Source organism: Equus asinus, chromosome 3, assembly GCF_041296235.1.
Source record: "Equus asinus isolate D_3611 breed Donkey chromosome 3, EquAss-T2T_v2, whole genome shotgun sequence".
Lineage (NCBI taxonomy): Eukaryota > Metazoa > Chordata > Mammalia > Perissodactyla > Equidae > Equus > Equus asinus.
The window spans coordinates 118420155-118559510 of record NC_091792.1 but is presented as its reverse complement, the minus strand read 5'-3'; the positions used below and the strand labels follow the sequence as shown (position 1 = coordinate 118559510).

Below are 139356 nucleotides of genomic sequence, written 5' to 3'. Positions count from 1 at the left end.
GATTTCCTTCATTTTTAAAGGCTGCATAGTATTCCCTTGTATGTATATACTACATTTTCTTTATCCATCCATCTGTTGATGGATGTTTAGCTTGTTTCCACATCTTAGCTATATGACACCAAAAGCACAGGCAACAAAACCAAAAATAAACAAGTGGGACTGCATGAAACTGAAAAGCTTCTGTACAGCAAAGGAAACCATCAGCAGAGTGAAAAGGCAACCTATAGAATGGGAGAGAGTACTTGCAAATCATATATATGATAAGGGGTTAATCTTCAAAAATAAAAGGAACTCATAATTCCATAGTGAAAAAACTAGTCTACACAGGTTTGGTACACATGGAGTGGCTCTTGCAGGATAGTCTGCAAAGCTGACTTGAGGAATATCATAGGCATCTAGGGCTTGGGTGGCCAGGATTCTGCAGCATCTGCATTCACCTAAAAGAGTGTAAGAAGTTGGCTGAAAAATGGCTGTTTCAAAGCCTCGCCCTGGGCCTTCCTTCAGCAGTGAGGTTGTAAGTCCTGCATGGGAAATGGTGGAACACAGACACAGCTTTGCCTATAATCTATGCAAAGTGACTTCTCAAGGAAAAGAAAGTCGTAGCCCAAGAATCAGACTGATTCTTGCCCTGCCAGGATGAAACCTCTTTAAAGTAGTTGCTGTCATCCAGCTCCTTGGAAGTTTTCATGCTGAAAAAAACAAAACTCTCAGATGTTTACTAGACTTGTTGTGGTGATCATTTCACAACATGTGCAAATGTTGAATCATTATGTTGTACACTTGAAACTAGTATAATGTTGTATGTCAATTATACCTCAATTAAAAAACAAGCTTACATTCCAAGTGTTTTTAAGATACATGAAATTCAGGGGACAGGCTAAGGGCTGCATTCAGATGTGGAGATGCATTGTAAGCAAATTTGATTTTTGTGAATTTAAAGTGTGAGAGAGGAAAAACTTTTCCTCTATCCTGTTAAGTTTAGTGTCTGGGGCCTGTGAATTAAATTGACAAAAGACAGATTAGCAGGAGAAACAGGTTTATTCCCGTGTGTACAGAAGCCAACAAAAGAAGTAGCTGGCTCTTTAAATGCTTAAAATTTGAGGTTTACCAGACCTAACTTAGGAGGGACAAGGGAGAGAGGGGAGAGGCTCTACAGGAAGAACAAGTGGGTTTCTTTAAGAAAGACAAATGCATTTTTAGGAGAACAAATGAGAGAGAAGAAAGTTTGTGGTGTTTGTTTATGCAGGTGCGGTGGTCTTTCTGTCTTCCTCGAAGCCATGAAACTCCCCCAGACAAGGGATTTATGGTAGCTCAGTTCTCAGAAGTTGCCGCGTTTAGTCAGATAAGTGGAGAAGGCTTCTTTCTGCATCTGTTGAATCTCAAATGTTTTCACCTTAAAAAAATCTTCATGTCAGCTCTGGTTCCCACAATAGTAGGATGATAGAGAATTATTGTCTGACTGTGAAGGCGGTGACTTGTAACCTGTTCTCTGTTGCTGTCTGGCCCCTGGCTGAGGCCCTTTAGCTGGCAAACTGTAATTCCCTTCATTCCCCATGTCAGGAGAACTATGATTATTTGAAGACACCTGCAATTTTATGAGTGATTTTAACGTTTATTACATTGTTATTCTAACATTTACTATTTTTATAATTTAAAGGGTTTTATAAATCCTATAAAAATATTATTCAAAGAATGATATTGCCAAAAGTGGGCTTGAAAAATGCAACCATAAATCAAAAAGTTAAGAATAAAAGTTAGATATGATAAAATTGTGTGAATAAGGCCAATCAACCAAATTTGTACTCTGCTATCAATTTAAGAGACAGCCCCATGGGAAAAATTTTAAACAGTGTTTAAAAATTAAAAGCAGCATTAAAATAAAAATGTATGTCAACAGTTATAAATTTTTGTATGCCAGGAATGCATCCCTCATACTTTTTATTTATTCCTATGGGAAAATGAGTCTTGATTTATGAGACATCTCTAAAAACTTCTTCCTTGAGTAAAGTATGACCCGCTGTGTAAGATGGTGGACAAAAGCTAGACATCATTTAGTTCACAAGTAAAGAATCAAATTGCAATTCAATGGCCGTTGTGTCTGTAGACGAGCTAGACTTGAACAAACATCTCAAAACTGTAGGGCAACTCATCCTGCAAAATCATGGCAACTATAAGGTAATTCATCCTTAAAAAGTATGGCAAGATTAGAGATGATAGGGGCCGGCCCCGTGGCCGAGTGGTTAAGTTCTCGAGCTCTGCTGCGGCGGTCCAGGGTTTCACCAGTTTGGATCCTGGGCGTGGACATGGCACTGCTCATCAGGCCACGCTGAGGCGGCGTCCCACATGCCACAATCAGAAGGACTTACAATTAGAATATACAACTATGTACCGGGGAGCTTTGGGGAGAAGAAGGAGGAGGAGGAAGGGGAGGGGGAGGAGGAGGAGAAGAAGAAGAAAGAAGAAGAAAAGAAGATTGGCAACAGATGTTAGCTCAGGTGCCAATCTTTAAAGGAAAAAAGATTAGCGATGATAAGTATGTGGACTCTGCTTGTTCGTGGAAGTAGATCTATGAAATAATGTTGATTGAAAACAGTTAGAATTCACAATAGTGCAGCTATTACAGCTATGGGAAAAAAAATAAGCTCGTCTACTGATAAAGATGAGGACTTAATTTAAATATATGTAAATCGTGCTTATATTCATTGGCTTCTCATTTTCTCCAGAATTGTCTGTGTGAATAATAAAAGCAAATAGGAGTGGTTGCCAGGTTTGGGAGGCATGAATTGGTGGAGCACAGGGGATTTTTAGGGCAGTGAAGCTATTCTGCATGATATTGTAATGGTGGATATGTGTCATTATATGTTTGTCAAAGCCTAGAGACTGTACAACACAAAGAGTGGACCCTAATGTAAACTATGGACTTTAGTTAATACCAATGTATCAATATTGGCTCATCAGTTGTAACAACTGTATCACACTAGTGCAAGATATTAGTAATAGGGGGAATTGGGCAGGGGGTGGGGGTGAGGAGATACATGGGAACTCTCTGTACTTTCCACTCAATTTTTCTGAAAACCTAAAACTACTCAAAAAAAAAAAAAAGAATAAAGTCTATTAATTTAAAAAAAAGGTAAATTAGTAGAAGAGAAGATTGCTGCATGATACATTCTTAGGGAAATCTTGAATCCTCTAACACAAATCAGGTTAAAACATGCTTTCGGTTCTTTGTTTATTTTGTATTAAGGTGCATTGTTTATTTTGCAAGAGCGTAAGGATTAAGAAGAAAACAATAAAACGCCTGACACCCATTGCCAAAATAAACTTTCTCATTTGGTTGATTATCATGAACATTACATCAACCAACTCAGAGGAATAAATTTCACGCTTCATAGGAAAAGTTCCAAATCCCTTTCAGTTTATTAATACGTAAACACTGTATCTTAGCAATTCTCACTACAGCATTCACCACATCAACAAACATGTATGAAGGCGTTTAACGAAGTGCTTTATCGTTAGTATCTTGTTGATCAGCAATCACACATTTAACTTTGTTGGAACACACAGATTTTGCTCTGTGAGAACCAGGTCTTGAACTCCCTCTCTGTGTGGAAGTTTGGTAATCCAGGAGAAGTCAGACTCGCTCTCCACAGTCAGACCCAGCCTCCTCCAGCCCTGGGGCCACTACATCCTTCTCCCTCATGCCACTCACCACCTTCTCTGCCTTGAATCATGGGCATAAACTCAGGTCTATGAAAAACACACCTTTATTCTCTATAACTCAGCTTGCTTTCTGGCCTTGAGCCTTACTCCACTCGTCTGGTGGAAAAACAGCCTCACGTGTTTCTGGGTTCCAGGAGCCTCCTGAGATGTTGAGTGGTGGGGCTTGGGGGTGGGGTGAGGAAGCTCCTCTGGGCCTCGGTCCAGACAGGTTACTGCTAAGGCACGTTACCCCTCTCTGTGTGTTCCCTGCAGGTCCCCCAGCTTTCTGCTGCTTTTCTGCGGAGACTGGTACGTGGGAGTCTTCCGCAGGGCTGCCTTTGTTCATATCTGCCTAGATACAGCCATTTTCTCTCTAGGTTTTTTTTTTCCTTATCAGTGACTGTGTTGCAAAGCCAGGCACAGAACTTTTCTGCTCCTGGAATCCAGGACCTCTCATTTTTTCCTCTTTACTCCCATCTATAAAAAAACTCTTTCTGGTCTGGGGATGACACAGATTCTCTTTCTTTAATCTCCACCACATTGCCCCACCCCTTGGGTTCCCTAAGGGCTTAAGTTTTTGGAACAAGGGACAAAAATACTTTTAATCTATATTTGTTTTCTCTCTTAATACATCCCTCCCTCAAGGCAATGAGGCCAGAGCCTGCTGGAATAGAAGGAAGAGAAAGGAGCCCTGTGGAGAGAAAAAGGAAGAAATCCATATTTCAAAATATTATGTGGCCATGTATTTTATTTGTATGTAGGTCTTATCTCCCTAGTATATTTTAAGCTGCCTGATAGCATGAGTTGTTTTCTCATGCCTTCACAGTACCTGTGGAGTGAGGAGGCATGTCCCCTGACCGTCACTGGTTGGTCTCCCTTAAGCCTTGGCCAGCTTTGAGGAAAGCTCTGGAGCCTGTGGGATCATGAGGGTCACATCCCTGCTACTAAATCATAAGACTTCCCTTCCCAGTCATTGCCAACTATTACATTTTTGGTCACCTTTGGAGACATTGGTCCTCTGAACAGTTCACCAGAATGGATGGAATTTTGAAACTGTTTTTCACCCAACGGAAAGATTTTGGTCCAAATCATTAAAGGTGGTGAATATAATAACCAGAAGGGAAGGGGGTAGAAATCTTAATGGCACGAGTCTCCTACCCGCAAATGCCACATTGCTTATCCAGAATTCTCACACCTGATACTCGCTTAAGCTGAGGCACTGAAGGCCTATCTTAAAATGAAGCCCTATCTTAAAAAGTGCTATTTGCTGATGCTCTTAGGTTACCTTGGTAATTACTCAGCAGAGCATAAACTCTGATGGAATTGAAGCTGGGTACCTGAGGGTTACTGTAAATATTCAATAAGAACATGGTTAGTCTTGACCTCTTCCCAACACAGACGCAGATGAAAAGAAGTTAATCTTGTTGATTGTTTAACCTGACAGGTGATTCAAGGGTCACAAGGATTTATAAACTTGTTTTGCAGAAGATATAGAATGCCTTTAAGGAAGTTACAACCACCAGATAACCAGCCCCCAGCTACCGCTGAGGCCCAGATGTCTGGTCGCCCAAGGCTTATCTGGAGCAAAAGGAACAGGACTTCACCTTTGTTTCTCCAAACTCCACCTTCCAAGCCCCTTAGCTCTATAAAAAACCCTTGCTTTCTTCTTTTGTTAAGGCAGATGTGGGGAGAACCTCCCATCTTCTCATTCTGGCCAATTCTAATAAAACTTTCTCCATCTCCAAGCATTAGTGTCTCAGTGATTGGCTTACTGTGCATCAGGCACAGGAATTTGAGATTAAGAGGTTCGATATCAGAATGAGACACAGGACAGGTAAGCTTTGATGGAAGAAGGTGAGGATGGGAAAAGGAAAAGGCCATATTCTCCCATGGAGGCTGGGATGAGAAATGGAATATGAAAGTGTCTCAGAAACCGGTCTAACAGTTTATAATTTTGTCCAGAAAAGGTTGGCTCTGCATTGTGGAAAGGGGAGTGTGTGAGCCTATCAGCTTTCTTTTTTCTGAGTTGTCTGATGACAGCCTTATTCATTCTCCACTCAACTCCATAGGGAGCCTGTAGCTGCGGTATTTAGCTTCCCAGGGTTTTCACTGTGTGGGCTGGAGTCCCAGGGCCCCGGGTCAGTGGCTCCTACTGGGAGGCAACATGCTGATGGAGAAGGGAGAATAAGCTCTGTTTTGCTCCAACCACCTCTCTTTTCCTGCTTCAGCTGCCCAGGGCTGAAGGTGCTCTCCATGCCCGACTCTGCCCTCACAGCCCTAAACCTTGTAAAGGCCATTAACTCAATTTTTTTTAGATGTATCAAATAAAAAGGTTTTTTATTGAGATATAATTGACATATGATATTATATTAATTTCAGATGTATGACATAATGATTTGATATTTGTATATATTGCAAAATAATCACCAGAAGTCTAGTTAGCATCCATCGCTGCACATAATTGAAATTTTTTTTCTTGTGATGAGAACTTTTAAGATCTACTCTTTTAGTAACTTTCAAATATATAATACATTAGTACTAACCATAGTCACCATGCTGTATGTTACGTCCCCAGGACTTATGTATTCTATAACTAAAAGTTTGTACATTTTGACCCCCTTCACCCATTTTTCCCACCCTCTACCCTCTGCCTCTGGCAACCACTAATCTGTTATCTTTATCTGTGAGTTTGGGGGTTTTTTGGATTCCACATATGAGTGAGATCATCCAGTATTTGTCTTTCTCTGTTTGACGTATTTCACTTAGCATAATGCCCTCGATATCTATCTATGTTGTTGTAAATGGCAAGAGTTCCTTCTTTTTTATGGCTGAATAATATTCCATTGTTTATATATAGCACATTTTATTTATCCATTTCTTTGTCTATCGATGGACTCTTAGTTTGCTTCCATGTCTTGGCTATTGTAAATAATGCTGCAGTAAACATGGAGGTGCATATATCTTTTTGAGTTAGTGTTTTCATCTCCTTCTGATACAAACCCAGAAGTGAAATTACTGGATCATATGATAGTTCTATTTTTAATGTTTGAAGATCCTCCATACTGTTTTCCATAGTGGCTGCACTAACTTACATTCTCACCAACAGTGCTCAGGGTTCCCCTTTTCTCCACATCCTCACCAGCACTTATTTCTTGTCTTTTTGATAATAGCCATTCTAACAGGTGTGAGGAGACATCTCATTGTAGTTTTGATTTGCACTTCCCTGATGATCAATGATGTTGAGCACCTTTTCAATACCCATTGGCCATCTGTATGTCTTCTTTTATTCTAAACCTTTCTATTCCTCTAGCATTTCCTGTCTAAAGAGAGGTCCGTGCTCAGTTCAACCTCACAGCTGGGCAAGACAAGCTATTTTGGTGCCCAGCCTTCTGTCGGCTGCTGGGAATGGAGAACTGGGTAGTTGGAGCCATCACCTTCCCCTCTCCAATTCCCATTTAAGTGGCTCTGGGATGTGCCCTGCTCTCAAAATGCGAAAAACAGCTGATGACGTCCCGCTGGGATATTTCACAATGGGGTGAGCTTATATACTTCTGGCTTTGCAGCTTTTAGCAAGGGAAGCAAAGACCTTAGTCAAACCCCATCTGAGCCTCTGCTTGATCCTTAACCTGAATTCAATTCTGAAGGTGCACACATACCTGGGGGCAATTGTTCTGTATAAGGAGGGATTACGTGGCTCTTGAGAGCTCAGCTGAAACGCTGAGGCTGGATGCTGAGCAACCTGTATGGTGAGAGCAGCCCAGGCCTCTTCCTCTCTGCAGCCCAGTGCCCAGCCCTGTGTCTGCTGCCTCAGAGCCACCCCCTCAATGTTTACAGTACTGAAATGAAACTGTATTTAGTCCACATTTATGGCATTTGGGTCTACCTTACCAAGCTTTTAAATATTCCCAAATAAGTCTCAGGCTCTAAAAAAGATAATGTTATTAATTGACTCAGAATATTCTAATTCTTTGTCACTGCTTTCCTTTATTGCTCACCATGTCCCCCAAGCATTAAGGAGTGCATGATGCAAAGGAGTAGAAAGTGAAGGGAAAGGCCCCTTCTTATTGTCAGGCGCTCATGTGCTTTTATAGAATAAGTATTTTGTACCAGGACTGGACAGCATAGCGGATTCCTTATGAGAGAAGATGAAAGGAATGACAGCGTTGGCCAGGGCAGGCATACCAAAGCCTCTCTCTTCCCTCCAGCCAGCTGCTCAGCAGCTCAGAGCAAAACAACTCTTCTGTCAGGGATTTGTGTTGGACCTGACCCTGCTGTGGCTTTTTCCTCAGACAATGTAAGGCAAGTTCCCTGATTATTATCCTTGGTTAGACTCAGCTAAATGCATACACAGGACCTCTTAGGTTGCTGCTATTGTTCTAGAAGTTTCTGGGCTTTGGCGATGGTCTATGACTGACTTATTAATTACAAAATCTCAAATTCTTGGGAAGGTTTTCACTCATTAACCTCACAGCTCCCAGTTGTTGGTGTCAATGGAATAGCTTAGCTGAAATGGAATTGAGTTATCTAAACCTGCAAAAGATTCCAAATGGTTAGCATTTGACCTTGTGGTATATAGGTGGCAACCCTGTTTTCTGATCCCCAAACAGGACACATCTGGACCACGAGAAAGAAGATTTGAAATCAAGACTGCCCTGGGAGTGGGTTATCTGATCACTCTATGTATATTGTATATTATTTGGATAGCTAAGTTATTTTCCTAACCTTGTTTTTCTTGGACAGATATTATAATTATTTGTGGTCTGTAACCTCACAGCAGCTTGAAGGTAGTGAAAACAGTTGTGGGTAAAGAGAGGAAAGGAAGAGAGAAGCTGCCTCAGATGATCTGAGTGAGTGTTTTGGAGCTGCAGGTGCTACTGACCTAGAATTAGTTATAGAGAGTTTATCGTATTATTTATATTATATATAATATATAAATATTTTTATTATATTAAATTTAGTATATTATGTTAAATGCATTAATTAATATATAAATATACTTATTTATATATTATATTTAATATGTTAAATATACAATATATGTTATATTAAATATATGTTACATATATTTGATTTTGGAAATCCCTCTGGTAAATAAAACAATTAGTGCTGTGATGGCTCAGTGAATACTATTTGGTGAACCAGCTGAATTCCAGTTGTCTTACCTTTAGAGGCAAGAGTGCTTTGCTGCCTGGACTTTAGTTTAACTTATTATTTTCCCTCATTTTGCCTTGCAAAAAGTCATTATATGAGTTACCTATTGCTGTGTAACAAATTACCCTAAAACTCAGTGACTTAAAGTAATAACTGTTTATGATCTCATTTCTGTGGGTCTGGAATCTGGGTGCATCTTCGGTGGGTGTTCTAGCTCCTTGTTGGCTGTTGACTGGAAACGTCCCTTAGTTCTTGGCATGTAGACTTCTCCACAGGGCAGCTTGCAACTTGGCAGCAGGCTCCCTCAGAGTGAGTGAGAGAGTAAGAAGAGAGAGCAAGACAGAAGTCATAGTCTAATCTAATCTTGGAAGTGACATCTCACTTCCTCAAGCCCAATCGAGGGGAGGGGACTCCACAAGAGCATGAATGTCAGGTGTTAGGGATCATTGGAGCCATCTTCGATGCTGCCTCCCACAGCTAAAGAGAGAAAAGTGACCATTTTATGTGGTATCAAAATTAGTATGACCTAGATACGACACCAAATACACAAGCAATTAAATAAAAAATAAATTGGACTTCATCAAAATGAAAGATTTTTAAGCATCAAAGGACACTATCAAGAAAGTGAAAAGACAATCCACAGAATGGGAGAAAATATTTGCAAACCGTATATGTGATAAGGATCGAGTATCCAAAATACATAGAAAACTCTTACAACTCAACAATAAAACGACAACCCAATTTAAAAATAGGCAAAGGATTTAAATAGACATTTCTCTAAAGAAGGTATACAAATGATCAGTAAGTGCATGAAAAGATGCTCAACATCATTAGTCATTAGGAAAACAAATCAAAATCACAATGAGTACCACTTCATAGCGTATTTTTTAAAAAATGGAAAATAGCAAGTGTTAACAAGCACATGGAAAAATTGGAATCCTCATATACTACTGGTGTAAAATGGTACAGCCACTGTGGAAACAGTTTGGCAGTTCCTCCAAAAGTTAATATAGAATTACCACAGCAATGCCACTCCTAGGTGTGTACCCAAGAGAAGTAAAATTGTACACTACAAAAAACCTGTACACAAATGTTCATAGTAGCATTATTCATAATACCAAAAAGTGGAAATAATGCAAATGTCCACCAAGTGATGAATGGAAAAAAATGTGGTCTATCCATGGAATATTATTCAGCCATAAAGAGAAATGAAGCACTGCTCCATGCTACAACATGGATGAACCTTGAAAACATTATGCTAAGTGAAAAAGCCTGTCTCAAAACGCCACATGTTGTATGATGCCATTTGTGTGAAATGTCCGAATAGGTAAATCCACACAGACAGAAAATAGATTAATGGTTGCCAGAAGCTTGGAGGAAGGGAGAATAGGGACTGACTGCTTGTAGGTACAGAGTCTCTTTTCAAGGTGATGGAAATGTTCTGAAATTATATATGGGGCTGGTCGCACAACTCTGTGAATATACTAAAAACCACTGAGTTGTACACTTTGAAGTGGTGAATTTTATGTTGTATGAATTATATCTCAATAAAAATCTTTTGTTAGATTAATATGACCAACACCAACAATATTTATTGTTTGGTAGCGTGCAAAGAACCCTGCTGGGTTAGGTTCTAGAACCTAGATCAGTGGTTTTCAGCCTCTGCTGCACGTTAAAATCATGTGGGAGCTTTAAAAAATCCTGATGCCCAGGCTATACCCCAGACCAATTAAATCAGAATCTCTGGGGTGGGATCCAGGCCTCAGTGGTTTTCAGAGAACCTTGTGTAATTCCAGTGTGCAGCCAACTTTGAGAACCAGCACCTAGAGCAGAGTGACTCTTCAGCAAGTTGAGTTCACTCAAGAAGTGGTGAGTCTCATGCCGTGTCTAGTATTTTCTTTCCATTAACAGTAGTCAGCAAAGAAAGCTGCGTGCCCTCAAGGACAGACTCCTCTTCCAAGTCAAGACGGCTTCTCAATTTCTCCTAGTTCACTGCTCTTTTCCTTTCTCTGGGTGACTCAGAATGTTCAGTAGTTTAAAGAGGGCGTATTTTATGCCTTATAGTTCTTTTCTCGTTTTGGATTAGGTTGCTGTGATTCAACTGTGGGCAGAGAATCATTTGCTCCGCTTTGGAACAAAAGTTGGCTTCTGTCCAAATGAGTTGGCACTTTTGTCCTGAAAAGGCTGGATTTTAGAGTTGTGAAGTTCTGAGCAAAAATTAAGATACAAGGAGCTAGGAATGTGAGGATGTTTACATTGGGCCCACGCTCTCTCTTTCGTATTTATCATCCATCTGTAATCCTCTAGTTTATTTAACTGTCTTTGATCTTGGCCTCCCGAGTCTTCGCCTTTGGTGCTCTGAGTCCTCCACGGCCAGCAGCTTGCCAGGTTGCTTTGGCATCACATTCGCCCTGTTTGGCAAACCCATCTGGGCTTGTGTCCCAAACCACTGTAGCCCTGATTAAATCCACCAACCAAAGTATTAACTTTTTTCCATTCATCCCCAGAAGCTGGAGGCAATTTGTGGAAAAGATAGAAATGGGTGAAGAAACAGAAGTTAGAAGATTTAAAAGAACCACAAAGAAAGGATCAGCAACAGCTACTGTAGGCTACGTAAGGACCAAGCCTGTGCGGTTCTAGTTAGTGACCCATCCTGGGGTTAGGCAAGGGGAGTAGATACACAGGATCTGCTCTGGTGCCATTCACCAATCATAATAAGAGAAATAACAACGAGAGAAAACTCTAGAAGGGAGACTGAGCGGAGACTGGCAACTGCAGGAAACTTCTGGTAAGAAGACAAGAAGTTGCAGAGTCTGTAGAGCCGAGGAAGCCCAGACAAGACAGGGTAGCGAAGTAACAATCAGAGGCATGTGGATCTGCCCCTGAGAAGAGTGGAAATCAGACATCTTGCTAGAATTAAATGAAGTAGAATGCACAAGTTTTAGGTATATAGATCAATGAATTTTTACGTATAAAAACCTGTGAACCACTGGCCAAATCAATAGTTAGAACATTTCCATCTTTCCGGAAAATTTTCTCATGTCCCTTCCAGGTTAACAGCCCCCTCCCCTAACGCCGAAGTAGCCCTGTGCTTATTTATATGACTGTAAATTAGTTTTTCCTGTTCTTAAACTTCATATGAATGGAATCATACAGCATATGTTCATTTGTATATGGTTTCTTTTGCATGGCGCATGTTTTTGAGGTCTATCCATATTGTTATGTGTATCAATAGTTTCTTCTTCTAGTCTCGCTGTGTAGTATTTCATAATATAAATATGCCGTAATTCTTATCCATTCTCCTGTTAATGGACATTTGGGTTGTTTCAAGTTTGGGGTATTAGGAATCAGGCTGCTATGGACATTGGTGTACATGCCTTTTTGTGGACATACACATCCATTTTTCTTGGGGATATATCTAGGAATGGAATTGCTGGCTCATAGGGTAGGTATATGTTTAACTTTAGTAGATACTGCCAGACAGTTCTTCCAAAGTGGTTGTATCATTTTACACTTTCACTAACAGTGAGAATTCCAGTGGTCATTTTTGAGATAAAAAGGAAGTCAGCAAATACCTTAACCTGGGTCAAGCTCCTGGCAGCATGAAATTCGCAAGGACCTGTGACATATGGAACCAGCAATGCTTTGCAGCTGAGTGATGAAAGAAAAACAATAAAAGCAGAGGCCAGAGAGGACGCCCATAACTGTCCCACCCCAACCAGTGCCCGCAGGAAGGAAACCCTGCAGCTATTTTTGGGTAGTTTGCTGGCATAGGACATTAGCTAGTTAAAAGGGAAAGGGGTTTGATGGAATGGAAAATCCTAAAGTTGTTTCCAATTAGCCTACTGAAAAACAATAATCAAAAAAAATAAGCAGGATAGGTAGCAATGTTTGCCATACTTTACTGAACAGGACAGCTGGTTAAAAACACAGAATTTGCATTTTTACAGAGATACCCTAGGTAAAATCATGGGTGTTTCAAAAATCACTAAGAAATGCTGTTTAGAGGTTCAGCAATGCTTGCACAGGGTGTGTGATGGGGACAAGAGCAGGAATATTCCCATCTCACTTGACTTTACAGCATAGCACTTTGTTGACGCTGTCCTTTTTGACCTTTAAACGTTTTGTTGAGTATCCTTTTAAACATGTAAAAATTGAGGGGAACCTTCCACCATTCACTTTGTCCCCTGGGGTTCTTCTTCCCAGTGTGCAGGTTCAAAAGTGAGGGGCAGCTTTGTCCCTCCCTTTCTTGTTGCCAAGGAGGATAATCACCAGAAGGAACCCAACCCCCTTTTAAAGGCATTTGTGGTTAGTTTCAATTTTGAGTGACGAGAAGACATCAAAAATTACTGATACAACATTACAGAGTTAAAGCTGTTTGGCACATAGTAGGCACTTGACACATGTTGAGAAAATTACATTTATTTCAGGAAAAAATGTATTAAGCGCCCTTTATGTGACAGGCACTATGATAGGGCAAGGAATACCACGGTGGAAAAGATAGAGGAGGTTTCTATTTTCAAAATCCATTTTCAAGAGGTTTTCATTTTAATGGGGAACTGGATTAGGCAGGTGTGATAACTGTTCTAACAAAAATATATGAACACCTAGTTCTCAGTGGTTTAGTGCAATAAAAAATGTTCATATCACGCATTTCATCTCAGTCCAGTTGGGGTTGGTAAGAGACAGATGTCCTGCTCCAGGCAGTCATGTGGGGTCTCAGGCTCCTTCCACATTGTTTTATGTCCACGGAGCCCTCTCCACTCAGCCAGTAGATTGGAAAGAGAGAGTTAGGAGACTGCCTGAGTAGTTTTCATGGCAAAGCCAAACCTGGAAGTGGCATACATCACTTTACCCACATTGCATTGACCAGACTCAGTCATATAGTCACACCTAACTGCAAAGGAGGCTGGGAAATGTCGCTGGGTACAGAGAAGAAAAAGGAAACAGTTTAGTGAAGCCATAGCAGCCTCTACTGCAGGGGGGAAGGGTAACCAGGGAAGTGAGATCTGGTGTGGAAAGCACTGTATGAGGGGGAGGTCAAGAGTGCTGGATAATATACAGGAAAGACACCTAACCCAGACCGGGCTGGGGCAGAGAGAACATCCTGAAGGAACTGATGCCCAAGCTGAGGCAGAAAAAAAAGTTCATTTCTCTCCAAGATATGGTAACTTGTCCATTAATGAGATACCCCTTTCATGAACAATTTGTTTAAATCCAAAAACATTCTTTTCTTCAAAGTAACCATTAGAAAGTAATAAGCCCTTTCCCGGTTACTCTCGGTCTCTGCTTTAAGGAGAAATGGCGTGATGTGGCATACTATTGGCTGACTGCCCCAAAGCCATTCCTTCCTTCTTCCTTGATAAGAAAATGCCAATTTTCTTCAGCCTTCAAGCAACAGTGTGTTCAAGGAAAATGGACTCTAGGAACTGGACTGTAATTATTCTAAGGCGACCATGGTAATCCAATTTACCTTTCATTCATCTGATGAATATTTAATGAGCTCCTGCTATGTGCCAGTCTGTTCTAAGTGCTGACTATCTTCGCCAGTTACAGGTCTGGAGTGGGGCATCAAGTCTGGGGCTCCAGATGATGAAGGGGAAGGGGAAGACTCTTGGGGGGCTTCTGAGAAAGCCTTCTTTTCCTCCCTGATAAAATAAAATGAGAGTTGCCTGGAAAGAAAGCCAGGGCTCTTCGTTCCTGCTTTTGGGCAGTGTCATGTGGTGTGATGCTTGGAACTGCAGCAGTCATCTTGCGATCATGAGGAGAAAGAGAGGAGAATCTCAGAGAGAATGACCCAGAGCTCTGGCCTAGTCAGGCTATTGAATTAGCCAAACGTGGAATCACCTACCTTTGTTATATGAGAAAAGAGAAAGCCTGATAAGCCACTTTTAGTTGGATATTCAGTCACTTGTAGCCAAAAGCATCCTAATAAATATGCATGATTTTGTTGGCATTATTTGTTTTGGATTAGAATGGGTGAATATTTTAATAAATGGATGAAGAATTTGACATTTTTCATTTTCTTCTCAGCTGTGTTGTTTGATCATAGAGGAATTTCTATCCCAGACATTTTTATGGATAGAAATCATCTTCTGTGATCTTATTGGCTCCTCTTTTGGCCACTGCAGATACCCCATTGGAAGCTGACATGTTTAGAAGCAAAGCCATATTCTCTTCTAGGTCCCTAGCCGTGTGCCCCTCCGGGAGCACTCCCAAGTGAGGGTTTTTTGGGTTTTGTTTTTTAATGTAGAAGAGGCAGCTTCTTATCTGAAGAATCATCTTTCTTTCTATGAACTTGATAGACAGGTTCATTCCTTCCTCCCTGCCTCCCTCCCTTCCTCCCTTCCCTCCTTCCTTTCTTCCTCTCTCTTTCTTTCTTCCTTCTTTCACCATGGAATGAGTTGGGCTGTGAGCTGTACTCTTTGTGGTCTGTGAGATTTTTGGAGGCTCCGTGAATCTTGTTCAAACAGAAACCTGGCAAACTTGATGTTCTAATTCAGAGCTTCCTGGCTGAACTCAGTGGAACTCCAGCTGAGGAATTAAGTTGGTAAGCCAGTGATATTTGAAATGAGTAATGGAGATATTTGAGGATCAGCTTTAGTTTTGGAATAAGTATGTCAAACAGCTTTTGCTAGAATGATTTGGCATAAATTCACAAATATTTAAGATGCCACTTGGCCTCTCACCATCTTGATGATGCCAGTAGAAAGGATATCTTTCCATGAAGTGTGAAATTTGGATGCTAATGCCTGTTTTCTCTGATTATTACATTGTTGATCTAAAATCATCATCACCCTTTTGGGACTTTCATGTCTGCCGTTTCTTATGTTGGTTTTGGTTGTTTTGACTAACAGCTGTAATTTGAGGGAGAAGTACTGTGCTGATCAGAGTACTGACAGGAAATAGATGGCAGAGGTAATTGAAGACAATTTAATGAGAGGGCTCTACAAAGATGGGGAATATTAAGGGAAACCAACAAGGGATAGGGAAACAGTGGGGCTAATAACAGTTACTACTTCTAGGCTTAGAATGAGCCAAAGAGAGGGAGAGGTTACTGGAAGCTGGAGAGACCTATAGGTGTGGAGATGGCCTCCCGATAGAATCTATGGCCTTAGCTAGGAGGACATAGTTACTGTCAAACTGTGACTCTGGATGAACATAGACAGGGAAAAAATACCCTCACCTTACTCTACTCTTATCCTCTGACCTCCTGCTAGTGACTGTCACTGGCTAAACCCAACCAGAAGTCAGAGAGCAAGGGAGTCAATCTGTAAAAGTCACCTTCCTTGGCCACAGAATAAGGTAGAAAAGGATGGAGAGTGGATAAGGAAGGGCAAATGTGCTATCCATTTGCGCACCTTCATTTTCATTGTCAATAACTTTAGAACTAGTTAATAAGTAGGCAGGTCCTAGATCCATGCTTTAATCCATATGCCTTTATTGCCAGGATACAGGCTAGGCTGTATCCCCAAACACTGTAACTTAGCCAAGATAGAAGCTGATTTCTCTATCAGGTATCTTCCCAGAGACAAGTCCAGGGCTGGTGTGATGACTTGACGGTATTCAGTGCTTTGGTAGATGTTAGTTCTGTTGAAAAACGTATTTCTAGTCTCCTTCCTCAGGAAATAAGGAGGATTGTATTTCACTGCCGCCTCGGGGTTAGGTATGATCATGCAGCTTGCTTTGGCCAGTGAGATGTGAGTAAGTGTGAGGTGTATCACAGAAGCATTTCGTTGCCAGTGCAAGGATCTCTTGCTCTTGTTTTCTCTTTCATTGAAATTTGTGGAAGCACTATTGATATGAAGGACAGCCATCCTAAAAAATTTTTCAGAGCTGCAGCAGATTTGTGGGAGTCAAAAATAAAGCATTGCTTGTAAGCTGCTGAGACTGGTGGTTGGTTGTTAGTGCAGCTAAACCTGGTATTTCCTGACTAACACAGAGACCCAGGCTCTTTCTGTTTTATTGCCCTCCAAACTCTAGGATGTTAGTGTCTTCCACATGCTCTAAGACAAGTTCATCACCATAGTCACCTTCTAGTTCATGAAAAGTAAGAGGGAGAAACAAGAGAGCTCACTTACTCTTTTTAGGAGCATGACCCGGAAGTAGCACATGTCACTTCATTTGGCCACACCTACTGCTTTAGTGATCTCTTGCATAACAAATTATCCCAAAGCTTAAAACAACAAACATTTATCAAATCATTTCAAGAGCAGCTTAGCTGGGTGGTTGTGGCTCGGGGGCTGCAGTTCCCTGAAGGCTAGATAGGGGCTGGAGGATGCACTTCCAAGCTCACTCACACAGTTGTTGGCAGACCTCCGTCCTCACTGGCTGTTGTTGGGAGGCCTCAGTTCCTTGCCACGTGGGCCTCTCCACAGGGCTGCTCCACGTGGTAGTTGGCTTCCCCCAAAACAAGTCCCAGAGACAGACACAGAGAGACAGAGAGAGAGAGAGAGAGAGAGAGAAAGACAGAGAGAAACTGCAGTGTCTTTTAGAACCAAGACACCATCATTTCTGCTCTTTCTACTGGTCGCACAGATCAGCCTTGGTACCACGTGGGAAGGGACTGTGCAAAGGTGTGACTGCCGGGAGGCAGAGCTCACTGGAGGCTGGCTAAAAACCTAAATATATTAGAGGTGAGAAAATACAGTCTTTAGCTGGGCAGCCATATCCTCTGATGAAACTACAGGAAGAAGGAGAGAAGGGCTAAGAGGACAATAAGAATTCCCAGCCTCAGCTCTCCCCTCTGGCCATGTAAACACACTCGTGCACTCTCCGTCTCCTACACGGATACACATTCTGTATCCTGGAAAGAGTCTATGCTTCTGGATTATGGTTCCTGTGCCCCTAGGGATTCTTAGCCTTAGGGTCACTATCCCCAGAAACTTGCCTTCTTCACCCCTAGACAATGCCGAATCCCCAAATAAAAAGCTTTTTAAAAAAGGAGTGGGGAGAGGGAGCTTCCATCTGGAAGAAAGAGAAAGAAAATCCTTCTGCATTGCTAATCTGGAACTCTAAGGATGAGTCATATGAATTATGAGTCAGTTTGTCGTTGTGTTTAAGTAGTTGGATGAGTTATGTAAATTGAGATTCAAATCCAGTGTTTCTTATGTTTTCCTAAGTTTAGGTGGTAAACTCTCATAAGAAGCCACATTGAAATTTATGTTTAAGGGAGTGCATCCCCAGTGCAGCAGCACGCAAATATTTATAAGAGTACAACCAAGGGTGAAGGGAGAAGGTCTTCAGAAATTTTGCTCTTCATGCCGATCATTGTTTATATAGACAACAGCATCATAGTACTAGGCTTCATGAAAACCAAAAAATCTTATTCTCCTGCCTTGCCAACAGAAGCAATGGCTGATGTCCCAGATCCTTGCCTGACTTATGTCCACTTCACTGCATTTTAGTGCTTCCACCATGGGAAAAGAATGTGAAATTTTAAATTATTTTTGTTCTTATCATTATTATTGTGAGTTACTTTGGCATTGAATTTGGGAAGGGATACATTTGAAACAGTTGGTATGAGGTTTTTAAATGAGCTTTTAGTGGGCAATGGAATATGTGAAACAAGACTTCTACATGAAGATAGCAAGGGTTGAGAGAGAGTAGCATGATTTTTGTCACAAGAAGGTGACAAAATCACGTCTACCATACATTTGCCCTTAATTCAAAAAGGTATGTACTTGATGTCCATATATTATCTACTTGTCAATGGTCATCTTTTCCTTTAATGTGCAAAAATAATCTTTTTCTCAAATCCCCATGGTCTGAGAAAACACTGATACTTTGCCCAATTATTTTCAAGGTTTGTTGGCCTATGTATTCCTGGCTATCTTTTACTCAGAATTCTTGCTTCTCTTGGATTCTTAGTTACCTTCATGGCCAATATTCCTCCTTCCATGCACTCCTCTCTCCCTTTCTTCACTCAGCTATTAGTCAGGACTCTTTTTGCCATAAATGACACATATACACCAAGAAGGGAATTCACTAGTTCACAGAGCTGGGGGGGTTGGGGTAGCCCAAGGGAAGAGTGAGAACCAGAGCCTCAGGACCTGGCCTCTCTCTCTCTCTCTTACTCCCATCTCTGCCTGGCTTCATTCTCTCCCATTACAGTGGCCTTCTTATGTGGCTGGGTAGATGGCTGCCTGCAACCCCAGGCCTCCATCCCCACAACTCTCCATGCATGAGGATAATAGAGAGCTACCCCTCCAGTTGCAACTGGGAAAACTCTGATGAAGGACTTTGGGCCGCTGAGGTCAAGAGCCCAGTGTGTAAAGGGATACGGCACAGTGATTGGCCAGCCTGGGTCATGTACCTAACTGAGTAGGGTGGGGAATCTGAGGCACTGTGATTAACCCCTCTACCATGACCACATGAAGTGGAAGGAGTTCCCGAGCGGAGAGAGGTGCTGTTACCGCTTTACAAGAAGCAGAGAGCTGACAGAAACAATCACTTCCGCAGTCCACGGCATGCCACAAACATGACTCAAGCTGCTCCTTCCCCATCCCTCAAAGCATCACTAGTGCCGGGCCATTTTGTGTAATAGAGCTTTCCTGAAGGTGGAGAACAACAGATCAATGTTGGCCTGTCAACAGTCGGTCCAGCTCTGCACAGATGTTAATTTAAAGTAGAACATTTGACATTTTAAAGTCCCTAAGCCAACTCGGCCAGCCTTCTGGGTCAGTGACATGTTGCTGGAACCTGCTTTCTCCTACCAGATCATTCTCCTCCATCTCTCCTCTCAGCGCCCAAGGATCCCAAATATCCTCTGACCTGACTTTCACGGAATGCAGTCGTAAATTCCCTCTACCTGTTGTGCACGGCCACTGAGTTCTTTATTTTTTTTCTCCTTATAGACCTATGTTTCACCACCAAAAAAACTCATCAAGGTGTTTTCATAATCAAAAGAGCAAATTTTCGCCTTAGGAGGAGTCCTTCCATTCTGTGATATTGTGATTTATAATAAGAAATATATATTTGGTCTTTGTCCTGCTCCTGACAGGCAGCTCCTAAAACCTTTGTCATTTCCCAAGTGACAGGAGCAGTGGGAGCATCTTTTGTTATAATATCTGGTCTTTTGTCCTCCAAGAGCTCCAGTTCCTGAAATAGCTCCAGAATGATGGAGGTGAAGGGAGCGTCCAGTTATTTATAACAAGTCCTTTTCAACCGCACCTGAGTTTGGGTTAATGCGGTGATTTTTGGAAAGTCCCTAGATAACCACGGGATAGGGGCTGGTTGCCAAGGGAACCAACCTTGGGATTCGAGGGTTGGAACTCTCAGGCATCCTTCCCCCGCCTCCCAAGGAGGGGAGAGGGGCTGGACATTGAGTTTAATGGTGAGTGGCCATTGATTTAATCAATTGTGCCTACATAACGAAGTCTCTGTAACAAACCCTAAGTGCAGGGCTCAGAGAGCTTCTGGGTTGGTGAACACACTGAGGTGCTGGGAGGGTGGCATGCCCAGAGAGGGCATGGAAGCTCCACACTCCTTCCCCCATATCTTACCCTGTGCATCTCTTCCACCTGTCTATTCCTGAATTATAGCCTTTATAATAAACTGGTAGTCTAGTAAGTAAACTGTTTTCCTGAGTTCTGTGAGCTATTCTAGCAAATCAGTCGAAACAGAGGAGGGGGTCATGGGAACCTCTGATTCCCAGCTGGTGGGTCACAAGCACAGGTAACAAGCTGGACTCACAATTGGCATCTGAAAGTGGGGGACAATCGTGTGCAACTGAGCTCTTAACCTGTGGGATCCGATGCTGACTCCAGGTAGATAGTGTCAGAACTGAATTGAATTGTGGGACACTCAGCTGATGTCACAGAGTGGCTTGGTGTGGGAACCCCCCCCCACCACCACCACATATCTGGTGTCAGAAGTGAAATATTTTGTGAGTAGAGTGTTTTAGTAGAGTAGAGAAAAACAAAGAAGACTTTTCCTTTACCCACCCTTTCAGAGCAATGATTCAAACTGCAGCTACCTTCTAAAGTGGATTCTTCTCCCTGCCCCATGTGTGTTTATGCATCAAAAACATGCCTCCCCTCAATACGGTATGCCATCGTGTCACAGTTAACATTAAGGTTCCCTCTGGGTGCTGAGATTATGGTTAATTTTTATAGGTTTTCTTGGTTTTATAGTATGTTTCACTTTTTTGCTTATCTCTATTTCTACAATTAACAAATGAAACTGGTACAAAGCAAGATAAAAGGACAGGGCCTTTGCTGCCACTGTACCTGTCAGCAAAAAACACATAACTCTTCCCAAAAGTCCCCTCCACCCAGTCCTCAACCTAAGCCTCATTGGCCAGACTGTGTCACATGACCAACACAGCTCCAAGGGAGGATGGAAAAGGGAGTATTTCAGTTTTCCAGCCTCTAAGGCTTTGGTAGAGAAGGTGGCAACAGAGAAGGGGGTTGGAATAATTGTCAGTCTAAGTGACCAACAGTGTCTGCGACAGCAAAACTAGGACACAAGGCGAAAAAAGAGGGGATGGTGCAGTTGTGCTCAGTCTGGGGTGGGTATTATCACTTTGGTGTATGACCCTGGGCATCCCGAAGATTCTCCTGATAATAAAACTTAGAGCTCTGCGTTCTCATTAAGATTTGCCTCAGGCATCAAAATGAACCTCGCCCTGTCCTCAGTAGTACTTTGTAGCAATAGTAATTATGATTACTTTTGACAAAGTGCTTTTTTCTTTTTGAGTAGAGTATTGCTATCCTTGTATTACGGTTGAAAAGTAAACTCAAGAAGGTTATTGGAAACAATTTCACATTTAAAGGGGCACCACCTTCTTGCCTGCCGCTGCTGGGCCCTGCAGAGGCAGAGGCTGCACCTGGACCCTGCTGCCAGGGCCGAGGAAGGCACCGCAGGGGGAGATGCTACGGTCGTTAGAACTGCCTCACGAGAGATGCTGAGGACCGGCCTCACACATGATGGCCTAGCACCTGGAATTCTCGAAGCAGCTGACGCCTGAGACAGGCGCCAATGCCATCGTGTGGGCTTGCATATGACTGTGATGAACATAGCTATATATGTCAAGTTGGTGGACGCCCTTTGTGCTCACACCAAATCAACCTAATCAAGGTGATGACAACAAGAAACCAGGGGGACGGGTAGGCCTCTGCACTGACAGAGAGGGAAAACTCCCGAAAGTGGATGGTTGCAGTTATGTGGTAGTTAAGGACTATAGCAAAGACTCTCAGACCAAGGATGTCGTGAAGGGGGTACATCAAATGCAAGAAACGAACAAATAAAAAACTTAGCTCTTGTAAAAAAGAACAGTGAATAAATAAATAAAAGGACAAGAATCCTCGTTCCCTCCCAGCACCTGCCATTCAAACAGGACTCTTGACTCAGGCCTGATAAGCACAGGAAGTGATCCTTCTGCCATACACTGTGCTTCTCTTCCTCCAGCTAAAGGCACACTCTCTGCCCAGCTGGTTAACTCTTCTTGGCCTGGATGGATTAATCTTGAATCATGTCTCTGGTGTGCTGGAAAGACTTCTGACCTGGGGCTTAGACCTGGGTTAGCACCTCTCTCATTGCCTGACAAGGACAAATCACCGTGCTCTGTGTCTGCTGTGTCCACAGCCACGTTAGCAGCACTTTTTTCCCTCCCTATCTGTTAGCCAGTGTCTACGACAGTGCTTTGAAAGATCAAGAATCCTCTCTCTATGCAGGTATTTATTATTCGCACACATTCCTCCTCATCCCCACCTTCTTCTTTCCAGAAAGTGATGTCAGCATCCAGCTCTGGGTGCTGACTGATGCTCGGACCCACTAATTAGGCTGCTGGAGAGCACGCCAGATGAGGCTGTTCTGTTCAGGACTCTGGTTCACTGTGTACTGTTTACAGAAAAAAGTTTTAAGGTAGAGGAAGAGGAAGTTTGCCAAGGATGTTTAACGGGATCTTGTAAACATTTGTATTCTGAGTAACTGTTAGTGTTTCTTATTCTGGGCTCTTTATTTTAAAGAACTGAAAAGACTGTGCCTGCATTTTTGGTAAGATTTCAGAAGTGTACACCAGCATCATTTCAGGCTGGGTTGGCAGATGCTGCTAGTGGCCTTTCCAACATTCATCCTCCCCTTTCTTTCTTACCAACAGAACCCTAATTTTGCTCAAGGCAGCAATATGCCCAATTTAAGATGCTCACCTTCCCAGACTCCCTTGCAGTTAGGAGTGACCATGTGGCTCAATTCTGGCCAATGAGATGTGGGTTGAAGTTGTTGTGAGGGGTGGGGGTGGGGAGCTCCCAGGAAATCTGTTTTAAAAGGGAGAGTCTTAGCCAGCATTTGCCTTTTTCTTTTCTTTTTCTTTTTTTGCTTGAAATGCAGACTCATTGCCCAAGCATCCACCTTGTATCCATGAACACAAGAGCCACATGCTAAAGATAGCAAAGTAGGAAGACAGAATGACCGCAGGTCCTTGACAACATTAAGGAGCCACCTACCTATTGATGCCTTATGTAAAAACAATTAATCAATTAAGCAAACCAAAAGCCTATTTGGTTAATCCATTGTAATCAAGTTACTGTTCCAAGCAATCAGACACAATCTTGATTGATAGACTATTAAGACATTTAATGTGCCATGATAGAAAATGGATGCAATTTGACTATAGAGTCCTTTAGAACAATGCTGCTCAAACTTTCATGCGCACATGTACCCCTTGGGGACCTTATTAAAAATGCAGATTCTGATTTAGTAGGTCTGGGTTGGAGTCTGAGATTCTGCATTTCTCACAAGCTTGCAGCTAAAGCTGATGATGCCCCGTCCTGGACAGCCTTTGAGCAGCCAGGATGTGGAAAATGACAGCTCTTTTGTCCACTCCTATGTTGAAGCTGCTCTGTTTTTCTTTGATATGCTTATTATTTAGTTAAAAATCTGCAGAGGACTCAGTGCATTTTCAACAAAAAGTTAAGGTTTTATTTAGAACATCATTTTAGAGACAAAAAAGCAGTTCATTTTGTTTAGCAAAATAAATTTAACAAATGCATTTAAATGAGGTAAATTCAAGACTTTTGTGGATTTCTTTCTTAGTCAGTTGCTTTTCTGCCAGTTGGAGTTTCTGTCTTCCAGCCTAACTGGGTTCTTTCCAAGTCAATGCAGCTTTAACCCAAGGAACTGCTTTCTGAAATCTGAATGACTCCAATATCCCTCTGTATTCTCACTGAGCCTCAGTGTATTAAATGAAACATAAGGAAAACGGCTTAAGAGAGTAGATTCAGAAGGAAATGTTTTCCCTCTTGGTCATGTTATCTTTTCAACAGCGGCCTTGCCTGCTCTGAAATGGAGGGTGAAGGCCAATGGTTACTGTGAGTTGTTGGTCAAAAGCAAACTTCGATGGTTTTCACACCAACTGTCATCATGACCCAAAGGGAAATGCAAGCCACACCACTTTCCTAGCCAAGCCACGGCTTTACACAGAAGCTTTACACATCTTCCTTTTGTTATTTTCTTTTCTAGTTATGTACATTAAAAAAAATACAACATTGTGTTAAATAGCAAGACAGCTAACAGTGGCACATACAACACTACACTGAAAAACCAAAACAGCTTGGCCAAGCTGAGGAGAGAAACAGCAGATGGTCTTCATGAAGGGAAGCTGCCAACGCCCACCGTCTCCTTAGTCTGTAACGGATCTGCATTCTGAGGGCAGGCCTTCCGACCGCCGCCACTGGGCCAGGCGCTGCTTGAACCATTTCTGGAGGAGGGAAATGTGCAAAATTACCTGTCACATACTGAAATAACGAAACCATTATTTTCATAAAAGGAAAGGAAGTTCATTCCCTTCTGTGGCCCAAATGGAAAGGAGGAGAGCAAAGAATGTGTCCATGGGAATGGTTCTTCGCACTGTGACACTTACCTTTCCTGCCTCAGGACTTTTGCACATGCTGTTTCCTATGTTTAGAATGTTCTGTCTTCATTCTTTAGCTGATGATCTCCTTCTCATCCTCCGGTCTCAGCTTAAATAGGACCCTCTCAATGAAGCCTTCCCTGACCACTTTATCTAAACTAGCTTCTCCACCCATTTCAGTACTTTATCACCCTCACAGAAATTTTTAATATCTGTAATTATTTATTTGTGTATTCAGTTTTTAAGCTGTATTTCCTTCTAGAATATAAGATCCATGAAAGCAGAGACTGTATTCATCTTATCCTCATTGCGTCCTTAGCCCCTAGCACAAGGGCTTAACAGAGATTAATCAATATTTGTCGAATGAATAAAAGACATTGAAGCACCTCCTTCAACTGCCCCACATAGATCTCTATGGCTGCTACATCTCATCAATGTGTGCCGATCTCACCAAGGGCCTTGCTTATCGGTAGCACTTAGTAGGTGTTTGTTGAATAAAATGAATGGAAAACTAAGCACTGGACAAGCTCAGAGAACTCCTTCTTGGGGATCTGTGGAGTAGGCTAGCTCAGTCTCTCGAGCTCCAGGGCTGCCAAGCAGTGAGAGAAGATAAAGGGACCTACTACAGTTTACTCAGAGTCTTGTAGCTCTTCAGGACCCAGATATGCACACCTCATGAGAGTGACCATGGATTTAGGGAAGGCCCCAGATGCATGTGGTACCATGTGAAGGCTACAACATTTTCATATGTTGTAAGGCAGTGGCTGCCCATTATGCTACCGAGGGGTGGGGGACTCTGCAAAGAGGAGGTAAGGAGACCCACGCTGGGGGAAAGGCTAGTGTATGGACGACATTGGCCAGGAGGAAACTGGGATTTTTAAAAAACAACTTTGAGGGGCCGGCCCAGTGGCGTAGTGGTTGAGTTCAGCGCACTCTGCTTCTGTGGCTTAGGTTCATGGGTTTGGATCCCGGGTGTGGACCTACACACTACTCATCAAGCCATGCTGTGGAGGCGCTCCACATACGAAACAGAGGAGGGTGGGCACAGTTGTTAGCTCAGGTCCACTCTTCCTCAAGCAAAAAGAGGAAGATTGGCAACAGGTGTTAGCTCAGGGTCAATCTTCCTCACCAAAACAAAACAAAACAAAACAAAAACCCAAAAAACTTTGAAGAGGATCTAGTGAGGAAAGAGAAGCAGCAAGCATTGACCCACATGGGAGAATGCGAGTCAGAGAGCTCTATGGGAAGCTGGGAGCCCCACACTCTATTCTCCTGTGCTTCCCCACCTTTCACGCACCATGGCAAACACTGAGAATGAGGAGATGTTCATGTCATGCTGATGTAAACAGGCAAGCTGCTTGGGTAGCTGACCACAGGGGGCTCTGCAGTCCTGGGCCTGCCAATAGGAAGGTCCTCTGTAACCAATTGGCTATGAGACCTTGAAGGAGTCCCTAAAAATAGAGCCAGTCAGCTCACCTGGAAATGAAGAGGTGAGCTTAGGGGCTCTCTTTTGTCCCTCCTGGGGTTTCTAAAATTCACCTGTTCTAGGGGTAGGAAGATGAGAGGATAGAAACGAAGCAGAAAGAGCACAGCTGTGGGATGCCAGACCTGGGATGTGCTGATGGAGAAGGTGTGGTGAGAAACACCTAGAGGACTCCTGACTTGGCATGAGTCGGTCGACACCTGCCCAGATGCAGATTTAACCTCAGAACAAACAGGTGGGCTCTAGGGCCATCCTTGGGATGATCTCATCTCTGCAGAGATCTGGGGAGCTGAAGGGTAGTTCGGCATAAGCCCAACACCAGAAGAAAGTGAGAACCACAGGGAAGGAGTGCTTCAAAGGATCAAGGATCAAGAGCTTGAAAGGAGGGAGGCCACACGACCATTTAGGGCTAAGCTGGCTGCACAGCATACGACCACACCAACAACTCATGCTAACTGTACAAGAGAGCTCACACACTGAAATGCCTTACACAGCTGGCAAGATCAGCTGTCTTGTACACCTTTGTAATATGGGGCGGCAGCAGGGAAAAGTCATCTAAAGCCAGAGGCAGCAGGCTACCCTTAGCGAAGTCTTCTCTTTGGGGGTTGCTCTCCAGGTGCCACATTTCACTCCTAGGGATCACTAACCTTAAGGAGAAGAGAGCTCTCATAACTTCGGTGGCTTTAACCAAAGTTCTGCTGCTAAAGGTGGGCACATTTTCTTCTATCATCTGTGTGTGTGTGTTGTCAACTCTGGAATCTGGTGTGAGAGCAGTGTGGATCCAGTCTCATTAATGAGGCAGTTCCTGGTGGGGGGTGGGTTTCAAGCCTACTGGGTCTGATTCAATAGGATTTCCACTTACTAGAGCCGAATAAATAGCCGAGATTTAAAGACTGACTAATTAAAACTTGGAGGAGGAGAGTCTCATTTTCTACCAGGATTCATTTAAGACAAAATGATTCAGCTGGCCTCATTCCGAAGCGCCACCCACAACCTGACGCCAGTAATGAAGCAGAATATTCATGTACGGTTACCGAAAATAACTTCAGCAAGGACCACGTTTGTGAACTGGTGAGCTGGCATCCAAATGCTTAACAAATTGAGCCCCAGCATTGGGGGATGGGATGAGGTTTACGGAAAGCTCAACTGTTTTCTGAAGATATATATTTTAAATCAAGTATGTATATAAAAATTTAGCAAACTAGTTGCTGTCCAACAAAAACCATTAAACACCTTGCTTGCTTTTTCTCCCTAACCTTATCACATCTCACGCATATCAATGCTAATTTTCCACCTGGCTTTATCCTCCTCTTCTTTGTTTCAGTCATCCCCTGGGAAAGACATTCATCCCTTGCTTGCTTATAAATGAAAGTCCTCATTACGCTCACCCATTGAAGGAGATTTATTTACTCCAGTGAACAGATGATAATTAGACACTGAGATGGGGAGGGCTTGAGGCAAAATAACATTGTTCTGTCCTTTTCTCTAGTAACTAACATTTCATTCTTTTCAGGGGGAGACATTTAGAGGCTTTTATTCCACTGATAAAACATCTAACAACTAAACCCACTGAGTTCTGGGAATAGTCCCAGGACATCCAGAGCAAATAAAAATACTGGAAGCCTCTCTAAGAACCAACGCCAGCTACACTGGGCTTGACTTAGTGATAACAGAAAACGCCAGATCATCCCAACCTCCCAAGGGGCTGATGAAAGAGTTTCCCCAGCTCCTTCTAACAGTGACTTCAAGTAAATAAAAGACACAGGGGTTGGGACTCTGCAAGGTTTGTCTAATTTAAAGGTAGGAGATATCTAATTACTGTCATGAGAAAAACTCATTCTAAGATCCCAGCAAATGCAACCCATAAAGATATTTCCATCAGAGCCCCCTTCACCCCACTCTGGGTTCCTATAGGTGTCCCCCACCCCATAGCAGAGAATGTTGTCCTACAGTGGAACAGTTTACAGAAGACATCAAAGCCCCCAGTCAGATAACGTCTCAACCTTTAGCTCCTGTTGCCTTTGCCAGGGCATCAGCAGTGGTGGATCAGCTCTAGTTAACTATCTCATGGGCACATCTCATGCTTATCTTTCTTCTACTAAACTATTACTTGTTCTAGGAAAATGAAGAGTCTGATTCTGATTCTGGAGGAGGGTGGTGTTAGGGAGGAGGGATAAGGCATATGGAATAATATTATTTTGGCTCTGGTGACCTTTCCAATTGGGCAACAAAATGAAGAATAGAAACAGGGAAAGTGCTGATACCAGAAGCTGCTTACAGGTAGGCCCTGCAAACCTTGGCTTTCAGGGTGTTATATAGAGGGCCCCTACAAGGATGCCACAAATAAAAATAATTGTATTAATCCCTGAAAGTTCATCATTGGGCATTATATCTCCAGAAGACACTGTTTTTTTAGAAGACACTTTAAGAAATGTAAATGCTGCTTGAGAAGATTATAGAAGAAATCATTCTCACCCACCAGTCACAGGATGGGGAGGGTTGGGAAGGGGTGGGGGCTTAAAGGATGGAAAGTTGGAAGATGAGACCCAATCCAGTAAGGGTGACAGAGGGCAGGCACCCTCGGGTACCCAGGAAGCCTCTTTCCCTGAACTTGCTAAATTTTGCCTCTCTCTGAGCCCTGGGGTCTCAGATGCTTCTCTGCAGGTCTAGGCAGGAAGACAGAGGGGCAAGCCAAGCTGTGGCAGCCTCAGGGAGGAAGAAGGTGTTGCCCCATGGCAGGAAAAGGAAGCCAGAGGCCCTGCTATGAGGCTGACTCACCCCTACACCCACTCATTTCAGGGTTGGGTCTACCATTTGAGGATGAGAGCAGAGGGGAAATTGGAGAAGGGCTGCCCAAGATGGGCAGATGAACCTGCTGTGCAGAGGTCTGAATTGGCTGACCTCAATCACAGAAAGAAGCAGGTGCCTTTCTTTCTTCCTGCCCCTCACCTGATTTTGTTTCAGTTCTCTTACAGAAGGTGAATCTTGAAGAAAGATTGAATATAGCCTGGAATGACTTGCATTTAATGCATGGATTTTTTTTTTCAAGAAGAAAAATAACATAAATAGAACTTTCGGTCCTTCCCTCCCACCCCACCCAGTTGTTTCCATTCTTCTCCTGTAGAGGCAACAAGGCATGTTGGTTAGGGGCCTGGATCATGACCCAGATGGCCAGGATTCAAATCCTAGCTCTGTTAGTTCCGGTTGTGGTCTTGGTCAAGCTTTTCAACCTTTCTGTGCCTCAGTTCCCTCATCTGTACAATGGGGATAATAGTACCTCCCTCACAGCATTATTGTGACAAACAAGTGATTTAATACTTGGAGGGTACCTGGAACAATATGTGGCAAGTATCAGCCATTATAAAGGGCAACAATTATTCTGCTTTACAGGTAAGGAAATGATGGTAACTGGCCATGGGAGAATTCAGAGGCTGAGAAGAGGTTAGACCCCTAGTTGGCGCTGTGCCCACAATAAATCCACAGCCTTCTGTTTAAAAGATGAGTTATCGTTGTCTCTGTGATTACTCCTCTTTCTAAATATAGCGTAGGATTTTAAATGATAAAACTTCAGCAGGCTGCCTCCTCGGGGGCTTCCAGGAAACACGAGCAGTTAGACTTGGGTTACAGTAAATCACTCTCCATTAAGTTCTGGTTCTGGTGAGCCAGACAGCTGTTGCCTTTGCTAAAAACAGATCTGCTTGACTTTCTATTTGCCCTATGAATGACAGGGGTTTTTTTATGGGCAGGTTCTCCAACGCGCATCTGGCTTAATTAGTAAAAATCATTTTGGATGTGGGGTCTTGGTTCTAGGATCCACTGGAGCACCCATTACAAGCTTTTAAGCCTCCACTGAGTATGGTTCACGGTGAGGAGAGGACAGAGAGTCTGCTGCTCTGGTCTGTAAAATGGGAGGAATAAGGATGTCTCTGCTTCAGAGCTGAGACTAGAGGGGTGAAGCGCTCTGGGCTCCCCTGGAGAGATACTAGAGCAGTTCCAAGCAGTATCATCATGCATCACTAATTGTCTTTCCATGACCAAAGGGAAAACAGAAGCCAGAGTTTAGACAGGGTTAAACAAACAAACAAAAAGTCAGTTAAAGGAGCCAACTCTGCACCTGGAGGTTAGCAATCGTGGCCAGGGTTGCATTCTCTACCCTAAAGGATTTTCCGGATAATATAGGAGCCTTAAGAAACAGATAAATAAATGAATGCACTGCAGGGGACATCTGCTTCCACTCCCGCCAGCTGTAATGGCAAATGTCTACCTTCTCGGAAAAATCCAGAAAAAGACTAAACCTTAGAGCTGGAGAATTTTTTAAACTCTGAACCCCATCTCCCTGGCTCCCTGCAGCGTCAGCTCTGTGGCTAAGGAAAAGCTGCTGCCCGATGTAGTGGAAAGAGCATGGCTAAGGACCCGCGCCATCCTGGCAACTCCCTCCCTCTGGGCCTCAGTTTCCTCCTTCACCAACCCTGAGGACTGAATTTATAGCTCATCGCTAAGGTGCCTTCCAGCTCTGACGTTCCCGCCGAGAACAGACAGGAGGGCGCTGGGCGCGGAAAGCGCACACGGCACCTCTCCAGAAGCTTTCGTTCACAGCCCAGAGAAGAAACCGCCCGAGAAAGCGAGACAAGAGTGGGCCAGGGACGCTGCTCCCAGCCCGGAGGGAGGAGAGCGCGTTTATCCCGGGCTGTAGGGGAGAGCGGAAAAGCAAGGAGAAGGAAGGGTGGACGCGAGGTTTTCTAAGCAGCTCCTGGGGGAGCCAGCGCGGGCTGGGGGTGGAAGGACAGACGGGGCGACCATGGAGCCAGGAAGCTGGGATGCGGCGGTGGGAGCGATGCAGAGTCTGAGCTCCTAGGATGGGGCTCCTGGGGTGCGGGCAGAAGCGATGAAAGATCAGGGGAGGGGGGAGGCGACGGCGACCCCCACTTTCGCGAGACGGCCCAGGCGAGGGTGGGCGCGGCGGCCCGGGCGGGCAGGGGTCGGAGTGCGGGGCGCGCGCCGGGGCTCACCTGGGTCTCCTCCTCGGAAAGGCCCGCCTCGGCCGCGATGAGGCACAGCGTGGTGGGGTCCGGGTGCTTGTTGACCTTGTTGAAATTGTACTCCAGGATCTCCACCTGATCCTCAGTGGGGCCGCTCGCGGTCTCCGCCGACATGGTCCCGGCGCGGCTGCAGGGGAGGGAGAGGCGGTGGCGGTGAGCGCGGCGCGAGCGGGCGGGCGGGACGTAGGGAGGGCCGGAGATCCGGGGCGCGGCCCGCACCCTCAGCCCGCGGGGCTGTCCCCTCCCGCCGTCGCACGGCCGCGCGAGCCCCGGCGGCTGCAGGCTGCAGCGGGAGCCTTCCCGGGGCGCGCCTTAGTGGTCCCCATCGGAGCTGCGCGTCCTCGGCCTCCGGGCTTGCCTGGGAATTTCTACAGCACCTTTCCCCGGGGGTCCTGGTCTGGGCTGGTGGGAGGAAGATGACGCCGCACCCTCTCGGCCCCAAGGCTCTAAGGACAGAGGGATGCGCGGGGTGATTTCGAAAAACCACCTTCAAAGCTTCCCTCCCGCGAGCCGGCGCTGCCCTGGGCACAGGCTCGACGGACCGCGTGCGGGGTACACCGAGTCCACGGCGGGGACGCCTCACCCGGACGCGTCGTTCTACCGCTAAAGTGGTTTAGCGCTTTGGGGCCCTCGCCAGGGACGGCCAAACCCCCTTCGCCCCCCTTTCAAACAAATGACCCACAGTACAGAAGTTACTTCTCAAAGTTGGGGAAATGAGGGCGGGGCTTTAATCTCTCGCTTTTGCAGAGGTGGAGATAGGTCCACAGACATATGATCTACTCCTGGAGTTCCTAAGGCCGGGAACTGAGCATCGGGAGAAATTTCCACCTGAGGGCTTGTGTGAGTCACTCGGCAATCTGCAACCTCCTCATGCACGCCCCCCCCCCCACCCTCCGCCCCCCGCCCCTCGCCCCTGCTTTTTCTAAGTAAAGCCAAGAGTCCAAGGCCTCCAGCCAACCCCACTGTTCACTGCCCAGCATAGCCTGGCCTTTGTTCCACAGAGTACGGTAGAGAGCCCACTTCATGTGCTCCCCTCGGTCAGGACTTCCAAGACCCTATTGAGAAGGGTCTACCGCAACTCTTTTAAAATCTCAGAATTTCCCCGTGATTATATTAAAATTTATTGCAAAGTCAAGAAAAAATGGGCCCCTTACCAGCTTCAAGGTCTCTTGTATTTCCTTCTTTTAGAACCAACATTGCTCTAGCAGATTTGGGGCAACATGACTTCCTGCTGCGTCCTCGCTATTCCTGAGTAGGCTCAATTGGCGGAGGTGCACCCTCCTCTCCCTCCCCCCAATTTAAGATATATTGAGGTATAAGAAGTTAGAGTCTTCAGGATTGTGGCTGTGGATTTGGTACAGACGGGCCAGGAGTTGCTGACAGTAAAAGACCAGCACAAATGTGGGAATCCCGTTGGTTTGTGTCTTAACAAACAATTGCAAAATCACCCAACACAATCCTGAGTAGGTTTTGATGTGGTTTGTGCCTGGGGATGAGCCCCACTCTGCTGACCTGCCTGCATAATGTGCCCAAAGTAGTTACAGCCTTTTCTACTGTGACTTGCATTTCATGCTCCCTAAATAACTGTCTTTATCTCCCCTCTAGGTCACTTGAAGGGGCTTTCAGGTAGGATAAGAAGCCGTTCTACTGCGAGAGAATCTTGGGCTCAAGCCACTTGTCAGGTCACTGTGAAAACCCCCTGTGTTTTTAGGGAGCTCTGTGCTCTTCCACCTAAAAATCTGTAGCAATGATTCCTGTCACAGCACTGAGGCAGGATGGGCTCAAGCCAGGTCAGAAACGCCTCCTCTCCTGTTGGCAGCCACCTCCCTCTTTCTTTGACACAGAACTTCGGAGCTGGAAAGAACCTTGGAGATTAACTCCTCCGGTGGACTCCTGTAGCAGCCCAGGAGAATAAGGCACAGGAAGACTTTCTTTCTCAACGTTGCCTGGTTAGTGCTCAGCACCCTAGAATGGGAAGCCTTAGCTTCAGTTTGAGTCCCATGCTCTGCTAGACCCTTCTCAGCAGGGTATTCTGTCTTTTCTTTGGCAGAAGAACTCAGGAGCGCAACAGTGTAAATGCAGGCAGGGGCTTGTTACCATTTTCAATGGGCATGGACTGTCCTCGTAGGATAACGGTTCCAGCCAAAGCTGCCCACCGGAACCACCCACCTCTGCTCCTTTTGCCTAAAAGAACATAGGAGAGGGGAAACTGCTGTCTCTGGTTTTCTTTCTTGCCCTGGAAAGGTTCCATTAATTCCACTGACACAGTTCCGCTGGCTCTTCCATGAAAATTTTTGCTGCTTCTTTGTAGAATCTTCAGCCCTTCAGAAATAGTCAAAGGAACAGATTTCTAAACTGGACTCAGACTCAAGGACTGTTCTGCATGGACTTCTTTCCCTCTTTTTGTTATTTAATGGCCATTATATAAGTCCAGGGCGACAGATGTTCTTACGTTTAATCAGGTGCATTTTCTCATATTTTTGTGGCTTCCTGTTACAGGACATCGTATGAGGTTTCACGAGTAGATCCCAGTTGACTTACAGTACTTGTTGGGTTTGTTGGCTGAGGGCCGTGGGACTCGGTTGGCTGCTAAGGAGACTTGTGGGAGGACCATTTGAAAGCACTTACTTCTCCTAGGTACGCCAAACAAACAGACTTGATTTCTAGAAATGACGATGCAAGGTTTAACCTTTAGAGTCAGATCTACTGTTAATTCTCTACAACACTGGTCTCTTATTTCAGCCCTCTGGTTGACAAGTGTTTGCTGCTGCTGCTGCTTGGTTTCTTCCCTCCCTCTCTCTCTCTTTCTTTTAAAGGAAACTTATAAACCAAATCACCCTAGTAACCTTAGGCTTATAAAACTTCTCAACTCTTTCCAGTAAGGAAACTGTTGAAAAGTTTCTCTGAAGGTAGTCTAAACAATTTCAGATGAAAAGAACTAAAAATATTTTAAAGCTTCTGAAACTTTGATCTTAGCACAAGTTCTGTTGTTGCTGTGCTTATTAATATCTTATGAAACATTCAAAGAGTGATTTGTCCTGTAGTGGTGTTTTCTTTTGTGGTTGGGGGAAGATGATATGTAAATCTTTTCTAGGGCTTAAATGAAACCCGCTGGCTTTTTACTAAATTACGTCCAATGCCTCAATAGATAGTTGTGCCAATCTGACAGCTTTACCTTGCTTCCCCAATCCTATAATCATTTATTTTAAAAGTACCTACCTATATGAACTAGCTCATGAGAGTGCTACAAACTGATAACCTGCAGAAATTGCTTTGGGCTCACAGTTACCATCTTCTCCTCCCACTCCCAGCCATTCTGAACTCTGTAATGCCACTAATATCAAACCAAGAAAAAAGGGTTATCAGTGGCAGATACTCCTCATAAAGAGAGTCCCATGGTGAGCTGGCCAAAAGCAAAGAAAGCAGATGGATCATTCTTTAGGGCTGTTTCCCAATTTTCTTTAGCCTGAATTTCCTTTATGTTCACTGTGGACTTCCTGGAAGCAATGGGCTCTTGAAGCATTTTGTAGTTTTTTAAGTGAGAAAAATTATGTGCTGCCATTTCTCCAAGAGAACTGGTGGGTGTTTGGATGGGGATAAGGGTGTGAGTAACTCATCACTTAATGAATTACTCTGAACCGGGTCAAAGGGGGATCACGGGAGCTGTCAGTCTCTCTCAGAAATTCACAAATAGGAGTGGAATGTTGATGTGCCTCCCCAGGCTAACACTGGGCTGGTTTTAAAAGAAAAGATTTGTTTTTTAAATATGAACCTGGTGGTTAATGTCCTCAAGCTTAGAGCAGTAGTTCTCTTGCCCGGCTGGACCTCAGAATCACCTGAAGAAATGTCCAGGCCCGCTGTAGTCCTCCTGAATCAGGACCACACTTAGGAATCCAGCATGGGAGGGACACAAAGAGTATTTCAGCTCTCACAAGAGTTTGCAATTTAATCATTAAAATCAATGCTAAATGTTCAGGTCTTCTTTTACCTTATACCTGTAAAGATACATTAAAATATCTTCTAACTCTGATCCTGTGTGTTATCTCAACACTTGAGTTGACGGTAGGTTGAGGTAGTCTTAAAGGAATAAACTTTAAAAAAAATATACATTGGAGAGAAAATTTAGACACTATGCTATTTATCTTTTGTAAATATGATCAGGAATGGGGAAATTGCCTTTAAAATTATGAATTATCAAGAGAAATTTTTCCACACTTTCAAAAATTCAGAAATAATATAAAACCCTTTTAAAAATCTTTCAGAAAAATATATTCTTGTGTTGAGATCGGAGTTCAAGAAAGCAGATCATCAAAAGAAAAATTCCTTCCATCTCATCATACAAATTTCTGTAATTGATTTAGAAGCAAAAAAATTACTATGGAAGAGATTCAGCAACTGTGACAAACGATTATCCTTCTCTAATTTCTTAAATTTTTCAGTGAAAGATATGCTCAAATTTAAGTTATCATTTATATAGACAACTTATATAATAGAACTTGAATCTGAACATTAGACTATACACACCATGTACTATACACACCATATACTACACACCATGTACACATAGCATCATTGCTGTCTTCAGGGAAACAATATTTCAAATCTAAACAGGAAAATACATTTTTAAATGCTGCATTCATTCCGATTTTATATATTTAAAAAACTGGTGGAAAATACAACAAAATGTTAACAGCGGTTATACCTAGATTATGGAACTGCAGGTGACCTAAAATTGTTTCTTCTTTGTATTTTTCTGCTTTTTCACATTTATTTCTTTGGAATTAGAAAATTTAATTTTTTTCCCTTAAAAAAAGACATCCTTGATCAGACCAGTGGTCCACCTCTCCCAGATTTTCATCTGATTATTGGTACTAAATTACATTTTCAGGAAAAGCATGTGAGTTATTTTCCATCATGTCTATTTGGAAGATTAGGGAAGTAAACATTTGCATTTTCCATTCAAGGGTCATTATGTATCAAAAGGATATATGTAATGTACATGTAAGTTATGAGGCATCAATTAAATAAACACTAGTAAACCCCATCCAATTTAAGAATTAAATCATTACCCAAGACTGTGGAAGCTACTTCTATTTCCTTCCCAAGCCTACCCTCTGCCTTATCTGCCCCCACAAGAAACCGAGGTTCTAATTTTTGTATTAATCACTCCTTTGCTTTTTAAATTAGTTCTATCACATAGTTTTGTATATTTTTGAGATGTAAAAATTGTTTCTTATCATATGTAATTCTTCTGTGAATTGCTTTTTTTCATCAACATGTTTCCAAGATTCATCCATATTTCTGCATGTAGAGAAGTTCATTCATATTCAGTGCTGTTTCCGTTTTGTGAATATACTACAATTTATTCATGTCTTTCCTTTTGGTGGCTATTTAGGTTGTTTCCACTTTTTTTTGCTATTATGAAATTGCCTCTCTGAACATTTTTGTATATGCCTTCTGAAACACATCTGGGAAGGTTTCTCTAGGGTATATACAAGGAATGCAACTGGTCATATGTGGCTGTTAGCTTTACAACATAATATCAACTTCTTTTCCAAAGTTATTGAACAAAACTACACTCCTACCAGTAGTGTATACCATTTCCTTTGCTCCACATCCTCATCAACACTTGTATTGTCAAACTTCTTAATTTTTGCCAAAATTGTTATGTCTTCTTTTTATCCATGAATAATACCTAAACCTTCTTGAAGCTATTTAAGTTTTCAGCCTGCCTAACTTCTTGGGGCTAAAAGATTCCATATGTTTACTATTTACCCTATAAAAGTATTTCCTGTTCCAGCCCAGAAGGAGATTTGAGGTATTTTTTGAGAGATTAGACTCTGTCTCCAGGCTAGCTCGTTATTTCCATTGGTCACCAAGAACAATACCAAAGATGTATGGAAAACTAATTACAGCAGACCTAGCAAAATGTTACTGTTTTACCTTCTACAGAACTCTTAGGAGTCAGGACTTGATTCTGCACTTAACAAAAAAATGTGTTAACCATATCAACTGTTGACCCTGCCCCCCACCCGCCCCCCGCAAAGGAGTGCATATCCAAGTCTGCAAGTGAAAACTAGAGATAGATTTAAAATGACTGAGTGAAGAAGAAGAAAGGATGTAGGGATAGACAGGAAGTGTAAAAGAGAGACTATCAGTCTGTGAGTTTAAAATAGGATAGAAACATGTAAAGTCGAATAATGTGCTCAAGTATCTGGCCTGCAGTACCATGACCACGGGGTGCTGAGCTCCAGCCCAAAAGCAGGCTGGTATTAGTTCTAGTTTCTCTCATAATCCTCTCTTAGAAATCAGAATGGAATTAGTCCTGTTTTGTGGTCTGGAAGGGTTAACTAACTTGTCTACAGGGTCAGAAGAAGACTCAGAATTCTACCTTTTATTCTGGTTATAGCAGTAAAGGCAGTTCATGATGTTACGAGCATCAAGATTGATATAGATCTCCCAAATATATTACTCTCTATCAATGTCAGAAATTCTAAGATATCACCAGATCACCTATTTGGATCACTGAACTCTAATTTTAGTCATCATTTGACACGTCAGTGAAGAATTGGTTCTGGGGGCAGCCAGTCTTTCCCAATGTGGGCCAGACCACTGCTGACCTACTGTGGTCTCTCCAGCCTCACTCCCTTAGCTGCTCCTGCAGCCTCCTTGCAGACCCCCACGTATCTCCTGGGAAAGCCCTCGTGTCTACTTGACACTAAGGCGACAGAGATAATGGAATTGCCCCTTTCAAATTTTGTTCCGACTCCATTTTTTGAAGTGCAGATAAGTTGGAGAGACTTGTTCACGTTTGTCCAATAAGATCTGAGCTCTTAACTTTTGACCCAGTGTAACAGCTACAGGCACAGGCAGAACCACCTGCCAGCTCAGAACGACAAGCACGCTGTTCTCCCAGAACATGCTGCACTTGACTCGATGAGGCAGGAAGACTGAGATGCCAACTAGTACTTGAATTCATGCCGTTCCAACCCGTCGCCAGCAACCATACCAACCCAAGTACCTCTTATTCCCCATGTTTTGTCAGGCAAAGGTGTCAACAGGTTTGTTTTGGTGTTTCAGCCCCGCTCTGAGATCGCCTATCTCTCAGTAGTTAATGCAAAGCTTAAAAATACAAAGTGCTGCCTTCTTTTATTTTAAGTTCGGCGTATCTGATGTGTGCCATTATATGTGCTCTATGTAGTCACTAATTCAGCTTACTACTTTCCACTTTGGATCTTCTTTAGATTCACTTTCCTCTTGCCTTAAAAGTGCCTGTTTCAGGAAACCCAGCAGAATTAAGAGCAAAATGACATTTGAGTTAACATAGTAAAAAGGTCAAATAATTAGAAGTCCTGGGTACTGATCATTCAAAACATCCCTTTGCTGAGCCTCCATTCTCTCACGTGAAGATGGCATATAATAACACACATCTTTGCCGGCTCACAGCTTTGTTGTAAAGTTCATGTGATATTATTGTAGGGAAAGTGTTTCTAAACTGTGAAATGCTTGCTTACGGAAGATATGATTGTTTTTTCAATGATTGTGAGCTAGGTGTCCAGTGGGGCATCTCCTGGGTGGCAAACTGATAAGAACAGTTGATAAGTTTCACTCGTTCTGGGTTACAATGTCTTTTTTAAATCTTTCTGGAATGGTAAAGCACAATGGTTGAAATCAGAACCTTTTTAAAGAAATCAAATGCTTTATGTATTGTTTCATCATAAGATGTATCCCAGGATGGAACTTCTCAAGACTAACAAGGTGGGGGTGGGGGCGGGCGTCATAGCTTAAGCATGTTTTCTCATTAGCATTTCTGCATTGTGCATTGATTTGAACTTAGTTGTTGGTATATTCACTAAAATAGTGGTTTCTTTTCTCATTCCTCAGCACCACTCCCCAATTTATCCTTTCCTCTCATCTAGTAATGAGGAAGCATTAATAGGACAAAGACGAATAGTGAGGAAGTTAAAAATAAGCAGGAACAAATACTCTATGAATTGATGAGTAGATTTTTCTAGGCTGACTTGGCCTATGAGAATAACGACCAAATTAAAACTGTTTTGAAGTAATTTGTTCACGGGCCTGTCTCTCCCACTAAATTACATGCTCTCCTATGGGGGGTATGTCATCTCTGATACGTTTATCTCTCTCCAGCATTCGTTTGGAGTATCTGACACTTAACGGATGCTCATTAGATGTCTGCTGAACTGAACTCAACCAATGGCATCTGGCATGACTTGATTTAGGACGTAAGTTAGGAAGACACTGCTCTGTGTTTTCAACAACCAGGACTGGCCATGTTCAAAACCAAAACATAACATTGGAAAAAATAGCTTTCCAGCCTTCTAATATCTTTTGGTCCTCACTACCCCAAACAGCAGAGTTGATTCCTATTTTTTAATTGCATACAGAAACCTTACTCCTGTCATAACAATAACAACATCTTTATTGAATAAATACTATGTGCCAGGCACAGTGCTAAATGTCTTAGATGCATTAACTTATTGAATCATCAGAGGAAGTAACATTATATGATAGGCACTCTTATTGTCTCCATTTTACACACGTGGAAACTGATATAGATGGAAACGTATATACCTTTCCCAAGGATATATAGTATATAACTTTCCCCAAACACAAATCTAGTGAGTGGCAGAGCAGGGATTCAAACCTGGAAAGTCTAGCTTCTGCATCCATGTTCTTAACCACTACACAATGTGTTCTCTTTGTGTTGAGTAGCTATGTAGACAGAAGAACCTTGATGGGTGGTTGTGGAAAGAGGGGCAATAAAGCCGCGTGGGGCCACCTGGGACAGGAGTGAGGCAATGTCCTGTGTCTACGCTGGCTCCCCTGTGGGGTGGGGCTAGTCTGGGAGCCGTGCCCCCTCCCTGTGGCATGTTTCTCAAGCTTGGTGACCAGACATGGCTCTGACCCAGCTAAATGGATTAGCCAGTGATTTCAGTTAATACCACCAGCGCCACCAGCCAGGCTGGCTTTCTTTCTCCACATGCTCCTCTTTAATTGGTACAGACATAATTGAAAGATGACATGATGTGAATAATATAGTATACAAACGAGAAAAAGTTACAACGTCTGACAGAATGGAATTGAAAGATTGGCTTCAACCAGACCAGCTGGATCTTATGACTATTGTTGCTACTTAATCCCTAAATGTACAGTTTTGTTGAATTGATTAAGGAACCTCCCAAAACTGTTGTTGGAACAAGTCCCTCAGCAGTCCAGACTTTCTACAGCTACTTACAGAAAATAGCACAATATCCTAAAAGCTATTGGAGGAAATGGTGTCTGTGGATGACTTCCAGCAATGAATCAATCATTCATTTACCCTGGACATGAAATTCTTTGTATACACACTGGGTTCTTTTCATTGATAGCCCACCTCGTGGCCTAATCCAAACTTTGTATGTGGAAATGTGGGAAAATGATGAAAGACAATGGTAAAACCTTAGGCTTCTTCTTTGAGTGTGCTGTGAAATAAGTGGCGTATTCAGTCTACCTCTTTAGGAACAAATGGGCAAATGAAAGAGGACATCCCATTTCCATCATGTCCTTATAGGAGATCTCCATCTTGTAAACAGTTTGCTTTTCTAGAGGTCTATCTCTATGATGATTGTTAGGAATTTAGAAAAAGTTTTCTCTAGAAAGAACGTTATCAATTGTAGATAGAGGCTAACCCACAAAAGAGAGTGTAACTAAAATGCTACGTATTTGTTACTGAAAAAAAGTAGAAAGTAATCCTGTTGACATATCCTAGTGAAATTTAATAAGAAATCACTTCTTTATTTGGAAAGAAAATGCTTAAGAAAAAGCAGTTTTAATAAAATTTGGCTTAGAGAAATGAAGTTTTGGTGCAGATGTTGAAGAGGTTTTCAGGGACCTTTTGAGGATGTTCGAGGTTTATAACACAACTCGGATGTGTCCCAAGCATCCAGAATAGTCCCTGACACGTTGTTGGGTGTACAGTGAATACTCATTGAATGTTTGCTGATAGGCTTCATTTTCACTTCAACAAGTATGGCTTTCTTTTATCTTGATATAAAGGCATAATAATTAGAGCTGTATTTGTGTGTAGATGAAATAAAGAGGGGGAGAGAGGAAGAAAGGGAATGTTGAGAAGTATTGATGTGAGAAGTAGGTTGCCTGAGATACAATTAAGGAACAATAAAGAAAAAGCTAGAGGTTACGCTGCAAGGTCTCCTCCTCACCCTTCTACCCAAAGCACAAGGGAGAAAGGAGTGGGACAGATTTTGTGCGCCATGATTCCTGAGCCAGCCGCCAAGGGGCGCTGTCAGACAAGAACAGTTTAGTTGCTGGCCAGAGCTCTTTGTAGATGGGAAGAGACAGAGAGAAGGAGAAATAAAGTGAGTATATAGCATTAGTCACAGAGGGGATATTTGTGTATCTTTGATGGATAAATTATATATAGGGGATAAATTTTAAATCCAAATTAATGAATGAAAATATTAAACTAGTATGGAGTGATGGAAAGAGCACGGGGCAAGGAGTCAGACCTGGGTTTCAATTTTAACTTCTCTACTTAATAGTCATATGACCTTGGCTCAGTTTTTAACTTATTTGAAACTTAGTTCTTTTCTTTGTAAGATATAGCTAAAAGCTTCCTTCCTTGCCTATTTACATCAGTTGTGACCCAATGAGATTATGCTCATGAAGCAATTTAGAAAACTGTAAAATGATATACACATTTCCAGAAGTGTTACAATTATTTTTTCATCCAGAAAAGTGATGATGTTGGGCCGGATGACCCCTGAGATCATTTCTCCTCTAAAATTCTGATGATCAGAGTGGCCTGAGTTTTAAATTATCATGTGATTCCTCATCAACAGTTCACTGATGTCATTGACCTGAGAAAGGGGTGTACAGTGGCCTGTTCTAGGCTATGTCTCTGATTTGCTGAACACTTTGTGCCTAGTTTCCACTTCAGGGGACAACTGAGGAGCCCATGAAAGATTTTGAACCAAGGTGCTTTTTAATATTCAGCCTAGCATGTTAAATTAACATGACCATATAATTTGTCATCCAACCTGGAACACTGAAGTATAAGATAATTACACCAAGACGACAGGCATATATCAGAAGTGTCCCAGGCAAATCTGGATATCTGGTCCCTTTTTTATTTGTAAAATGTTAAATTTCCCACTCAGGTATGAGATAGTAAAAGCGTTCCTGCTGAACTTAGGCATCTATACTGCTGTTACAGATTAGCGAGATGCCAGTCTGTTAGGATGTGAGAGGACAGAACTGCATATACCCAACCATAGTAATGAACAGGAGGCTGCTTTTTGCTCTTCAGAAAGCATTTTGTTGGAGGTCTGTGGTTAAAGGGAAGAGGATACACCAAAGCTTCAAATTTCCCGATCTTTCATTTTTATTGCAGTTTGAATATGGAGGATAGAAATTTGTGTGGTAGGCTGAATAATGTTTGGGTCCCTGCCTACTTTGGGTATTGTTAGGATGGTTGTGCTAATGCTTGGTAAGTGTGAATATCCATTACGTCTCAAGGTTTCGGCCTATGAACAAATATAAACAAAGGAACAAAGAGGGCTTGTACTAGAGATTTCCACAGGGCACAGCCGTGTGCTCAGGGCTTTTCAAACCACATAATACAGGAGGGGGAGACTTGTAAAGTAAACTGAATTATCAAATCTCACTTTGAAAATGTCTGATACCCTAATACTCCAAGAAATTAGACAAACAGATTTTTGCTATGGGCGGAATCTCAATGTTTTCTACAGAAATCCATTAAACATAAAGAGAAATTTGTGCTACTAAGCTTAGAAGCAAAAACTGAGAAGATCAACTTTCTAAATAGCTTGTTAAGAGAGGAAAAATGGCACAAATAAGTCAAAATGGCATATAATAGATATATTATTTTATTTTTTTGAGGAAGATTGGCCCTGAGCTAACACCTGCCAGTCCTCCTCTTTTTGCTGAGGAAGATTGGCCCTGAGCTAACATCCATGCCCATCTTCCTCTACTTTATATGTGGGACGCCTACCACAGCATGGCTTGCCAAGCGGTGCCATGTCCACACCCGGGATCTGAACTGGTGAACCCTGGGCTGCTGAAGTGCAGTGCGTGAACTTAACCGCTGTGCCACGGGGCTGGCCCCAAGAAATATTATTTTTATGTTTTAGAGTATGTTATTAATTTTTTGCCCCCCTTTAGTTTCCTAATTATATTTTATTTAGGAGAGCATTAATTAGATTAATTGGATCAATAGATTGCAGGGCAGGAAGATGTATGTGTTTGTTGCATAGAAGAGGAGGGGTGAGGATAGAACTCAAAAACTTACGTGCTGATGATAGAAATCAGTTTGGTATTTTAAAAATCTCATACAGAGAAGCCACACACAGATAACTGAGAATCAAGTAGATGGAATTGTCATATTGCTCTGTGACCATTTTGTCACTTTAGAATATGAAAAAATTAAAGTTTTTTCCTGCAAATGGTCTTGTTCCCAGTGCCTGACTCTGGAAAGGGCTGTTCATTTGTAATTCTGGGGACATGTGATCATGATTTATTTTTTTGAAAATGTATGCTGGGTTCTGTAATATTTTTGCCTGAGCCCTAGTGACATGGTAAGGAACAGTAGTTAGTGACCTCCATGGTGTATTGCACATGCGTGATCAGTAGATGCTTAGCTGCCAGTTCATAGGCCTTCACAGGCGGTTGTCACCTGCCTAATGCAAGCTGGCATAACTCCTCAGGTTGTTGGTGCATTTTGAAAAGTCCATGAAAGACTCTTTAATAGAATGGAATTATCTCTTTGCACAAATATACTTGAATCAATTATTTTTTATGGTCCAACGACTGCTCTTATTTTATGACTGTAATTAGGTAAAGGATAAAATGACACACCTGGTACTTTGTAGTGCTCCAAATTATGCCAAAGTCCAACCATGCATGCTGCTTGTTGCCATGTGACTCAGTCATACGAGCCTTATTTTTTCCCCGATCGAGTTGTTGTTATGAACAGGTGTTCTACTAATGGGACAAACACAGGGTGTGCAGCTCTAGCCTACTCATTAACATCACAAAATAATTGAAAAGGACAGATTCACCAGCAAGTCCAGCTCAGGGGATAACTCTGAATCTACAGTAAATCGTTTCTCTGAGCATCAGACATAATGTTGCAGAAAGAGGCTGGATGGAGCCTCAGAAGACCTGCACTCTCCTTCCAGCAATATCACTTAAATCTCCAAGTGACTTTGGACAACTCACTTAATTGCTTTGAATCTCCATTTCTTCATCTACAATAGAAGCTGTAATCCTACCCCCACCTATCTCACAGGGTTGTTGTAGGATTCAATAAGATGGATTATGTTTATGAATAGCACTATAAATGATAAACACTGTATAAATACAAGCTACCATTATTAAGGTTCTAATTCAGCTTTCCCAGTGACTCAGGATATAATGTTGGGCAACTGAATGACATCAGGTTTTACAATCATTAAAATAGTAAAACATTTTAGAAACTTCACTCAACCCTATGACTAATAAGATTTCTTAGAACCTTTCATTGGATTGGTCCAGGTAATCAATGCCCACTATGGAGAAATGAAATGCTTCTAAAACGGACTAGCCCAAGTTTTAGAAAATGACACTGAACAGGAGAGAGCACTGAAAATCATACTCTTTAGGTTCCAGAAAGCTATTTCAGTCGCTATTATAGTTTTAGTAAAGTACTAAGGAACTCAGAGAAACTTCTAAATGTTTGAAATACTAGACTAGAACTTGTGATATCATGTGCCTCCATTTCTCAATATTCCAATTGGACAATTCCAATATTCCATATTGCCTAAAAAAAAACATAGTCCTTTAGCCCTCCATTTCCCTTCTCTGTCTCCCACCAACCGATCCAAAGGGTGACCGAGGATCTGTATGATGACATTCATTATGGCAGCATTTGTGAGAACTGGAGGCAGCAGAAATGGCCAATACTAGAGGATTAGATAAGCCAAGAGTGTCTATAAACAGCAGACTATTGAAAAGCAGTTAGAAATAATGCATTAGAAATATAATCAACAACACAGGTAGATCTTAAAGACATGGTGTTGAGTTAAAAGAGAGAGCAAGAAAGAGGGAGAGTGGGGAGCAGAAGAAATAGAATGAGATGTAAAACCTAAGAAGGGTCTTATGTGTGCTATGAATTAAAGAATATATTAACTCAACATGAGCCGAAAGACCAAAAAAAAAGACTTTAAAAATTAAAAGACGGTTGGACTGCCCCATCTTTCAGAGCTTCCGATGTATTTTTTGCATAATGAGGAATACTTTTTTTTTTTTTTGAGGAAGATTAGCCCTGAGCTAACTACTGCCAGTCCTCCTCTTTTTGCTGAGGAAGCCTGGCCCTGAGCTAACATCCGTGCCCATCTTCCTCTGCTTTACATGTGGGACGCCTACCACAGCATGGCTTGCCAAGCAGTGCCATGTCCGCACCCGGGATCCGGGCTGGCGAATGCCCGGCCGCAGAGAAGCGGAACGTGCAAACTTAACCGCTGCGCCACCGGGCCGGCCCCTGAGGGATACTTTATGACCCACTTACTGCCCTTCACACTGCAGCCTACTCCAACCCTCAAAGAGCAAACTGAATATCTGGTCATTGACCATGACCACCCTCCCTGCTTTTCAGCACCATCATCAAATGGCTTTCTAGCCTTCTCTTATTCAAGTTAAATAACATCCGGTCCTTTTGCCACTCCTTTTGTTATTGATTTTATTAAAATAATTAATAAAATGTATCGATTAATAAAATCAATAATAAATAAAATAAAAGGTTTGATTTTATTATTATTTTGTCATCTAGGAGCTCTTCTGAGCTAGTTGCAAGGACTCTCCTCCCTTTTAAATTGTGGAACCCTGAACCAGGTACAAAGCTAATGAAAATAAGAGATGACCTCCCGCTTTCTTCACTCCTGCTTCATAAACCCCAGTTCCAGTCATCTCCAAAGGATTCTAGGCTACTCCCCAAGAAGAGTGTGAAGAATACATGATAAAGTGATAGACACTTGCATTTTAATTTAAATTTGCAATTTAAATTATTAAAGTTTTTCTAAACAGATTTCACTCCTGAGCACCAGTAGACTAGAAATTTGGAAAGGAGTGATTGGATATGAAAGCTAGGGAGGATTGTTTATGTAGCTTTCCTTAGGGAGAAACCACATAGGAAGGAAATGAAAGTACATCAACAAAGACTACAAATTTATTAAGCAGATTATCTAAGCAGATTTGTCATGTCCTTAAGAATTCCAGGAAACTTCCATCATGATCCATCTAGATCTAATGGCTAGAATGACTGCCATTCCTTTCCCACCCAGGATACACTAAGAGATTAGAACTGATCAAGGTCTGTCTTAGGTTGTTTCTGTTTTGTGTATTTTTTTTTTAACATGAAAAGGACAGAGTAACATAAAAGGACAGATGAAAAATCTGGCAGAGTTTTCATGTTTGGTCACATTTTGTCAAAACCATCAGAAGCAAATTACAAAAAATTATATGAGGATGGGTAAAAATTAACTTTGCTACTTTTAAAAGAGCTTATATCGCTATCCAAACATGGCCATAAGCTAACATTAGAACCTAAAGCAAATAGAGTAACTTGACCTTGTGATGAACAGTTCCTTGAACCCTCAGCATTCGTCCTGAACTTCTTTTTGGAAAGCCAGTATAAATATACCAGCTCTCCTCCGTCTGGGCAGTACGGATACAATGCTTCCTGCGGAGAACCTGAGTCACAGTGGGAGTGAGTGACTTGGCAGAGAGGCCAGAATGAGGCATGGGAAGGCCTGGGCTGCAGAGGTAGCTCAGCTACCAACCAATCTACTATTCTGGGCAACTCCCTTTCCTCTCTCGTACCTTCATGTACTGTATTCACAGGTGAACAGACAGTTTATTGCTCAGGCCAGGTATCTTTGAGAATGAAAGGAGGTGTATTAAGAATCCTGGGACTACTGATCTTTCAGGCTCCTTCCTGCTTTAAAATTCCACCACGGCTGACTTAGAGTTGATAATAGGACCCAGGTTCCTGACACCAGACCTGCCCTCTGCTCCCCAGGCTAGGCTGTCTCCTGCCCGGGCCTGTTCCACTGGGGTTCCGTTGAAAAGAGTGTTCAACATATCGCCTAAAGATGGATGAAGGTACTTCCCCAGCAAATAAAAAGGACAGCCTGACCTGTACCTGCTAAGTCATGTACTTACACACCCTAAACCCCATGTGTGTTCAAAATCAACAGCACTGGAATGCCAAATCCACATCAGGGTCATTGAAAGGCAGGGGTGGCCAAGGAAGCCAGGGCCAGGAAGAGAGCAGACACACGCACCCCCTGCATCAGGAGAATCCCTCTATTTGCAGCCTCAAGCCTGTTCTCCACCAGCCCGCCCAAGGTGAGCAGACAGGATGGGTGTGGTCCAGGGTCTGCCTCGGGATCCTCAGGTGCTGGTTTTTAAATGGGCAGGTTAGTACTTTATAAGTCGCTCCAGGACGTAGGCCGCCCTTCTGCCAACAATTACATCTTTGAGTAGCCCTATCCACCATCCCTGTTCCCTTGGCTTTTTAAAAGTTTGAGGAAGCCATCAACAACATCTAAGAATTAGTCTGGGTTAGGTCATGACACAGCCTTAAAAACATGTCCAACTGAACTAAGCCGTTCCAAACTAAGAGAATTTGGAAACAAAGGTGAGGGGAAAATGTTCAAAGAAAAGTCATCCAAGGGAGGCAGCAATTCTGTCACTGATACTCACACTTATCCGCTGTGCAAACCTGTCACTCAGTTTTTAAAAACTATTATCATTATTATTTGGTGAAACTCTGCATGGCAAGAAGAAGAAACATTTGGCTTCCTAACAGCAGCACTCAACCAGTTCTGGCTGCCACCCTAATGCCAACAGCCTAATCCCTTCCCCCAGGGCTTGGGTCCCCTGTCTCTTGGTCTCCAGGGGCTCAGGGTGGAGCTTACCTTCCCCCTCCCCTCCTCGCTGCTGCTCTCACCAGCGAAGACTCTGTGCCCTCTGACTGCCCAGCTGCCCTGGGCTCCCAGCTGCCTGCACACTTTGCCTCCCCAGACGGAGGTTAATGACACTCCTGGCCACGCCCCTCTTCAAAGGCAGGACATGCCGCATGCTGCTGCCACTTGCCAACAAGAGCTTCAGCAATCTCAGCTTTCTGAATGGAAGAAAGGGCCCAGAGTCACAGGAACTGAGCAGGCTCCTTGCCCCGGCCTGCATGGCTGGGTGCCCAAGGAAGGAGCCCCCTTGTCACTAAGGCTGGGCAAGCTGCTCTGCCTGTGCCAGTCTTCTGCTCTGGAGAAGGAGCCCAGTAATATTTATAAAGCCCTGTGAGGAGAATTTCTTGACACTTTATCTCCGCTGTAGTGACCTTAAGGTGGCTCTCCCTTCAGAAAGATAGATGAAATGCAGTCATCTCTGATGAGGATGAACACATTTAACAAAGAATAGACGGATTCAGGAAATGGAATCTCTCAGAGCCCAGTCTGTAGGGTTTCCCTGTGGCATGTGATTTGAGGAATTCTGGTGAAAACGCCCAATCGTGGTATACTTTCCCCCAGCAAGTTGCTTGGAATTCTGACCAGTAGGGATTATAAATTTTGCCTAAAACTTGCTTCTCCTGATTGCCCCAAATGGTAATTATATAACATTTCAAAGAACTCCCAGATACGTTATCTTGCTGGAACCTATTTAATATACCAGGGAGGGCCATAACTCATTAAACAATTATTCTCTATTAACATCATAACTTTAATTAGTTTTCCTGAGATGGGTAAGCAAAGCCCTGAGGGGATGAAACCCAGGAAATCAGGCACCTTTGGATTGGAGGGGGGATGGGAAGCCATCTAAACCATGGCCGGCTGGCCTCGGCACTGTGGTCCCACAGGCACCCCCGCGTCCGCCCTTGCACCTGCACAGGTGCCGAGGTGAGGGACAGACAGGAAAAGCAGAAGCCACAAAGATAAACTTCCCCCACTCACACTTCTGCCTGGGGCTGACCTGGAAATCACAATGAAAAGACCCTGTAGTGCCAAATAGACTCATCACGACACTGAGGACTCGTGCTCGTTTCTGAAAGAGCAACTTGGCTGTGCCCCAGAGCAGAGCGCCCGGTGCGTCTGTCTGGATTCTTTTCAATAACTATAATCCTCTGGCTTAAATCAGAAATTACGTAGGGAACGAAGGGAGGCTTTAGTTTTGAAACATCCCTTCTCACACGTTAGCACAATCCTTAAATAACACACTTTTGAGGCGCTGAGTAATTCCTGCCACTGGCCAACGCCGAGCGTGTCTGGGTTCCAAGAATTTGCTTGAAATGTGCCGGACACCTTATCCTAGATAGAGCTGAACATTAGAAGCGTCGGTCTCAGGGGTCCCTCCTTCTTCCTCTGTTGTCGTCCTCCCTGGGTCCTGGAACACGGTGGCCCTGTGGCAGACCCCTCCCTCTCTCGGGCCTCACTATCCTCATGTGCCAAGTGAGGGGTTGGGGTTTCACTGGTTCTCATCCTGGCTGCACATTAGAATACCTGGGGAGCTTCAAAAACAATGCGAGGGCTGCATACCCGGGGATTCTGATTTAACTGGTTGGGGTGAGGCCCAGTCCCGGGTATTTTTTATAACGGTTTTCCAGGTCCACAACCTCGGAGTTGGGTGTTCTCGGGGACCCTCCCAATTCTATGAAAGTCCACAATCCTGACAGTCTGCTCCTCCACTTTATTTATTGAATTAATTTTTTTTCCAAACATACTCATTTTTTATTTCCAGTATGTTGCATAGGCTGATTTTTAGAAATGCTTTTAATTTAAAAAAAAAAGATATATTGTTAAAGTATTGTTGAGCATAATTGGTATCTAATGCTGCACATATCTAAAGTGTACAATCTGATAAATTCCACATATAGGGAATGGTTACCACAACCAGGATAGTGAACATAGCCATGGCCCCCGAAAGTTTCCTGTGCCCCTTGGTAACCCCACACCCCTTCTCCTGGCTCCCCTTCTCCCTGAAACCACTGATCTGCTTTCTGTTACTATAGAGTCATTGCATTTTCTGTCATTTTACACCAATGGAATCATATAGTGTGTACTATTTTTTTGCCTGGCTTCTTACTAGTTATGTCCTTATACTTTAGATTTCAAGCTCTATGAGAACCGTTTCCACCTTTTAATTCTTTTCTCTTCCTCCCAGCCCCCAGCTTACATTTGCTCAGAGAAGCCCCTTAATCATTATTTGCTTGATCACAATGAGACCTTTATAACCTTACAATGGAGCTTCAGTTTGGTGGCCAAGAAGTGCCCGCCGTGTTAAGGGTCTCACCTCCCCATGACTTCTCTGTAGGTCCCTAGTAGTAGCTTCAGCTGAGTTAAAAAATAATGCATTAGCTTAAACCAGAGGTCTTCATTTAGGATCCGTGGCCTTCTAGGGGTCCAGAAAATGAGCATCAAGGTGTGTGTTGAGCGCTGGGGGGAGGGGGCTCTACCTGGGAAAGGCTCTTGGCTTTCACCAGATTCTAAATCTTTTTTTTTCTTTTTTTTTTTTTTTGCTGAGGAAGATTCACCCGATGCTAATATCTCTTGCCAATCTCCCTCTTTTTGCTTGAGGAAGATTTGCCCTGTGCTAATATCTGTACCAATATCCCCCTCCTTTGTATGTGGATTGCTGCCACAGCATGGCCACCAAACGAGTGGTGTAGGTCCATGCCTGGGATCTGAATCCTGGCCTGGGAAGCAGAGCACACTGAACTTAACCACTAGGCAACCAGGCCAATCCCCAGATTCTAAATCTTAATCATCAGATTCTTGATCTAAAAGCATGAACTATCGAATTAAAGTCATGCTTTATTCCTTATTGTACTCCTATATGCATTTTATGAATATGATGTCTAATTATAAATCCTCTACTGCCTGCTCCCCCTTCTCTACCCTTCCCCCTCCCACTACCTCTGTTTTGCTCTGGTTATACTTAACCCTACTTAACCAATTACACCGCTGGACCCTGTCGAGGGGCAGTGCTGCTTCATGGGAACTTTTGGCATTCTCCTTCTCTTTAAGACCTTCTCACCTCAACTATGGGGTGTGTTGTGCTTTTTTTTTATTCAAGGATTCTTATTCCACTTTACTTAACAGTTTACCCGAATACCTGGATAACAGTGTGCTCAAATATCACGTACCTACATTTCCTCAAAACCCCAGAGCACAAGGTTCCTTTTCATCTTAAACAAGATCAATTTTTTTTTTTTAAAGATTGGCATCTGGGCTAACAACTATTGCCAATCTTCCTTTTTTTTTTTTCCCCTGCTTTATTTCCCAAACCGGCCCCCCTCCCCACATAGTTGTATATCTTAGTTGCAGGTCCTTCTAGTTGTGGGATGTGGGATACCACCTCAACGTGGCCTGACCAGCGGTGCCATGTCCATGCCCAGGATCCGAACCCTGGGCCGCCACAGCGGAGCATGCGAACTTAACCACTCGGCCACGGAGCCGGCCCCAAGATCAATGTTTTTATTGTTATAACTGATAAGTGTTATAAGAGCCAGAAGTAACAATAAATAGCACTGTAAATTCACAGTTGAGCCACCTCTACTCAACCCAGAAACGCCTCCACTTTCCCCCCACATTGAGCACAAAATTATTTCTGAATGATTTAATGTGCGATTTTACACTGAGTTGTAGAATAGCAATACCAGCTTCTAAATGATAAGTTAAAGTGCATCTGGCATAGCCATACAAGCGCTGGCTTCAAAACGTCCTTCAGAGATAGGAGAGAGCAAGATAAACATCTTAGCTGCTGGTCAAATGGCCCACATGGACTCTCCCTTGCTCCAAGTCCACCTCCAGCCCATGCACATATTGCAAGGGTCTGCTATCTTACACCCAGCAGCATTCTCTGGCTCCCTGCCCAGGGGCCAGCTCTTGACTTTTCTTCTCCCTTTTTCCAACAGAATAGCAAATATGAAACTACAGCATTTCAGTCCACTTTCTACCCGACCTCATTCCTCTGCGTTAAAGGCAAACCTCTGAGAGCTACTTACGTGGACGTGGCAAAGGCAAGTCCTGGGTTTGGAAGCCGGGTTTGCTGATGCCAGCCTGCTTAAATAGCTGGGCTGGCTGACGCAGGCTGTTGATAGCACGTTTATTTACGCCCGTGACTGCACGCTCAAGCAAGGACCTGAAAAACCTGCAGCGTGGGCAGGAAGAAAACAACTGAAAGTATGCCGAGGTTACATCTCTCCCGGTTATTCAGGTTTGATATTCAGGCGGTGACTTCTGAGAGTCTCATGGAACATTCTCGGCACTACCTTCTCGTCCCTGATCTCTTTCTGAGCCAAGTAAGACGCTTCACAAGATTGGATGAGAGACATGCAGCTGAGAGAAGAAGGAAGAAACACAGGACCCTGGACCCTTGTGCCAAGTTCCTTATTTTGAACGGGCTTCCAGTTAGAGGTTGCCTCATTTCAAAGCAAAGGCTTGGTGAGGTTGATTTCACAGCTCTGTGGGCTGGATGCCAAGCTAAGAGCCTGGACAATAGCCCAATCAATGAAAAGTTGTTCTTTCAGGCACAGAACGTACAAATACAGATCAGTTATAAGGGAGGTTCAGGCTAGGATGATACTATTTTAGGTCTCCTTCAAAACCATCTTAATTTCTTTTTCCCTGCATCTGTACTTTCCTCCTGACCTCCCCTCTCTTGCCTTTGTTAATGAAATTCCTATCTAAGAGTTGAAAGATTCCCCATGAGAGCTCAGATAAAAAGCCAGTGTGTGAGCACGCCGGTGGGAGGATGCACTCCAAGTGTGAGAAACTGTTCGGTGGTACGAGTGACCATCAGTGGAAATGTTTCTAAGGGTGAGGGTATGTGTGTGGGTGTGGGGACCTGGTTAGTTGATGTTTCTCTTTATTTTATATCTAGATACAGCAGTTAATAGTCAATTGCAGAATGCTAAACACACCAAGTGGGCATGATTTTGAGAGGATGAAGGAAGGGAGACAGGATTCGGTGAGATCATTTATGGGAGTATCTGTGTGTGTTTGCTGGTACGTAACACAAACTGGTAAGCGCCACCCAGATACACACATCCTAAATTTTTCACTTCATTGGAGAAAGAAAAAGCCCACTTGATTCTCTTGGGAACGGCGGCTATATGTGAAAGAAGAGCAGCAATCATTCAGAATATCTCTTTCCCTCTTAGAAAAGGGGGTGATGGTTGTAAAACATGTGTGGGAGAAAAGTAGAGACAGGGGGCCTAGCCTGCTCCAACCTTGGTTACCAGAGGAATTCTTTTGTTTCCAGCCTAATTCATTGCCTAACTTTTGACTGTTCTATGGCCAAATCTGGATTCTTGCCTCCCAGATCTCTTGAATGCAGTGTCTATGTCTTGTTCATCTTTTGACACCCACAGTGTCTGGCGTAAATTATTATGACAATGACAGTGATGATGATGATGATGATAGTAATCATCATCATCATGATCATTATCATCATCATCTAGAATCTAGAGAAACTGACTGTGTTCCAGGGTCTATTTAAAGCACTTTACAGAAAGTTTGTTTGCTTATATAATCTCACAACTCTGAGTTAGTTTTTTATTATTGTCATTTTACGGATGAGGAGACTGATACTCAGAAAGATTAAACAGAACGTACAAAGGTCACAGCAAGAGGTAGAGGTGGAAATTGAATCCAGATCTGTCAGGTTGCAGAGTCTGGCTTTACACTCAGGACTGTTTTGAACCATATTTAGAAAGTTGCCTGAGAATGTTTGCACCTATTCTTATTTTCTTCCTTATCATCTGTTTTCCAGAACATGATTGCCACAACCTCAATGACCTTGCCTGCCTTGTCTCCTATCGTCACCCCAGCACCTGGCATGGTGTTTGGCACACAGTAGGTGCTCAATAAATATGTGCAATTTACTCAGTTTCTAATTCCTTGAAAGGCTGTGCAACCCAACAGACAGAGTGTCTGGCATCAGCAGACTCTCATCTTGGTTCAGACACATTTCTTTTCCTCTTGTGTAATGTGTTGGCTTCAAACTATTTCTCTTTATCCAGTGTATCATGGAGATGAAACTAAAAGTGGCAGAAACCATAGAGCAGTTTTAGATCACTTAAGAACTCTGCAGATAGGTGGTTTCAGCTTCAGTGGTGCAAAGAAGTCATCAAGAACCCAGGCTTTTTCTGTCCTTCATTTTGTAGCCCTCAGTGTGACAGCATTGCCTCCCCTCATTGTGACAAGGTTGCTGCAGTAGCTCAGTACATCACGTCCTTAAACAAAAACATCCAAAGAAAGGTAGGAAGGGATGTGGGCTTCCTCTTCAGCATCTCTTTCTATTTATTAGAGAGAAAAATCTTTCCAGAAGCCACTAGCAGACTTCCAGTTATGTCTCCTTGCTCAGAACTGGGTCACATGACCACCACATTGGCTAAATCCATCATTTGCAAAGAGAATATGAATCAGGCTGGTCATGGCTCATCTCATGGGCCTGAGGGAAGGCTCCAACTTCCCCAGACAAATTTCCTTGATATCTGAACAAAATCAGGGTTCAGTTAACAGGGAAGAAGCAGAAAAGTGCTACCAACAATTCTTCCAATCCAAGAAATCCTTTAAAATATGATAAAGTATGCTTCAGTGCTTAGGCTCCACACCAGCCATGGCAGTTGAGTTTCACTATATCAGTTCTCTATTTCTATGCACCTTTTTTTTTTAAAATGAAAAAAGCTTACTTGGCTTTCAGCAAAATTAAAACTATTTCAACAACCCACAAATAAGGGAAATAGCTGGCCACAGTCAGTTTTTTTCCTACACATTTAGATCCTAGGTCTTTATATCACCACTGATTTTCTACATATCCAAGGAATAGCACACAATCTATCAGCCTCTTGTCTTCTCCTGTGTCTGATGGGATCAACGATGCTGTTGATTTCTTAGAAACATCAAGTGCAACACTGCAACTAACCATGAAAAGATTGCAAAACAGTCTAGAAGGGTTTAAGACTCAAGTTTACCTGCTGCTTTTCTTGTCTATTGTATTTCAGTGAATTCCTATCCCACATGTTTGCATCTGTCGCTGCCTGAGAGCGCCAGCTGCCTGGGATGTGTAAACCAGAAATATATGGCTGATACAGTAATTCTCATATATTTCTTTTTCTCCTGGTGGTTGACAAACTTCAAATTAACACCTGCAGATGGGTAATTATTTTCCTTCTCTTCGCTGTTCTAGACTTTGCCTTGCGGTGGGCTTCAGGAACTTCTCCATTGTCACAGATCAAGAGAATTAGGGTGAAGGATGAAGTGAGCTAGATTTTATACTCCACAAGGAAAGAACAACATCTGAGAGATGGTAGGTGCTCCATAACTGCTTGCTGAGTGACTAGAAGAATGGTAGAAAGGACAAAGTATGGGCTTCTGAATCATGCAGACTTGGATTCAAGTCCCACCTCTGCTGCTTACCATCTATGTGATCCAGGGCAAGTTATGTAACTTCTTTCAGACTCAGTTTCCTCATCTGTAAAATGGGAATAATGGGGGCCAGCCCCGTGACCGAGTGGTTAAGTTCTCATGCTCTGCTTTAGTGGCCCTGCTTTGGTTTTACCGGTTCTGATCCTGGGTGTGGACCTAGCATCGCTCATCAGGCCATGCTGAGGCGGCATCCTGCATAGCTCAACTAGAAGCACCTACAACTAGAATATACAACTATCTACTGTGGGACTTTGGGGAGAAGAAAAAAAAGAGGAAGATTAGCTCAGGGCCAATCTTTAAAAAAAAAATGGTAATAATGATGTTTATCTCTCAGGTTTGCTGTAAGGACTAGAGATAATGTATGTAAAGCACTTAGCATAGTGCCTAGAACATAGTCTATGCTCAATAAATGGAGCTATCACTACTAGATACAACAAGAAGCCAGGTTTTCCTTAGTCATCTTTGTGGAGCCTACACATTGTGGGCACAAAATAGGTAAACTCAGCCCCATGGCTGAGTGGTTAAGTTCACGCACTCCGCTTCCACAGCCCAGGGTTTCACCGGTTTGGATCCTGAGCGCAGACTTGGTACCGCTCATCAGGCCACCCTGAGGTGGCGTCCCACGTAGTAGAGCCAGAAAGACCTACAACCAGAATATACAACTATGTATTGGGGGGAGTTAGAGAGAAGGAAATAAAGGAAGATTGGCAACAGATGTTAGCTCAGGTGCCAATCTAAAAAAAAAAAAAGAGTTAAACCTAAAACCCCCATGTGCTTGAGCAAACTGGGGTGTTGGTAGAGCCATATAGAAGGCAGTGATATCTGGACAGTGGGGACAAATATGAGGGAAGCATGAGGAACCAAGCAATGGTGTCGAGAGAGAAAAGCCAGTTCTTGGGGGACAGAGAACTACCAAAGGCACTTGAGAAAGTTCACCATGAAAGATATAAACCCCCCAAGGGCCCAAACCTGACTTGCACAGAAGCAAATTAGGAAGAGGGGTAGACACGGCATAGGAGCTTACTTGCTGAAAGTCACCCCTGAAACACGAACTTGCAAGACAGAGAGACTGAGAATTCTCTGCAGATGGTGTAGAAGTTCTAATTCCCAGAGTGCCCTTCCTGGCCCAGCCTGGCTGGGATGTGGAACAGTGTGGGGAGCAGAAGAGGATCAGCAGATGACAGAGAACCTTGACACAGAAGAGGATGCCAGCTGGCCTAGGTTGGAGACATTTCCCTTGGCTGCTCCTGGCACAAGCTTTCACAAGTCCCCTGGTGGAGGGATTGGCAGTTATAACATAATCTCTCTCTGTACGTGTTCTTTGTAGTTTCTTGTATACCTCGTAATGATTAGGTCATCCTTTCGGTGAACTGTAGGTATTTCCTCCTAAGCGTGGATTCCATCATCTGACCTAATCCGTTTGTTGTCCTTGTGGAGTCCTGAGTCAGCTGATGACTGGGAGTTAAGATGCGGTGGTGCATAAGCAGCACCCATTACAGAAGGTCCTGGGCAAGGCTGTTCCATCTGCTGTGGTTCATGTTGCCTTTGCTCTTCAACTTAAGAACCACAGTTTCTTCTCGTTCCATGTGCTTTCATCCAGAGTCTAATGCATGGGGAGGTCACAAGCATTGCTTTCCTTGAGATCCACTCCTGCTATTGGTTGGAGGAGAGGAAGGTGCTTGGGAAGGGGGTGTGTCACCCCAGTTGTGGAAGGAGGGAGGGAGGAGGCGTCTTTCTTCACCCAGGAATGCCTCACTTCTCTCCCTCAGCATTAGGACTTACTGTGTTGGCAGGAGCCGTCCAGGAAGCAGCACGGTGACATTCTCAAGAAGGGTGGGGGTGCAGCATCACCTAAGAGTTTGCTCTTCCATGAATGATAAGATGTTGCAGGTTGGGGCCACCTCAACCTGATTGTAATTCCCTAACACACAGGGTGAGGAAAGAGAGTCCCCACACCCACTACTGAAATTTCAGGGGTGGGCCCCGTGCTTTTAGAAAGCAGGGGGTGGGAGCTGGAGTAAAGAAAAACAAAGTTGTTTGGTTAAAAACCTTGCTTGACTGGGCGTCATCAAACCCAGGCACAGTCCACGCTCCTAACCACTGCAGGGCGCGACCTTTGCAGCCACTCCCAACCGCGACTTGTGACTTGCGACTTGAGACTCAGGGAGCCTCAGGCAGGAGAGGTAAAGCAGGCCCTACAGGTACCCCCAACCAAGCTCTGAGCTCAGTCTATTTAAGACGCTTGATGTCTGTGAGTGATTTTTACTTGGGAACAGAGAGGAAGGAGAAAGGAGGACTGAGCTAACAAAGATTTAAAGTTTGAAGACGACACCCCTCACCCCCCAAAACTGCATGTTTGACACAGTGGAGAAAGAGTTGAAAATAATTTGGGCTAAAATCATGAGTCAGCTTCAGGGAGAGAAGAGTTTTGACTAGAAGCTACAGACCTTCTTCTTCCTGCCTCCTGCTCTGCACCCCAGAGGCGCCAGGTGAACTCACGGTGACTTTGGAAGCTCCCATCTCTCCTCAGACCCCGTCTGTATGAGGAGGGAGTGGAACTAGAGGATCTCTCTGAGATCCTTTCTGTTTCAATTGTCCATCCACAAGGGGAGAGTCAGGAGCAGGTGGATGGAGAGGAGGGAGCCCCGGGTAGCCATGAGGAGGGCGGCTCCCCCTCTTAGGGCTGAGAGAAGCCTCAATGCACAGTACAATTTCACCAACTGTTACAACATTGAAAGAGTCCACTTCCTTAGCATTGGTAAGTAGCCACTCCCAAGGCTCCCTAGTCCTCTCCTTCAACAACCTGGGCCTCCTCACACCACCTAGGATCCAGCAACTAGAGGGTAACACCTGGTACTGTGTCACTGTGTGTGTGTGTGTGTGTGTGTGTGTGTGGTCTTCCCTAGGTACAACCACATGTTTGGTCAGTGCCTGGCCTTCTTCTGCAGTCCAGGGAGACATCCTGAAAGAGAAAATCCCTTGGGGGAGAGGGAAGGAAAGAAGGAAGAAAGGAAGGAAATGTCTAAAAGTCTTGATTTCTACTTTTGGGAAAAATATACTGTGGTCTGACTTTTTAAACTAATTCAGTGCAATTCTGCTCTGTGCATTCAGCGAGAACCTGCCTCCCCCGTGGCCTTCTCTGAGCTTTCTGTAATGAGGCCTTGGCAGTGAAGTGGGTAATGATTCAAAGGCTCTTGTAAAATGTCTTCTGATGTGGCGAATTGCATAAATGGTGGTACATACTCTTGCACCTGCCTTTCACCAATCTGGAGAGTCAGCTCCTGGACTAGTCTTTCCAGTGAGTTCTGAGGAACCTGCAAGAAGGTCTGGTGTCCTGGCTTGACCTCCCAAAGCTGACGCCCCTGACGTTGTTCTCTGACTCAGAGGGAAATGAACTCTGAATTCTTCATCATGCTGCCATGGGCCAGATCTCTCCCAGGGCCAGATCTCAGGCTGAGGACAATTTAGGGTGGTACCAGAGTTCAGAGGAAAGCCTTTGGAGACAGTGTGGACCTGGTTCAAACTTGGAGTAAGAACCTTCCTGGCTTTCCCAGAAGTGTCCTGGTTTTGGCATTGAAAGTCCTGGGTCCCAGAAAACTTCCAAGTCCTGGGCAAACTGGGATGGTTGGTCACCCTATCTTCATCCTCTCACTTCACAGCCAGTAATTTAACCTCTTGGAACCTTAGTTTCCTCATATGTGAAATGAGGATAATGATAACCTCATACGATATTTGAGGACTAGGATTGATATCTCTCCAAAGATTGTTCAGGAAGAAAAGAGAAGATTGGGTGTCAAGAATGTCTTTCTGCCTCTCTTCCAAGAAGGAGTAGATATCTCCTCTCCCCAATATGTTTTGACTTTTCCAAGTGTAGGTGTGAGGACGGCACTTGAGGATTCTGGAATAGTCTTCAGAAAGCCTTGCAGGTCCTGGCTAATGCAGAAGGGTGGGTTAAGGGCTCTCCCAGCCCTATGATTATCTGATTAAGTCTAACTATCAGAAGCAGATGACTACTTGCAGAAGTGACTTTTAGCAGCTACCACTTGGGAGTCACAAATGAGGGATGATGAAGCCTTTTCTTTTCAGCGTCTTTGTTGCCCCTCAGCTATTGTCTGCAGAGATAATTAACTAATAGCCAGGTTCTGAAGGCCTATTTCCAAGTAACTGCTGTTTCAGGGCTGAAAACGGAAAAGAAGTCAGTGCTTTCAAAGGATTCCCTTGCAAGGTATTTGCAGCAGGCAAGGATGGATTTCACCGGCATCTTAATCCCTGGCAATAAAAGTCAAGGGCTGTCTTGGAGACCAGAGGCAGCAAGCAAGAACTCCAATAACAAAAGAGAGGCGGGAGGATTATTTATTCAAATGTGCTGACAGAAGAAAGCCTTAATCAAAGACACCATAGAAAACAAGCTGCAGGCTGATAGGGAGTATTCGGAACATGAAGGTGTCAAAGGGATCCAGCTTTTTCTGAGCGGAAGGAGATTGCTGGGGGAAATGGTCTTTCGTAACTGAGCAGAGCTATGTCAGCACTAATGACAGGAGAAGGCTCTTATTAGGAAGATGCCAAGGGCTGGGGATTATTCAAAGTGCAAATGTCTTCACCTTCCCATCCCTCCCACCCCCATCACAAGTGAAATAAGAATCATTAGAATTAGTGCCAGATTCTGATTGAAAATAGGTCTTCAGAAGTTGAAAAATTCAACAGCCAAGACTCTGGTACCAGTAATTAGTAACTAGTTCATATCCAAGGCAACTGACGGCACAATTTTGCATAATTAGGACACCTTTGAAAGTAGAGAGGAGAAAGGACTCACCAATTGGGAATTTACTGATTTGCGTAAACATTAGTGTGATCAGGGGTTTCCAATCCTCCAGTACCTCCTTCATATTTACATCCTAAATTAATGACTGGCCAAATGCCAAGGAGAGCAACGCTGTTGGCTTTTGGCCACACACAAAGCTGCCCATCAGATTCTGGGGAAATCTGCAAGACAGATGTTTCTAGGTTACTGAATCATCTTTTCACCTGTGCTTCTCACCCTTTTCTAAAGAAAATTAAATTCTGGAACAGTTAATTCAAAAGTCAAGAAATTTGATTATCAGAGTAATACATTAAGGCATACCCACTAGCCATGGCTGCATATTAAATCACCCCAAAGCCTAGTGACTTAAGTCAACCAAAAGTATTTTATTACCTCTCCCGGTTTCCCTGGTCAGGAATTCAGGGAGGGCATGGTGGGGCAATTCTGGTCTGGGGTCCCTCATGTGGTTGGAATTAGACAGAGGCTGGAGTTAGAACAGCAGAGGGTTTGGATCCACCCAGTCTTGTTGGGTATGTTTCTAACCTCATGGTAGTCTCAGGGCCTCTCCATAAGAGCTGGTTTGAGCTTCCTCACAACATGGCGGCCTCAGGGCAGTTAAGTGCTCCTGTGCGAGTATTTCAGCTCCCAAGGCAGCAGATGCATCAACTTTTATGATGTGGCCTCAGAAGTCACGTAGCATCACTTCCTACCACATTCTGTTGGTTATAAATGAGTCACAAGCCCACCGAGATTCAAGAGGAATTTGACTTACTTCTTAAGGGAGAAATGGCAAGGTTCTAAAAAAGCAATGTGGGATGGAGATATTGTGGCTGTCTTTGGAAAATACAATATGCTATGAGGCATAAATAACTGATGATCAAAGCCTTTAAAGGAATTTTTTGTGTTTTAAGAAAACAATATGTTAACCCAAATAAATCTCTAAATTAGTGGAATAAGTACTAAGGAACCTTGTGTTAACTGCCTTCAATCCCTTCTTCTCCACATTACCTCTTACTCTTTAGGGCAGAACAATTGGATGTAATGTGGTGTATTCGTTTACTAGGCTGCCATAACAAGGCACCACAAACTGGGTGGCTTAAACGACAGAAATGTATTGTCTCACAGTTCTGGAGGCTAGAAGTCTGAGATTAAGGTGTCAGCAGCATTGATTCTCTCTGAGGGCTTTGAGAGATAAGCTGTTCCATGCCTCACCCCTGGCTTCTGATGGTTTGCTGACAATCTTTGGCATTCCTTGTCTTATAGAAGCATCGCTCCAATCTCTGCCTTCATCTTCACATGGCACTCTGCCTGAGTACGTTTGTCTGTGTCCAAATTTCCCTTTTTATAAGGATGCCAGTCATATTGATTAGGGGCCCACCCTACTCCAGTATGACCTCATCTTAGTTAATTACATCTGCAATGACCCTAGTTTCAAATATGGTCAATTCTGAGGTACTGGGGGTAAAGACGTCAATGTATGAATTGGGGAAGGGGTCTCTTATTTTCTGAAGGAAGGAACTTCTTTTTTCTTTTTTTATTGGGTTCATAATAGTTTACATCAATGTGCAATTTTATTTGTACATTATTTCTTGACTGTCACCACATAGGTGCTGCCCTTCATCCCCTGTGCCCACCCCCGACCACTCTTCCCCAGGTAGCCACTGAACTGTTTTCTTTGTCCACGTGCTTGTTTATATTCCACATATGAGTGAAGTCATCTGGTGTTTGTCTCTCTCAGACTGCCTTATTTCACTTAGCATAATTCCCTCTAGGTCCTCCCATGTTATTGCAAATGGGATGAATTTGTCTTTGTTTCTGGCTGAGTAATGTTCCATTATATATGTATATATACCACATCTTCTTTATTCAATCATCAGTCAATGGGCACTTAGGTTGCTTCCATGTCTTGGCTATTGTGAACAGTGCTGCAATGAACATAGGGGTGCATAGGTTACTCTGGATTGTTGATTTCAACTTGTTTGGGTAGATACCCAGTAGTGGGATAGCTGGGTCATATGATAGTTCTATTTTTAGTTTTTTGAGGAATCTCCATACTATTTTCTGTAGTGGCTGCACCAGTTTGCATTCCCAGCAGCCGCGTATGAGGTTTTCCTTCTAGGAAGGAGTTTCTTTTGATACGGTTTCTGAGAGCATGAATAGGGCAGCAGCGTCCAATCTCAGGTAAAATTTTAAAATTTTATATCTATCTTCTTCTTCCCATGACCCTTGGCATTCTCTCTTACCTCCTAAACACCTTTAAACTTTAAGTCAAAGTTTTCATTAAGGTTATTAATGCCATTAGAGTGTTTAGGATTAAATGCCTTTTTTCTGAAAAAAAAATTATCAAATGTTGGTTATTGGGTCTCATTCTTTCCTCAATTTTCTATAGTCCTGATGCCCCTAGTTATGGAACTTCAAGTTGCATAGAATTTTTCAAGACTTTACCCTCCTTGTAAGCTGGGGTTCACCTAGGCAGCAACCTAGTTCATTAAGGATGCTTAAAGAGCAATTTATTGACTTTGAGGATTCGAGATTGTTCTCTCTCAATGTTAAGCAGACATTTAAAAATTTATTTCCTTTGGATGCTTAAAATGAAAAGAAAAAAAGACAGGCACATCCCGCCGCCTCTTTAGGCAAGCCACAAGTCTTTGGCTTTCTTGCCCCAGCACTTATCTTGCACTTGATGTTTTCAAAATACTATCCAATCATTAAATAGCTGGTTCCCACTACATCTTTGTGAGATGTGAAAATTCTTGCCATTTTTAGTAAAGGAAATTGAAGCAAAAAGCACCAAGGTGACCTGTGCAAGGTGACGTAACAGATCAGGAGTAGCTCCAGGTGTCTTGTCATTTCATGAACTAAAACTTTGTCCTGTGCCAGCCCAGGGACAGACTCTCATGGCCACATCCCTTTCTCCTCTTCCCAGAAGCCAAATACCCACTTTCCCCTTTGCTCTGCAGCCATTGGAGGAGCAGCAGGGAAGGCAGGAGTTAGCAGATGCCCGGCACATCCCTGCTGGGAGCAAGCTTGCTATCAGTGTTTGTAAAACACTCTCTGTATAAAGAGCCCCAGAAATCTTAAGAGGAATCTTTGGGATATGAAGCCTGAGTCAGCAGGTGGGCATCCCAGTGCAATCTCCTTTGTACTCACTGGGTGGTGAGATCTGGGATATTCAGGTCGTATGACAGTAATGAAAAAGGTGTAGAAGGTGTTCTAGTCCTAGAAAACTGTAATCTTCTTGATCACAGGCTGGATCAGAAACAAGCCCCCAGAAACTCTCTGTCTGGTCTGAAATCAATAAACAATAATAGCAACCTTTAAGGACTTTCCTTAGTTCTAGGAAGGTGCTGCATGAAAGAATCCCAGACATCTTGTGTGTCTGCCTCTCCAGGAAGACTGGGAGGCACCATAATGCACTCTAGTATTTGCAAAGCTCTCATTTTTTCTCTGGTGAGAGAAGATTGCATGTAACTGTCTGGTTCTATACTCGCGGGGAGGGAAATGGATGGCATGCAAATTATCTTATTTAAGATGCCACCCACACCTGTATTTGACTCTTAGGCAGGCCAGCAAATCCAAATCACATTCTCCTCTCTTGAGGTACCCTTTCCCTGCTTTTTTCTTTAGTCACTCACTTTAAACTATGATTGGTTTCTTAATCTGCAGAAGCATAACTAGTAAGGTATGTTTCACACTGATTATATGCTACTCACGTGAAGTGGCACACGACGCGGACCTCTTTCTGAGCAAGAATATAAGTTGAGGCTTCTCATTTTCATATCAAAGTGCCATTTTGGTCCTGCACACCTAAATTCTAAGCATAGGGATCTCAGCATTTAGATCTATTTTCATAACCAATAGTATGATACTCGTCTTATTTCTCATTTTGTATTGGCTGCTAGGAATCTCAGAGCCAAATATAGTGCTCAGTTTTACTATGTATTCTTAGGTTAAGTTTTCAGGTATAAAACCTTTACATTCACAATGTTTATTATTTATCCATATCTTAATGATTTTTTTACAGAGTTTTTTACTACAAGGTACCTCAGATCTTTTTTTAAGAAAAATAATTTAAGCATGGTATTAATAATAAATAAAATATATTTTAAAAACCGCTATAATTTTCAACACTGAGAATGGCCTTTAAAATCATAGTTAGTTTTGTCCATAGGCTGATTAGAGAACACTGGTAAGAGATAACTGGTTCTGATATTTTTCTGGGATACACCCATACTGCCATGCTGGACATTAAGATATTGAAATCTCTCTGTGTGGATTGTTTAAAGCTACTTAACTCCCACCCTCTCCTGGGACCACTCCCTCATGCACCTTCTCCAGGATCCAGCAAGCAGAGGGGCCCTAAAGGACCAGCTCCAATGACCCATAGCCATTGTCTCAGGTCAGTGGCCTAGCCATTCTGGTTATGTATTTTAATATCCCCCTTGGAGGGAACGATTTTGCTACTCTTGCCTCCTGTTAGTGCAAACAATAGATTTGCTTATTAATATAGGGCCAGGGTAGTGGGGAGGAATACAGACTCTGAAGCTGGACTGCTTGGCTTCAAGCCCTGGGTCAGCCTCACGTTGTCCCTGTGACCTTAGTGAGTTCTGTGTTTTCTCTCTGCCTTATTTCTCCAGCTGGAGTTGGAGGTGATAGTTACCTTCCTCATAGGATTGTTGTGAAGAATGGACGAGTGAATGTAAGCAGAGCAGTTAGAGCAGTGCCTGTGGGAAGCTCATGCGGTAGCCACTATTATTGAGCACCTGCTAAGTACCAGGCACAGTACTGAGTGCTTTGTGTTTGTTGTCTAATCCCCGCAAAGACCCCATCAAGTAAGTATTATCATCCCTATTTCAAAGAGAACTGAATCTCAGAGAAATTAAGAAATGTGCCCAAGATCACTGTACTGGGGATGGACAGAGCAGATTTAAATTCCTCTCTCTGCCACTCGAAGCCCATGCTTTCCCCTCTGCTGCAGACTCTTCTCTGGTGCAAGCAGCACTTTGCAGCAAAGAAGAAAGAGAAGACGGCTGGCTTTGGTGAATGCTGAGCACGTGAAGATGCTCCGAGGGTATAGAGACCTCGCAGAGGATGGATGGCAAACGGAGTTGCCCTCTGACTAGAAGAGTTAGAGTTGCTGTTTGTAACAGGGTTCTGCCATCACCCAGGCTTAACACCTGGCAGTCGTCCCTGACCCCTCCCGTTCCCTTGCTCCCAGATCTAGTCACCACGCACCTCAATTCTGCCCTAATGATGTCTCTCACATCCCTTCCATTCCATTCATGCCTGTGCTAACACTCCATTTCAAGTTTTCATTACCTCATGTCTAGATCATTTCAAAAGCCTCTTAACTTGTCTCCCAGCCTCCATGTCTCTGTCACCCCTCCCCTCGCAACCACCAAATTATTCCTAAGGGAACTGCTTCCATCACATGATTTCTCTGTTCAAAACCCCTCAATGACTACCCAGTGTTTACTGAATACAGTTCAGCTTTTTACAATGACATTCAAATGCCTTCTTAATCTAATTCCAGTCTTCTTTCCCAAAATTCTCTCTCAGGACTCCTCTGTGAGAATTTTGTGAGATAGCCAAGATTGTTTCCTTGTATTCCTTAGCCACACTATTTTCTTTCCCACCTCCAAGCCTTTCCCCACTCCATTCCCCATGCCTGGCACACCCTCCTCCAGTCTTCTAAGTTCTGTACGTCCATCACGACCCAACTTGGCCCCCTCGCCACTGTGACACCTCCTCTGCCCACCCCAGGGAAGTGGAACCCCTCCCTTGTCTGAATTATACCACTCATTAGACACTTAGCCCCCACTGCCTATGTTATGAATTAGCTTTCTGTTCATAAATGCTCTGCTTTCCCAGGTACATTGTGACTGTCTTATAGCCAGAGGAGTGAAGGAGATGGATGGTGGGAGGGCTCTGACAAGGGGATATGGTGGTACAGCCTGGTAGTTAGGCTCTTGAGCTCAGAAATTAGACAAACTGGGTTTGAATCACGGCTCTGCACTAACTAACCAGGCAATCTTACCAAGACACCTAATCTCTCAGTGTCCCCAACCATAAAATGGGGATAATGACTCTCCCTTCCTCATAGAGCTGTTGTGAGGATAATGAGTTAATACATAGAGAGCACTTACTCAACGCCTGGTACATAGATAAAGCTCAATAAATATTAGTTATTATTACTTTCATTATTGAACAAGAGGAGAGGGTTTGTGATGTAGTAGACACTGTATAAATAATTCAATAGACTTTATTTAATTTGTATGAAACCCTTGAGGTATTGGGATCCTGCGCCAGCTATGCCCGAGCTGTGGAGCCTTCTGACCAGCCCTGAACCGCTAAATCTCTTTTCCGTGAGTGAGAAGTACACCTCAGTCACGTTTAAATCATGTTTAATGTCCCTGTTGCAGCTGGACTTAATTCTAATGGGCACGAGTCCTGTCACTCTACTGCTGGAAATAGCACTTCGTTCTGGTGGCCATCAGGAACTTCATTTCTAGTATTTTACAAAAATTCTATTCAGAGGAAATGACTCAATTTAAGTCTTTCCCACACTGGTCATCTCTTTCTTTAGCGTGAGCAGAATAAGAGATTAAAGAGTAAAAGCGAGAGACACAGAGATCCTTTCTAAATGGGGGGGGAGGGGGTAGGAGAAGACCAAACTCGGGGACCCTGGACTGCCACCACCCATTACACCCTGGGGATGCTGGGGCAGGTGGAGTTTCAGCGTTGGCATAATCTCTGCAGAGAGTCATGTAGCTGGCATCAGAAGTGGATATTTCAAGCTGTGTAGATCTTAAGGCCAGCCTCAGGTCAGAAAAATGTCTGCAGCTGGCTTTGGGATTTTTTTTGTCATGATGCAGCAATTTGCATTAAATTGTAACCTTGATCTGTCTTTTGTGCATCTATACCTTGGAGGTAGACAAAAGCAAAATATAAAAACACTAAGTAGGTTGTCAGATCAGTGACACCACACCCCTCATCCCACCTTCTTCTTGCTTGCTTGTCCTTTCTATAGAGCTGTGAATTCTAGCTACTCACATTCTCAGCTTACCTTGCAGCTAGCTTATAGATACGAGACCCAATTTAGTCCAATTCACCTGCAAAGTATGCTGAAGGTCCTATGGAAACTCGTTCTTCACTGGATCTGATCTTGTTGATATATGATGCCTGAAACTGCTGCAGCCACCTGTGAGTATGAGGGAGGCATGGTTGATATACTGAGCAATGCAGAGCCAAGAGATGGAAAATACCTGCATCCTTGATTATGTCGTTGATCCAATCCTCTAACGTTGGACAGACTTATTGCTATGTGAAATAATCAATGTCCTTACTGTTTAACTAATTTTGGTTGGGTAGTCTGTTACTTGCAGCCAAAATCACCCTTACTGACACAGCAGCCAAAGCATTTTAACATTCTAAGCTGTAATGCCATATGTTTATAAGCCACCCTAGTTAAAACAAATGCCTCTTGCCCTTGCTATTATTATGTAGCATGTTATTGCCCCATTTTCTAATTGGAGACAGGCTAGGGAAATATTCTATATCCACTTAATGGCAGATTATGCAGTTAGGCAGTCTGAGTACGAAACCTGGCTTTACCTTTGTGATCTTGGGCAAGTTACTTAATTTCTCTGTGCGTCAGCTTCCTCATCCATTAAATGGGGAAAGTAATCATCCTGCCTCGTAGGTTTGTATTGAGGATCAAATGAGCTAATACATATAAAATACTTAGAATGGTTCCTGGTCTGCAGAAAGTCATCAATCAATTTATGTTAGGTTTGTTTTCATCCTCCCCAGGATTGCACCCTGCTGCACATTTCCAAGGCAATTTGCTGTCACACTTTCCACCTACATTTTCCTTTGCCAATCACTTCTGGAAATAGCTGAAATGTGGGACAGCGATGGCCAGCTCAGCCCTCTTGCTAGCATGCATACCACAGTGTCATCAGAAAAGAAATTTAAACTAACAGAAAGTAACAAATCTTTTGTCTGGAAACACCACAGAGAAGCCAAAATTCCCTACACTCCCCAGATCCCATGCTCTGGATGTCCTTCACCCCATGCACTGAGACAGAGGTGGCAAGGACTCCTCAGGGTTGATTTTCCCATAGGCCTCTGGGGTGTGCCCTCAGCACTGAGTGTGTCCCTCATCATCTATAGCCTTAGCCAACAGAAATGGGGAAAACCCACAGATCCTCTTACATCACTATCATTTTTCACTGTGCCACTCGTATTTCTCCCCCTTTTTAGCTTTTTTGCTGGGCCAAGAACGTCTTCTTGTCTTCTTCTCTGGGGTGACTCCTTTTCCCATCAACCCACGATTGTCCATCCCTTGTCAGGGACTGCAGAGGCTGTTTCAGCTTCTTACATCTGCATTACGCTTGTCAACCTAGGGCAGCTTTCAGCCAATCCTTCGGTATAGCTCATCTGTGGAGCCCTTGGCAGCTTCCAAAATACTTTGGCCCAAGTTATTTAATCCTCACAAAAGTCTTGTGTGGTGCCTGTTTTCATGCCAAACGAGAGTCCTCGGGCTTTTTCCCTTTCCTGTAGAGACCAAGGGCAGAGGGCGGTGGGACAAAAATATTTCACTCTCTTTGCCTTGTGGATCTGAGGCAATAAGGACCTTGTCCAACTTTCCCTCAGCAGTGAGTGTTTCAGGTGGAGAGAAAGCAGAGACTCTGAAGAAACCACTCGAAGTCCACCTGAAAATTGGGCACTGAAGGAAAAACAAACACCTGATGCTTCTCTGGGCGGAAGGATCCGGTTCTGACTCTTGACAGATAGTCCAATCTAGAATAGAGGGAGAGGGAGGAAGAAGGCTCTGGAAACCAGCTGGCTTAACAAAGTACTTCCTGGTATGGAATCTTTTGCCATTTGTATGAGAAGCACATATCGGGATCGTTCAGATTAAAGACGCTCTATTGACTTGTTTATCAGACAGCCCCTCAAACACCTATATTGGCAACAACTGGGCTACAAACCGAGGAGCCCACTCTGTCGCCTTGAGGGGTGCAGGTTTCAGAGTCTTGGTGAAGAGCTGACGTGCCGTTGAGGTTTGCGTGAACAGGACTGTTGGTTTGCGGAGCGCTGGTGCCTGCATTCTGGAAGGTAGGAGGAAATGGAGGCCTCTGCATATGGGCTGGTGCCACACACCTCTGCCACCTCAGCGTTTGTCTGAGCTGCCAGTCTTGTGGAAAAGTTCCTTTCATTTCCTCAATTTTATTCAGTGCCAGGTTGAGAGGCCTGGAGAGGGGTCAGGGGCCCAACCACTGTGTTAACCAAAGCAGTACAAGTGTCAAATAAATGCTGTTCTTTCCCTTTTTTCTCTTTCTTTTCTGCCTTCCAGGAAGGTTTTTTTTAAAAAAAACAAAAAACACTCAGCTCACTTTCTACTTTCAAGCACACCCTGTTCCTTCACAAGGGAAAAAGAAGCCGACAGAGCAACATTTATTCATAAAGTCTCTATTCAGCTCTCCTTGCTTGTTTTGGGCTCAGGGTTCAGCTAACTGGTTCCCACAGAGCGTAGACCAGCAGGGGAGGTGGGGTTCACAGGAGAGAACGGGAAAAAGATCTGCTCTTCCAGAATGCGATGGAAAAACCACAATATTTCTGGATGAGTGGCATGGAGTACGGCAGTGACTTTCTTCCCTATTTCCCGCCTTGGGGTGGAGGCTGCTTACCTCAGGGCCAGCCAGGCTCACCCGCCCGTTCCTGCCTGTCACGTCCTCCCTCTGAAAGGGGTTTTTTGGGGGGCAATGGGGCGTCTTCCTTCACTGTCACTTGAAGCCACTGAGTGGCTTTAACAGTAGAGTGATTCCCACCTTAGAAGGAGACCAGGGAGCCATCCTTCCAGCTGCTCAGGGTGAAAACTCTGGAATCATCCATGAGTCTTCTCTTTCTCACACCCCACTTCCAGTCCACCAGCATATCCTCTTGGCTCCACTTTCAAAATTTATTCAGTATCTATATCAGTGAGTATCCATATCTATAACAATGTAAATCACAAAATACATTATCTATATCTACAGATGGCTCAGCAAGAGAAACAGAACCAGCAGGAGATACATATTAAGAGATTTATCATGAGGAACTGGCGTACATAATTGTGGGGGCTGGTGAGGCGAGTCCGAAATCCATAGGGTGGGCCCTTAGGAAAGGCAGGTGGGAGCTCTCAGGTAGGATTTGAACCTGCCCCCGTGGCAGATTTACTTCCTCATCAAGGAACCCTCAGCTCTGGCATAAGGCCTTTCAACTAATTGAATCAGGTCCACCCTGAATCTAGGATAATGTCTCTTACTTAAAGTCAACTGATTAGAGAGTTTAATCACATCTAGAAAATATCCTCATGGCAACACCCAGGTTAGTGTTTGACTGAATAACTGAGGACTGTAGCCCAGCCAAGCCACACATCAAACCTGCCGTCACCTTGTCCAACCTCGTCTCTCTCCTCCACAGCCCCTCCCTGGTCCAAGCCACCATCATTTCTCCCCTGAGTTATCGCATTAGCCTCTTTATCAGTTTCCCTGTTTCTTCTCTTGTCCTGCCTGCCCCTCCCCCCGCAGCTGTTTTCAACAGAACATCTAGAGTGATCATTGCTCCATTGCTCAAAGCCCTCGAGGTGGGCAGAATAATGGGTCCCCAAAGATGTCCACGCCCTCATCCCCAGAGCCTATGAACGCGTTATCTCACGCTGCCAAAGGGAGTTTGCAGATGTGCTTAGGATGTGCATCTTGAGATGGGGAGATGATCCTGGGTTACCAAGTGGGCCCAATCTAATCACGCGAGTTTAAAAGTGGAAGAGAGAGGCAGAAAAATGGGTCAGAGAGACAGCTGGCTTTGAAAGTGGAGGGAGGGGCCGCAAGCCAACAGCAAGGATAAGGGGACCTCAGTCCTGCAACTGCACGGAACTGAATTCTGCTAACAAACCGAATGAGCAGGAAACAGAGTCTCCCATGGTGCTTTCAGTAAGGAACACACTCCTGCCAACAGCTTGACTTCAGCCTGGTGGACTCATGTCGGACCTCCAATCTGTATAACTGTAAGATGCAGATTTGTGTCGTTGAAGCCACTAATTTGGGGGTAACTTGTTAGGGCAGCAATAAGAAAACGAACACAGCCCTCCAGAGACTTCCCATCCTACTCAGAGTAAAAGCCAAGCTCCTCAGAATCCCATCTCGCCTTCTCTCTGACATCCTTTCCTACCACCCTCCCTACTCACCCCCTCACCCCTACATCAGCTCCAGGGCCTGGACTAGAGTGAAGCTCGTGAGGCACTAGCCTTGAGATGCCAAAAACTCAGTAACCAATATAAACAACATTTTAATGTAATATCACAATTAGTGCCAAAAAATCTATGGTATACAAAATATAAAACTTCAGAAGGAAGACAGGATTCTACCCTGTGTTTGCACAATTCCCCTCCCCTAATCCCAGCCCTGATCCTTGTTGTTTGCCCAAACTTCCAGGCACACTCCACCAGCAGAACTTTTTCATTTGCTTTTGCAATTATCTGCAAGGCTTCCTCCCTCCCCTGTTTCTGTCTTTACTCAAATATCACCTTATAATGAGGCTTCCCTGACCCTTCTTTTTTTTTTCTTGTGAAGAAGATAGGCCCTGAGGTAGCATCTACTGCCAATCTTCCTCTTTTGGCTTGAAGAAGATTGTCACTGAGCTAACATCTGTGCAGTCTTTCCTTTATTTTCTATGTGACACTGCCACAGCGTAGCCTGATGAGCGGTGCTAGGTCCATGCCCACAATCAAAACCTGCGAACCCCAGGCCGCCAAAGCAGGGCGTGCAAACTTAACCATTATGCCACCGGGCCAGCCCCCCGACGCTTTTTTAAATTATAGTGCCCCTCATGAGTACTCACTGACTTCTCCCTTGCTCTGTATTTCCCCAAAGCATATTACACATCTAACATTCTATTTTATTTATTTACTACTGTAGAGGAGGTAAAATTTCTTCCCTGCTCTCTTAGGGTTTCCACTTGGGACTGTCTTAACAGATTAATGGAAGAAACGCATAAAAATTTTATTTCGATAAAGTTTTATGTGTACATGGGAGTTCTCACAGGAAAATGAAGACCCAAAGAAATGTCTAGGCCTAAGCGCTTACATACTAGGTTAAATGAAGGGTGCAAATTGTGGGAAAGTAACTGAAAGATACAGGGAGGCTAAAGGAAGATAAGAATTATTATTATTTTTTTAAGATTTTATTTTTTTCCTTTTTCTCCCCAAAGCCCCCAGGTACATAGTTGTGTATTCTTATTTGTGGGTCCTTCTAGTTGTGGCATGTGGGACGCTGCCTCAGTGTGGCTCCATGAGCAGTGCCATATCCGCGCCCAGGATTCGAACCGATGAAACCCTGGGCCGCTGAAGCGGAGCACGCGAACTTAACCACTCAGCCACGGGGCCAGCCCCCAGACAAGAATTATTTTAACAAGATCTGTTTGTACAGGTTTCTCTCGGCCTCGACTCCTCAGCTCTGGTGATAAGAATGTTCTTTTCCTCCTAGTATAGGGAGGGCATCTTTCACATGAGAGTTCCATCTCCTGTTTTCAGGAAGAAAAGGGGAGGTCAGAATGCCCTTCTTGTACCTGTTGTTTTTCAAGTGCCTTTAGCTCAAAATAATCAATATGCCAAAGAAGCATATTTTGGGGTGATGTATTCTGAACACTTTCACTACTTTTTGTTAACTGCTATTTCATCAAGGCCTAACGGTTTGTGGCATGGAGTAGGTATTTAATAAGTGTCTGTGGTAGGAATGATGGAAGGGAAGGAGAGAGGGAGAGAGAAAGGAAGGAGAAGGAAGAGAGGAAGGATGGAAGGTGTCAGTGGGGGAACAGGGCGTGTGCGTGCGTGCACGGAACTTTTGCGTTGTTGATTGAAACCTAAAATCCCTGAAGAACTGTAGTAATTTCAGTCTAAGGAAACGTCAGCTTATAAACAGGGTTATTTTTTCTTCTCCCAAAGGGGAAAAAGCCATCCAGAGTCAGTGTGTTCTATTAGGTTAATTAGTAGATTTGGATTAACTGTGTACTTGCTTTTCTAGGCAATTAGCTGAATTCTGTTTCCACTGAAGTTCTGGGAAATGTTTGGATTTCATGCAGTTTGTCCAAAACCTTTTGAGACAGAGTCTCTGCAACCCTGTATTGAATAATGCCTAGAGATTTTATGCTCTTCTAGTTCCCCTCAACAATAAAAATTTAATTTTGATGATCTCCGTCCTCCAATTTTTTATAAATGGATCCTAAGAATGCTATTGTCAAAAATCAGTGATAACTTTCATCACAGATAAACTGGTTTTTGTTCACAATAACAAAAAAGTTATGATAGATATATTTCAAGATTGATTAGGATGGAAAATAGACCCAAGTTTTACCACCATCCATTAACTGACTAGCAGCCATATGACTTAGGAATTGGTTGGAATGTGTGAGCTGGAATCTAAGCAGAGTGACGTTACGGTTGATGGCACACACTAAACTACGTGGATTGTGGGCCAAGGTGGTCAATGTGGGTGCGTGTAGGACAGTTAAGCAGAGGAACTAGCTTAGGAGAGAGAAGAAAAAAGAGGGGCAGAGGGAAGCAAAGAAGAGAGAGAAAGAAACTCAGAGACAAGCTTGAGAGAATAGCCTCCATTCCTCACGGCTCTTGCTATCCTTGATTCTCTGCTTTCTGTCCATGTGTTCCCATGGCCTCTCTCCTCGACCTTCCTTAAGCCAGTTTGAGGGTTTCTCTGTTCCCTGTACTCAAAAGAGCTGACTAGACTGCATATTCCTGGGGATGGTCATTAAAAAGGCAAAAAGTTCTTTGAGCAGACTTGGAAAGCCACAGTCAGAATTGTGCAGTGTTTTCCATTGGAATTAAACAGTGGGTTTTGATGTTTTTAGTGTAGGAAAGAAAAATGAGTTTCAACTGAATGTAGCCTCTTGGATTGGCTCCTGGAAAAGAAAAAGAATATTGGTGGAAAAACTGGTGAAATCTGAATAAAGTCTGGAGTTTGGTTAATAATATAGTAATAGTAATTTCTTAATTTTGACAAAGGTACCATAGATAATGAAAGATGTTAACATTAGGGCAAACAGGGTGAAGAGAATATAGAACTCTCTGTACTACCTTTGCAACTATCAGTCTAAACTTATACCAAAATAAAAAATATGTATTTAAAAAAATATGTTGCAGGAGCCAGCCCAATGGTGTAGAGATTAAATTTGCACACTCCACTTCAGTGGCCCAGGGTTCGCGGGTTTGGACCCCAAGTGCAGACCTACACACTGCTCGTCAAGCCATGCTGTGGTGGCGTCCCACATACAAAAAATAGAGGAAGATGGGCACAGATGTTAGCTCAGGGACAACCTTCATCACACACACAAAATAAATAAAGTAAAAAATAGGTGTGATTCCTGGATAGAGAAAGAAGTAGAAGGATAGAGTGGAAATAGCAACTATAACAGAAGTCAGAAAAAACTAGGGTCATATCTGGAAAATCTTGGGTTCAAGTCCATACGTTACTTCTTCCTAGCTGTGTGGCCTTGGCCAAGACACTTCACCTCTCTGATCCTCAGTTCCCTCATGAATTCATAGTGTTGTTTGGGGAGGCAAACAATGATACCAACAATGTTGGCATGACATGATGAGCCAGGGTGGTGACATAGGAAGAGGAAGGAGCTGATCCAGCTTGGACACCTGAACCAGGTATGAATGAGTTCAACCCTCAGCTTATGCTTGATACTTTTTTCACTTTGACAAATAAAGAAGAAAGATCATCATCACGCATACCGTGATTACAGCCTCTTCAGAGATGCGTGTTCTGCACGTAGAACATCATAAATCACAGTATAGTCACATTTCGTGGGTCACCAGGTAATGTTATCTCGTTGACATTTTTAATGTTTGTGATTGTCCTCATAAATATTTTAACTGAAAACTACAACGCACACATACACACATATATATAACGTACTACGTAAAGTATGCTGCTGTGGCAGATGTTAGCTCAGGGCTAATCTTCCTCAAAAAAAAAAAAAAAACATGTATGTCGATATAACATGCTGGTCAAGTCCGTGGCCATAGACTCAGGCTCTGGGTTTGAATCCTAACTCCACCACTTACGGTGTCATGCTCATCCTCTCCTGGGCCTCATTTTCCTCCCACAAGGAAAATGATAGAACTTGCTTAAAAGACAATTGAGATAGCTGGATGAGGTAATGCCTGCAAATAACAGAGCAGAGTGTCTGGCAGCAAACACTCAATAAAACCTTGACTTTTATTATTAATACATTTTTACAGTTTGTAATAATTTGAACATTACGGAAGTGTGGAAATCCTCCATTATTCCACCCGCACGGCCCAAGATACTCACTACAACAGTTTGGTGCCTAGTCCTCCCCTCCCCCTCCCCACTTGGAGTCTTTGTGATTTTCTTGTCTGTTTGTATGGACTCCTCATATTGCAAATTGCAATCCTTTGTCTTCATATTTGCTGACTATTTCCCCCAATCTATTGCTTATTTTTGTTTTGATTATTGGCTTGAAGGTCACTTGGAGGTTTGATAAATAAGATTGTATAGCCTATGCGAGGGAGATTTCCGCCCGTGCCCAGCCTGATCACCTTTCCCTAAGGAAGTTCGGGGTGAGGGGCATGGACAGTATCCAGATTTCGAGGAGAGAGCTGTGATTGGGTGCCCAGTGTCACTGTCCGTCACGGTGGCGCCTTCTGAGATGCCCTCGTTCCCATCTGCTCTTCAGTTCTGAGTCCATGCAGGTGCCAACCTGAGGCCTCTTCAGGTCCTCTGTCTGCCAGGGCCACCTCTGGAACCCTCCTGACCACAGCGACGCTCCTGTGCTGTTCTGACAGAAGCTCGGGCCTGTGGGAAACACTGAGGCGGACTCGCGCCTTAGCCTCCATACGCTGCACCTCATTTCTCCTCTCCTCTCCTGCGCTGGGCTGAGCGGTAGGAACTCGGGGGGGCCTCTCTGGGTCCTTCTATTCTTCAGTTTTCATGTGTGTCTTCCCAGGAAGTGTCAGGGCCCCATCTGAACAACTTCTTTAGGTAGGTAAATATTTGCGTGCAAGAAGTTAGAGCCAGTTGGGCTTTGGGGAACAACAGCGCTGATTGGGCAGAGGGAGGGACTGAGCTGGGTGCAGCTGCAGCAGAGGCCTCCACCAATTCCTCAGGGAGCTCTGGAGGTGGATGGCCCCTCAGAGTTATCCTCAGTTGAGGCAAGGGGGCGGACCTTTGTTCTTCCGCATAGAAGAATCGTTATTACTGGTGTTCTCCAGGGAGGGGCCATAAACTTGGGCAAGGCAGAGTCTTGCAATTTCTGCAGAGGACTGAGGTGAGAGCCATCAGCAGTCGACACTCCTGGAAACTAGACAGAATGAGCGTTCAGTCCTGAAGGGGATGTGGGCAGCCTCCACAGCATCCCCAACCCTGGCCCTCTGGACTTCGAGCTTTCTTTGTGGCCCCAGCCCCTATAACTCTTTTCACTCCTCAGGGCACAGAATTTTTATCTACTCTGTCGGGGTAGCCTGGATTTTTTAAATTCTTAATTCATTGTGTTTGCCCCCAGGCCTGGGATTTTGAAACTCCAAAGCCAAAAATGAGCTTCCTTTGTTATTTACATTCTGCTGTGTCATTTCTTCTGTGAGACAACAAAACAAAGTGCCTCGCTGCCTACATGTGGGGCTGGGAGAGGATAACAGGAACACCAGGACAAAGGTTCAATGTATTACCTGCCGCATTCGGGAAACAATACGCAACGTGCGTCTAACATTAACATGATGCCAATGACCCGAAGTGACGCTCCGCAGGTTCTTCTTACCTAGTGAGACTCAGAGAAGAGAGCGTATGCTCAAAAGGGCGCCAGAGCACATCTTGCTAGGGAAAATATTTCAGAATCTCCAAGGGATAGGGTGAGAAGGGATTGGTGAGATCTTTATGTTTAGCCAGAGAGTGCGTAGTTATTTATAAATATGAGAACATGGCAAAAGAGTGAGGTCTTTTCAGAGGCGAGAAGAGATGGGACCCAGAGAACAGAATGGTTCTTAGCAGGAGGAAGGAAAGCTCTTCCATTTTAGCTGGAGGGAAAGAGGAAAAGTGGGAGATGTGTAGGAGGAATGACAGGTCACTATAGAGTCCTCTTCAAGTGACGTCTTTCACTGAGACATTGGAGGCAAGGTCGTGTGATGACAGTGAAGGAGGCAATACACTCGTGGAATTTTGAGGAGAGAGGAGAACTTTGAAATAGCCCCATGGAAAGCAAGAGAAAGCTCTTCTCAGAGACATATGGAAGGATGGCTGGCAGTGCAGGAGCCCCACAGAGACAGGCACCACTCGCTGAGGTTGGGAGAGTTTCTCCAGCACTGAACAGCACAGGTACGGGTTCAGATAAAGAGGAGTGAGGATTTATTTATTAGTTTTTACTTTTGTTTTTACTTTTAATTAAAGTGTAACATACACATAGAAGAGCGCATACCTCATATAGAGCTTGATGGAGGCACACAATGAAGGCGCTTGCATACCCAGCATCCTAGAACCTCCTATACTAGTTTGCTAGGGCTGCTGTAACAAATTACGACAAACGAGGTGGCTTAAAACAACACACACATATTGTCTCACGGTTTGGCAGCTAGAAGTCTAAAATCAAGATGTCAGCTCTAGGGGAGAACGCTTCCCTGCCCCTTCCTAGCTTCTCGTGGTTCCCAGCAATCACTGGGGCTCCTTGGCTTGTAGACGTATCACTCCAATTTCTGCCTCCATCTTCACATGGTCTTATTCCCTCTGTGTATGTCTCTGCGGCTCTCTGTCTTCACATGGCCTTCTTATAAGGACACCAGTCATTGGAGTTAGGACCCACTCTCATCCAGTACGATCTTACCTTAACTAATTACGTATGCAAAGACCCTATTTCCAAATAAGGAACTTTCTGAAGTTCTAGGAGGACGTGAATTTGGGGAGGACACTGTTCGACCTAGTATAACCCCTCTGTGTCTCTTTCGAATCACTAGACCCAAGTTTGTCTGTTTGTTTGATTTGTTTTGGGGTGTTGCCACAGGGTAAAATGGAAGGGAAATGGAGCAAGGAAGTTGAAAGTACGAGCAAAGAATTGCTGAGATGATGAAAGATGGAATCTCTATTAGGTTGGGGAAGAAGCGAAGACAAGAGATGAACAGGTGGGGACAGATGGTAAGAAGCAGAGGGTCAGGGATTCAAGGTTTTGATGAGGTTGAAAAAACAGGTCTACAGGGATAAGCAAAGGAGACAGATGGAAGAATTGGAGACGGTGTTGAGAGAACGTCCATTTGAGTCTGACTATTTCTAATCTAGATGGTTCCACCGAACTACTAGTTTATTCCAGAGTTATTAATATACTGTTTGAATCACTGTAACTTTAAAATAGTTTTACCTTTCAAAATGCCTAGCCCCTTCAGGGTTATCTTTTTTCAGAACTTTCTTTGATATTCTAAACTGTATACTCTTCCAGATTAATTTTGAGATAATGTCAAGTTACAAAAAAAAATTCTTATTGTGATATTTTGATTGGAATTGCATTAAACTTATAAATCCATTTAAGAAGAATTAATCTCTTTACTTAATATTCTTATCTAGGAACAGACTTTGTCTTATCACTTACTCAACTCCTTCACAACTCTCAATAAAATTTTATAGTTTTCTTTGCACATATTTTTGTAACAGAACAGAAAGCTTCCTTTTGTTGTGGAGCCTGGACACAAAGAAGAGACTAGATGACCCTGCATGTAGGAGAAGGGTGGCTACATGATCCCAGGGGAACAACTGTGCCCTTTGATTACATTCTCAAAAAGGACTATCTTTCAAGTGACAATTAGTTAATATTTTAAGACTATGATGAAAATATGTTCAAGAAAGCAGTATAAAGACAAGGCCAGCCTGGTGGTGTAGTGGTTAAGTTTGCTGGCTCCACTTTGGTGGCCTGGGGTTCGTGGGTTCGGATCCTGAGTGTGGACCTACACACCGCTCATCAAGCCATGCTGTGTCAGTGTCCCATGTGCAGAGTAGAGGAAGATTGTCATGGATGTTAGCTCAGGGCCAATCTTCCTCAACAAAAACAGAAGGGAAAAAAGAAATGAAGTACTGATAAATGCTACAATATTGGTGAACCTTGAAAATATTATACCAAGTGAAAACAGCCAGACAAGAAAGGCCACATATTGTATGATCCATTTGTCTGAAATGTCCAAAATAAGCAAATCCATAGAGAGAAAGCAGTGGTTACTAAGGATTGAGAGAAGAGGGAAATGGAGAATGACTTCTTAATGGATGCAAGGTTTCCTTTTGGGATGATGAAAATGTTCTGGTACTAAATAGTGATGGTGGGTTGCACAACATTGTGACTGTACTAAATGCCACTGAATTGTATACTTCAGAATGGTGACTTTTGGGGCCGGCCTGGTGGCATAGTGGTTAAGTTTGCACACTGCTTCAGTGGCCCAGGGTTTGCGGATTCAGATACTGGGCATGAACCTACACACCACTCATCAAGCCGTGCTGTGGCAGTGTCCCACATATAAAATATAGAGGAAGATGGGTACAGATGTTAGCTCAGTGACTATCTTCCTTGAGCAGAAAGAGGAAGATTGGCAACAGATGTTAGCTCAGGGCCAACATTCCTCACCAAAAATAAAATAAAATAAATGGTGACTTTTTTGTTACGTGTATTTTATTGTGTGCACGCGCACACACACAGTCACACAGACACACACACAAGACTCAAGGCTATGATAAAAGCAGGGAAAGCAGGCACACGTTGTTCTTTTATTACACAATTGCTCCCCGCGCCGCATATCTGCAGGAGGGACTCACGTGTCTTGTCCACAGATGGGACTAGATGACGCGTAAGGTTCCTTCCAAATCTGAGATGCTCTGATCTCATGATTGATTTCATTCCTTCCCCTTCTCCTCACAGACTCTCTTACTTAGAGATATATCAGTAGGACACACAGAGGAAGAAGCAAGAAATCTTGAGTCAACTGGATCCACATTCAAATCTCCACTTTGTCAATGCACTTGCAGTGTGACCTTGGGCCTGTGATGTCACCGAGGATCTCTGAGCTTCCTGCTTCCTTGGCTGTAAAGGGAAGATCGTGACTACCACCTTGCCAGGGTGCTACAGGGATCGGCGACATGAGTGGGGCTGGCGCTGAGAGCTAAGTACATGTTCCTATCATTGCTTTTTTTTCATCAGAGAAATGCTGAACCCCCTACCAAGAAGTAGCTATTTAACCACCACTGACTTGCTGAGATCCAAATTTACAAATGTGCTGGCTGAAGTCCAGAAACATCTAGGCCCAATCAGATAACTATGGGATCTGAATTACCTTTGAGGCATGACTTGGCAGTTAGATTACGCCTAAGTAATAATTATTAAACTTTATATGTGTCAACCAGATTTGTCACAGATTGGGGGTGAAATGAGAGCATAAACTTATGCAAAAATTAAAGCCATACGGTCACATCATCTTGTCAGAAAAGAAAAGCAACAGAATACCAGATGCCACTGCCATTTACATGAAGGAACTAAGGCCTGGACTGCCCTCCCGGCAAAAATCTGCTCTAACATAAGCCAATAAGATGACAAATGGGAATCTGAAATGACTTTGAAATAAAATCCAAGATGTATCCATGAAGGCGGGAGGCAAAGATGTTCTGGAACTGCTGTCTCTCCCAAGGGCTCTGCAAAACCCCTGAGGCCTCAGCTTGTAATTCTGCAATAGGTTCTCACATCTCCAAACCTTTCCTTACCTTAAGTTGACAAATATAGCCCTGCAGCCTGCTGTCTGAGAAGAGTTGGTGCTCCCTAGATTTTTCATGAGCTCTTGTCTTAGTTTGGGTTCCCCCGAAAGCAGAGTCTGACAGAAGCACTTGGTACAGGTGGTTCACTAAGGAGATATCACCTGAGGCAGGAGTGAGGGAAGGGGGAGCGTGATGTCAACAAGGATAGTGTGATGTCAAGGTGACGAGGTACAGAAGGCCTCCTACAGCTATTTACCTAAAGGTGATAGAATTTACCCACTAGCTTCCATTCCCCAGTGGTTGGGAGTTGCTGTAAAGGACATTAACTCTCCTGCACTTTTGGGGTATTCTTACCTATGGGCTGAGCAGAGGCCCAAGGTGTTAGAGAAGGCCCTTGGGCAGAATGCTGAGGGACTGGATCTCACATGAGAGGAAGGATGCTGTCAGTGAGAACAGCGTCTGGCCTCACGTAAGATGACAGTCCACTGTAGCCATGGCTGAGATCAGAGGTGGCCAAAGGGATGTGATGTGAGCCACCAAATGTGTTTGTTTCAGTGCTCCTAGATTGCCCAGCCGCTCTTGCAGCTAGGTTGTGGTCACATGATACTTGAGTCCGCATGGAGGACATCTGACAAACCCAGAACCACACCCTTTCTACTCATGTCCACTTCACCAGGGAGACAACAACCTCCAGGCAAGTGAGGGATGGACACAGGAGGGAGTTGTTCCTCGGAGTCAGGCAACAGCTTCAGTACGGAAACTGTGAGAATTAGGTCTTTTTTGTGTTCTTTTCCCTCTGAGGAGCTAGATCTAACAACAGGCAGTTGACGTGTGTCCAGAGAACCTCTCAGCTTTTTGTAAATATACACGTATGCTTATATTTCTTTAAAAAGTTCTGGGTTTGAATTTCATTGGTTTGGCTTAAATCACATGTCCATCTGTGAACCAATTACTGTGGCCAGAGTGTGGAAAACTCTGATTGGCCAGCCTTGGATCATGTGACAGATATATCAGCCTTATGTATACTCCCTGAGGGCAAAGACCACTGGTAAGTCAGGGTGAAATTACTTTAAGAAAGGAATAAATAAATGCTGGATAGCAAAAGTAACAGATATATACAACATACTCTTCTTTTTAAAAACTCTTTATTGAGGTATGACTTAAAGACAGTGAAGTGTACCAATCTTAAGTGTACAGCTTGATAATTTTTTATATACACAGTTGGGTAATCACCACCCAAATCAATATTTAAACATTTTCAGAACCCTCAAAGTCTCCCTTGTGCCTCTTCCCAGTTATAACTCCCCAAAGATAACCACTACTCTGATCTCTAACACCATAGATAACTTGCCTGTGCTTGAACTTCGTATAAATGGAATCATATAGTATATGCTCTTTTGTGTTTGGCTTCTTTCACTCAACATTATGTTGTAAGATTCATCCATGTTGTTGTGTGTAGCAGTAGTTTATTCTTTTTCATTGCTGTGTAACATTGCATTGTATAAACTCTTATACAATCTATTGACAGTTGAATTGTTTCCAATTTTTAGCTATTATGCATAAAACTGTTATGAACATGCTTGTACAGGTCTTTTGGTGGACATAAGTACTCCTTTTTCTCAGGTGTATACTCAAGAATGGAAATGCTGGGTCAAAGGATTTATAAATACTTAGCTTTAATAGGTATTGCCAAACAGTTTTCACTCCCACCAGCAGTGTATGAGAGTTTCAGTTGCTACAGAGTCTTGCAACTGTGTAGTCCTTGTCAGTCCTTCTAATCATCTACTCTTCTTGATTTCTCAATACCCTTCTACAAAGAGATACAGATATTTGTCAGTGGACTGCAAAAGTCCCAGCCATGGAAAAGGCTCTGTACACCAACGGTAAAGGCTGAACTTAAATGCCTGGTCCTGACCCTAAGGGCAACAGGAACTCAGAAATGGGAGAGATCAGCATGGGCATGGGGAGATATGAACCTTTGGAGAGGTTGAAATGAGCAGGGCTTTGACCCGTTGGTGAGATTTGAATAAAGGAAGGAGAATAATGCAGTCATCCTGTCAGAGCGCACAGCTTGAGCAAAGGCAGAAGGGTGGGAAAGAGTTTGGAGTAGAAATCAGGGAGAAAGCTGACCTCACTTGAGCAGAGAGTACCTCTTGAGAGGAGCAGGGCGTGTGGTTGGATTGGTAAGGACGGGCCAGGCTTGGGCAGGGGGGCTTTGATGTCAAGAGGTGGGCTTGGGATCTGGGTGGCTGGAGTAGGGGAGGTGGCTGAGAGTCAGCAGGTCCCTCATTCAGTCTCAGTTTCCTCCTGTTTCTCACAGTGACGAGCATCTTACCATGATGAGTGTGATAATCATTTTTCTTTCAGCAGGGCCCCTGAATGCGAGCCAACTGCTTCATTTGGTTCTCAGCTGAAGAAATAGATCTGTTCCTATGCCGGAGAGAAAACCAGATGTCCTGGATTGAGAAATGGTATCTCTACATACTGTACTTCAGAGGTGTTATAAGGGATCCTCAAGGGGTTAGTTTTGACTTTGTGTTATTTATACCTTCTGGGCTGACTTCGCTACATTAGAAGTCTTATGGCAGGTGTATCTGTATAAAGTGATGAACACAAGCCTGGGCTGCAGGCCCTGAGAATGGAAAGGAATAGCTCCACTTCCCCTCTTCTTCTAGAACTCCCCATGCCTGAGCCCATTTATCTCTCCACCTGCAGATTCAGCCCTTCAACGACCAGTCGATTCATTTGTTCATTCATTACTTATTCATTCAGCAAACTTTCACTGGATGCCTAGTGAAGGCCAAGTACTGGAATTGAAGACAGAAACAGAGTTTCTGCCTTCAAGGAGCTCACAGACAAGCAAGAAACACTGACACGGGACAAGTGAATGCAAATAAGGTACGCAAAGAGCTACAATAAAGGTAATGCAGAGGACAGTAGGGGACATCAAGCCTACCTGAGGAAGTCAAAGAAACATTTGAAGCTCAGTTTTGAAGGATGACTTGGAGTTCACCTGGTAGGCAAGATCGGGAGGGACTTCCAAGTAAGCGAGAGCAAGCCACACGGCAGAAAGACTGGCAATCATACGGCTAGAGCATAGAGTTAGCGTGCAGAAGGATCTGGAGATGAGGCTGAGAAGTGACCAGAGGCAAATCATGAAGGGTTGCAAATCCTAAGCTAATGAATACAGGCTTCACCCTGTGGACCATGGGGAGCCATTGTAGGGCTGGAGACAGAACTATATAGTCCAGCAGTTAGAACATCAGGCTGGCACGAGTGTGAAGGATGAAGCAGAGGGAGTGACCATAGAGACAGGAAAATCAATGTAAGGGTTTGTGCATCAGATCTGATAAAAGAAGATACAAGCTTAAAATAGGCCCAGGACAGAGATGGTGGAGAAGAGGAAATGGATATTTAGGAGGTAAAATCTATAAGACTTACTGAGGTCGGAGGAGAAAAGGGGAGATCAGGAGAAAAGAATTTGGATGACAGTCGTATTCTGTCTGGGTGGATGATGGTGCTGTTATTTAGGAGAGGAAATGTTGGAGAAAAGGAAGGTTTGGGCAGGACAGGAAAGGGGAAGGGTAGAGGAAATGAGCTTAATTTTTGTCTTTGAGCTTGAAGAGTCAATGGGATATAAGTAGCATGTACAGTTGGATGTATGGCCTGGCACTCAGAGAGAGTTCTGAGCTGGAGATGTGGATTCAGCATAATCAGTACACAGGTGATACATGAAGCCTGGAATCTTTCAGGTGGACATGTAAAGTGAGAAGAAAAGAGGGACAAGGATGATGCCATGGAGAATGTCAGGCCTTCAGGAGTGTGTAAACAAAAGTCACCCAGTGAAGGAGTCAGAGGAGCAGTTAAAAGGATAGGAACAGGGGCCGGCCCAGTGGCACAGTGGTTAAGTTTGCACGTTCCACTTCAGCGGCCTGGCATTTGCCAGTTCAGATCCCGGGTGCGGACATGGCACTGCTTGGCAAGTCATGCTGTGGTAGGCATCCCACATATAAAGTGGAGGAAGATGGGCACGGATGTTAGCTCAGGGCCAGTCTTCCTCAGCAAAAAGAGGAGGATGGGCAGCAGATGTTAGCTCAGGGCTAATCTTCCTAAGGGGAAAAAAGAAAAAAAAAGATAGGAACAAAGCCAGAAGAAATTATAAACTGTGTGAGATCCATTTCTTCTTGTTCTTGGTGCATCCATATCACGCAGAATTTTCCGGCTCACTGTTATTGCAAGAATGAATAAGCAAACGAGTGAAGTGGTGTCATAAAGACCAGGAGGCATTTCCAGAAGAGTACCACTCAAACAGTCAGTGACACAAGATGAGAACTAAGTGTCCCAGACTGTTCTGCACCTGAACAGGAAGCACTGGGACAGCCTCAGCCGCCTGTCCTGAAGGGCTCAGCCTGAGCTGCTCTCCTCCCACACAGACCGGGGGTGTGGTGGATCAGTGCTCGCCGTAGGGTATTCCTTATATTGTGGCTCTCATCCTTAAGCCTTCCCCGACTTCCACCCTAAAGTCCTAGAGCTAGGTGACTACCCCTAATTCAGTCTCCAAGTTCCTACTTGGGTACATCGCTATATTGTTATCTATGACTATGTAACAAATTACTCTAAAACTTAATAGTTTAAAACAACACACATTTATTATCTCACAGTTTCTAGGGTTAGGAATCTGGACATGGCTTCGCTGGGATCTCTGCTTCAGGGTCTCTCAAGTTTCAACTGAGGCAGGATCCATTTCCAACTCACTCAGTGGTTGTCGGTAGTTCCTCACGGGCTGTGGGATTGAGGGCCTCAATTCTCTGCAGGCTGTTGGCCACACGCTTCCCTCCCTTCTTTGCCACATGGGCCTCTCCATCAAGGCAGTTTGCATCATCAAAGCCAGCAAGAGAGAGCGTCTGTGGCAAGATCAAAGTCACAACCTTTTGTAACCTAATCATGAAAGGGACATCTTGTCATTATTGCTATGTTCTATGAGTTACAGACAAGTCACCAGGTCCAGCCCACACTCACGGGGTGAGGATTATACAAGGGTATGAATACCCAGAAGTGAGAATCACTGGGGTTCATTTTAGAAATCTACCTACCACAACTGCCTAGAACCTCCTTTCTTTCGGCAAACTTAAGATCTGTTTTGCTGAGAAGAATGCTTCTCTGACAATCGTCTTCACCATCTGGGTTGAACCAAGGCAGAAAAATGTTAACATTTCATTAAGTTAAGTTATGACCTTAACTTTTCCTGTACTACTAATCATTAATGCTTGTATAGTACTAACTACATGCCAGGCTTTACATGAGCTTCACAAATATCAACCCATTTAATACTCACAACAATCTCTGAAGTGGATACTCTTGTTAACTCATTTTACAGGCAAAGCAACTGAGTCACAGAGAAGTAAGCAATTTGCCAAAAGTCACACAGCTGCCAAGGGGTAGGAATAGGACTTGAGATCCAAGAGTTTGGTTCCAGAATTTCTGCTGTTAACCGTTATGCTTTTCTATAACCCAAATATAAACTGGGATATGATGTTGTCCAGTCTCAGCGTGGTATGACATTAAAACAAAACATTAAAAATATTGAACAACCAAAACATAAATTCCAACATTTAATTAGCCTGAAAAGAGATTCATTCCACACTCAACAGCAACCTATTTTGCGTCTCGAAGCCTTTCATTTGCCAAGTCTCCCTTTCAAATTTTCCCTGAAACCCAGACCAGACTATTTTTCATTTTCTTTTTTCTCTACTTGTCTCTTAGCTCCTTATGATTTAGGTTGACCTGGTCTTATGGCTTCATTCTTTAGGATCTTGTCTAATTAGCCCATGACCTCAATTTTACACAGCAAAGGGTAATCCTGGAACTGACTGAGCAGTTAAGAATTTTACCCCTTTTCCTCCTAACTGTCCAGTCTGATTTCTCTCTCCCTATTTCTATATCATAAAAAAAACATAGAAACAGTAGACAGAATGCTCCTTCAGGAGGAGGGGAGAAGGAGAAGCTGAGCAATAAAGAAAAAATTCTCTTTAGCTGGTGGAGGTTTGGAGAGGAGAAAGGACAATAGGCTAGGAACACAAACTAATAAGCTTTGTCTTTGTCACATTCCAAGGGATGCGTGACTGCTGCACTATGTGCTTGTTATCACTGACGAGGTTGCCAAGCCGACTAGGGCAGTCCCAGCAGAACTGAGGGTCTGGCACACGGCGGGGAAGCTTTCTTCTCAGATCTCGCTCAGCTAGCTCTTTCCTCTGAGGCTGTGAATTGGGGGAAAGCACATGGAAAACCAGGGAGAATGAGAGATGCTTCCAGTTCTCCAAGCCCCTCTGCCAACCAACAGATCCTGGGTCCACACTTTGCTTCCCAGCCTGGGGTCTGTTCACTGGAAGGTTGTGAGAGCTGATTTGAGGAAGATGAAATAGCCATGCTTCATTTTTTCTCAAAGTAAAATAAGGCAACTGAATCTTAAGTCCTATAGTAGCGACCTCAGCAAAGCCTCTCCGATAGGCCCCTCTTAGCCGTTCCTGCTGCCAACACCCTTGTTTGTCATTTCTGCCCTGATCTACTTCAACTGTCCCTAAGCCCTACCCTGCTTTCTGTCTTTCTCCACCTCCATTCATTTCACAAACCACTGCCAGTTTAATCTTCCCCAATACCAATCATTTTTTTAAATTCAGGTAACACTGTATAGGTCTCAGGTATACAACATTATAATTCAACATCTGTCTATGGTACAGTATGCTCACCAAAAGTGTAGTTTCCATCTGTCACCATATAATTGACCCCTTTTATCCTTTTTGCCCTCCCCCAACCCTCATTCCTTTCTGGTAACCACCAATCTGTTGTCTGCTTCTATGAGTCTGTTTTTGGTTTGTTTTGTCATTTGTTTTGTTTTGTTTGTTTATCTTCCACATATGAGTGAAATCATATGGTATTTGTCTTTCTCCATGTGACTTATTTCACTTAGCGTAATACTCTCAAGATCCATCCATGTTGTTGCAAATAGCAAGGTTTCATCATTTTTATGGCTGAGAAGTATTCTATGGTATATATATACCACATCTTCTTTATCCATTCATCAGTTGATGGGCACTTAGGTTGCTTCCATATCCTGGCTATTGTAAATAATGGTGCACAACCATAAAACTCCTAGAAAAAAACATAGGCAGTACACTCTTTCAGGTTGGTCCTAGCAATAGCTTGTTGGATATGTCTCCTCGGCAAGGGAAACAAAAGCAAAAACATACAAATGAGACAACATCAAACTAAAAAGCTTCTTCACAGCAAAGGAAATCATCAACAAAATGAAAAGACAACCTACCAAATGGGAGAAGATATTTGTAAATCATATGTCTAAAAAGGGGTTAGTATCCAAAATACCCAAAAGAACTCATACAACAACAACCAGATTTAAAAATGAGCAGAGGATGTGAACAGACATTTTTCCAAAGCAGACATACAGATGGTAAACAGGTATATGAAAAGGTGTTCAACATCACTAATATTAAGGAAATGCAAATCAAAACCACAATGAGATGTCACCTCACACTCGTCAAAATGGCTATTATCAAAAAGACAAGAAATAATAAATATTGGAGAGGACGTGGAGAAAAGGGAACCCTCATACACTGCCGGTGGGAATGTAAATTGGTGCAGCCACTATAGAAAACAGTATGAAGGTTCCTCAAAAAATTAAAAATAGAACTACCATATGATCTAGCTGTTCCACTTCTGGGCATTTATCCAAAGAACACAAAAACGCTAATTTGAAAAGATTTATACACCCTAATACCAATCTGATCACACCATTTCTCTGCTCAAAATCTCTCAGTTGCTCCCCTTTCCCTATAAATCCTCATCTAAACCTTCACGACCCTCAAAACCCTTTTTCTAGACATATTCTTCTACATGTATTTATTGTCCATCTAAAATAGATGACTCACTGATTGCTGAGCACTACACTTTTCTGCTCCATGCCTCTTACTCCCATCATTCCTCCTGCCTCTAAAACCTTCCATTTCTCTCTGCTCCCCACATCCCCCATGGTACCAAGTTCAAAGACTATCTAAAAAGTCAGCTCCCTTGGGAGACATGTCTAGACAATTGCAACTGACTGTGATTTCTCCCTTCTGTCATTTCCTGTATCATTCACATTTTTCTTATACTACCATATCCATGTGCCACCCATTTATTAGAAAGTGCATACTCAGAAAGAAGAGGTGCCTTCTCGCTAAACTTCGAATATCCTACGGTGCCCAGCAAAGAGCTTTAAACATGTGCATGTTAAACATTCAATAAGTAGCAGTTGAATTGAAATGAAGTTTGCAGGGCTGACATCTCTCCTGTCCTAATTTATTATCTAGTTTATCATTTTACATCTTTTGCTGGAATAGGCAAGACACATTCCTTTTAGGAGGGAGGACGTGAAGGAAAGCACGGCAGAAGGCCTCAACCTGGCCAGTCACGGTTGTGTGCATTCCACAGCTTGAATTTCACCAAAGCCCATGAGCATTTAGTCTCTGGGTGTTACCTTGTGGGTGACGCCTTTAAGTAGCCCGACCTCATGCTTTTCAACCCTGTCACTTACCACCGTCAGAAGGAGTGTGGCACAGGGCACGTCAAACAGGAAAGATGGTTACATCGATTCAAGCCTACGAATATTCATTCAACACCTACTATGAGCCAGCACTCTGCCAAGTGCTGGGAACAGAGGGACGAACAAGAAAGACATGGCATGGGCACCTCTGAAATAGAATTCCAGTAAGAGTAGCTACCACGTACTGACAGCTCACTATGCCAGGCCCCGGACTCAGTGTCTGACATGCATTGTCTCTCTCAATCCTCACAGCAAACACTATCAGCACCCTCATTTTATATGTGGGAAAAGGGAGGCTTAAAGAAGTTAAGTATTTTGCCCTGGATTAGCAGGCAGTGGAGCTAAGATTTAAACCTGGGATTTATGATTTGAGTCCATTCTTAGAAGCACCAACTTTGCTTCCTCAGCATGTTTTTGATCTGCTCAAAACAGATCCTTGCTCTCTTTATTCTTTGAGTCTTGCAATGTGGCTTTGGGTGAAGGTACGTATATTATAAAATTTTGCCTTCCTCTGTCTCTGGAGAGTCCACAAATCCATAGAGCAATCTCCCCCAGATTTCTCCAACATTCCTTCACCTTCAGGACTCAGACTGAAATAGCCTGTGGGCAGAGGCGGTGTCTACTCATAGACCTCAAAGGTATCCCTCCCACCTTTCTGTGCCCTGATACTCTCGACTATGTGTTTTATCCTCTTCTATTGTATGAGGTTTTGCATATTTCCTCAAATCCTTTGTGGACCAGGTAATGCAGAAGTAAATCTAATATGCCTTGCGCCTCCTGGCTGCTCAATATGTCACACGAACGTAGAATAACGGATGCTTAACTCGTGAGGGAGACTTAGAGAATGTCTTATCCAGTTTTCATTTTGTTCCACAGAGATCCTGGTTGAGGTTGTTGGGCTCCTCACCTTCAGTGCTTCTGGAACAATCCACTCTAATGTCTTCTGCATATAGAGCTTCCTGGAACATTTCCTCTGAAGAATGGATTCTCTGACTAATAAAAGTTTAGTTTCTCATTGGAACCCTTGTGCATTCCTGGTGGGAATGTAAAATGGGGCAGCCACTAGGGCATATGGTTCGGTGATTCCTCAAGAAATTAAACGTAGAATTACCATATGATCCAGCAACTCCACTTCTGGATATGTACCCAAAAGAAATAAAAGCAGGGACTCAAATGGATACTTGTATACCCATGTTCGTAGCAGTGTTATTGACAATAGTCAAAAGGTAGAAGCAACCCAGTGTCCATCAATGAATAAATAGATAAAATGGTACATACATACAATGGAATATTATTCAGACTCAGAAAGAAGGAAATTCTGACACATGCTATAACGTGGATGAACCTTGAAGACATTATGCTAAGTGAAATAAGCCAGTCACAAAAGGACAAAAACTGTATGATTCCCCTTTTATGAGGTACATAGAGTAGTAAAATTCATAGAGACAGAAAGTAGAATGGCAGGTGTCAGGGCCTGGGGGGAGGGAGGGAAGAATGAGGAGTTTCTATTTAATGTGTACGAAATTTCAATTGGGCAAGATGAAAAAGTTCTGAAGGTGGATGGTGATGATGGTTGCACAACAGTGTGAATGTATTTATGCCACTGAACTATACACTTAAAAATGATTAAAATGAGGGGCCGGCCCCGTGGCCAAGTGGTTAAGTTCGTGCTCTCCACTGCAGTGGCCCAGGGTTTCACCGGTTCGGATCCTGGGCGCAGACGTGGCACGGCTCGTCAGGCCACGTTGAGGCGGCATCCCACATGCCACAATTGGACCTGCAGCTAGGATGTACAACTATGAGCTGGGGGATTAAGCAGAAAAAAAAAAAAGATTGGCAACAGTTGTTAGCTCAGGTGCCAATCTTAAAAGAAAAAAAAGATTAAAATGGTTAATTTGATGTTATGTATATTTCAGCACATTTTTTTCAAATGCTCAATTTCTCATTTAATGAAAGAGGGACTTGAGTTTCAAGGTGAAGTAGCTTGTTCGAGGTCACTTGGCAAAGTGATTAGCACAGTTGGGAGTTGGGAACCCAGGGCTCTTGGCTGTCAGGCCATGGCTCTCCCCATTGTAACCTACTCCCTCCTCCTGGGGACGAGGGGTCTAGAGGAGACCAAAGGGAAATGCCAGAGGTCATGACTCTCTACACTCAGAGTGTCTCCACAGCAGCCCTTTTCCCTAGTCCATGGCCTTGCTCTCTTCATTCTACTTTCCCCTCCTTTTTCTCCCTGAACCAAGCCCTCTTGATGATCAAAACAGGCAAAGTCCTCAGGGCAAGGCCCTGGAGAAGCAAAAGCAGATGGAATGGGCTCCACTGGAAAATGTATGTGTAGATGGAAGTTTTTCTGTTTTTTCCAAGTCTCTTGGCTCTTAGCTGTTGGGATTTCATTCAAAGTGGAATTTCCAGCCTTAGCTTGGCTCCTAATGCAAGAGTTTTGTTTTTCCGTGTGCATCTCTCCTGAACTTGCTGGTACTCTCCCATGGATGCTCCTGGCTGCCATGCTCCTGCATCTCTGCCTCTTGAGCTTGAACAGTGCTCTATTATTGGGGAAGCATACCCTGGCAAGCTCCGAGGGCACGCCTTGTCCTACCAGAGAGATGGCACACCTTGGGAAACAGGTTGTTTCACTCGCTTCAAAAACATCTGCTCCCTTAGAGCACTCAGTGCAGCAGGGGAGAGGCCCCAGAGAGATCCAAGGCAGGTTTTTATTTGGTCTGCAGATCCTGATGGACCAAAGGCCTAGCCTAGAGTGGGAAGCAAAGAAAAGTGTTGAGAGTTTGACAACCACTCTGTGAGCTAAGATGAGCCTTCCACAAACAGATCAGCTAGTGTCCTGAAGGAAACAGTTTTTTGACATTTAGCCAACAAATATTTTTGAGCACCTACCATGGGCTAGACACTGTGTTAGGAGCTGGGGATAGGATGATGAATGAGTGAAATAAGTCCTCTGCCCTCACGGAGCTTATAGTCTAGTGGAGGAAGCAGATAATGAATAAGGAAACAACAAGAACATTGCAGACTGTGAAGCAGGAGAGAGGAGAGAGTGAGTTGACAGCAGGTCAGTGTGGCAGGAGGGGGTGGTTATGCTGCTACTTTCAATGAGGTAGTTAGAGAGGGTCACACTGAGGAAGGGGTCTAAGCTGAGACCTGAAAGACACTAAGAAGCCAAATATATGGAAAGCCAGGGGGAAAACACATGCAAAGGCTACAAGACGGGGTGGCATATGCAAGAACCAGATGGGCCACCAGCGTGGCTGGAGGACGGGCAGGGAAGGAGAGGTAAGAGGCCAGGACATCGGGTCTTTGTGGGCTATAGTAAGGAGTCTGGCTTTTATTCTAAGGGCAGCAGGAAGCCTTTGAATGTTTAAACATAGGTGGTAATGATTCTGAACTGACCCCACCTCCTTGGCTGAGACCTCCCTACACATTTCTCTGACCATTCCACTCTTCAAATTACTGGACCCCAGTTGCAAATAAGCCCTTCTCTGCCCTCATGCTAAAGGGTAGAAATTGGGGTGTCAGAAATATCGTGCCAGAGACCCACGATATTCTCGAATGAACTGGGCCCGGCTAAATCAACTTTCCTAAGTTTCCATCCCTTTGTCCACTTTTAAGGTGTTGGAATTCAGCATTTAAAGCCTCCTCCTGTCTGAGGAAAGCAGAAGAGGAGCTTAAGAGTATATCGTGAATCTTACTACATCTGGAATAAAGATCAGGCCAGCTGATGCTTAAATGAAAAGCACAGCTTGCCTTTCCTCCCTCCTCTCACCTCACGAATAAAGTCGAGCAACAGGCATTGAACTGGTGAAGGACACATTCATCAGAAATCTATGTAGGCATATTTCTTTTACTTACCAAAGCTCCAATTAACCCTAATTAAGGCTCACTCATCTGCACCCCATTGCCCCACCCCCACCTAGAGAGGAAAACCCAACCTGCTCCCCACCTGTAACCCAGAAAAATAGAAACTGTTTTATGAGAGTCCATGGACCCAGAGCCCTTTTACAGAGAAGTCATCTGCATTTGGTTCCCTATAACCCTGCGCCGGGCCACGGGGTAGGAAAACCAGTTGACATCTGGAGGAGATGTCGGGAGTGTAGCCATCTCAGCTGGAAAGATGGGATTCTGGCCCATTTTCCTTCCTACTGGAGGATTGACTTTCCTTGGTCGCTTAAAGGATTCCTGGCTCCTACTGTACTTTGTTCTTTGCTTTCATTTTTTCCACGAATATTTACTGAGCAGTTAATGTATGTCATGCAAAAATGTCTTGTATGAATCTTTTCTTGTGTGATGTAGTGGAAAGAGCATGCATTCTGAAGTCAGAAGACCTCGGTCTAGAGTCCGGGAGATTTTGCTTGCCTGGAGCAAATAATTTTACTTCCCAAAACTTTGGTATCTGCTTTGGCAACCTAAAGGCTGCTCTGAGGATCAAATATAATAATGAGTGTGAAATTTCTGTAAATTGTAAAGTGCTTCAAAATGATAGTTCGTTTTTGAAAGTATTGCATTTGTTCTAAGATGAATTTCCTCATGGTCACTCACAACCTCCAGCCAGGGGAAATCGAAGGAGGTTAAGTCTCACTTGCACACACTCCATCAAGGGCCCACTGAGCAGCCCTAACAATGTGTTCCGGTGGTCATATGTTTTTATAAAGCTTGGAAAATAAGGATATTTTATTAGCAATTGGTTAAAACCACTATGTTTTTCCTCTGCAGCTTCCTCACCGTGACTGTTTTTCTGTTGAACAGCGATGAGTGGTGGTAGGCATTTTCGATATCTGGCTAAAGAGAAGTTGAGTTGGGGAACATGAAGTTTGGATTGAGCGGCATATATTTCTGCAGTTTGCAGAATTTCCATGTTTAGTTAGGTTATTATTAGGCCTCCTGGTGTAGGAACGGCTTCCAGGAATGCTCCTTTCCCTACCATGTCAATTCATCTGGTGCCATCTCATAAAAGTGCAGGGCCAAGGGCAAAGCTGTGATAGGACCATGTGATAGGACCATGCACAGTAGCAGGACCAGAAATAGATGTAAGTAATGGAAGAGAAACAGGATTTCAAATGTAGGGAGCCAAAAGCTAGTCTTCAGAAAGTTCTTCTAATCATCAGATGTGTTCCATTGTAAGTGGAAGATGCAGTTCTCATTGACACCTAGCTAAAATAGAAGTTTGCTACTATCAAAAATATACTTGATAGTACAGTGTACACAATTATTAATACATCATATATTTTTCTATTTTTTATGGGAATCTTGCAAGATAAAATTAATCACAATACCTGGGTTTATAGGGCATAAACCGTAGCAGTATTACCTATGGCACGAACATCTGTGTGTGAAATTCCATGTTTATGTATCATATCAGATCAGATCACCTCTTAGCATATCTGATGCTTCTCGTCCTGACAAGGTCTGTTGGTTGATGAAAAGGAACACAACATTGCCACAGACATAGCAAAATGGCCTGAAGAAGCAAGGGTTCCTGTGCCAAAACTCACATGCGTATTCATTAATAAATCAATGTAATGTAAAAATAAAATAAAGTAATGTAAAAATAATTTGATTACATAATTATGTAGATCAATACAACAAGAAGTGATTTAAAATTGCTCTCCCATAGGCCTTAATTTCAGATTAATTTTGTATATTTTTTAGAATTTACTGAGCATATAAAAATTACCCCAAAACTTTATAGAGGCATGTTGGACAGTTAATGAATAAAAATGTTATTTTTATTTTGATTTCGTGATGTTTGTAATGTTTGCCAGCTTTTTTACATCTGAAAATTACTATGATTTCTTTTCTCATTCTAGATAAATATTTATTTTGTGTTCTTTACACCTAGTTAATTTTGTGTTCATAATTTTGTATTATTTTTCCTAAAGAGGGCCCCTAAATTGTATAAGCTTCAGGCCCCTTGAAGCCTGGATCCACCCTGCCTGATTCGGTTACTCCATTCTGCTGTAGACACGAGTCCAGTATCCCTACCCCGCTCGCTGCTCCACCCTTCACCAAGAGCTCTAAGCCCACGAGTGCGTGTTGCAGAACCCAGAGCCTGCCACCCAGGACAAGAAGCAGAGCATCCCAGAGTCTGCCAATGAAAAGATTCTCATTAATGGGTTCCTGGAAGTTAGGGTTAGGATAGGATACCAAGGAAAATACCTCTCAGATAAAAGCCATACAGAGCCAGCTCACAGGAAGATAGTAAAAGATTATTTACACATCGCACTCCGCTCTACTATTTCAAGCAACAATAACTAACCATGGGGAACTAGCTCTGTGGTGGAGAACGCTAGTTGTCTGCCAAAATCTATCTCCGGTTCTTCCATAGATGTAGATTTCAAGCCAAGCATATGGACACTCATCTAGGGGTTCCACTTCCCGGCCTCTTTGGCGGCTGGCTGTGGCCACATGACTAAGTTCACCAATGGAATGTGAGCAGGAGAGAGATGGATGACTTGTGCCTGGCTTGCTTTTAAAAAGAAATTACTTTCCTAAACTTTTCCTATCCCTTCCCTGCTAGCTGGAAAGTGACAAATCCCACCCTCAAACATGCAGATGAGAACAATGCACTGAGCCAGAAGTTCCCAAACTTTTCCACTCAAATACCCTTAGTGTCTCAGTAGTTCTATCAGGTTGCTCCTAGGCCAAAAAGAAATAACCAATAGTTCTATTTGTTAAGTAGTTTTGTCCAAACAACCTAATAAGTACTTATTCCCTAACCCTTAGTGTGAAGGGTCTGATATTATATAGTATTTGTAAGCAAATGAGATAGCCAGTCATGGTTTCATGGATGTTGGCAGAAGACATGAGATTCCTGGGTCAGAGACGAAGGAATGCATTACTCACAACAGTAGCAATAGTCAGAGTGTCAGCATTAGCTCTGGTTTGCTGAGCTCAATTCCTATGGGACTATGTGAAGAGAGCTATGTGACATCTGCACACAGAGTGGGTTGTGTCACAGAAGAGTAACCTGAATCTCAGGTTACCAAGCTTTGGCACCCTGAATATTTTATAATGGGTAGTAAGCCTGCCTGATCTTTGCCCTAGAGGGAAACATTATTTGTCTTAGACTAGACAATAAGCAGAGCTGCTCTTTGTTCCAGAAAGAGCCACTATCTCTGTCTTCCAAGGCTATTAGCTATACAAACATCCTTGAAAAAATAGTCCGGATTAAAGGCAGTCAGTGCCTCTGCTTACAACATAGGCAAAACCATGAGAGATACATGGAGAATTGTCTCCCAACGTTTAGTAGCCATTTGCAAAAAATAATACACATAAATTGAAAGAAAAAGTAATACTTTATTTTAGTTTTAAACAACTGCAATCACTTGGTAATGGAATGCGTGTGCTGGCTGGGCACTGCTCAACTCCTCAAACCTTGGAATCTGATTGGACGCAGCCACTCCATTCCTTGTTCCACATTGACTTTCTCTTAGTGCTTGCTTTTTATCACTGCAACCACCAAAAACCGAGCTTCACAAAGATACGACGTCATCAAAAGGAAAGTTGTGCTATCTAATGTTGAAACTGTGAACTGCCTCAAGCTCGTAGTTTCACGTGGCATCTGTCAGATGTGGAAGGCCACTATGTTTTCCACAAAAATTGGACACATCCCGTGGTGCTCCTGTGAGTTCTTTCAGGCTCCCTGGGACAACTTGGTGCATGGTTTGGGAGCTGCAGCCCTAAGCAATGGTGGAAGAAGCACTTGATTCTGAGTGGCCTCATAGAGGGGCACTGTCTCAATAGCCTAGAATAAGTGGATTGTTATATCAGAGAGAAATAAACTTCTATCCTCTTTAAGTAAAATTCATGGGGTTTTTTGTTGCAGTTGCATAGGCTTTATCCTAACTAGTACAATCTCCTACATAATTTTGGCCGGGTCTCACATTGCAGTATTTGATGACGTATGTTCTTACATTGTGGGAAAAAAAGTATTTCCTATGTGTTTCTTTTGTCTTTCCAACCTCAGTCATCACCTCAATCAACATTTATTGAGACCCTACTATGCCCTGGCTCTGGGCTAAGCATCCTTTCAAAACCCAAGTCCACATCTATGTTCCTCAGTTGCCTCAGCTGCAGGCTCAGGTCTCGACTCTTGAGCCAAGTCTAAGCAAGTCCCTTCCCCATTTAGCAAGGAAGGTCTGGAAATCGCGCTGATGCCTTGCTCTCAGGAGTAGCTGCTGTGCCTTGGACTTGGAACTCAATGAGGAGAACTTGGATGAGCTGAGCTGAACCAGTCCTTTTTCACCAATCTGGTTAGGATTAAGAAACTTCAGACCAAGGCCTATCTGACACATCCAGCAAGACACAGAGAACGTATCCAGAAAGCAGCATGCAAGCAACAAGATGGAGAGTACTTGTTTTCGCTGCCTAGAGCTGAGCTGGCTTGGATTGCTGCTGGGGTAGTGAGCTCTGTGTGTATCTGTGTAAAAAGGAACAAGAGGGATAGCAGGTTCTGACCTCTCAGTGACTGAAGGGAGAAAAGAGAAGAGGGATGGCTGAGCTGGCCTGGGTAGCTTGGGAGGAGCAGGCCCTACATCCACTTACTACCTCTACAACACGAATGAGACACAGAGAGAGCAAGGCATGGGCCCTCACACCCTCCAGTTCTGCAGCATGGAGAGAGAGGAGAGAGCTAAGAGAGCTCCAGTCCTCCCACACCCAAAATGAGTGATATTTTAATGCACATTGATCACTAGTAAACTTGACCCAATAAGAGTCCTAGAATTTTAACAATCCATGTCAACTTTTCTTCTTCTTTTTTTTTTTTTTCCTGAGGAGGACTGGGCCTGAACTAACATCTGTGCCGATCTTCCTCTATTTTATGTGGGACGATGCCACAGCGTGGCTTGATGAGTAGTGCTAGGTCCATGTCCGGGATCTGAACCTGTGAACCCTGCACCTGTGAAGTGGAGCATGAAAACTTAACCACTACCCCTCTGGGCTGGCCCCTAGCTTTTATTCTTGAGGGCAGCATAGGTAAGGGGAAAAAAGATGAAGGATAGGAGAGTTCTGCCTCTCCTAAAGCTGTGTAATACTCACGGTTTTACTATAGCAGGAAGAATTTATTTGCCTAAGGATCTCAGAGGGGTTGAAATAAAACAAGATTTTTGGTAAACTTTAAATAAACTAGAAAATGTATCTTAATCTGAAACCAGATTTCTGCTTTCAAAATCAACTGTTATATGTTATTATTATTTTTAACATGTAGATTTGCTTAAACTATTATTTTACTGAAAATAATACTATTATTTTATTGAAAGAGAAATATACACGTGGTAAAAAGGAATCAAGCAGTATGACTCTTAGCCAATATGGTGGGTGAAAAATGATACCTTGTTTTCATTTGCACTTTTTAAATGATGAATGAAGATGAGCATCTCTTCCAATGTTTAAAAGCTTTTTCTGTGAACTGCCTATTCACATCTTTCGTCCATTTTTTTCCTGCTTACGTTGTTGGTATTTTTCTTATTGTTTTGTGACAGTTCTTCATATGTGAAGGAAATTAGCATTTTGTCTATCACAACTGTTTTAAGTATTTTTCTGGGTTTTTTTTTACCTTGTTAAAGATATCTTTTCCATGAAGAAATTTTTAATCATTTAATGTTCTTTTTTTAATGAACTCAGGGTTTCATGTCTTTTTCCCTTCTGATTTTAAATAATTTCTCCTAATAATTTATGGGCAACACTTTTTAGGTTTGCATCTTTTCTCCATTTGGGATTTGTTTTGGTGTACAGAATTAACTAGAAATCCAGCTTCGTTTTCTCTAGATGGCCAGCCAGTCTTCCCAGCACCATTTACAAACAAATTCTTGTTCTCCTCTGATCTGAAATGTCATCTTTATCATACTCTAAGTTTTCAGTTTTTAGGTTGATTTCTGAGCTCCCTATCCTGAGTCACTGGTTTTGCTATCTCCTCATGGTCCAGGACCAACCTATTTTAATTAAATAGCAGCTGTGTTAAATTAAAAGTACCCAATTATTTGTCTCCTATTAGATTTGCAAAGATAATAACTTACATTTATTGGCACTTGCATTGAACCCTATTCAATTGCTGATTTTTGACTCTTTTTGACTGTTTTGACTGATTTTGACCTTAAAATTGTTGATTTCATATGGCTTAATCTGATCTATTCAGGTACTTTCCTAAATGCTTTACAAATATTAATTCACTGAATCCACACAACAGCTCATCAAGCAAATATTATTGTGATCCCATTTAAAGATGTTGGAACTGAAACACAGAGAGATTAAATGATTTGCTCAAGGTCACACAGCTAGAAAGCGGCAGAACTGTGATTCTAATTGAGGTAGTCTGATGCCATAGCCTACACTCTTAACTACCATACTTTGAAGGCTCTGCAAAAAAAGGGGGTGGGGGTGGGGCGGAGAAACTGTCAATTAGCAGTGTTGGCAAGGATGTCAGAAAAATAAAGGCACTCTTATTAAATGTATAAATTGCTACACATTTTCTAGGCAATAATTCGTTGATGCGCATCAACATTTTAAATACACATTCCTTTAACAGAAATTTGACTTCTAAGAATTTATCCTAATGATCTAAGAGTTCAGAAACACAGAGGAGTGTCTATTAGATATTGACTACTGCATTGTCTATAATGGTGAAACACTGGAAGTAACCTAAATGTCCATCAAAAGCGGATTGGTTAGATAAATTATACTACATCTATACAATGCAGCCAACAAAAAGGATCATGGGTATCTAAATTCTCTGACATAGAAGTTCCATTATGGAACCCCTAGGATAAAGCTTTTCTAGTCACAGGGCTGGCCTTACATGGAGATGAAATTGGTGCTTGCCTGGTAATGACATTTGAGATTCAGAGAAGCTCCCTGCCCACCTTCACTTCAAATTACCACTCCCACTCATGCCTGACATTCTCCCACAGCCCTTTAGGTTGATCTTTGCTCCCCACACTCCTGCCTCTCCACTGCAGTGATATTGTGGGGAGCTGTAACTAATCATCTCTAGCTGCTTATGGTGAAGGTGGTGGTTGCTTTCCTTTCAAGAGAATGGACGGTGGCAGCATGACAGCATCAACGACTTTAATAAGAGCCTAAAACACAGAAACAAATAAAGGGAAAAGGAGGAGAGGAAGCTAAAGTTTGCTGAGCACCTTCTGAGGACAGAAGAACCCCATCTCATGTGTGGGTGAGATTCCAAAGCAAGCATGTCAGGCAAAAGTGCATATGGTCAAAACGAATCTTGAAAATTCCTTAAATCACTCAGAAAATACTATCTACATAAAGTCATGTATATATACTTTTATGATAATATGTATATATCTGTGTAAACACACACCTTGATATATTATAAAAACTACATGTAAAAAGAGTATCTCAGGATGTTTAATTACATAACAGAAAGCAAAGTAGAAAAAGGGCAAGTGTTACTGAATTTACATAAGTGAATTGTGTGTGAAATAGCTTCCACTGCGCTTTACGTAATTTAATACTTTCAGCAACACTGAAAGGTCATCACTATTAGCCTTATTTTATAGAAAACTAAGGCTCAGAAAGGTTCATTGGTTTTCCCAAAGTCACACAGCCAGGAAGTGCCAGAGACAGGACTAGCACTCAGACTTACCTGGCTCCAGGGTCAGTTTTTCCCACTTCACCACTGTACCACTCTTCCTGATTCTAGGCCCAACAAGGGTCAGGAGCCCCCTCAACTTACGAATTTCATGATTTTGTCCTAAATTGGCCCTCGCCTTGTCTATATGAATGTTTAATACATATGTTTAACATGAATGTTTAAATGCTATGCAACAAATAACCTCATGGTGTCATTTATAAGAAGATAGAGTGAGAAGCAACCTGTCCAACAAACCCACATTCACAAATCACCTCAAAATTAGCATTTGAGAACAAAATAGAGCCCTTTTTAATGTTCCCTTTGAGTTCACTATTTCTTAACACTTGCTTTCCACCCAAAATTTGGATGGATTTTAGGCTCAAATATGAACCCCAGAGACTAAGCTGGAGACAGAAAATATGATGACTTTTGCCCATGTGGACCAGGAGAACTGGAAGTTAGCCTCTGAATAAATCTTGGAGCATTACAGAGCTGCCCTGTCCATAAGTGATGACCTAGGAAACTCTTCTCTCTGGCCAGGGGAAGTGGATGTGGCAGCTTGCCGTCTGTCTGAGACTTTGGGTGTTAAAAAAATCTACCACTTGTGAGAAATCAAAGCCCAAGACCTGGACTTTACACTATCTGTGCGCTGCAGGAACTCTAAGCATATAAGGTAAAAAGTCAACGTAAGAACTAGCCAGGGCCATTGACACCCTCAGGGGTATGACAGAACCAAACAGGAAGCTGCTCGGTTGAGACACTTCCACTGCCGAGTGCTCATGAGAAATTCACAGCAAGAACAATTCCCACTGAAGATGAGTTTACAACCAAAAATTCACATCACATGATTTGATTTATACCACTCTTAGAAAGAGGTGGCAGCCACAACAAATAGGAGACTATTTCAGAATTGGAAATAGTCAGCCAAACTGAAGGTTGGTGAGAATTGTTGCTTTCACATAGCATTTCACATGGCCGACTTATAGGACCAATGTATCAGCTAACTGGGTTTCTGTTACTTGTGGAGACTCGCTGAAGTTCTCTAAGTGGAAAAAGAAATGGCAGTCCAACTTTCCAAACAAGAGGACAGCAGGCATGAATCTGACGGGGTCAGGATAAACTCTCACAATGTGGAGAGTAGAATTAAGGGTTCTCCCACACCCGGGAATCCGCTTAGAGTCAGAAGCATGGGTCTCAGCCATGCGCTACATCATACCTTGCTCCAAACAAGTGAGAGGATTATGATGAGGAAGGAGTCATGATGAAGCAAGAATAGAAGATTTTCTCTTCATGTTTCTATATTCTATCAAAGGGAGGGTGAAAATGTATTTTCCAAATTCGTTCTTTATTTAGTAAAATGAAACAAATCACAGTCCACTTTTCTGTGAACTGGAAAGAGAATCAAAGAGTATTTGAACCGATGGTTTATTTTTATTTCTCTCTGGGGGGTAATTTTTCCAAAAATAGTTGTAACTTGGTTGTGTTCATGGGAGGAGGGGAGTTCAGAGTCCACCTGCATCGCCATCTTGACACCATCCTGCCTTATTTTTATGTGTAAAAGACAAACCGGTGGAAGCACTTGGTTAATTTTAACCAAGTTATTTATACATGATCTCAAGAAAAATTTTTAGACACACTGATTGCTAATAAATTTGAAGAGCAAGTACTTTGAGAGTAACTGACAACTAAATTCAGAAAAAAATATTTTATTCCACAATAATTCTTTGTGCTTAAAACATAAGCTCGCTATTAAATTATGCAGTTGTTTCCCTCACTGACATCAAAGGATTAGGATATGTTATCAAGGTTACCTGACACAATTATACTTCATGTTCTTGCTGAAATGATTATGACCCAACGACACAAGAAGAATTTCAACTTTTCTTCCTTAGCTGGAGGTAGCTTAAATAAATGTCTCTATTCCTAGCTTTTCAGTGACAGAAACTTGAAAACCATTAGGCCTGGCAGTCAAAGCAAATGGCCTTGGAACCGGTCCAGGATAATGGTTCAGTGGTGGGATCAGAGACTAACTTGTTTTTCAGGCTCTGCATCACCCACTCCATCCACTCTACCCCCAGGTCACGGGGTCATTCACACTGCTGCTCTGCCCTCAAGGCCCCTCCTGGGGGCCTTTGGAGGCTTACTGAATCTGGTTTCTCTGGAAACAAATACATTTATTTTTATAAGTAAATATATATTTTTTAAAATAAGATGTCTTTAAAAAAGAATTTTCTCATTGGGAAATACTTTACTCACATACTGAGAGTACTATGAAATTAGTCCTGGTTTGTTAGAAGCAAGCATTAGTTTTAAATATAAGTTGTGGGGCTGGCCCCATGGCCGAGTCGTTAAGGTCACGAGCTGTGTTTTGGTGGCCCAGGGTTTCACCGGTTCGGATCCTGGGTGTGCACATGGCACTGCTCGTCAAGCCATGGTGAGGCAGCATCCCACATGCCACAACTAGAAGGACCCACAAGTAAAAATGTACAACTATGTACTGGGGGGATTTGGGGAGAAAAATGAAAAATAAAGTATTTAAAAACAAATAAATATAAGTTGTTGCTAAATGTCCATCTTAGGGGATAAGTAAAAAAACGTTGTTACATTTACATAACGGAAGACTAATATTAACACAAAGAAAAGATAAGGAGACTCTTAATATACAGATGCAAAAACCTCTCCAAGATATATTGTAAAACAAAGCAAAACAAAAGGAAGTTGCAAAAACAATGTGTATAACAATGGAATGTGAAGCATCAATGGGAATGAATGAATTACAACTGCATCTGTCAATGCAGAAGAATCTCACAGACACCATGTTGAGCGAAAGGAGCCAGACACAATCTTATCGAATCACTCCATTCATATAAGGTACACAGACTGCAAAAGTAACCTGTGCTGTTAAAAGCCAAGGCTGCCTCATTTATAAATAGTACAAAGACAGCAAAAATGCAACCCCTTGAGGGATGTAGTGACTGGAAGGGACATCAAGGAGGGCCCTGGGGTTCAGGTAATGATGGTTCTTGATCTGAGTACTGGTGGCATGAATGTGTCCAGCATATGAAAATTAATTGAAGTGTGTCCTTTTTTAAATGTAGGTTATACTTAAAAGGTTTTTAAAGTGTGCCTAGGATGCTACCATTTGTGCACAAACATCTCTGAAAGTATAATAAGAAACAAATTGCCTCTCTGTTTCTTGTGAACAAGCAAACTGTATTCTTGGGAGAGAGACTGGGTGGCTGGAGGACAGAAACAGGAGGAAATTTTCCCATTACGCCCTTTGATACATTTTGATGTTTGAATCATTTGAATGTATTACCTATTCAGAAAATTACCTTTCTTCAATAGTTTTTTGTTTTGTTTTTTGCTGAGGAAGATTAGCCCTGAGCTAACATTTGTTGGCAATCTTCCTCTTTTTTTTTTTTCGCTTGAGGAAGTTTCACCCTAAGCTAACCTCTGTGCCAATCTTCCTCTATTTTGTATGTGGGTCACTGCCACAGCATGGCTGACAGTGGTGTAGGTCTGCGTCTGAGATCTGAACCCACAAACCTAGGCTGCCAAAGTGGAGCATGCCACACTTAACCAGCAGGCCATGAGGCCAGCCCTCAATAGTTTTGTTTTTTTAAAATTATTTTTAAGGGTAAGTTTACACTGGGCATGCTGCCCAATACAATCATGTTTTTATAAACTTGATTCCTTACTTAGGAATTTACACCACCCAAGAGTGCATCATCATAAACTGTGGCTGGGATACCTTAGTTTAAAAATTGCTGCATTCTGAGGTAACTGGTCCTTCAGGGGAAGAATTTGCTACATTCAAATTGTCAACGTAAAAAAGATTTTCACGGCAGAGTCTTCAGCATCTTGTTGAAGTTGAGGAAGAGAATGTTTTAGACAATGAAGACCATTTCAAGAAGCTGAAGAGCAATTGGGATGCAGTTTGTAATGGAATTTCATTTAATGCCCTTTGAAAAGCAAAGCTTGTCCTGCTCTCCATGTGTATTTGAATCTGTCAGGAACCCCAACAGACCAGTTTTGTACTCTGTGTGGATGCCTGCCTGTGGGTCTGTGTTATTTCCAATTTGAGTCCAAGCTCCTGTCATCATTAAGATCGTCACATGCCGCGTGAGTTGGTGGAGTGGTCCATCTGAAGTCTCCCTGACTTCCATGAGGGGCTGAGGGACCCCTTGGAGAGACCTCCTCCTAAAGGAAGAGGGCACCAGACAGAATAAGTTCGTGCAGAGGAGAGACGTCATCTTGAGTGGAGTTTGGTGGCTGCCCCTCAGCTTGGTGTCTCAGCCCAGGATCCCCATATATTCGTGTCTGAGTCCCATGGGGCAATAACTCGAGAACTCTTCATTAAAGAACACTCACTCAGTTAAACAAGACAAAACCTCTGTGGGACAGTGAGAGAATATAAGCCACATTATTTGTATCAGTTTCCTGAGGCTGCGATAAAAAATGACCACAGACCGGTGGCTTAACGCCAAAAAAAATTTATTGTCTCCCAGTTCTAGAGGCCAGGACTCTGAAATCAAGATGGCAGCAGGACCACACTCCCTCCAGAGGCCCTAGGGCCTTGCCTCTTCCATCTTCTAACGGCTGCCCCAGCAATTCTGGGCTTGTGGTCACATCGTTCCAAACCTCTCCATCTTCACCTCGCTTTCTCATCTGTATGTCTGTCTCTCGTTGAGTGTCTATCTTATAAGGATACATATGACTGCACTTAGGGCCTACCAGGTAGTGAAGGATAAGCACCTCCGCTCAAAATCCCTGAGCCACATCTGCAAAGACCTTTTCACCCAATAAGGTAACATTCACAGATGCCAGGAATTAGATGGAGATATCTTTGGGGGGGCATTTTTTGGCCTACCACACGACGCTTACACACTAACAACAGATTAAAATCCACAAGTGGGGACAAAGTGCTCACACCCTATTTTGCCCTGCACTTCAGCAGCACAGGGTGACAGTGCAGGACACTGGCAGCAGAGTCCAGGAACTTAACATGAGGTCCCGGGAGAAACTCCCTGTGGGCATCCAGAATTATTTAAGATGAGCATGGAGGACTTTGCAGGGAGTGGGGTCCTGCATCAGCAGGAGGGGGCAGGATCACCCTATGACCTTACTGTCTGAACAGCTTGGTAGGTGACAAACCAGTACACAAAGCCTGTGGCTGGCTTGGAGGAGGTATGAAGAGATGTGCTGCATTCTCTAGCTGTAGCTGTTAATCCGACAGGGCAATCCATCTGAGGGACCCAAGCCCCGCCTCTCGTGTTGCGGTGTGCCTTGCCTCAGGGCGAACAGCCAGCTTAGTACTTGTCAAGGCTTCACTGCCCAGCCCCAGGCAACTTGATCCCTCAAGCTGGTCCTGGGTCTGGACGGTGTGTTCCAGGCCCAGCCTAGGGGCCTATTTCAAAGGTCACCCCTGTGGTATCTCAAACCAGCTTGGGCTCTGCGACATGTAGGATGGAAATGGCCCAAGGCCCAGCATGTACACCAGACAGAGGCAGTTCAGGGGGTATGCATAGGTACATACCAAGGCGTAGTGCAGCAGGGTCCCCTGTACCGAGGCCTTGCAGGCAGCGGCGGCATATCAAACAATCTGAGAGTTATGGTCAGGGGTAGGGCTGGATGGGGTTTGGAAATGGTTAAATACTTGCTGAGTGTCTGTGGGCAAGTCTTGAGATCTCTACGTAGAACCTGAGCTTTATTTTTGTTTTGTTTTGTTTTGTTTTGAAGGAAGTACAAGTACAAATTGCGTTGTCTTCTTCCCTGCTGGCCTGCCTGACTACTCTGCTACTTGACAGAATCCAGTGCACCTCCTCCAGACACTCACCAAGCAGCTGGGGAGTGTCCTGCCACCTCGGCCATCCTAGTCCATCCTGTCAGTGTGAAACACCTGCTCAGGTTGTCATGCAGCAGGACCAGCGCGCAGAGCGAGGTCTGGCCTATCTGGAGCCGTGGGTTTGGCAGTGAAGTTGGAGAGACCCTTACAACGGAAAGGCTGGGGTGGGGACTCAGGGGCTAACGGCCAGGGTTTGCCTTTCAGTGATAAGATAGGGAGGGAGGTGGGCTTATTGCAAAGAATTGGGTTTTATTTGCTGGGAGCCTGCTCAGCTCTTCACTGAGGAGGATGAACCTAATGTTTTCTGGTTTTTTTAAAAAAAAATATGGTTGTTTGTTTTGGGCTCCAGCTTCCTGCAGTATCAGTTTCTGTCAGACCAGTTTGTTAAAAAAGCACTTTGAGTAAATACCAGAGGCCAGGATGAAAGTAAAATAGAGAGACTTGAAAAAATGTTTTGTTTTTACATAACTTGAATTTATTTCCCACTCAGGGTTAAACAAAGTTCTCTTCAGAATAAAGAATGCCGGGGGATGGCCCGGTGGTGCAGCGGTTAAGTTCACACATTCCACTTGGCAGCCCGGGGTTCGTTGGTTCAGATCCCGGGTGCAGACATAGCACCACTTGTCAAGCCATACTGTGGTAGGCATCCCACATATAAAGTAGAGGAAGATAGGCCCGGATGTTAGCTCAGGGCCAGTCTTGCGCAGCAAAAAAGAGGGAGGATTGGTGGCATATGTTAGCTCAGGGCTAATCTTCCTCAAAAAAAAAAAAAAAAAAGCCCATTGGCTGGGATAGGGAGTTTTGGAACCGAGGGAGAAATGGTGATAACCTTGAAGTTGGAGACCCGATCCTGTGGCATTGAAGGCATTTGATTGCATCTATGGGCTTGAAAACACAGGAGAGTTGTACCTTTTGTTATATAGTAGCTATGTTCCTGAAAGTTAATATGAAAAATTTCTAAACTGGTTCTTATGCACAATGCAATAGGTGAGCTCAAAGAAAGACACTTACCAGAAAGTCTTATACTGTGAGTCCCCTGCAGGGCCAGGACTAGGGTGAGGCTAGTACGGGGATGCCCAAAACACTTAGCAATCAATTTGAATAACATGTTAATGCAATCTTTTCACAAATCAAAATTAATGCAAAAAGTCCTTGATGAACAAATTATCAAAAATTTAAGCAAAGACAGGATGCGTCCCTGCCTCATTCTTCTCTGGGTTTCAAGCACCTGCAATTGTTTCAAGTGGAGCTAAGGCTACTTCCTCTCTGAGTGAGAGATGGAGAGAAATTTATAGGTAACAACCCCCATGATGCCCTCATCACTCACCAGCTTGCTAAAAATGACCCCACCCTTTTGCCCGCACTGCACATAAATACCATAATGACTGCTCATGTATTCAGTGACTGTTGAGGTTTTTATTGCATGCTTTTAATATCTCTATTAGTGTTGCCTAGATTAACTTGAAAGCCTTTCTGAGATAGACTTTCAACGGAAGTTTACAGTGGCCCTCACAAACAGAAGTACGGGCTAGACAATGGTGATGATGATCAGTAACATGCTAGCAACCACTAGACATAGAGTAGAATTGCTTTCCTCAAACCTGCATGCAGGACCACCGTGTGATGAGCAATGGGGGGATCCAGGGGGTTCAGAGGCAGAAATGAAAATGGGAGGTTAAATCCATTTTGACCATATGTGTGAGCCTGGATTGACGTTCTAAAGTACCACCACTGATGTATTTACTTTCTTCTTTGTTTCCTTTTGCCCAATGGGAAGGAAGTCCCTCTCCCTGGGCAGACGCTACTCTCCTGGAGGACCAGCCACGCAATGATGAACGAAAGAGTGGGGTGCCAGGTGTTTTCCTTTCTATCCCACCAGATCCACTTTCCGCCCCACTCTGTGCTTTAGTAGGCTGACCTTTCTGAACTGTTCCAGCAAGGATCTCTGGTGCTCTGTCTTTAAGTTGGATTAGGAAAATGGGAGGCAACAGCAGGAGATCAGAGATGGGAGAAGAGAGGTTGGGGTATTTAGCTCCCTGGCTCCCTTCTGACTGGGTTTCAGATTGACTCTTTCTCTACTGAACGCCCCAGCTGGTCAGTCCTTCTCTTCTGCTCTCTCTGAGCTTTGTAACCACTCCCTTCCCCTATCTCTTTAAAGATCGACACCTGAGCTAACAACTATTGCCAATCTTTTTTTTTTTTTTTTTTGCTTTTTCTCCTCAAATCCCCCCAGTACATAGCTGTATATTTTAGTTGCAGGTCCTTCTAGTTGTGGCATGTGGAATGCCACCTCAGCGTGGCCTGACAAGTGGTGCCATGTCAGCGTCCAGGATCCGAACCAGTGAAACCCTGGGCCACCAAAGTGGAGAGCGCGAACTTAACCACTCAGTCTCGGGGCTGGCACCCTCCCCTGTCTCTTTAGACTCAGGAGTACCGTAATGTTCTAGTCCTGAGGGCCTTCAGCATCCCTTGTTGGTTTCCCTTAACCTCACCCATACCTTTGCAAATGGCCTTTTATTAAACTCTCCCCATTGCTCTCTATTGCTGCAGCATCTGTCTGTTGCAGGACCCTTACTGATCTAAGTCATAGACACCTATCACCCAGCAAACGTGGAGTACTGTCCAGGCCTCAGGACCCTTGGCTGTGGCAGTTGCCTTTCTATGTGGAGAATAAAGCAGCCCTGCCTGGCTTTTCCTGGCTTTAGATCCTGTGCACAAAGTGCACCTGTGAATAAGCAAGCTGCAGGAAGTTTAAAGAATGGATAATTCCCATTAGCATCATCTCTGCCTTTTTGGATTTAAAATATTTATTCAAGAATGAGAAGCTTGATCTCGTTCCCAAGGACGACATCCAATCACCTGCCGCTGAGAAAGAAAAGCCGTTGGTCAGCATAAATAAATACAGCTTAAGCAACTGTATTACTATTAAGCTTTCTGCCATGTTCCAAAACACCGAGAAGTGCAGAGACTTCAGGCCCTGGACAAGATGTTCTGTACCTCTGCCGCTGAGAGCTTGACAGGTCAGAGGGCTTTGCCGTGCTCCCTGAGGTACAATCCGCATCCTCCTGCACTTTTAAACTTGGTGTCTCATACCTAATGGTTCCCAGAACCCCCCAACACTGCTGCTGGTGAAGGAATCTATACACTCAGCCTTTTATACTGGGGCATTTAACAAAAACTTGGGGGCTGGCCCCGTGGCCTCGCGGTTGGGTTTGGTGCGCTCCGCTTGGCTGGCCCCGTGGCCTCGCGGTTGGTTTGGTGCGCTCCGCTTGGCGGCCCGGGTTTGGTTCCAGGCGTGGACCTACACATGGGTCAGCAGCTATGCTGTGACAGCAACCCACGTGCAAAATGGAGGAAGACTGGCACAGATGTTAGCTCAGGGAAAATCTTCCTTAACAACGAAACATGGAGTGGTGAGTTTTAATGTGGCACAGGGATTGTGGGCAGCAGCCAGCCCTGGAAAGCAGTGGAATCAAATACTGCATGTGAAAGCCGGGCGTACAGGGTCTGGCCTGTCAGAGGTGCTTCATCAGTACTAGCTCATCCTGACTGAAGGCAGGCCTTCTGGAGCAGGAAGCAAGGGGATTCTAATTTCCTTTTAGAATGAGTGCCACTTCTCAGGTCGGTTTCTTTGTTTTTTAACCAGAGTTCTCACAAGCAGCAATATCAATAGACTTGCTTTCCTTTTCTTCCCCAGGCTGGCACCGAAAGTGCTAATGAGTAAAATAAAAATGGATCATTTGGCAAAATTAATCTATGTGCTAACGGTCAGAATGATGGATACTTTCAGGTGGTAAAGAGTATGCATGTGTGTGTGTTTGTAAATTCAAGCTCTACACAAGGTTTTTGCACTTTATGTAGATTATACCTCAATTTCCTTTTTAAAAGTGGGTCACATAAGACAAGCTACCTGATGCTGATACTGTGTATAAAGAAGTGTTTCCTTCTACTCTTACCTCTGCCATGGATCTCCCTTCCACACTGCTGACCACTGCCTAAAACTCCAATATGTAATCCACTTAATAGAATTAAAAAAAAAAAAAAGTCACAGATTCACGGTAAGTTGCAAAAAAAAAAAAAAATACAGGGAAGTCCTGTGCATCCTTCCTTTTTGCTCCCCCAGTGTTGGCATTTTGCATGACTAAGGTTTGATACCAAAACCAGGAAACTGACATTGGTACAAGCCACAGAGCTTATTTAGATTTTATGTTACATGTGCATTTATGTGTGTGTGTGTTGTTTGTAGTTCTATGCAATTTTTTCACATATAGATTCATGTAACCACCACCTCATTCAAGACACAGAACTGTTTCACCACCACAACACTTGATAGGATCTCAATAGGAGGAAAAGTAGTATTTGCAGTCCTCTCCCAACAGAGAGAGGTCCCATGGCTTATTTCTAGTTCTGTAGTATACTGAGTGGAGTGATGACTGGAGAGAAGAACAGAGACATCTTGTTTCCCCTGATGACTGTTGTTGACCTAGGGGTGGGTGTGTAACCTGGCTGGGCATTCAGCCCAATCAGACTGAGCAGAGGACGACGAGTCTGTGGTTGGAGAGACATTTGCTGTCCTTCTCACTGGCTCTTCCGCATACACCTCTGATTCTCCAGGTAAGCCTCCACCAGGAAGCCTGCAGTACAGCTCTCATGATTTTAGGAGGTAATTTATGATCCTAAGGAAAACTAACCTTGGGATGAAGCTGAGAACAGAAGACTGGAGGAGTAGAAGGAGCCTGAGTTCTTGAGGACATCATTGAGAAGTTGATCTACACAGTTACTGGAGCCCATCCTAACTCTGGGCTTACCCTATAGTGACACAGTGAGATCTCTTATGATTTTAGTCACTTTAAGTCAGGATATTCTGTTTCTTGCAGTCAAAAGCAAATAACTCAAGAGCATCTACAAAAACTCCACAGCTAATATCATATTTAATGGTGAAGACTAAATGCTTTCCCCCCCAGATCAGGAACAAGCAGGATGTCCATTCCCACTACTTCTATTCAACATTGCACTGGAGTTCTAGCCTGGGAAATTAGGCAAGAAAAAGAAATATAACTCATCCTGATTAGAAAGGAAGAAGTAAAACTGTCTCTATTCAAAGATGACATGATTTTGTATATAGAAAATCCTAAAAAGTACACACATACACACAAAAAAACTATTAGCATTAATAAACATGTTCAACAATGTTGGAAGACACAAAATCAATATATAAAAATCAATTATATTTCTATACACTAGCATGAACAATCCAAAAACAAAATTGAGAAATCATTTTTATTTACAATAACACCAAAAATGATAAAATATCTAGGAAATAATTTAACAAAGGCGGTGTAAGACTTGTATACTGAAAACCACAAAACGTTGTTGAAAGAAATTAAAGAAGACTTAAATAAATGGAAAAACTTCCATGGTTATGGATCAGAACGCTTAGTGTTGTTAAGATGATAATACTCCCCAAATTGATCTACAGTCAACGCATTCCCTACCAGAATCCTAGCTCCCTTCTTGCAGAAATTGATAAGCTAATCCTAAAATTCATGTGGAAATTTAAGGGACTCAGAATAGCCAAAACAACCTTGAAAGAGAAGAACAAAGTTGGAGGACTCTCTGATTTAAAAACTTACTACAAAGCTACAGTAATCTAGACGGTGCAATACTATAACATAAAGATGTTATATACAGATCAATGGAACTGAATTGAGAATCCAGAAATAAACTTAATTTTATGGCCAATTGATTTTCAACAAGAGTGCTAAGATAATTCCATGAGAATAGAATAGTCTTTTCAACAGATGGTGCTGGGATAAAGGATATCCACATGCGAAGAATTAAGTTGGACCTCAACATCGCACCATATACAAATATTAATTCAAAATTAATCAAAGACCTACACGTAAAAGTTAAAACTATAAAGCTCTTAGAAGAAAACAAGTGAAAATCTTCATGACCTTGGATTTGGCAATGATTTCTTATATATGGCACCCAAAACCACAAATGACATTGGGGTCATCCTGGTGGCATAGTGGTTAAGTTTGCATGTTCCACTTCGGTGGCACTGGGTTCGAAGGTTCAGATCCCAGGCATGGGCTTAGCACCACATGTCAAGCCATGCTGTGGCAGCATCCCACATAAAATAGAGGAAGATTGGCACAGATGTTAGCTCAGGGCCAATCTTCCTCACACACAGACACCCCCAAAGAAACAAAAACCCCACAAATGATAAAAGAAAAAAATAGATAAATTGGACTTCATCAAAATTAAAAACTTTCATGAGTCAAAGGACTCTATCAATAAAGTGAAAAGAAAACCTAGAGAATGGGAGAAAATACTTGCAAATCATATATCTGATAAGAGACTTGTATCTAGAAAAATACAAAGAATTCATACAACTCAGCAATAAAAAAGACAAATATCTCTATTTAAAAATGGGCAAAGGATTTGAATAGATATTCCTCCAAAGAAGATAGACAAATGACCGGCAAGCACATGAAAAGTTGCTCAACATCATTCATCACTAAGAAAAGGCAAATCAAAACCACCACAGGATGCCACTTCACACCTATTAGCATGGCCATTATCTAAAAGACAATAACAAACGTTGATGAGGATGTGCCTTCCTCCAAGTAGCTCCTTCTTCAAAACTATCTGCTCAAAACTCTAAAAGCTCCATTCCTCCTTAGGAAAGCTCAGGCTTTAAGCACAGGGAGGGAGGCAGCTCTTTCAGTGGTTTACCTCTCCACTCTCAGTGCGTAAAAACTTCCTGTTTCGAAATGCACCTTGCGGTAGATGCTGCAGTGCGCCACCTGGTTCCCCTCCAGAAATAAACGACTTAGTCTCCCAGTTGCTGGAAATGTGGCCAGAAGACAGTTCTCCACTGTCAGCCCTCTTTGGGGACTGCCTCTGATAATAAAAAGTGCCTTGCCCAGTGCGCTGTCAGTGGAGGAAACCACAGGGGGCAACTGACAACATCATGTGTTGATGAGGAAGTGATGCATCTGGGACTCTTAGACATTGCTGGTGGGAAGGAAAATGATAGTCACTTGGGAGAACAGTTGGGAGTGTCTTATAAAGTTAAACATAGATTTACCACATGACCACTCCTAGATATTAATTCAAGAGAAATGGCAACATATATCTAAACAAAATTTGTCTAGAAATGTTCCCAGCAGCTTTGTTCATAACTGCCTCAAAACTACAAACAACTCAAATATATCCATCAACTGGTGAATGGATAAACAAATTTTGGCATATCTATACAATGAAATATTTCTCAGCAATAAAAAGGAATGAAGAAGTGATGCACACAGCAACAAGGGTGGATCTCAAAAGCATTATTCTAAATGAACGAAGCCAGACACAAAATACTACATACCGCATGATTCCATTTATATGAGATTCTACGAAAAGCAAAACTATGGTGATAGAAAGCAGATCGGTGGGTTTCCTGAGGTTAGAAACCTAAGGAAGGGATTGACCACCAAGCGGCATGAGAGAATTCTTAGGAGTAATAGAAATGTTCTATATGATGATTATGGCGGCGGTGGTACATGGCTGTATACATTTGTCACAGCTCTTCAAATTGAACACTTGAAATCGGTGAATTTTACCTCAACTATAGCTTAATTTAAAAAATTATGCTTTATTTTTTTAAAAATTGCCTTGCCCAAAGCCAATCTCTTTCCAGGGGTATCCCACATTCAAGGACTGATCAAAACAGGAGGGTAAAGGCCCAACCCTCTGGCTCTAACTTGGGGCCACTCTGCAGGACCATTTCGGATCCAGATCTCCCTGTGGGATTGGTGAAGCCTCTTGATGGATTTGCATCACAGCTCAACTTCCTTTGTCGTCCTACTTTCTCTCCTTTCCTTCCACAAGTGTTGTTCCCCAAAACACTATGATACCCTACACACACACACGGAGGCTTTAACATGTGGCCAGTGATGCTCATTGCCCCTATTGCAAAACATCAAGGACATTAAGGGGTAGGGAGCTGGGGCCTCTAGATCCCAAAGTGAGTGGGACCAAGGTTCTTCTTATAGGATTTTCTCTTTCAATATTCCAGGTGTGGGAGCTGCATATAGACACTGGTTCCTTTACCAGGGAATACACTAAATTAAACCAATCACATTTATACCCACTAGAAAAAAAACACTCCTCTTTCAACAACTCTCCTCATCTAGGTCCTTATTATCAGAGAGGGGAACACTTTCCTCATTCTTTGGAAAAGGATTCTTTCCTCATCTGTAAAGGGTACTAAATAATCTCTTCAGTTGTAGATTCAATGAGTCAGTATATGTGAAGGCACTTGGAGCAGTGTGTGTGAGCGCTATGCTTACCAGATTAACAAAAGAATGAGAGTATTTCTGAAAAGCAGTTCCCTTTGTTATCCCAGAAGGACTCTCAGACTTAAAGGTTAAGGTTCTGCAATTTCTCTCCCTGGGAGGACGTTTGCTAATTCTTACATCTTCATGTGAGACCTTTACTTGCATGTGTGGGAAGGGCTCTCGTCTATAAATGCAACAGAACACTCTGTGCTTGTATGATAACGCATATTACATTCCTCCACGATGGAATCTATTGCAACACCATCATGGAGGTATGTGCCTTGTGAATCTTGAGAGGGGTGGATTGCAGTCCATGGTGTTTCTTAGGCTTGTTTGTCCATTAAATCTACTGTCTCCCTTTGTTTTTGAGTCATATCTAGGAACTATTTCTTGAGTCGTGTCCTGTGGAACATATTTTTGGAAACTCTGATCTCTTCAGGGTGATTATATTAATTTAGGAGGATATTTTCCCCGAAAGGCAGCAGGCTAGGAGTAAAATAGAGCTTGCTGATTGCCAGTTTGTGGCCGTAACCCTAATAATCACAGCTACTCTTTATTGAGCAGCTATCTGCTGCCAAGCATTGTCTTGAGAACTTTACAAGCATCACTTCATTTAACTCTCTTAACAGTCATTTAGAGATGGCTGTTAGAGCCCCATTTTAGAGATGAGGAAATTGAGGAGCAGAACGGTTAAATAACTTGCCTAAGGTCACACAACAAGTAGTGGAACCAAAAGTCAAATCTAAGCCTGTCTGACTTGAAAGCCTATGAATTCCACTTTCCGGTTTGAATAGGGTGGGATAAAGGTAGCATTTCTCTTCTACTCTTCATTGAAATCAGCCAAAGGCAACAAAGAGATAGAGAAACAAAGACGTGAAATTCTTTTTCCTAGAAAGTAGGAGATATCTAAAACTCCAGGTACCCAATTAGCTGGAAGGGCTGCCAAAAGCCGTAAAGATGAAGAATGGGACATGTGGGAGCAAGAAGAGAAAAGAAGCTACAGCAAGTGTCTGGGTATCTCAGAAAGAGCTGAGTGCAATTCTTGAAATCAAGAGGCAAACATAACTCCTTTGTTTACAATATTGGGACAAGTGTGCACCTGCTGGTACCAAGAATTTTCTGGAAACTCATATCAAAAGACAAAAGCAAGCCTTCCAAGGAACCAGAGACTAGCCATGTTTGCAAGAAACTGTCTCTGTGGCAGCACAGAAGAGTCTGGGTTGTAAAATCTTTACAGCTGCTCATCTTCATTGCTTAGGGAGAAACAAAAGCTAACAAACTCACTTAAAACCTCCAAATCAAGAAAAATTACAGCTAGCCTAACCCTTTTCCGACACAAACCTTCTGTAAATAGCTTGTCAAGGAAAAAATCATCTCCCACAATGATGAATAATATAAAAGAAACCAGCACAGGAAACTATACAAGATACAAGAAAAAAAAAAGTGAAAAAGAGCAGGAACCAAATGGTAGACAAAGAATGCACTGGAATAATTTTGCTATGTGATCAAATGTTTCATCATGAGTTTTTAAAACTTAATGAAGCAATTGCCTCTATGCGAGAACACAGAGCTAACAATGCTAAAACTCAGGAAGGACACAGTGAGATGACGGGATGAAAGGACCTGGCAGAGCTGAGATGTCAGTGGAAACCCAGAAACGAAGCTCATGCATTCCTCTACATGAAGGAAGTCCTGGGAGAACACAAAGAGGATGACAATGACCAATGCAAACAGTAGATTTCTCTTACACCCGGAGCATGGTTGGAGGGGAAATTTGGGGCTCCATGAGCTCATTTCCAGAAATCCACGGTGGTCTGCTATAGCTTTTGTCCAGCTTTAGGGCTAACTCTGACTACAACTTTCAACAGATATCTTGTATTCATGGAGCTCAAAGTTAAAAACAATAGATTGTGTCGAATTCTCTTTTCGCTGCCAAACTGTTGCATGGGGAATTTAAGAGAATCATACCAATGAATGATTACTGTAGGTAACTATTGAGGGAATTCTTAAATCCCTTTACACACATACACACACACACATACAAAAGATAGATAGATACTCACATACATCTTATATATATTGTAAACTTATACATATTGAAAAATGCATAGGCCCAGGCCTTTCCCACCAGAGACTACAAATAATTCCACATTTCCCTCTCATTGCCAAATTACACTAGCTTAAGCCCTCATTTAGCTCACTTTTAGGAAATCTCATTTTTTACCATGTTTTCCATACCAAACATCCCTGAAATTCCTGGAAAATGATTACTTGCTTCCAAAATCCATCCCGGTTGTTCCACACCTCCTTATCAGTGCATCTCTGAGCCATCCTGGGCCTCCATTTGCTCTCCCAGATCCGTCCCCTGGAGGGTCCTGAAATGCCCTCCTTCTGGTCGCTGCACTTTCCCCCCCGAACTGCTTCAGCCCAACCAGGCACAGACCCCGCCCTTATTTCTACAGAGTGCTACCTGTAACCAAGCTGTAATGTTTAACGAAGATTTTTCTGGAATGTGGTGGTTAACAGGAGGGAATTATTACACAGCCCTAAAATCTTCACAGGCCTAGAAACTTCCACAGTAGTCCCCTGTGGAGCATAGCTTTGCTTAGACCTCAGCCTGCAATGACATAGTGAGGCCACGAAACCTCATTTCTCTCCTGGTCCCAGGAGTAAAACTTGGGTACATTTTCTCTTCTGAGAGTTCAGGCCCAAGTAGAGGAAGGCACTGCCCACTCACACCTGTGGAAAGCCGCCTTCCAGGAGCCTTGTCTCATGTTCTAGGACCCACCTTTTCCCAGAATGATGGACAGCAGAAATGTCCCATTCCTGACCAACAGGGCTAACCTTGCCCCAACTAGGCAAACAGCTTCTCAAGAGGTCCAGGTAATTCTGTGTTCTATGGGATCACAGTCTAGCACCAGGTCAGGCACAGCAAACCCAATCCAGTTTATTTTTTTAGAATCTCCTTCCTTGCAAGAGAACAGCTCTCCAGCTATTTTCAGTGTCTTGTGTCTTGATCTCCTATCTGTTTGCACACAATACACATGTACACTTTTACCAAAAATAAGAAATAATATACTGTCTATACCTTACACATTATCATTCAAGGCAGTTTCTTGGAGCCACAAATATCCAATCCATCCATTCTAGAAGAAGATGTGGTGGCCAGACTCGGAAGATAGTCCCCAAAGAACCATACCTCCTGGTATTAAATCCTTGTGTAGTCCTCTCTAACACAAAATCTAGGCTAGTCTACTGACCCATGTATCCAATAGAACATGGCAGAAGTGACACTGTCCCAGATCTAGCCCTAATCCTAAAGAAGGCCTGGCAGCTTCTACTTTGGAACATTTGGGAGCCCTGAGCAGTCATGGAAGAAGTCAGGCTGCCCTACTAAAGAGACCACATGGAGGGAGAGGTCATGCAGATGGAGGTACAGACTTCCAGTCATCTCTCCCAAGGCTCCAGACATGTGAATGATACCATCTTGAACATTCCAGCCAGGCCACTACTGGACTGCAGCTGCTTGAGTGGCCCCAAACCACTACGTTTTGTAGTGTATTGTTATGCAACTATAGATAATTGAAACAGAGCCTGTTGTCCTACATGAAATTCCCAGAAAAAAAGGATGGTTTACCCAAAAGGCAAACTTTCTACCTCCCATCTCTTATCTGCTTGAAGTTGTAAAATGGTATTTGTTTCCCTTTTGATATTTCAAATATGTTAGGGCCAGTTTATAGTGAAGGTTCAAGCTCAAAGTACCATCACTCTCTTATCCCCTTAGCAGTCTCTGTGTAGCTCACGGCCATCACAGGCGTTTAGGCCTGAAATTAGGGCACAGGAAGATCTCTTTCCTCCTTCCATGCCTAACTCCAAGGGTCATGGCCTTTCTCTATTAGGGTAAGTGAGTTAGTTAAATAAAACAGATCTACTTATGAAAGAGCATGCATTACATTAAAAGTTTTGCAAGTATGAAAAAGAAAAAACCACACATAAGAACTTTGAAAATATTAAGCTAGAGATATGGGTATGGAATGAAACGCAAAAGTAGTAGAGGAGTTTAATGTACAACCAGATTTAAACTAAAATGTTGTTCTAATTTGACCTTAAACGTGGCATTTAGTATAAGGAAAGTCCATCTTGATCACTGCCTGAGGGAATCATCACTGGGGCAATGGCTACACCATGCGGCTGTCATAACTAAAACACGTTCTTGAAATGTATAGGACGAGAATACTATTTTATCTCTGCTTACCCAAATAGACACATGTATAACCAATTCCTAATTACTCAAAAGCAATAGCAAGGGTATATCACATGTCACTGATAAACGGTATTATGTCTGTTAGCCCCCTCTCCTCATCCCCAGGTCCCTTATCTTGGTCTTCGTAATGGCCTTCTACTTCTGGCCCACAATTACAAGGTCTATAGCAAGACAATTTATATCTATTCAATCATCCATTCATTCAACAAATATTCAATGAGTACTTACCTAGGACAGATACTCTTCAAAACACTCAAAACAAAGTGAAAACTCAATTCTGGCTGCCTTATCTCCGCTGCAACAAGTACAGAACATTTTGTAGTTTACAAAGTATGTTACCTCCTCTGGTGTATTTAATTGGTCACCAAACACTTAAACCTCTCAAAGAAGATGAGGCTAATTCCACCCACCCATCTCTAACTTGGTAGGGTTTGTTTTCATAACTTCAGCACCATTTAATGAGGGTTATTGTGGTCTGAATTATTCCAGACATAAAGAATGAGAGTGACATCTCTGAAGAGAGAGGCCTAATAGAAGTTTCTTATCGATAAGTGGTCACAAATGTAGGTGATGGTGTCATTGCAAAATCACCCTTTATAAATAATACAATGCCCTTGAAAACTAAGTGCACCTCTGAATAATAGAAATGATGCAATCTGACATAGCGAAATAAATGAACAATGTGCTATGATAACAAGTGCCTTATAAATACCTATTTATATCATATTAAACTAGGGTGGAAAATGGGGAAAATAAAAAGCTACACTCACAGATGTCTCTCCCAAGTTCCTGAGTAATTCTCAGAATTTTCCTGACAAGGTGGTCAGTTTTATGCTCCATGTCTTAGGACAATGTCCACATTTCCTTAGGTGGACCTGCTAAATTATTGAATAAGCCCAGGCAAATAATACTACTAAATATTTTATTACACAAAGAAAAGCATTTTGAACACGTGGCAATATTTTCTAAAAATATGTGAATTCTAGGAGCAGCAGGGCTAAAAAACAAAAATATTCAGAAGACAGTATGAATTTCTCATATTTAAAATGTGGACATTATCATCGTATTTGCTAAAATTTGGTTGTATGTTTCCATATTTGAAAAATAATTTGAACACATTTGATATGGGTGGCTAAATGATAGTGGTCATTTGAAACTTGTTCCTCAGAGGCTATATCTAGGGGTCAAGAAACTTAAGATCTAGTTTGTTTTTCAGTCCAGAATGAAGTTAACAAATGTTGAAAGCTATTAATTTTACAGATCATGGAAAAATGATGAGAAAGAAAATGAGAACGCCCTGTTTTCCTACAACTTCAAAGAATCCTATAGACATAACTTCATTCATCTAAGAAAACAACCCTGCTAATTATATTATATATAATTATATTATTACATATAATAAGCTAATCTCATAGTTACCTGTTTTATGGAAAGAGAATTCAGGTCTTGGGAGAAGAATTGTGTAAAAGTGAAAAAACCAGAAAGAAACCCCTAGATCGGGGCCGGCCCCATAACCAAGTGGTTGAGTTCACGTGCTCCACTTTGGCGGCCTGGAGTTTCGCTGGTTCAGATCCTGGGTGTGGACATGGCACTGCTCATCAGGCCATGCTGGAGCAGAGTCTCACATAGCACACCCAGAAGAACCTACAACTAGAATATACAACGATATACTGGGGCGCCTTGGGGAGAAGAGAAAAAAAAGAAAATATTGTCAACAGATGTTAGCTCAGGTGCCAATCTTTAAGAAAAAAAAAGAAACCCCTAGATCTTCTAACTCTTTTGCTCAGTCTATACCCTCCTTGTAAGCTGAGATGCCTTTTCCTCCTAGTCTAGCTGGTTCAGTGGATCGTGAGCTCCCCGGTAGTGAGAATATACCTTCTTCATCTCCCCTGGTTTCATGTCACCACTTGTACATAATTCTCTCCCTATCTTTCTGGTCACTTCTCAGTCTTTTTGTAGGCTCCTCTTCTACTAGATACCTCCTAAGTCTTGCAGCTATTGGTCCCTCCTTGGCCCTTTTTCCTTTCAATGCTATTCATTCGCCCTGGGTAAATTTTCCTTTCCCATCTCTTCACCTGCCAACCATGCTCAGATGAGTTTCAACTTTAATCTCCAATACCAACCTCTCTCCTGAACTCCAGATCTATGTGTCCAACTGTCCACTGAGTGTTTCCTGGAGTTCAGCATATCCAAAGCTGAGCTCCTCATCTTTCCCTGAAGACCTGCTCTTCCTCATTTCCCCCTATCTCAATGGCTGTAATATTCATCCACTTGAACACTGAAACCAGAAAATCGGGAATCATCCAAGACTCCTTTCTCCCCCACACTCCCTATATCCAAACAATCAAGTCCTGGCCATCAGCCCCCCAAATCTCAGATCTCCCTTCACTTCTCCATTCCTATTGTTGCTGCCTTCTCTTCTTCGAATTTTCATTGCTACTTTCATGGACAAAAGACCAGCCTCCTTCACTGATCTCCCTGACCTCAGACACAGCTCCTGGTCACCCATCCACCACAATGCCCCCTAAGCAGCTCTGTACATCAAGCCTCTGTTAACCTTCAATGGATCCCCATCCAGAACGATATAACATGGTCCCTCTCTACCTAAACTGCCTTATCTTACACCAATATCATACTCTTATAAATCCTTCCTTGTTGCATTTTATGATCTGGAAATACCAAACTCTTTGTAACTCCCCACATATGATAGACCTCTCTGCCTTTGCACGGTCATTTTCTCTCTGCCCTACGCTGATATCTAGCTGGCAATGCCTACAAGCTCTTCAAGTCCTGGTTCAAGCATTCCCTCCTCTGTGAAAGCCTTCCCTGACTCTTCAAGGCCAGGTTTTGTCCCTCCTCCATGCCCATTGCACCATCCACCCACTACTATTTGATCATTGACAGCATAGAGTGTGAGGCAGGATCATATTTTAATATATTAAATTATATTATTTTTTTCTTTGATAGCAGGCTATAACTTGCAGATAGGAAAGTGCACAGATCTTAGAGTGTGCAGCTCAGTGAATTTTTGCATGTGCACCACTGCAGCACTGCTATCCAGCACCACTGCAGGCTCCCTTATGCCCCCTCCCACCCAGATAATAGTCCCTAAAGGAAATCACTAATCTTTTATTACCATAGATTCATTTGGCCTGCTTTTGAACTTCATATAAATGGAAGCCTATAAAATCATATCTTTATATGTCTGGTTCCTTTTACTCAACCCTGTGTCTTGAAGTTTTATCTCTGTTGTTATAGGTAGATGGTTTTTTTAATTGCTGAGTAGTAAGTAGCCCATTATGGGACCACCATAACTTATCAGTTCCACCGTTGACAGGCATTAAGACTTTTCCAGGTTTGGTTTTTTTACTATTATGAATAATACTGCTATGAAAATTTTTGCACCTATCTTTTGGTGAATCTAAAGATTCAGTTGATATAGACCCAAGAGTGGAATTGGTCATTCATGAAATATGCTTATGCTTAGATTTAGTAGAAAATAACAAGTAATTTTCCAATTTACACTTCCAAAAGCAATATAGATAGAAAGAGAGAGAGAGAAACAGATATGATGTAGAGAGATATCACATCTCTATCTATCTATCTTTGTGTCTATCTATCTGATAGCCACAGTTGTTCCACATCGTCAGCAACTCATTATTGTCAGTTTCAGTCTTTTTGATTTTAGTTCTTCTACTGGGGGTGTTAGTGGATCTCATGGTGGTTATCTAGCATTTTCTATTCCCAGGATCCCCTGCCACCTCCACCCTTCTCCCATCTGGGCAGTAGTGAGAATATTCTGTATTCACTATCCTCAGCACAGGTTTGGTAGAGCAGAAAGGCAGACAAGAAAGGGTAGAATCAACTCCTAGATTTTTGGTTTAAGAATAGATTATGAAACTCATGCCAGAGGCAGTAGCTTGATAGGAAATGTTTTTAGTCTCAAAAGCCTTTCTTTTGAGCATCAGCATCTTGATTTTGAGTTATCAGAAGCTAAAATCCCAAAGAATTTAAGACAGTAAGACATTTCTATCATCAATAAATTTGGAAGACTGCGTGCTCATGTAAGACTGAGGTTTTCCCACTCTAGAGGAGGTAAAGATCCTCTGTACAGCAAGCCAATTCTGATGAGTGTCCTGCTCCAGACCAAGCCTGAGGGTGGAGTGAGGGAAAAGATAGAACCTCCAAGTTGGTTGGGGTCTCCCAGGGGAGAGGGAACCTGTTCCTAAAGAGGTTCCTAAACATCTAGCATGGGATGGGCACAGAATATAGATGGCTTGACAGTGTATTCAAGCCAAGAGAACCTGAGACAGCCCAACTGACTTTCCCAGAGCCTTAGGGTCAGTTGAATAAGACCCAAACATTTCCCGCACCCTGGGAGAGGTGCAAAGGGAACTGAGAGAGCAGATGAGCCTGAGGAAGTCTTATGATTAGAAAGAGGAAATATAGCATTAGATAATTGCCTGGACCTTCTGACCAACGATCTGATGAGAAAATAAAATCACCTCAGGAGGTTCTAGCGGGAAAGATAAAGAACAACCAAGAACCAGGCAGAATGTGGCCATTGAGTCCCAGACACCAAATAGTCTTCCCCTCCTCCTCCTCAGAATGCCCTGACACAGCCCTCAGAATGGAGATGCAACACTAGAGTGAAGGGGAGAGAGACAAGAGTCTGACTGGCTGAGAAAGCCCGATTGATTAAGGTTACATTTCTGCCATCAGGTACAATGGGGACTCAAGGTAAATGTTAAGTTTAGTTATAGCAAAAATTAGAAAAGTTTTGTTTCTTGCACACTCTAGAACACATACTGAAATTTGTTTGGGCTATATATTAGTCTGGGTTCCCCAGAGAAACAAAACCAATAGGATATATATAAAGACATTTACTATAAGGAATTGCCTATGTGATTATGGAGGCTGAGAAGTCTAAGATCTGCAGTTGGCAAGCTGGAGACCCGGGAGAGCCAATAGTAACGGTATAGTTCCAGTGTGAGTCTGAAGACCTGAGAACCAGGAGAGCAGAGAGTGTAAGTTCCAGTCCGAGCCGAAGTCTGAGGCAAGAGAAGACCAATATTTGAGCTGAAAGACAGTGAGGCAGAGAGAGGGCAAATTCTCCTCCATCTGCCTTTTGTTCTATTTGGGCTCTTATTCTATTTTCAGTGGATTGGATGAGGCCCACCCACATTGGGGAGGCTTTACTCATCTACCAATTAAAATGTTAATATCATCCAGAAATATCCTCACAGACCCAAAAATCATTTTTAACCAAATATCTGAGCATCCCATGGCCCAGTCAAGTTGACACATAAAATTAACCATCACAGGCTATAATAATCTTTGCCTATTCACATGTCTGTCTACCCGCTAGACTATACTCTCCTTGTGGTAAAGACCATGTCTTTTCATCTCTGATACACCAACACTTATTACAGGGCCTGAAATACAGAGTGTCTCAATATATGTTCAATAGTTTCATCCAGTTGATGCCTAGCCAAGCTTCATATTCAATGGTGACAAAACACTCTGGGTGGGGTAAGCTAAGCCATGAGCCCAATCCATTTAGCCAGGGCTTCATATGTGTTCTGGACAGAGGAGATGATGAGGGTAATGGGGAGGCAGCCTGTAGAAAATCCCAGAAGACACCTTTGTTCAATAATCACTGGAAATTATAAGGTTACAAGATCACAGACAACTCCTTTAAAGGCTGAGGAATCAATGCAGGATCTAACCCAAAACAAAGTCAGGCATTTATGCCCCAAAGCCTGAAGACAGAGCTGGTTTTAACATAGGTGGAATATATCTTTGCCTCCATGGTGTCATTTCAGGGACCCAAGCAGCTCCCTGCAAGCCCTTCTCATCTGCTCCTGCTGGGTGATGCCTGATACTCTGTTGTCAATGCTCCATTCCTTTCACCTGAGATTTTGATCCTTGCTAAAACGGAGGCACATTTGGGAGAAATAACATTTTAAGTTGTTAACACTTGGGGTGACCAAAGAAACTGAGGAATTTTTTTTTAAGAGGTGTTAATGTAGGGAGGAAGAGAGGAACAAATACCTGGAGATTGGGAAGGGGACTCCCTGGGTAGAGAAAAGAAACAGAATAGAGAAGCCTGGGGTGTAGATTCTTTGTGGACTCTGCAGTTCTGCCTAGAACCTATTGCACCTGTACAAGAACAGGATCTAGTTCTGGATCTCGGAAGTCTGGAGGAAGAGAACAGAGATGCCTTCCGCTCCCACTCTCCCATCCTCACAGTAGTCACTGGCACTGTGGGAATTGTCCTGGCCTGCTTGGCAGGGATTTTCTGTCTTGGATTATTTGGTGATTTTCTAAGGAAGAAGAGAGCTGAGTTGAACTACAGAAGAAGTAAACTCTGGGGCTTGTGCCAACTCACCAAATTGTCTCCTGGGCTTATGATACAGAGAACTATGTCACTATGAGACTGTAATACATGTAAGTTGGCTTGAAGAAATTGGATGCATTCTCCCTATTGCCAAGAGCAATGACAAAAGATAGATATGCTGGAGCCAAATGGAGCGTGTGGAGGCAAGCAACTTTGAGGCTTGGGTTTTCTTTCTGATGAGAAGATACTGCTGAACTAATCTAATTACTACAGGAAGCAGCTCTCACTCTCCAAAGCAAAGATACAGTGATGGCTCTGGCAAGACTATGACAGGGAGGATCTGAAGGTATGTCCTAGAACGTTCTGGAAAGATTGACTACCAGAGCAACCCATTCTTCTCCTCATTTAATCAGTTTTCTCAAAGGGGCTGAAGAGGATCTGTTTCACTCCAAGTTCATCTCAGCTGTGCTTCTGTCTGAGTTATTGAACAAGTTACGCACTCCCTTGGTGTAGCTTAGAAACAAATGTATAGTCATTGATTGTAATTTAGATCTCTTTGGAAACCCAGCACCTCAGAATGAAATGGAGTCAGGAGGAAGATTGAAGTGATGTAACTTCCTACTTCTACTTCCTTTATGACCTTCACCCTTTCTGTCAATGGCTCTGCCAACTTCTCAGCCTCTCGGTTAACATGGTAAAGTAAGCTCTTGCCAAGAGCTAAGAAATGCTTATTGATTCTTCATGGGGAAAACTCCATCACTAGTTCATCTCAATATAGGGTGAGCAAGACTTTAGTCTTCAAGCCAGAGCGTGAAATGCAATAGGTAAGCATGCCCCCAGGAATTCCCCTTGCAAGTTTTCACAGGGGGAGAAACTAGACTGGGGTGAAATGTCCCTTCACTGTGCCCAAGAGACAACTGCAGGTAGAAGAATAAATAGGTATGTAAGAATAAACCCACACTAATGTCTAGACTGAAAAAAATATTTTAGAAAAAATCAAGAGTCATTTATAATGCTGGGATTGGCATCTTCGAAACAGGATAATGAAAATATCAGCAGTTCCCCTCAAAGATCACAGATTACCATCAGGGTTCTCCAGAGAAACAGAAGCAATAAAAATAGATATAGATAAAGTTAGGTACAGATACAGATACAGGTATAGATTTGTGGAGATTTCTTATGAGGAATTGGTACACGTGATTACGGAGGCTAAGTCCCAGATCTGCCATCTGCAAGCTGGAAACCCAGGAAAGCCAGTGGCATAATTTAGTCTGAGTCCAAAGGCCTGAGAACCGAGGGAGCCGATGGTGTAAACCCCAGTCCATGAGCAGGAGAAGATGAAATGAGATGTCCCAGCTCAATCAGTGAGGCAGGAAAAAAAAAAAAAGAGTAAATTCCTCCTTCCTCTGCCTTTTGTCCTGTTCAGGCCCTCAGTGGATTGGATGATGCTCATCTCATCCAGAAACAGCGCCGCTGACACACACAGAAACAGTGCTTAATCTCGGCACTCTTTGGCCAGTCAAATGGACATATAAAATTAACCATCACCATTACAATCTTTAGATGTGTCATACACACGTGTATGATTAACAAGTGAGAGTTTGTCTTGTTATTTTTTTTAGTTTAGCACCTGGAAATGTTTAGCTGTTTCCTTCTTCACTTAGGATTACGTGGTGACTGTTACAAAATATTTCACCAAACATGTCTTTACCATCTTTAAATTTGGATTTAATTTACAAACATTTTCATTTAAACAACAACTGGGGATATTTTTCAAGTGAAGGCAAGTTGCACGGGTAAGGAAGGAGGAAAGGAAATGAAATGTGAAGGGAAATCCCCCCTCCCCACATCACTGTGGTCCATGTTCACCAGTTGCCCCTCCCTACCCCTCCCCTGCTCTTCTCTTGCTTCTAAAACTATCCAAGACCATCTGGCCATGTTCACTCCAGGGTGGAAACACATTTATAGTGAATGTCCCTCGTGGTCACTCCTCTTATGATCTCCGCTCCTGAGGAAGTGCATGCAGATGGAATGGGCCCGAGTCAGCCTCCTTTCTCCAGCCTTCCTGTTCCCTCGCCTCTGTCCCTGCACAGGGACCCCAGAGACCAGGGAATCTCTGCCAGTTCCCTCTCCATTCCTACAGGTGACAGAGACAGCTAGATGTCTACCCACAGCTATTTTTCCCTTCTTCCTCACTAATAAAACCTTTATTTCACTGCAACTGTCAATATGTTCAGTTCAGTAAATATGGTCAGTTACTTTTCCCAGGCTCCTGAGTGGACAGGAGTGGGAAGTGGCAAAGTTTTGGATGACGAGATGGAAGCAGAAGTTGTTGAGTAGGACATCTGCAAAGCTCCTCATAAGGAGGCAACGGTTCCCCCAGCAGGCCCCTTAATCCTTTCTCCTTCCCTTTCTTTGCCTATGCATATTAAGCACAAACACACAACAAGACTACATCTTTGACAAGGGTATACATATATGTATTCAAGAGCACATCTCAAGTGCATCAGAATGGGATGCCTGCAGTGGGAAGGCAACGGGAAGGGGTGGCTAGTGTGGATGGGAAAAAATAAATTTAAAAAAAGAGAGAGAAAGGCTCTGCACAGACTGTTGATGAGAATGTTTTCTGAAATAGGTGCTTTTTAAGTCTTTTTTTTTTAAGATTTTATTTTTCCTTCTTTTTCCCCAAAGCCCCCCAGTACATAGCAGTACACCCCAGTTGTGGGTCCCTCCAGCTGTGGCACGCGGGACACTGCTTCAGCGTGGCGCAACGAGCAGTGCCATGTTGGTGCCCAGGATCCAAACCGTCGAAACCCTGGGGTGCAGAAGCAGAGCACGCGAACCCAACCACTCGGCCAAGGGGACAGCTCCTGAAAGAGGTGCTTTTTAACTCAACTCTCTGCAGCTGGTGTCTTGAAGAACTGGCAGAGAGGGGAGAGGAGGAAGACAAAGGAAAACCGGTACAAAAAGTTATTGTCAATAACTGCATGCAACTCTGCGGTCTGACACATGGAAAAACTTCATCTGGCAGCAACTGACTCAGAACCATGACAACTCTCGCAGCCTCAAATCTTCCCAGTCTTGCCAGAGTCGGACTTCACTCCTGGGAGCTCTCACGTCTAGTGGTCCAGCAGCCAGGGCTCTGTGGATGACTGAGGCGCATCCTCTGCTTTCAGTACCTTTCCCTGCAGATGTGAACAAGAACCCCACGGTGCTCCTGCCGGAAGGACGCGGGCTGCTGGCCAGTCCTTATATCTCAAATCCAAACACTGGATTCTCTTTCCAGATACTCCGTCCTGGGCCTGGGCCCCCACCCAGCTTCAGGGCCTTGATCCGTCTTTACACAGCCGTCCCTTTGAGGACTCAATAGACCTAACTTCCTGTTTAGCTTCTGTTCTCCCTGGAGGCAGACTGCTGACCACCTTCTTCCTCTAAGCAGAGGTGCATAAAATTAAATGCTAAGTAAAACCTCTGTGCTGTGAACGAGGTTTTAGACTGAGGAGCCTTGCAACAGAAGCCTAAGGAGGAGTGTGGCAGGCTGTCGTGTTGGTAACCCGAAGGAGCCATGGCTCCTGGCATTCATACGCTGTGTACTTCCCTCTCCTTGGCTCTCCATGGCCCTGTGATCTGCTTTAACCAACAGAATGAGGCAAAAGTGATGCTGGGCCAGTTCACGGGCTAGAACCTATGAAGGCCTGGAAGCTTCTGCTTTCACACTCCGCACTCTGTGGGAAGCCAGCTGCCCTGTAGAAAGGTCAACTACCCTGGGAGCCCATGCTGTGCGGGAGCCTACAGAAAGTCCCAGGGTGGTTGGTTATCTAACATTAGATAACCAAAACAAAGAGCTAGCATACTGCATTAAACTTAGGGTTAGGGAGTAGAACGATCTGGAAAGAGAAAGATTTAGGGGAAAAGGTAATACTGCTTCCCATGAGGGAAAGAAAGTGGTTTTTTGACAATCTTCCTACCCATGTTTAAGAGAACGTGTGCTACGGCAGAACTTCGTGGCAACACTAACTTTATCTCACTGCACTTCTCCTCGGTCTCCCTCGATCGCCTCCTCCTCTTACTCTGCCATTCCTTGTCCGGGACTTGCCTCGTGCTTCTCATACTCCCATGGCTTTACCTGTGCTATACCATCCACCTGTAATGTCATGCCTCTTCATCTCTGTGTATCAAAATCCCACCAGTTCTTCTGAACTGTTGTAAGGTAGAACCACTTTGATAAAGTTTCCCATGAATGGCGGCCAGCCCCATGGCCCAGTGGGTAAGTTCATGTGCTCTGCTTCAGTCGCCTGAGGTTTCGCCGGTTTGGATCCTGGGTGCAGACCCACACAGTGCTCATCAAGCCATGCTGAGGCGGCATCCCACATAGCACAACCAGAAGGACCTACAACTAAAACGTACAACTATGTACTGGGGGGTTTTGGGGAGAAGAAGAAGAAAAAAAAAAGGAAGATGATTTGTAACAGATGTTAGCTCAGGTGCCAAACTTTAAAAAAAAAAACTTTCCCATGAATACCCTAGCTTAAATGAGGGCTCTGAACTCCATTCCCGTAGCAATTCTAGAGTGGAAAATTGAGTTGGCCATTAGCCACTTTGTAGCATCATTTCCCTTATTGTCTCGAACTGATTTGTAAACATATTTTGATTTAACTTTATGCTTATTTCTTTTTCCCTGAATCAGATTGTAGCTTATCAAGACAGAAACATATGTGTGTCCCCTCAATAGAAAGTCAGTAAATAGCTGTAGATTTCTACTATACTTCCCATTTATCTCCAATCCAAGAGGCCCAATAGTTATATTTTCTGGGGTTTTTTTGGTATAAAGCCTGAAATAGTGATTTGCAACATGCTTTTTTTTTTCCTGAAGAAAATTCACCCTGAGCTAACATCTGTTGCCAATCTATGCCTTTTTGCTTGAGGAAGATTGGCCCTGAGCTAACATCTGTGTCATTCTTCCTCTATTTTTTGTGTGGGTTGCCACCACAGCATGGCAGCCAGCAAGTCGTGTAGGTCCGTACCCAGGAACCAAACCCAGGCTGCCGAAGCGGAGCATGCCAAACTTAACCACTAGGCCACAGGGCCAGCCCCGCAACATGCATTTTTGAATTTATTTTTTATTGAGATAAAGTTGACACATAACATATCAGTCTTATATTTTATTTTTAAAGCTTCCATTTCCTATCAAAATTCTTGCAATGATTTTAAACTTTTGCCAGAGACTGAGGGGGTTCCTGGGAGGTGAGGCTTCTAGTTTTGAAACTGAGAAAGTCTCATGCAAACCAGGATAAGTTGGCCACCCTACTTCTACAAGTTATTGCTACACCCAATTCACACGGTGCCCCACCCAAGGTTTCAACTGCAGAAACTGCAGAATGGTTGCCCAATCCTGAGTTCACATAAATTGCTCCTGCACCCTACAAAGTTTAAGCAGGTGGTCTCCTAAACAAGTTTCACTCTCATTTAAATTTGATAGGAAGGCTTTTGAAAACCATTTGTGGTAATTATACGTTAGCATCTTGGAGGGTTGTTTTCATAGTAGCAGCTATAAAAAGGAAGGATAAAAACTTGTTGGATTTTCTCCAGCATGGTTCTACAGAGGGAAGTTATTTATGACAAGCACATGTCATCCAGCCCCCAGAGAGTTTATCATATTCCATCACACTGCAAAGTCCAGCACTTCACTCAGAACTTCGCTATAGCATTTATGACACTGTATTGTAATTTGCTTCTTTACACGTCACTCTTTACCTCCTCTCAGTACTGGGAGCTTCTCAAAGGCAAAGACTGGTGTATTCATATGACAACATTGATAAAACATATATGATGTGCCAAATAGTGTTCTCTGCTTTTTACGAATATTAACTCATTTAATTCTCATCTCTTTCTGATCAGTGCAATTTTTCATTCCCATTTTATAGATGAGGAAACTGAGGCACACAGTGTTAAGTAACTTGCTAAGCTGGTAAGTGACAGAGTTGGAATTTGAATCCAGGCACTCTGATCAGAATGTGTTTCAACCACCACACAATCTTGCCTAGTCCTGTTTACTGCTGTATCCACAGCAACTAGCCCTGTTCCTGGCATGAGACTCAATCAATACTTATTAAAGAATGAATAAATGAATGACTCCCATACGGAAGACAATCATACATCCAGGATATTCTTGGGCAGTTCTAATTTTAAATTTCTGTCACGTTTTCAAATCATGTATTAAACCATGAATCAGATGATGCATCTGGATTTAGGGGTCAGAAACTGTGGCACAGTTTTCATAAGATTATCAATTCCATTTTCTCTGATTCTATGTTCAAAGTGAGCCTTCTTAGTCCAATAAGTCTTGAAGCCAGGAATGGGGTGCCCCGGATAATGGGCTTCAAATACCAGACATTGGAAAAATATCAAGTTTTCTTGGTTAATTTATAATGTGATGAAGTTTGCAGCTGGAAGAATCCTGAAAATATCCATTATGTATGGTTTTGTAAGGGTTTGAGTCAAACAAAGGATTTGAGAGAGGGCATAAGAAAGAGTCTTCTTAGACCTGTTATCATTAGATGTAAAAACCCTTGGAAAATCTTAGAAGGGTTACCTAGCCAGGAATGCACCTTGTTAAGATATTATCTTATGAAAGGGGCTGCTATCTTGCGTTACGATTGGGTCTCCAGAATATTTTCAGCTAAGGACTCCCAGGTTGAGAAAATTATCCACAGTAGTGCGTCCCAAAGTATGATCCCTGACCAGCAGCATCAGCATCTCCAAGGAACTGATTAGAAATAGAAATTCTTGGGGCCAGCCCAGTGGCGCAGGGGTTAAGTGAGCACATTCCGCTTTGGCGGCCCGGGGTTCGCCGGTTTGGATCCTGGGTGCGGACATGGCACTGCTTGGGAAAGCCATGCTGTGGTAGACGTCCCACATATAAAGTAGAGGAAGATGGGCACGGATGTTAGCCCAGGGCCAGCCTTCCTCAGCAAAAAGAGGAGGATTGGCAGCAGTTAGCTCAGGGCTAATCTTCCTCAAAAAAAAAAAAAAGAAAGAAATACAAATTCTTGTGCCCACTCTGACCTACTGAATCAGACTCTGGGGGTGGCGTCCAGTACCTTGTGTGTTCACCAGCCCTCCAGGTCATCCTCCAGGCGATGCAGGCAAGAGTTTAAGAATCACAGATCTATAATAACTGTTTGGTTTGTTTTTAACTTTCTTTAAAAAAAAAAAAAAGAGATGATTTGCGAGTAAGTGAACTGATACTGTGAAATGAACTAAATGCAGGATTGTTGAATTAGTAACTTAAACATATTTCCACACTCATATGTGACAAGTGTGATGCAAGTTTCAGCAATCCCCATAGTGTTGAGGGGGTGTTAGTGCCCCATTTAATCAGAGCCTGCAGCAAAAGCTGTCCATCTGTTTTAACGGGCTCTATTACTTCATGTCACCCCACAAGTGGAAAAGGGTCCCCAAGACAGAGCTGGTGGCTCCTGTAACTCAGATCTTTTTTTCTTTCCTTTTCACCATGGCCCTCCTCTTCCCAGGCACACATGCTGTCTCTGATCGGACCAGAGGCTAAGGTGGACAAGACCAGCCGCCTCTAGAACACAGTTCCCTCAGAACACCTCAAGTCCGGATGCTCAGTCCAGCTGGCTCTACTAGAAGGTCCTACTGTCTCTTCCTTCCGTCCTTTCTTTAGGGGTCACAGTCCATAAGTCCAATTTCTACATGTCTGAATTGCAACTCTGGATTGGATTCCACTTTTTTCCCACAGGGTTTCTGGACCCCACGTGAAGCAAGATGAATGTTTGAACATCTGTATTAATCAGTATCCCTGAACATGGTGAAATGGTTTAAAAGCTCTCAGAATATCCTCTAGCAGTGAAAAGACTGACCTGTCTAAACTTCGTAGAAGTACTGGAGAGGATGGTGTTGCCTAACCTCACACACCAGCCTCAACTGCTCTGCCAGACATATCCATCCATCCATGCATCTATCCAAAAACACCCATAGGGACATGCATATCCAGGTGCTTTAAATCCTTTCTGGAATAAGGCAGAACATATATATATATTTTTTTTAAAGATTTTATTTTTTCCTTTTTCTCCCCAAAGCCCCCCAGTACATAGTTGTGTATTCTTCGTTGTGGGTTCTTCTAGTTGTGGCACGTGGGACACCGCCCCAGCGTGGTTTGATGAGCAGTGCCATGTCCACGCCCAGGATTCGAACTAACGAAACACTGGGCTGCCTGCAGCGGAGCGCGCGAACTTAACCACTCGGCCACGGGGCCAGCCCCTGAACATATATATTTTTTAAACTACATATGTATAAATGTGTCTGAGTATGCAAAAAACCCAAAAACTATAAAATATGAAACTCAAAAAATATGATTTTTAGATACTATAAAATATGACTGTTCGTCACTAAGGAATAGATGAAATCTTAGTTGGGTGAAGCTAATGTAAATATTTCCGTCTTGGTCCAATATGGACCTACCCCTCACTCCCCATTTTCTATCAACTCAGTCTGCATTTTTTGCTAATACTCTTCAGTGGCTGCCTCAATCTTCTTTGGAAGGAACAATTCAAGACTTCTAGGCTCACCACTGAAAATTTTTTCTTTTAAAGATTTTATTTTTTTCTTTTTCTCCCCAAAGCCCCCCGGTACATAGTTGTATGTTTTTAGCTGTGGGTCCTCCTAGTCGTGGCATGTGGGATGCCGCCTCAGCATGGCCTGATGAGTGGTGCCATGTCCACGCCCAGGATTCGAACCGGGGAAACTGCCGAAGCAGAGCTCGCAAACTTAACCACTTGGCCATGGCGCAGGCCCCTCACCACTGAAAACTTTGACTCTCTGCAGTAGGTCAAACGTCAGACCGAGAACAGAATTGACTATACCTTCACGGCCTTAATACAGCTGTTATCATTTATTAGGAGCTTTGTTTGTTTTCAAGGTCTTTCTGTAACGTGCCAGCTGCAGCTGCCACTCTCTTAAAATGACTTCGCTCTTTCCGTATGATTTTTGCTCTGCTTTTATATTATAGGGGTCATGTAGGCTGGCTTTTGCGTAGGAAGAGAATAAATTCAAGATAGTTCTTCAAACACCACCAAAGAACCTGGAAAGTCTCCTCCAGTGGGCAGAAGACATTGACGTAATTGTTATTTTCTGAGTGACACTATCAAACTCCCCTTGGTGGTAGCTGCTCAACATTTTTCCATTAACAATTTCAGGCCCACTGTGTGTGGGCTTCCCTTGGCTCAGAGATGGGAGAATATTTGTGTGCAAGGCTTGATGAATGAGCTATTTGGAGATGAATAGTTACCCATCTAGGGAGGTCCGAAAACATTCTACTACTGTAAAGTAATTGTTTTGTAGATCAGATACTCTGATTTCTTACTTCTGCCATTAATATAGTATTAGGTAAAGAGCTGGAGACAAAATTGTGATGTACAACAAACTTGACCATGATAGTTCCTCTCCTTAGGCCCTTATCATCCATAGTTTCTTGGTTCCTAGAACGCTGACCATGGGGATATTACACTATCAACTCATTCAGATGACACTGCTAAGACAGGGGTGCCAAATAGGCTTCAACAGACGTGCCAACTTTGATTAGCCTGTATAGGCTGCCAGTGACACTGTGTTTGGGATTCTAACTCTAGACTCTATGAGAAAGTGTGCTCTGATAGATTATTAACATCTGCCATAGACCGGGAGTGTGCCAGGGAACTTGCCTAGAATTTGCCATCCCTGTGTTAAGAAATTAATAAATTACCTTTTTATGGGATATTTGCACATTAAAAGAAGAATGTGAAGAAGATAACAGTTTATTAAAACTGTAACTGATGACAAATGGAGGTTCAGATATTTGTAGAAAGCCAGTGGGATATATATTTTAGGGAAGCCATAAAAAGAGAGAGGAAGGTAGAAGGAAGCTCTGTTCCAAAAGAGAGAATCAGTTGAAAGGGTGCAGAGAAACTGCTAACCCTAGCCTTACAAACTACCATTTTATTTTGGTTAAATGTATAAAATGCGTCCAAGGTGCTGTGATTTGTTTTGCTGTGAATATGGTTTCCATCTAACGACGATTTTCCATGCTTCACATTACACCCCTGGGTCTTTCGCTTATTTTATCCTCTTTTGTCTAGGATACGAGCCAAGAAGCCTGAGAAGGTGGGCTTATAGAAGGCACAGAACGTCCTGTATGTAGTTTCCTACTGGACCAAGCATTCTTGGCACTCAAAAAATAAGAAACCACCGAAGTGCTGCCACCTACTTGGAGACCAACTTTTTTCCCCAACAAGGTCTAAGTAAGAAGGTCCTCACTCAGCAGCACTCAGAACACCAAATCCTTTTGGTCCCTTAGTTTTTTATGTTCAAAATGGGAAATGGGGGGCTGGCCCGGTGGCGCAGCGGTTAAGTTCGCACGTTCCGCTTGGGCAGCCCGGGGTTTGCTGGTTCAGATCCCAGGTGCAGACCTACGCACCACTTGTCAAGCCGTGCTGTGGCAGGTGTCCCACATATAAAGTAGAGGAAGATGGGCACAGATGTTGGCTCAGGGCCAATCTTCCTCAGCAAAAAGAGAAGGACTTGTGGCAGATGTTAGCTCATGGCTAATCTTCCTCAAAAAAAAAAAAAAAAACCAAAACAAAGGGAAACGGAAGCCACTAATCCACCCCAGAGAGAGGAAGCAATGGTGGTCTAGTAAAAGGATTTCCTTAACAGAGTTAGGTATTTTGAGAGCACGATGATAAAAAAATTAAAAAGAAAACAGATTTGGAGTCAGAAGACCTGCTGTGCCCTAGTTGACTGTGAACAAGCTCCCTTAACCTATTTCAGACTGTTTCCTAAACCATAAAATAGAGAGGATATAATCCCCAATTTACAACACAATCATTCCTGGTTGACAATCAAAAAAAAAAGCCATCATGGATTAAATTCTGATTTCCTGTAGGCACAATGCTATTTCCTAGCAGAAAACTTATAAAATTTCGCACAAAAAGTACAACAAAAAAAATTCCAAATATATTTACAAGCATTTATTAAGTTTGTAAAACCACACAGCCCTAAAAACTACGTAGCAAACGCTCCTTTTGAGATTTTTTTCTGCATGACTTAGATATGTTGCAGCTAATCAAAATATACGGTTTATGAGGACAACTTTTCCTAATAAATTACCCTATGGGAAACAAAAGGATTCTTCACTCCTCCAAAGACTTCCAGACTACATCGAAAATTAGGGTCATCTGTCTCAAATATTCACTGCCCCTGTCACGTCCATGGAAGTCTCCGAAAGTCTTTGAGTGGTAAATGCGTCTATAGCACCTCCTTTCTCTTCCTTTTCAGAAAGGAATTCGTTGCTCAATAACCAAGATTCTAAAACTTCCATGCTGCCCACATCTGAACCTTTAACCAGCAGCTTAGTCCATGTTGCCAGGCCAAAGCAATGTCCTTGGCACTTGGTCCCAGCCATTCTTTGGTTCTTTATACTAGCTTTGGTGTTGATGATGGAGTTCTTATTTGCAGTAATAAAGGTCATTAAAGTGAGGGTCGAAAGTCAAAGCATTTTAAATCATAGATGAAAAATATACATGAAAGTGCCTTATAAAAGACTTGGTAAACCGTAAATAGCCCAGCAAACATTGGATGTTATGCATTATCTGAAGTAATGCATATGCTCACCAGGGCAGAAGTTTCAGTCGGGATGAAAGACCATGAACCAGAGGAGGACAGGGAGGCAGCAAAGCTGGAGAAGAAAGGTTGGAAGCTTCCTCATAAACTCGCCCACCACGGCGCAGAGGTCTCCTCTTCAGCTGATGTCTGGTCCCTGTGTCAGAGCTGTTTGCTCTGGTCAGCTAAGCTTGAACGCTCCTCCTTCGGCAGCTTTTCAAATTCCACTTTTCCGGCCACAGTCTGAGAACATTTCCCTAATTCCCACTCCAGAGGGTAAAACCGTTTCTATTTGTCTTTATTTCCCATCTTTTTCACTTAGGTCCTTGACCCCACTTTAGCCCCAACTGGACCACTCGTTAGGTTTTATTCACAGATGTGGCTCTTCAAAGAATCAAAGCATAAGAGCCTCGAAGAAGCAGTTTGCAAGTGAAACGTGACTCTCCCAGGTCAGTGGTGATGAATTAAGAGACACATCCCTAAGCCGCCAGAGGCAATTCCCAGGAAGCCACTGCCCCCTCGTGTCTCAGCGCTGGCCAGGAATTACTCCCTGAAGGAGAACATTTGGCAAAAGTCTGTAACAGATTATTGGTGAGCCAGTTCTGGCTCTTAGATCTGTTGATTCAAACAAGATTTCTTTCGTCTCATAACTTTTTAAGTTATCATTTTTCTCCCCACCAATTTTTTAAAGGGCATATTTTATTATAATTATCAAAGCAGTGTACTCCTTGAAGAAAAATTTGTGTAATATTAATTTTTTTAATGTTTTGATGTATTTCCTAAAGTTTTTTTCCCTTCTCCATATAAGGAGATCTAATTTTCCTCAGGGACAGAAGAAAACCCACAGAACTATGAAATCTAATTTTATCATAAATGTCATGTAAACATGATCTCTTCTCCACAAGAGAAAAATCAATGTTGGAATTTGCTAGAGTGCTAAGAAACAGAATTGCCTTTTTCTCTTAAAAAATATGAAACATAAAGGATAGCACTTTATAGAACCTCATAAAATTTGCCTGTAATTTCAATACTATGGTTTAAGGATGATGTAGTGAATGCAACTATTAGACACATTCAATTGAATATTATCTCATTTTCAAGGCAGAAAAATTAAACTCCCTACTCAAAAGATGGCCTGTGGGAGTGAGGTATTGTAGCAGTCTAAATGATCCAGTATTGGCAACTGCTTTCAAATGTGGTTGGTCACGTTTCTAAATGTTGTGTAGATATGTTGCTTCCCGTACCCTCTCTCCCCCGACTAAGGAGACCTTAGAAACAAAGACTCAGATCTAGCCATTCTAGGAGGAGCTGAGAATGAGTCATTTGTTTCTTTCAGTTCCTTTTCATCTTTGTGTCCTCTAGATGTATACACAATATAAACAGGGATGTATGGTGTC

General features: G+C 43.1%; 1 protein-coding gene and 1 long non-coding RNA gene across 13 annotated transcripts; one reads left to right on the top strand and one right to left on the bottom strand.

Moving 5' to 3' along the window:
* Positions 1-23749: 23749 nt before the first annotated feature.
* Positions 23750-138133, bottom strand: HOPX (HOP homeobox). 10 transcript variants are annotated; one of them, XM_070505785.1, is made up of 4 exons: positions 52569-52721; positions 52302-52447; positions 31196-31352; positions 23750-24550 (listed from the first exon to the last, which is right to left on the bottom strand). In XM_070505785.1, the coding sequence occupies exons 3-4, from the start codon at positions 31337-31339 to the stop codon at positions 24473-24475; spliced, it is 222 nt and encodes a 73-aa protein (XP_070361886.1). In that variant the 5' UTR covers positions 31340-31352; positions 52302-52447; positions 52569-52721; the 3' UTR covers positions 23750-24472. The 10 variants fall into 10 exon arrangements, with proteins under 10 accessions (XP_070361886.1, XP_070361890.1, XP_014713313.1 ...); XM_070505789.1 differs by lacking the exons at positions 52302-52447; positions 52569-52721 and adding an exon at positions 137972-138133; XM_014857827.3 differs by lacking the exon at positions 52569-52721 and having other exon boundaries at positions 52302-52510.
* LOC123283781 (uncharacterized) lies at positions 33069-95617 on the top strand. Of its 3 annotated transcripts, XR_011502223.1 has the most exons (5): positions 33069-33174; positions 80602-80739; positions 81877-83841; positions 84094-84219; positions 90794-95617. It is a non-coding gene; the product is annotated as an uncharacterized lncRNA (long non-coding RNA). The 3 variants fall into 3 exon arrangements; XR_011502222.1 differs by having other exon boundaries at positions 80602-83841; XR_006524470.2 differs by having other exon boundaries at positions 33072-33174; positions 80495-83841.
* Positions 138134-139356: the final 1223 nt, after the last annotated feature.

Coding starts and splice junctions, on each gene's coding strand:
- HOPX (XM_070505789.1), bottom strand. CDS start 31,339: ATGTCGGCGGAGACCGCGAGCGGCCCCACTGAGGATCAGGTGGAGATC. Junction 24,551..31,195: donor TTTCCGAGGAGGAGACCCAG/GTGAGCCCCGGC, acceptor TCCCTCCTCCAG/AAATGGTTCAAGCAGCGCCT.